At 41.7% G+C, this 144,179-nt stretch overlaps 1 protein-coding gene across 2 annotated transcripts; it reads left to right on the top strand.

Annotated features, from left to right (window-relative positions):
- The first annotated feature begins 63,207 nt into the window (after positions 1-63,207).
- On the top strand, positions 63,208-142,294 carry LOC148039000 (xanthine dehydrogenase 1-like). Of its 2 annotated transcripts, XM_087674863.1 has the most exons (14): positions 63,211-63,567; positions 63,893-63,992; positions 88,432-88,540; positions 103,422-104,912; positions 105,008-105,250; positions 119,497-119,811; positions 119,918-120,157; positions 120,330-120,614; positions 129,566-129,787; positions 140,448-140,609; positions 140,750-140,884; positions 140,983-141,219; positions 141,323-141,496; positions 141,641-142,294. In XM_087674863.1, the coding sequence occupies exons 1-14, from the start codon at positions 63,435-63,437 to the stop codon at positions 141,881-141,883; spliced, it is 4,089 nt and encodes a 1,362-aa protein (XP_087530989.1). In that variant the 5' UTR covers positions 63,211-63,434; the 3' UTR covers positions 141,884-142,294. The 2 variants fall into 2 exon arrangements, with proteins under 2 accessions (XP_087530991.1, XP_087530989.1); XM_087674865.1 differs by lacking the exons at positions 140,983-141,219; positions 141,323-141,496; positions 141,641-142,294 and having other exon boundaries at positions 63,208-63,567; positions 140,448-140,670.
- Positions 142,295-144,179: the final 1,885 nt, after the last annotated feature.

The raw sequence follows: 144,179 nt of genomic DNA, 5'->3' as shown, positions 1-144,179 counted from the left end.
CTTTCAGTGAAGAGACTAACATATGATCATATCATACAATTTATTGATGAAGGATGGGATATAAGGATAGAAGGAAAAATTATATGTAAGATAGATCAAGACTCTATAGCTTGTAAATATATGATTGCTACTCAAAATTTTATCCTTAGCTTTTACTATAGTCGATGGTATTTTGTTGGTAGTAGTCTAGTTGCTTTAGACCAGAATCTTAATGATTTCAGCAAAGATCCCATAGTGGATCTTGATATTTGGTTCAACGAGGATATTATTGCAATCTTAAAGATCAGAAAATCATGTACGCTACATCAAGTGAGGATGGATTTACAAAATGAAGACATTGAACTACCATGCTCCTTTGTATTCCAACTTGACAAGAAACGAGTAAGTTTTCACATCATATTATATCTACTTAGATGTATATCAAGATCTCACTTCCTAACTAACAAACATTTGTAATTTATTTTTTGCAGATATCGAAAAGGAGAGAAAATAATATACACTGCAAGGACATTCAATAAAATATATCTTTACTATCAATATAAAATATATGTACAAATTTTGTAGCAGATGTCTATCTGCCATCTCTATGAGATATACAAGGGCTCAAAGGCAAATTTCTATATATGAAGGCTTACAAGGCGATATGGCAAAGCTATTTCTTTTTTGGAAAACTATCCTTTCTAGGAGTCCTTTTGCCTTTCTTTGATGTCTTGGGTATAGAAGGTGTAGGTAAAGGTGTTGAAGTTGTGGCTTCACCTTTCGTGGTTATAGGCACCGCATCTCCTTCATGGTGCAAATCCCCACCAATCTCTGTTGTTGGTTGTATACAATTGACCATTATATACTTCAAGAGCTTTGCTCTGACATACCAAACATGCTTAGATGCAGAACAATCCTTCGAAAACTGTCACACATTTATAGAAAAAAGAGTTTTAGTTCATTATTGTTCTTACAATAGACTATATTTTTATCATCAATGGACTATTTGCAATGAATATCTATCTTAAATTTTAGCATCTTTCATATTACCTTTACATGTTTATCATCATTAAGATAAACAAAGTTAACCATTCTTCTAGTATTTGCAATCACCCTCTAGCCACCACAAGAATGGCTATCGTCCTGATGAGGACACTGCAACCACCAACACAAAGTAAAACTATAAAGAGGACGGATGGTAATTCATAGAATAAACTTATGTTTCAATTATTTTAATCAATAACTTACCGCAACTTGTCTATATTGCATTGTTGCAAGCAAATCAGACGGCATAGGGAGTATTTTCTCTAGCTCTTCAATTAATCTTTTTGCACCTCTATATATAAAATATATTAAAATTTAGAGTATTTACAAAAAAAAAGAATTGAAATATCAAGGAGCCCATGGATAATATAACTTACAATTTAGCATTTCCATGGCTTCCTTTCATAGAGTTGATTAAAAAACATTGCTTATCCACACAGTCTATTGCAATCAAGCTCCAATGAAAACTGAAAGCAATCATATCTCAACAAATTAGTAGGATAAAATCTCAAAAACTCTAATAGAATATTGAATCACTTACTTTTCATTATATGGAATTATAAGGAGCTCCAAAATATCGAAGTCAATCAGATTGAACCACTACTCAACAAAACTTGTATCAAGCTCGCTCCTCATAAAGAATGAGATAGATGGATCAAGAACCTCAATTTTTTGTTGCATATCCAAAGGAAACTCATGCATTACACACCTAGAAAAGGCATAGAAATAGTGAGTATAAACAAGAAAAATCTTATTGTTAAAAAAATATCAAAAAGTAGAAGTAATTATGGGTGGATATACCTTAGGCCAACAGAATAATACTGTCATTTATTTCTCTTCTTTTATCCTTAAGAATCTGAACACATGCAGCATCAAAGAAGATAATCTCAGTTCTTTTGCCTAAGTCACCAGGTAAGAAACAAAACACATTGAATCCTTTTGGATTAGCTACTTCAAGAAGGGTGGCCAACTCATTTTCAAAGGACTCTAGTTGCTCTGCTTCCCTTTCTTCAGCCCTTTGCCTCCTATACTCTCTCCATTTATCTGCCTGTTCCTCTTTAGCTTTCTCCTCTTTTTCATGTTGCCTTATATCCCTCTCATGGGTGACATCCTCAACCTTGGAACCAGAATCATCTTTCTTTCTCCTAGCTAGGGGCACATTAAGGATATTAAATGTCTTCTCATCAGTGAGGGAAATTGGCTCAATGACCTTTGAAAATCTATATCTTAGCCTCCTAAGAATTACCATGTCCTTGTCCATGAGTGTGAGCTTATGAGCATGAGCATCACAAATATAGGCATCTTGAAAAAACTCAACTAAAAAATCCTCTGTGGCTTCTTGTATATAATGAAAGGCTGTTCTTGTCCATCTGAAACTATCCAAACTATATTTGTCACAAATCTCCCTAACAAGCCTCTGAAAAGACAACTTTGGAATTGCATTGTCAAGAGCCTTTATTGCCTTCCTAATCTCCCTTAGGCACCTGACATTTTGAGAAAACTTTCTCTTTGGCTTTGATTTTCTAGAGAGCTTTGGAGGCTTTGAAGATTCATGAATCTTTGATGTTAAACCCCTAGGATCAATCTTCCCCTTCCTTGCTGTTTCTTTAGTCCTAGCCATCTGCCAAAAAAAGACATGTTACTTCTTGTCCAGTGTGTCTAGTGAAACGCGAGTTTCAAACAAGAGGCCTCCATGCAGCATGTTGTTTTCGCGTTTCACCGGACTTCTTGTCCAATGTGTCCAGTGAAATGTGAGTTTCAAACAAGGCGCCTCCTTGCAGCATGTTGTTTTTGCGTTTCACCGGACTTCTTGTCCAGTGTGTCCAGTGAAACGCGAGTTTCAGACAAGAGGCCTCCTTGCAGCATGTTGTTTTCCCGTTTCACCGGACAACACATAAATAGCAAAGTAATCAACAAAATGAAGAAAAACAAAGATTTGATCTAAGGAATGCTATTAAAATTACCTAAAATATCCACAACATTAAGGAAAAAGTTTGAAGGATTGCCTAAAATCTCCACAACATTAAGGAATGCTCACACTATGGAAAAATTTCATTTATAGTGCTCATAAGCTCATAATAATATAAAAATTAAGGAAAAGTATCAAAAAAATGCATTGAATGGATGCCTAGGCATTGAGAAGGAGGATGCAGAAAACCATACCTTCTTTGGCGCTTTGCTGGGAAAAATCCGTTTAGAACCAATTTTGTCAAGAGGTCTGGTGAAACGCGAATATGTTCTTCACAACCACAGCATGACCATGAAAATGTGCTCGAAGACCCTACTGCATGACTACGAAAATGTGCTCCATGACCATAAAAATATGAAACGAATTTAGTCGTTGCTCCCTTTATTGGGGGATTTCGATGGTACATGCATTACTTGGCGAAGCGTTAAGTAAAACACGTGCGACGTATTCTTGAAAAAAGGGAGTGTGCATCTCTTCTGAGAAATTTGATACGGTGTGTTAAGTGAGACACGTGTGAACATATTCTGAGGTATTTCGTGTGTGCAAAAATATTGGAAATTTCTTTCAAATTTGCGATCGTGTTTATTTTTCCATCATTATCCAAAAATTTTCGTTGGAACTATCAACACACATTTGACAATCAATATAAAAGCTTTTCGAAGCCATTCTCTCCGATATTGTCTTCCTTTCTCCCGAAATTTTGTTTTGACTTCCCTTCAAGGTCCTTGCTTCCTGTTTGAAGAGCAGTTCAACAATTTTTGATAGGTAACAAAATTTTGTTATTATAAGTATTTGAACAAAATCATTTTGATTAATATAGAAAAAAAATCTAATAACACTTAAAAAATTACAGATGTCATGTGCTTTGTATCTTTTAAAAGGAGCATAGCACTTCTGGAAAGGATTTTATCATAAATTTCTGTGTTTTAATAGAATTAATTCATAGTTCATGTTTCTCTTCTTGTTTTGCATCTTTTGACCGGTGAAACGCGAAATAACGTCTCTGATTAGTGGTATTTTGCTAACTATCGCGTTTCACCGGTGAGATCTTCAAATAACTTTCGTCTTCAAGTAGTGTCCGGTGAAACGCGATTTCTTCAACGGCATTTGCCTTAAACACCTTGTTTTTTCGTTTCACCGGTCAATTAAAAAAAATTCTCCTTTTTTGATTTTTTGTCTTCAAAAATGCAATTTTGGGGCCTCTTTCCATGGTTCCATCTTGTTTTATTGGACATTGTTGCCATTCTGCTTTGTTTTCAGGGATAAATCTTTTGTTGGTCAAGATGACAAAGAGAGATATCTCTGGAAGGAATGGATGAGGAGGAGCTAATGGAGACTTCTGATGATAGGCTCTTTGATTTCTTACACACAACTAGAAATTCTTCCAAGTTTAGCTATATCAGAGAAATTTTCAATGTTCCTTTTGATTTGAAGGAGTTATTGGAGGATCTTGAAGATAAACTTAAGGAGTACATATATTTTTATGATAGGCATGTGCAAGGTTTGGAAGTCAATGGATTTGTTCATTATAGTGATATCATGGGAGCCACCAGTACATCCAGGTCAACTTTGCTAGGCAGGTTCAACCTCATTGACGAGGAATTCAGAAAGAGAGAAACATGTTTCCCTTTCCACAGGTATCAATACCAATGCCTTCTGATCCACAAGGACATTGGATTTATTGTGTATCTTCTGTACATGGAAAATTCTTCTCTAGATATAGACCAACAGGGAAAGCTAGAGGATATTGCGAGTATGGATAAGGAGGTCGAAGAGAAGGAGAAGATGTTCCAAGAAAATATTGAGAATCAACTTGTCTAAGGTTTTAATGTAGGTTTGTTCAAGAGTGACAATATCACAATGGTGGAAGAAAAGGAGATCGAGCCAAGTGCACAGGTTGATGAAGAAGGTCCTCTTGCATGTGTTCCAACATTTCCCACTTATCTTATGAAGAGATATGTGTTGCTAAATGATATTCAACATCTTTTTGATCTTAGAGAAGATTATTGCTTAGCAATCCTTGCAGGTTGGGGCGAAAATGACATGAATTTTATAGGTTATGAACAAGAACCACTAGCAAGTCTTGATGTTGAGGGAGAGAATTTCCAAGACAGCTCTATAGCCTTACATACATGTATTAATCAGATCGTAGAATACGAAAAGGGGGGCTACCTACAGAAGAAGAGTTCTTGCAGGTCCAGAAGAAACTTCATATTGATGATGTAGGGTATGAAGAGAGATTGAAGTCTCCATCAGATGAGAAACCCAAGAGTTCAATAAATCTTTATGATGATAGTCTTCTCGAAGAAGACGAACACCCTAAGGTATGAAATATAATTCGAAGTTACCCATTGAGTTTATGTTAGACTTTATTATGCATTATAGATAAATATCTTATATCTTATACTGTTGTGGTTTGTTGTGTAGATTGAGATTGAAGATCTGGACAACTTTCTTGGAAGGGCCAAGGGCTCTAGGCCAATGAAGCTTGGAAAAAATCAAAGCATTGGCCATTATATTGGAAACTTAAACAATCAAACAATTGTAATATATCATAGTAGATTGTCAAGCTCTCCAAGTCTACCAATGATGGCTTTGAGAGCTATCTCAAAGATAATTGGATCTCAAGTTTTCAGTAGAGGTTTAGACAAGATCATTTTAGTGGAGAAGGAAGAAGCCATAAGATTTTTTGGCTTCATGCCTAGATACAGTGGATCTAGAGCTGGATATTTTGGAGTTCTTGGCTCCTATTTGCTCTCTTATGTAGGAGATAGTAAGAATTTGAAGCTTCTTCCAGGCTATCAGAAACAAGAGTTTTTGAAATACAAAGGTCTTATTGAGTGGGATGAAACAAAAGATTCCTCTAGAGGCCTTGTCGAGCTACTTGAAACCAAGGACTCCTCTGAAGGCCCTGTTGAGGTGCCTAAAACTAAGGACTCCTCTAGAGGCCCTGTCGAGGTGCCTAAAACTAAGGACTCTTCTGCAACACAATCAGACTAAAAGATGCCAAAGGTTAAGGGTTTCTTGAAACCCATCTTTTCCCAACTCTTTGTTTGGTTTGTAACCATTATGTAAATCTTTGCTTTGTGCAAGAATTTAAATATCTATCTTTTCTTCTTTGGGTAACAATTTGTATAGTCCTTGCTAAAGATGATGTATTGCTTGATGTGGTTGTATCTTTAAGCTTGAATTTATGCCAGATTTGTTGATAGAACCATTGAAAGACCTCTAATAAACTATTGGCTTTGTGTCTTCCACCTCCATGTCTTGTGTGTCTGAAATATTTTGTTCTTGCTTGATAATGTGATTTTTCCATACCTTGGGTTGACCAGATAGATAGAGATCCATATTGTTTAATAAAGTATGGAGCATGGTTGTATAGAATATGCTGCATAGTCAACAAATAAAGAAAGTTATTAAAAAACATTATATGAGTTTGACAATGAAGAAACAAACATATACAAACTTCTTACCATATAGTGAGTAAAGTGTTGATCACCGCAAGCTTCTATCATCACCTTTTTGAAAAGGTTCAATTGGTTTTTAAAGTCTTTGAGATCATCATCATTCCATTCAGTCTTATCACAATAAAAAAACACTTTGTCTAGTGTTTCCCAAACTTTAGCTTTTCTATTCCGAGCTTGTCCATTATCAGTGTGATCCTTAACTGCATTATGTAGGGATTTCCACTGATTAAATTTAATAGTTGAGCCACCATTTCTCGAGTTTATCTTGCCAAGTCTCCCATGAAAGCCTAGAAACCTTCTAGCCTTCACTCCACCAATAGATAGTTTTTTTGGGACACAATTACCATCCTTAGACTTCTGAAGATCTAGTTCAATAACAACATTGCCACCATGCAAACCAATTGCAAAGAGAACTTTTTCAACCTTTGTTATAGCATCTGTTCTAGTTGATAATGGCTTCAGCTTCCATGCAAATCCTATATAGAGATGAACAAGCTTTTCAATTATCCTGCAAAGTGCATGAAGTGTACAAATATGGGCATTCGCTAAAGGAATGTCCAAGACTGGTTTAAACTATGGATTCTTATTGTACCTAGAGGGAGCTCTATTCCAATTTCTTGAGTTTAACTCTGCAGCTGGTGACATGCAGTATAAGCAAGGAGATCTCAAGTTGGCTCCCTTTGATACATTATACATACATTTGAGTGTCTTTAGGTCACCAGCTATGTGCCACTCAATCCTGTAGTTCCCAAATCCTTCAACAAATAGCTCTTCTCCTACTTGTTGCCTTTGAATAACATTAGGTATTGATGTTTGATGAAAAACCCAATATAATATATCAAAATTCTCAGTATCTACCTCAAATGCTCCTAGCCACCAGATTTTATATTCAAATTGAACACTAAATGATGTTGAGTTATTGCAATGACCTGACGAAAGTGCTCTATTCATCAAGTGATAGAGATTCTCTCCAATTTTTTACATTTCAGAATCTCACTTTCATCAAGTTTAATCACAAATCTAGCCACTCCTTGTTCCTCTACTACTGACACGTCATAAAATTTGATCATTAAGCATTGTAGGGTGGGCAAGTCAAGGAAAATATTGTTAAATTCATTGAATGTAACCTCCTTTTTCTTGCCCTTGAAGCTAGCCTTGATATGAAAAGGCTCACCTAGAATCCCCATCACTTTGTTATTAACTCTCTGTCTGATATTCCTAACCACAAATGGCTTCAGACATATGCAGTTGCATACCTGTCCTTGCTTCATATTTGATTGTAAAAGCTGGAAAAGTTGCATATAAGCATCTCGACTGATACCAATACTATCTAGTGTCTTCTGTACTAACTCAGAATCCAAAGAATGATCCTTTACAAATGACTCCAAGCATTGTTTCTTTGCCTTTTTAAATTTCTTCTTCTCCAAAATATCCTTTGAAACTACTGAAGGAAGAAGATGATAATAAAACTAAGCTGCTTTTAAAGAATCTCTTTCACTTGTATTTGGTTGAAGAGATCTAAGAAAAATTAACATCACAAATCAATGCAAGTAATTTAATTAAAGCCATATTTAAGATTTTTCAAGTGAAAAAAAATATACCTTGTTGCTTGGATTCTTTTACCATAGCCTCCTCCTCCTTGTTTGTGCTTCTCAATATTTTTAAGAGCTCTTTGTCGATTTCGAAGGCCTAATAAAGTTTGCTTTCGTTGATAATCTTTGATACGCTTTTCTAATGAATGAATTTTTTGTTGACAATCCTCTAGCTTCTACAACAACTCTATATTGTGTTTCATCAAAAGATGATTCTCTAGTCCAAGGATATCCTTTTCTGCAACAAGGTTAAGTGTATAACCTAAAAATCCATTGTAGCCATCACCAATAAACCTCATTAATGATGAGCTATTATAGAAAGGAGGAGTGCTATTTCTGCTAGGATCTTTGGGATATAGCTTTCCATCTAACCAAAGATCAATATTCTTCTTTTCTTCAAACCTCAGTATATGTTTCATAGACTCTGTAAGCGTGATAGATTTTGTTCTCTTTCTTATTGGTTCATACTCACTATCCAACTCAATATGAAGATGATAGAGAGGTCTTTTATTAGAGCTACATAGATCATTGGATGATTGATCCATAGCTGAGTTATAGAGATCATTGGGTGATTGATCCATAGCTAAGGATATGATTAGAAGCAAGAACGAAAACAAAGAAGAGACTACTAAAGAGGAGAAAAAAAGAAGAGAGAAACGATGGAGGGAGGCAATCGAGTATCCACCAAAATTCAAATTGAATATTGCTTTTCACTTTAATGAGGAGAGATAAGATCTTCATTATGATAACCTTGCCAACTTTATGGCGACCTAGATTTCTAGGTTTGATGTGACCACGAGAATATCATGACAATGACTTATTAACGGATTTTGATATTTAAACTTACCAAAATATAAGCCTTTTAAAAATTCTATAAAATGATTTTATTTCTTAAATTGTTTTCTCTCTCTAGGATCTCTTACAGGGCATTTTCGAGACCTCAAAACTCCCCTAATGCTTCTCAACATTCAAATCACGATGACTTATTGACCTTAGATAATGTAGGGTGGGCCTTAGCTCATATCGTTTTAGGGGACCGCATTGGGACTTTACCCTACGGGTAGAGAGGTCGAGTGATGCATCCCTCTCATTTCCCATTCTCTTTGAACCAAGTACAATATGAGTCTGCCTTGGTTTAGATGCTCTGCGCAAAGTAGATCCGATGCTAGAAGGCTATAGAATGATGACCATTAGAAACCCAGGAAGATTCAAGTCTATCCTAACAGAGTTGGCCGATACGTTTTGTTGCGGAGTAGACTCAGGAGTCACTAATAGACAAACCCTGTGGCATTCTGTAGGAGTGCCATGCAGCATCTTTTAGATCAGACTCTTGATAGACTACTAAAACGTATCATGACCTAGGCACGTTACACATGGCAAGTACATTCTAATGGCTAATCAAACAAGGATGCTATGCTTTAAATTCTTCAATGAAATGCAAGTGGGTATTTCGAAACGACTGAATTGAAAGGGCTATGGATAGTAGGCATTATCCTTTTGCAGTGACTCACAACTTTTATAATATTCCCACTTACTAATTTCATCATTATTTCAGTCCTATAGCATAAATGTTCAATCATTCGATAAAAATCCAAGTTAAGTAGGCAGTGAGTAGCATTTATGCAATCAATTTAGCATCAACATTTGAATGGGCAGGAAAAAAATTCATCAAGCAATCACAATTCGTCCTAGGCTAAATTCTACATGCCCTTCAATGGGAATTAAGAGGTTCTATTACACTCAATCTCTCTTATGAACAATAGGACTGGTTCAATAATTGGATGAAAAGAGAGGTTAAGCTGAAAGCAATAGAATTACCTCTTTAATGTTGACAGAAAGTAGTAGATGAATCCAACCAATCAATATTTAGCATAAACCACCATCAATGGACCAAGATTGAAGATCATAAGGCCAGCTTCAAGAAAGGTCCAATATGAATGCTCTCATATAATTTCCACCTCCCAATCAATAAGATTGCTCCAATGCAATCAAGAGAATCCATTGATTTGATAGGAGTCTACAATGGCTTGTTGGAGAAGATCCTTTGAGCTTTGAAGAGTGTAAATTCTTATTAGAATCAAAGATTCCAAGAATTTTCAGATGTTTCCATGCACAAGAGGCAGAAAATGCTTCAATCTTGAAGAAAATCTTCAATGTAAGCCCAATCTTTATGGAATACATTCAATTAGACCTTTAAGGGTTGTAGACAACAAAAGCCCCATGAATTGAAGCCTCAAGGAAGAAAAATTTGATGAAGATTGATGGATATCCTTCTTTACCCCAATCTGAGATGAGGAAAATGCTTCAATCTTGCTTAGAAGCTCCAATGTTTGCCCAATGTCAGTTGTAGATGCTTGTTTTTCACTTCTTGAATCTAAAAGACACCAAGATTGACTCAAAACTTAAAGAAATTACTAAAATCTTCATGCTATTCATTTTTAGCCATAGTTAGGGTTGTGAAGGAAGCTTCAGGGCCAAAGAAAAGTGAAATATTAAGTAAGAGATGACTAATACTTCATGTTAGGGCTACATTTGATCATGCAAGAGAGGGCATAGCTTCAGGATGAAGTTGTGAACTGATTTAGGTGGACGGTAGCATGTTGAAAATTGGTGCTAGCTGTCTAGGCCCTTCTCTTGCATCATGTGATGATAATCTTGACAAGAAACCATCAAATAGGTAGTTCATAGGTTGCCTAGGGTATCAGGAATCATCTCTAGTTAATGTCTTGAAGAGAAATGATCATGGCAGAAATAAATGAGAAGAGATCTCCATGGCAATTTTTAGTAAGAAGCTTGAAAATAGAAAAGAGAAGCTTGCTCCAAAAAGTAACCATGATTTAACCCTTCTAAACCCTATTTAGGCTTCAGTTAAGTCTATGATCCTTCAAAATGGTCCCAAATTGACCCCACGAACCACCAAAATGACCATGAATTTGCAATTATTTCTTTAGACATTCTTCAAGACTATAAAATTTAGTCACGATTTACTGCAAAGACCTTAAATAGTCACAGTTTTAAATCTGAGTCAAATCCTGTGACTAATTCTTGTCCTCTAGTTACTCTGTGCCTAAACTATAACCAGATTTACCATGAAAATGACATTTTCATTGGATCAAAGATGTGCTCTAATACCAATGTAAAGAAGCTAATTCCCACAGGAAGCCATTAAACTAAAAATACAATAAATAGACTAAAATGTCAAGAAACCATAGCCAAGGTGGCTAGGCATGAAATGATATTACCAATGTTGGTTGAGAATCAAATGATGAGTGGCTATAGCATGGTATGCACCCCAAGCTATGGTGGCCAAGAGTATACACCCTCTTAGATGATGGGAGGTTGAGACCTCAAACATGTAATGTTGTAAAATGGCAAAGATATTCTATGCTAGTTACAACTTAGCCTTTTATACTTAACCCTAGTAGGCTAAATATTAGCTAAGGCATTTAGGAACTTTTACTCCATTACAAGTACTGTGAGGATTTTCGATGGATTATCAAGAAAGTGGATAAGTGAGCAATCACTTCATTGATGAAATGTGTGCCTTGATCATCACTGACTAATTCTATGAGGCAGTTGAACCGTGAAATCACTTGCTCCCAAACAAATTTGGAAGTGATCCTAGTGTCATTTTTTTTAGTTTCCCGAGCTTCAGTCCACTTGGTGAGATAGCTTGTGGCTACAATTATGTACCTTGCTTGTGAATATTGTGCTATAGGGCTAATTTGACTTATAAAATTAATCCCCCATTTTTCAAATGATTGGTGTGCTATTATGAGGGTCAATTCCATCTTATCCTTACAAATAGGGGCCTTGGTTCATTGTCACTCACAGTGCTTCACAAACTTGGCTGCATCGAGGAATAGTGTAGGCCACCAAAATTGAGATTGGAGCACCTTACATGTTGTAGTGTCCCCATTGAATGTTCCTCTAGCAATTACACCCTGAGCTACTACAAGCACATGCATCTCATGTTCATAGATGCATCTCCTCCAACAGTCCATCATGTCCTAATTGGTAGAATTGGCTGGCAATCAATTGATAGGGTTGAATCCTCAGAATGAGATATTTTAGCCTAGCCTTCTCAATTATATGTTCAAGTAATCCATGTTCTAGTATGTGGACTATGTCATCTATCCAATAAGGTGTAATGTCTGCTCTAAACAAATCTCTTTTGCTAGACATTCTAAATAGATGTGCATTGGGTAGGTCATCTACAATGCCTTATCCAACTGCTGCCTCTCTTGTGGTTATGTGAGACATATGGTATGCCATGTAATGTTGTTTGCCCTTGTGTATCACTAGAGAGAAGTCAAATTCTAATAGCAAAAGTAACCATCAAGCAATGTGTCTTGTTGCATAGAGTTTGTTCACAAGGTAAAGTAATGCTTGATGATCCACAAAGAAAGCAAAGGGTGTAGCTAGAAGGTAATATCAAAATTTCTTAACAATAAACACCATAGCTAGCCCTTCCCTTTCTGTTCTAGAGTAGTTTATTCCCATGTCAACGAGTTATCTGCTTTTAAAGCTCACTAGTAGCTAGCCCTTCCCTTTGTGTTCTAGAGTAGTTTATTCCCATGTCAACAAGTAATCTGCTTTTAAAGCTCACTAGTAGCTAGCCCTTCCCTTTCTGTTCTAGAGTAGTTTATTCCCATATCAACAAGTTATCTGCTTTTAAAGCTCACTAGTAGCTAATCCAAGTTATGCTCTCTATCTTGACATAATATTACTCCCACGATGAACTTTGATGTATCAATGTGCACATGGAAGGTAACAGACTAATCTAGGGCTCATTGAATAGGTGTGGTCCCTCATTAGAGCCTTTTTCAATTCTTTATAAGTGCATTGACACTTTTTGGTCCACTCAAACACAATCAACAACTTGTAAAGTGGTCATGCAATGAGTATGTAATTCGACACAAACCGTCCATAATAGCTCATGTGGTTGAGGAAGAACTGAACTCCCTTCTAGTTGGTTGGTGGTGGTAAATCAACAATCACTCTAACTTTGGAAAATTCAGTAGTAGCAATGTTGTTTTTTGAGACCACATGCCCTAGGATACATTCGTGCTTTACCCATAACTGGCATTTTGAGCAGTTTAGAGAGAGACTATATTCCCTACACCATTCAAAGACTATGCAAAGTTTGCTTAGGTGCTCTTCCCAACTAGAATGAACACACAGATCATCTACGAATACTTCTACCCATTTTCTAAGCATGTCCTTCAAAATATCATACATAAGATGCTAAAAGGTAGCAAGTGCATTAGTCAATCCAAATGGCATGACTATATAGACAAACACACCCCATTACATTGTGAATGTCATTTTATGTATGTCATTTGGGTGCACTTGCACTTGGTTATAGCTAGAGAAGCCATCCAGGAAATTGTAGGCTTCCTTCCCTACCACTCTCTCAAGCATGTGCTCGGTGTACAGTAATTGATAATTATCTCTCTTTGTCATTGTGTTAACCTTTTTGTAATTCACATACACTCAAATCCTCACATCATTCTTTAGGACAATTACTATGGGTGATATCTAGTCCATGTGCTCAATCTCATAAATGAATCTAGCATTTAACATCTTGTCTATTTCCTCTTTCACCGCATGAGCATGATTTGGATTCATTGCATATGGTCTTTGTTTGATTGGTGTTGCATTTGGGGTCGTAGAAATGTTGTGAGTCATAATACTCAAGTCGATTCCTTTCAGCTCTTCCAAGGACCAAGTGAATACATCTATATACTCTCGTAAGAGATTAACAAGATTGTGCTCTTCCTACTCATTTAAGTGATTAGATATATACATGGGTCGAGGCTTGTCCCCTTCCCTTGCCAAGTTGACTTCCTTAACTTTGATGGGTCTGTCAATGGATTCACTAACTTGTCCTAATCGTTTGGCACCTACCAATACCATTATGCGGTTGCCCTTCTTATACTTAGTAAAGCATTTGGGTATGTGGTTTCTTTTATCCTTCATCTTCACAGGGCCTGGACTATTTTTGTCTCTCTTCCTTGAACCTCTTGTGCCTCCAATGGACCGGGATGTCCCCTTTGGTGCATTTGATCCTAGGTAACCGTGGGATTTCTGGATCACTCTCAGAGCTAAATTTTAACTCAGAGTTGAATTCACAACATTCACTAGAAGGAGTTTCCCCTGTTGGTCATAGCTCTGAGATTGGTTCTACTCTAAGCAACGGTGTAGTGCATGATTGCATCAATCGAGCAGTCTACTCATGGTCCACTACCTCCAGGTGCTATAACCATGTACGATCACAATTTTCCTTGAAGACTTCTCTTCCTATTCTAAAGGTACTTGCCTCTCAAGGTTTATAGTCCACTCATATTTGCTCAATCACTCATCCCTCTGTGTCATATTCTACGGTTTTAGCTTCTTCCTCGCTTTTCTCACCATTGAAACAAGAGTCTTCATATTCATCATCTGAGTCCTTGTACTTAGATTGTTCATTATTCCCTTGGCTTCTGTTCATAGCACTTTTCTCATCCACAATGAGGGTCTAGTTGTACAACAGATTTAGGTCATGTACCTTAGTCCATTACCACTTCGAGTTCTCTATGAGATCTTTAAGAGGTTTAAAGTTTGTAGCTAGGTTACCAGCTAGCTCTCTTGATCAAGTACTCAAGAATTCCATGGAGCTAAAGTTTATTAGTTGGCACATGGTAGGTAACGGCCATTGGTTGACTGATGGAACTTCTAGCCATCATGTAGAGAGGCACTAATGGTGTGGTATCATTCTTGGGTAACTCAAAAGCTCTAACTCCGTTGGGTCTACCACACCTGCTTCTACAACTTGTGTATAGTCATCCTCATTATTTGAGAATGGCAAGTCCATGGTTGTCAATACATGCATTCAATCACGCTCATTCTCAGCAGCCAAGGAATATACTTAGATAAGGGTCCATGTTTGTGCTTTCCTTGTGAGTCACCCTTTACCATTGCAGAGATAGCATCAAGGTCAATTGGTGAGGTTTTCTAAGTATTCATCTCTACTTGAACAACTTCTATTCTATTGCCCAAGAATATCAATTCGTTGCCCCAATCTTTTATCACTTGGGTATTTCTCATCGATGGCCTGCCTAACAAAATATTGTAGTCCACTCTCTTCATAACTATGAAGTTAACCGAAGAATTGGACTCCTGCTATCTTCAAAGGCCAATCTTTTAGCACTTCGAAAAGTCTGACTTTCATTCCATTTGCTAGTGTAACATTAAACCGTGTAGTTTTCACTAGTGGGTTTCCCCAAGCTTGTAGAACTGCATGGCTAAGCATACTAACTCCGGCTCCTATATCCACAATTCCTTTTTGTGTGGCATCACCTAATGCAATAGTAGGTAAGATTGCATGCATTTTAGTGTCCTCCCAAAAGGCATTCACTTGTAAAGATTTAGATAATGGGTTCAAGGTTAAGATGCATCTGTGTGTCATGGTCTAGCAAGTCGATCGCTCCCTATCCATCGGGTCTTTCTACCCACTATTTCAATACTTGCCAACCATGGCATGAGGTTTTTCTTAAGAAATTATCCTAATGGTGGCAAGGTTACAAGGGTTGTTATCAGTGTTGTGAGAAAATTATCAACCTTCTCCTTTTCTTCTAACTCAAGGCTTTTCTACCAATACTATTAGGCAGTTCGTCCATCTGTGGCATCTAGATTTTGCTTGAGTGGTGCTACATGGGGTATTGATGTGCCTCTTGATCTCAAATGCATAGGGGATATTGGCAGACTCATGTGGAGAGCTCATTAATCTCATCCTCCATCACGGGCTCTACATCCCTACAGGTGCACTTAAGCTTCTTTCACCCACTCCTTGACTTTGTCCACAACTTCTAATTGCCATTTTTGGTTGGGGTACCTTAGCACTTCCCTTTTGCACTATCTTAGGAGTAGATGTTTCTGCCTTCACATCCATAACCTGTTTCCCTTTGGTTAGTGTGGTGGCACTATTTATTTTAAGTGTTATCTTGGTGTCTGCTCTCTTCCATAACCTGTTTCCCTTTGGTTAGTGTGGTGGCACTATTCATTTTAAGTGTTATCTTGGTGTCTGCTCTCTTTCTTCTCCTCCTTCGGCTCTTCTTTCCCTCAGATATTGCATCTAAGTTGCTAGGTCTAGGTAATGAGATACCAACCTGCTTTTTTTGAGCTCGGATCATGACATTGAGTGGGATTGATGTGGCTTCATCATTAGGTGTTTCAACACCAAAGAGTCCAAGTGGGACTAGTGGCACAATTGCCATACTATTGGAGGGTCTCCATCTAGGGCGATCAACGTATAAATGTGTAACTCCACACTCTCGATATCTCAGGTCAGTCTTGTCCTTGTTTGCTTGCTTCTTTTTAGGGAAACGAGATGAAATGTACCCTATATGTCCATAACTCCAACATGCTAGTTGCTCTTGATTAGGGCCTTCTCCTAGACCTCTACCTCTTCCCCTCTGGTTGTGCCTAAAGCCATAACTAGTACTAATCTAAAGTCCATTAATATAGGATTACCCTCCTCATCATAGGAGACATAGGGGTTTGCATATGCTTCATCCTCTAGTGGCTCCTCTACAAAGTATCTTGGAGCATCACTTTGTGGATGGGTCATTATGGGTCCATGTGGCCTTGGGATTCCCATGGGGTTGATGTCAATCCTAGGGGCATCTTACTTTGAGTCATTGGGTATAGCTAATGGAACTCCTCTTCCAAAGTTGGGCTACTTATTTCCTGGATAGTAGGGTTGAGTGTAGGGATGTGGGTATGGGAGTCTTCTTAGCAACCCCGATAGTGCGATGCATCATGTGAGAACCTACCGTAGTTAGCACAAGGTCATGATCTAGGGTCATGACATTTAGTTGGAAGATGATTCCCACCACGATGCACACACTACAAGTGGGGTTCCACTAGCCTTCTGAGTATCTCTTATAGCTTGGAAAACTCTAACTTCAAGTCAGCTATTTCCTAGTTTTGGTCCATTTTTTTCCCTTATTCTACATGACATGGCTTGATGCTCACTAAGGGTTATGGTTCTCTTGTTGTTTCTTGAAGTGGTGTTCTCTTGTGGTGTGACTCTTGAGCTTCTCTCCCTCAACAAGTCATCCAATGTATCGTCTCTTCAAAGACCTAGGCTAACACGTCCCTTTGCAAGTTTGAATTACTAGCTAAGGCCTTATAGAGTTCTTCATTTTAGGTTCCAGTGATAAACATAGTGGAGACTACTCTTTCATTGGGCCACTCTCTCATTGGAAGCCTCTTATAGAGACTTCTCACAAGTTTGACATAGTCTAGGATTTCCTCCTTGTCTTTTTGGCTAACATTCATCACCTGACAGTGAGGTTGTTTGAGTATCCTACTTTGAAAATATTTTGATGAAAATATCCTTTAGGCTATTAAAGTCATTGTGCTTAGCATTGTCTAGGCTAGTAAACCAAGTTCGTCCCTTGTCTCCTAAGCAAAGTCCAAAATCTTGAGCACGTTGAGCAACATCCATGAGGCTGTTTTCCTCGCACACCTGCTCAAAATACTCAACAAAGCTATAAGGATTGTTACCTATTTGATACTTCTCAAGTTGCTTCGCAACTATATGTATCTTGGTCTAGCTTCTAGCGTTTGGGGTGACCCCCAGTCCCAACTAGCAACAAAGTTGCTAGGGCTACTCCGCTTTGCTCTACAATAGTGTTATCCAACAATCAATTTGTGAGAAGCTCACAAAATGTAAGGTCAGCATCTAATGCTCTCTCCCTATTGGCATTTCCTTTGTTTTTTTTTCTTTTGCTTGTGATGGCTAGGACCCGTTGGACCTCGTTAAGCTCTATCTCCTGGAGTAGTCTCTAAGCACATAGCTTTCTTGCCCTTAAGCAATGGTACTAGATCCCAAGTCTTATAGGTCTCTAATGTAGCCATCTTCTCATCCATTGCTACATCCCAATGAGCATAACCAATAGCATCCTCAAAACAAGTGACACAACATCATCACTACCATATAAGCATAATGGTGAGCTACATAAACTTCAAAACCAAATCTTTTAATAGGGTATCTAACCCTACTAGACTTGCATACCACTAGATCACTCAATAGAGCCTTTATGTTATCACATACTCTTTGTACGCCTGGTATCCTAACTCTCTGAACCATTGGAATATCCATCAAACCCCAAATGACTAGCAAATGCATCATTACCATTTGACACTTTCTTCCTCCCTTTGTCTTTACCTACAATACTTGTAGATGCACTTGAAGATGTGGGGTTGCTTCTTAGCCTCCTAGACCAAGGGCTACTAACTGTAGATGTAGTACTAGATGATATTTCTGTTCCACTAAGGCTACATGATTCTTGCTTTTCTTTCTATATATAACTATCATGGTCATCATCATTGTACAATCTATCGCCATTAGATGCATACCAATTGCTCAGCTCATAATTTATAATATCCATGGTCACTCTAAACTCACCTATGACAAGATTATAACATCGATACTCTTTCTTCTCTAAAGAGTATATACTATACAATGAAAATATATTTTCCAACCTTTGGATCAAGCTTCTTTTGCAGCTCGTCTAGCACATGAACATATGTAACCAAACACTTTCAAGTATGACACATCGAGCTTCTTAACCTACAAAGCATTCTTTGGGGGTCATTCTATGAATTGCAACTGTGTGAGTTTTATTCATAATATAGATAGCAGTATGAATAGCTTCAAACCAAAAATGTTTCGGCAAATTCTTTTCAACCATCAATGCTTGTGCAACTTTTTCAATATGTCTATTTTTCCTTTCTGCAATCCCATTTGTTATGGGATATACCCACAAATAAACTATCTCTTTATTCCATGAAACCTCAAAAAGTCACCAAACTCATTAGAGATGTACTCTCCCCCTCCATCTAACCTTAAGCACTTAGCTTCCAAAATTATTTTTATTTCAACAATAGCCTTGAAAGTTTTGAAGTGCTCAAATTACTATTTTCCTTCATGAAATACATCCATATCTTTCTTAAAGAATTATCAATAAATGTGACAAAATATCTACTATCACTAAGAGATATGGTTTTTGTAGGCCCCCAAATATCTATATACAAAACATCAAGTATATTATTGCTCACATCTCTATCATGTGAAAAAGGTTGTCTTGCCTACTTACCAAACTAACACGCTTCACACACTTTATGAAATTTTGCAACTCTAAAAATAGGCAACCCTATAACTAACCCTTTGGACTATATTGTTCGTACATTTGTATATCTAATATATCTTTGTGCCATATTTTAATGTATTCAACCAGTCCTTTGCCTTTAGCATACATAGCACCATTCATAGTAGGAATTTCAGCATCTAAAGTGAACATGTGACTAACTCTACTTCCTTTTATGACCAATCTACATTTATAATTAAAGTCTTCCACAAAACAATATTTTGCATTAAATCAAACCTGCAGTCTCCTTACTCTACCATCTAACCAACAGATACTAAATTATTTGTGATTGATGGCACATGTAGTACATCAAACAAATTATTTGTTTAACAATCATATAAGGACAAGGACAGCTTTTCAATGTGTGAAATTAGGTGGCATGAATCATAACCTACCTATACATTATCTAGATTTTGTAAATCATGCATCTCTCCAAACCATTTAGCATGGCTAATCATATGATTAGGTGTACTTGAATCGCCATACCATACGCCAATATGCGTCTCCTTTCATGTAACAGCATGTATCATATACTACATAACAAACAAATGCTCATTTTTTTCTTCATTCTATCGTAAAGACGATGTACAATTTCCTTGTTGCAATTTACCACTATGAATATCATCCTTCTTAGCATAGTATTGGGTTGCAATATAACTTGTTTTGGCATGATAATGATAAGCAATACCAAATTTTCTAGAACCTCTATTCTACCATCCACCTCTTCCTCTAGAGCTTGTCTTGTCTCTAAAGTTTCCATGGCCTCTTGAAATATGCATTTCACTAAACTACTAATTTAACTTGTTTCATTAGTTATCACTAGCACATCTCATACTACAAAGTTATCACTGGCACATCTCATACTACAACCTCTTGAAGAGGATCTACCACATCCCTTTCCTAAACTTGAGTAAAATGCTTGGATCTATTCACTACTTCTTTCATATTATTCACCCTACATGTTGATCTCTTCAGTGATCATGAGAGAGACCAACTCATCAAAAATTGGATACGGCTTCTCTACATATACAAAAGTGACAAATGATTTCCAAGACTTCTCATTATTAAGGCCACCCAAAGTAGATGAAACCAAATCACCATCATAAGGTATTCCCTCAATAGCTATTAAGGCATCTGTAATGCTTCTCACTTTCAAAACATAATCGTTTATAGACATGTTTCCTTCCTTCCAAGTATTCAACTCTTTCTTTAGTTGAATCTTCCATGCCTTTGTATTTATTGAAAACATATTCTTAAAAAGTATCCAAGCTATATGTGAGCTTTTTGCTGATATGTCCTAGCATAGTATTATCAATGACTATAGCTAGCCAATATATAGCATTTTTGTCTTTTGTATTCTATTCTTTCCAAGCATTTAATTCTTCTCCAATCATAGGATTACTTAGCTTTGGCTCATTTTCTTCACTTGAAACAAACTCATAGAGACATTTTCTAATAAGGAATATTGTCACACAAAACTTCCATGATGAGTAGTTCTTATCCAGCTTCTCAATGATGGGGTTTCCATTATTCTCTACCATTATCACAAAATTGATACAAAATAATAAGTCTTCTACAAACTTTCACAACAAATGCACAACAACACGCCAAGCAACCTTTTTAACTACTCAATAGTATGAGTTATCAGCAACCTATTAGCAAGTAAAACTTGTGTTTACTTCTAAGAAAACACCTCAAAACTTACAAATTTGAATATGTAATCTATGCACCCACTTTTGATTGACACAATTGAAATCGTAGTACACACTGAAACTGATATACGTAACCTTGCGAGTCTAAAATGGAGCCCAAAAAAACCTCAAATGGACAAAAAAGCAATGCAAAAGTCATAAAGGATCTATCTGCAAAATATATAGTGCTCTACTCGTACACTAAATCTCACCATAATCTGAGATTTTCGCTCTACCCTACTTCTAGCACCTCCATAAGCACTATCCAAGAGAAAGAGTAGAAGAGTTGGAGAGCTTCTTACCCGTTTCTTACTTGCTCGAATCCTTACTTCTTCTCCTTCACTTCAATATTCAAAACCAACCTCTCTTAGTGGCATTACTTTGATACCATATCATGAATCGCATGGTGGGGGACTTGCTTGAGCTGTTGCCACCAACACACAACATACACACAAGAGGAAGCTCACTCAAAACACAAGAAGAGATATAGAGGCCAAAACATTTTCTTGCTAGTTTTTCCTTTTTTTTTCACACACAATAAAATGTACATAAAGTACAGATAAGATAGAACATAAAGGAAAGTGGCCTACTAAGTCAAACAATGCATAATTGACTATAATAATTGACTAGTGCTATAACTATACCAGCTGTAGGTAGGTACAACAAACCAAATATAATAATTGATTGAGTTAGTGGCCATGTGAGGATCATAATGACTACCAACAACAAGCTAAGTATAGACATGTAGATCCATCTAACCAGGCAGTCCATTATCAGCAATGTCTGCACATATTGAAGCTTGTTGTCTCAACATTGAGAAGAGTCCAATTCATGTAACTCTACATTAGGATCATCTTTATATTTTTCTCTTGCACCTCCCCTTAGGTTTTGAATCTCTTCCTCTAAATATTTCTCTTTTTGTTGCTACTTTTGTGTTCTAGTGACTTAACTCACCCTACAAGGTAGCGATTTTGACTTAACTCTACACTCTTACTCTTTTGTTTCTACCTCAACTAAATTTACGAATGAAGTTAAGGGATCATTAGAGACTTGTTTACCCTTATTGGTAATCTTGCTTTCATCCCACTTGGGATAATTCTCTTCATAATGCTCTTCATTGTTGCTATACTTCCTGCAAAGAGGTGTATAGTCTTGATTTTTGTGTGCATTTGGACAATACATAGCTATGCAACCTTCATGTTGCCGTTGATAACAAATTACTGGTTCTCTAGGCCATTGTTGTCCAATTTGACCCATTGTATTATATAAGTTTCCATAATTTCTATTGAAATGAGAATTTATTCTACAATTCCAATCACTATTATAATCGCTTCAGGGTAGTGGAGATCTTTCTTGGGTAGGCAAATCTCCCAACCTAAATAATTGGTTAGGTGGTCCAATCACATAAGTAGTATTATTCCTATCCGTATAATCGTAATTTCTTTGCATTGCCCACGCTTGTTGTTGCTCTCGGTCTATCTTATGCCAACAATTTCTATCCAAATACCCTATCTTTACGCAAAAGGTGCAGAATAGTGTATGGTCTAGTGTTAATCTTGAGAAAGTCGAGCATTCATCAGAAACACATGATTACACCCATGGCACTTTAAGCACCGGATTTTGGGACCCCTTTTTGAAGCAAAAAATTGCCTATGAGGCGTAAAAAACCAATGTTTCATGCAAAACGAAACGGTTGCAGATCAATGAGCCAGAGTTTTCCTAGATAGAGTTTAATGTCAAGAACACAATGCAAGTCTCAGTTCGTCAATCAGAGTCTGTTTGATCCCCCATTTAATCCTTGTAAGGTTTGGTATTATAAAGTAGTTATCTGACTGGGAGCTGAAAAGTGCATGACGAAGGTCAAATTTATAGATTTCAACGCCATGGAGCCTCTTGGCCAGCAGACTAATCTCGAATCCGAGATCGTTTACCCCACCAAAATGCAAAAATTCACTTGTCGGGTAGTGTGAACACCCAAAGTGTGAACCAAATATTTCATAAATGAAATGTAATGAAATGAAACATTGAAAAACATGCAACTTTGCAGCCCTGAGCAGGGAGGGGGTGCAAATTTTTTTGCACTCCAAATTTGTGGGATTTTGTGTCTCTCTAATGCTGGGGATAAGAGAGAGATGATGACACATCCCTGATCTACTCCTCAAGGGCTTCGATTTGATTGTGGACACACAGATTTTGGCCAAGGAATCAAAATGCTAATTTTTAGTCTTTCTCTCTCTTCTTTTCTTTCTCCTCTTGTTGTGTATTTCCATGGTTGATTCTATGAGAGAAGGGGGTGGGCTGAGATGAGAGATTTGATGGGATGATGTTGCTAGAGCGTAAACGAGCATAGATTAAGGTTGGAAGGATCATTAGCGGCTATTGGCAAGTGTCAGTGGGCCTCCAATCATGAGATACACACGTCATGTGCGCAATTTTATGAGTAAGTGGTAGATTTTATTGTTTTATGATAGATTTTGGTTGGAAATGGTTGCATTTGGTTGCTAATGCTTTGATCCATCGAAAATATTAGAGAAATCAAGAAAAAACAATCATCTAATAATTTCTTGTAAACACGCAAAATCTACAACATTGCAGTTTCAAGGAAAATCATGTGTTTTTTGGGTTTTGTTGTGCATATGTTGTCGTATGGCATATGATGGGAAAATAATTCTCAGTAAGATCAATCAGCCTAAACTTTTTTGAGCACTATAATGCTAGTTGTTAATGAATAAACTTGTTTGAGCACTATAACTCATACCCAATTGCATTGCACACACCATATGGTATCATCCTGGATGCATAGCAATTGTTTTGATGAAAATGACCCATGTTGAGTGTGAGGCACCCTAAGTTGTAGGGTTAGTGGTTCGTTCTTTGGGGAATATTCAGTGAGGACTATCTATTATCTCCTAGATCAATTCATTAAAAGAGTGGACTATGTGTCGTACATGCTTTATGTGTTCACAGCGCATCTTGGGGCCAATCCCCGAGGTGTAGGAGAGCTATCGTGGGGCCGTGGCAGTCACCGAGGGGCTCTCCCTTTTTTTTTGCTTACATGGTGTATAGCACTGATATGTGTAAGGACTCCTTTTAAGGAGTGTGGGAAGGGTTAACTGTTGGATTACAATCCATACAAATGCAAAGTTCTATAATAGAGGTTAGAGTAGTATACCCCTTAGACGTTCCTGGTTGCAAGGCTGTGTGGGGTGGTTTGGGTGTGTAGTAGAGGTCTTGCTAGAGCCTTAGAGCCGATGTCATGCCCATTTTAGGTCCTGACACACTTATCACACCAGATATTCCATCTAGGTGGATTGGCAATCAAACTACTTGAAGGTTATTGTGTATTCATGGCTTGCATCATTATTGAATAAATTTCTTTTCATGGTGCTTGGATAGCACCATTAAAAGAAAAAAATTTAATGGTACCCTAAACCACATTCATTATCTTCTCTTTTAATTTTTCAAGAGACTTTGTGATTATGTCTGCTAATTTAGCTTCATCTAGTGTGGATTAAGTCTAGGGCATTGACTGCATTCATGTTTCATCATGTAAGCCAAAGTCAAGGTATAATGATTCAAAGCTACATGTGGCACATTTGAATTTGTAGATGGATTTAATAGAAGGTCACATAAGACATGTTCTTATAGGCACTCCGCTTCTTGAAGTAGTAGGATAATCCATCGAAGGCTCCTTGAATAAGTCCTTCTATCATTATTGACTGAATAAGTCCTTCTATCATTGTTGACTGAGCTGCACTTATTTCCACCATCTAGCATAGCTTTTTACTTCTACCAATGTAGGTGGCCCTTTGTAAGCTCACATGCCAATGCACATCTTGGTTAAGACCATCTACAAGTTTTCATTTTTGGATTAGCTCATCTTTTGTATGATTGTTTCCATGTGTTCGATATAATGTTCAACACTCTTGACCATCCTTTGAGATAAATAATCCAATTGAAGAGCTAACCGATCTTGAAAACCTTGCCACCAAAAATTTTCTAGGAATGTTTTTGATAGGCCAACATTAGTCCCCTTATATTGAGCACTTAAGCTCATGTACCACCTCGGTACTTCATCCTGAAATGTCACTGGAAGGATATCAATCTTTTGATCGATGTCCACTATCTCATTTGCTATACATGTTACCTTTATTTATGTGCATCAAGATCTTCATCTCAAAGCCCCTGAATTCGAGTAAAATCAGCTAGTCTTATAGGATTGTGATCCATGATTTCCCTGAATAAGTTCCCTAGCCCAAAGTCTTGAGTAAGGTCAATCCACACAAGTTCCTTAGGCTCCTTAAATAGGGATCCTAACTCCAAGTCAAACATGTCTAAAAATGATTCTCCTTGGTAGGAGACTCTGAATATGTATTGTAATCCTAAATTTGATGCTCATTCTATCCACAGAGCCTCAATCGATTCTTCAAATAATTGATTTAAAATGAAAGTAGACTCTAAGTCCCAATCAATAGAGCATTCATCACTACCTAATGTAGCATTAGTCTCACTTCCTAGATCTTTACTTTGCTCAATTCTCTCTTCAATTGGTATCTGTACTAGAGGTATCCCTATCCCAATAGTACCACTCTACTTCACTTCCTCTCGAGGGTGTTTTGTCTAATTGGATTTCGGGTCCAAAAGATTATTCATTTGAACTTCACCTCATATTTATACCCAATTTCAATAATGCATTCACTCTTTTGAGTCTCTTCAACAACCAAGACTCTTGCCTAGCCACTCGTTCCCTTACTCCTTGATCTCATGCTTTGTTTTGTTGTTTCCTTCTCTCCTTTGAACTCATCAACAATCTAACTCCTTCCTATTTCACACTAACTTAGATTGGAAGTAGCTTACTATCATCTTGATAATTTAACTTTCCTTATAGATTATTTCTTAAAAGGCTTTAGCATGAGTACTTAATAACTTTAAAATGGATGGCAATTCTTGATCCTCTTCACACTAAGGTAACTTCTCCTCTTGTTTCAAGATCAAGCCTAGAATTTTAGCCACTTCTCCCGTGTCTTTGGTATCAAGGGTTATACTTAGACCTCTAAATGCACAGATCCATGGCAATACGTATTCCCAATTAATTCTCCTAAAAGTTCTATAAGAGGATCAATGATACCAATCAAAATGATAGGATATAATGATTGTGTTTAATTGCACTTCGTCAACTAATCTGGAATTGTTGCCAAAAAAGTAATTGTTTGAGCACAGTCATTATAACCCCAACTCTAGGTTGACAATTTTCAAACATCCATAGATAATTGTGGCCCAAAGTACCTACCATACTCAATCAAATATGTATCCCTTGTCCAATTTAATATTTTTCATTGACAATCTTGGTCCAAATTAGGGAAGTCATCTCTTTAAAAAGATACTTCATATTTGGTCATTAATTCCAACTAAAGATCTTAAACACTACTAACAAATACACTTGGCTCTTGACAAATGCACCAAAAATGGCTATCCTTAGGCCAAGCAAGCCACTTGTGACCTGACTTTTAAGCCATCCCAAGTGAGTTGTTGCACTAGATAAGTGGAGTTGAACGTTAAGACTGAAAGGTGAGAAGGATCGAAGCTTGCACGCGAGCTATGGTGGGAGAGCAAGAGCAAGAAAGAGAGAGACAAGAAATGGGAACTCCAACAGTCACAATGTGTGACCGGGCCTTCCTTTATTCAAACTGTCACTAAAAGAATAAAGAATAAAGTGACGTGACGGGCGCCCGCCACCTGCAGTGTGCAATGGCGGGTACTGTCAGTGTAGTAATACACGGGGTGGCACGGCGGAGGCGCCTTTACCCCCAACAAAGACTACCTACTTTGACTAATCTTCCGAGCATTGACCATACTCTTTATCAATAGTCCAACTAACAATACACACTTTTTATGTGCTAAGTAAATGTGCTTAATTTTGCATAACACTTAGCTAGGTTAATAGATAGGCACTAGAATTCTAATCCTAAGCCAACTATGGCTTCCTCCCATCTTGTAGGGTAGCTCCTCATAATTTTCTCATGTTACTTCTAATGCTTTATCCAAGATTTTTCTTTGTTCAACTTTGAGAAATATGTTTCAAATATGGATCCACTGAATCTACAATCATACATTGTTTAAATTCTTTTTGAATTTCCCTCTCCATCTTTATACATTAATTCTTGTTATTTTATTAAAATCAAAGCATTCAAAGGAAATCAATCTCACTTTTAGAAAATCCCAAAAATCTTAATCTCCTTTTTAAAACGTTACCCCTCTTCGTAAACGATAGCTCACCATTGTACATGTAATATTTAAACAATTAACTTATTTAAATTTTGATAGAAACATCCTCTCTTCCATCCCCTCAACTAAATAATAAAAAATGAAATGGAGCTAGTATAAATTTTTTATTTTTCTATGATTTTTCAAACATTTGTCTTAATCTAAGTTTATGCATTTTTCTCATTTTCAACAAAATTTAAAAAATCTAAAAATCATGTGGAATATATATAATGTGTAATTAAGTTTCATTTCATAGGTAAAAGATATTAAACTTGGTGAATTGAGGTTTTTTCATATTCTTAATTGTTGATGATGAAGAAATACCACACTTACTTGGGAAATTCCCGGGTTTCGTAGCTACGTCTTTGAAGGCATGCCTTCGCAATTCAGCAATGAATTGTCAATCTATCATCTTTTTCATTTGGTAGTCCCTCACTTCTCCATGATCCATCACACCTTTTATGTTAAGTTTTGCCCATATGCTACACTTAAAAATGTGTGTTTGACCTATGATATGGTATCAATATTTATTAAAAGAGACATTCAAATAAATATGAATTTATAAGCTTACAATAAGGGAGAACATAGAATATGAGATTGTGGCTAATATGGAGAATCATATATAAATCATGTTGCATAGCATAAGCACATGCACTTGAATGATTCTAATAGAGCATGGGGTGCTTCTAACTACTATGTAAACATTTGTATGACTAATTAAATAGACACCTTGAAATATCTTCATCAAGCCTTTCACTTTCCAATTTGGACATGATATGTGTGCCAATACAACTCCATTTCAAGGACTAATTTGGTTAAGTGATGGAAATTGACATCTAGAAGGACTAATTTGGTTAAGAGCTCACATTCTCAATTTGGGATCTAGATTCACAATTACTATTTATGCTATTGTTCTTCGACAACTACTTTCATATTTTACTATCTCAAAAAATCTATAAGCTTTTAGAATCCACCCTTCACCCGCAGAGACTTGCACCAACATTTCCTTTTTGGACTACAAATACGCATCATTGTAAGGCCACAACTACAACTGCATCTGCAAGCATTAAATTTGTTCCAAAATATGGTAATAATATGTTAAGTAGATATAAAGTTTTTGAAAATGTTGTAATTTTTTTGTTGTATTTTTGGGTTATCTATTTATTATTGCCATTACCACCATTTCTGCTTCTAATAGTCAATGCATGAGAAGTGCGGGCTGCATCAATGTTCTTTCTTATTGCCTCTTCTTTCAATAGAGCAGTCTCTACATCGTTACATTTAAAACCACCCTCGAAGGGAATAAGCATTCACAACAATATGAAAGGTGTCTTATGACTCAAGCAATGTAACAATCAAGAATAAAGACTTGATATTATCTTCAAGTTGAATGCCCTACAAGACAAGATGGCTAAAAATGGAATGAAATTCATTAAAATGAGCGAACATTTGTGATTGTTATGACAAGCAAAGGTCCAAATTGAATGCCCAAGCATAAGTACCAATACTAAGGATGAATCAAAGTATTTGTCAAGTAGTGGAGAGGAGTAGGGAGTGATTAAAGTGTGTTTTTTATCAAAGAAACACACATGAAAATTAGGTGTCATTCACACTGCCTATGCTAGTCACTTTGCTAGTCCTATTGCTTACTTCAAAACCTCAAAAAATGGTCAATGAAGTCCCTTGAACCCTTGGAGCAAACCCTTGACAAGCAAGATCAAGCTGGGAGAAGAGAAATGATCAATGCATATCTCAAGGTGAAGAAGTCATGGCTACCATGAAACAAAAGTGTAACGTGCCCACCTATCGGCTTTCCAATCATGTTTTAGCAGTCCATCGAGAAACAAATCTAAGTGTGGCCACCCAACACTCCCAGGGAATGTTTCGGGGTTTGTCAACTAGGGTTTCCTGAGTCCACCTCGCATCGGAACGTTCACGGCCGAACCCACTAGGATCAACCTGAAATCTAGGTTCCTAGGGCCAAGGTCTCCTAACAACATTCTAGCATCGAGTTTTGGACATCCTACTTTACGCAGAGATACCCAATCCGAAGCAGATCCATAGTACACTTGGTTCAAAGAGAACGGAAAACAAGAGGGATGAGCTGCTCAACCTCTTTGCCCATAGGGCATAGTCCCATTTTGATCCCCTAAAACGGCATAAATTAGGTTCTAACCTAACCATTCCTAAAGGTCAAATGATGATAAAACCTTGTAAAAAGCCTCCTAATTTTCTGGGACCACCCTACCGTAGGACGGACCCGTTGAGGATTCTGCCCACCTGCTTCCCTTGATAGCTTTAGTTTTCTAACTAGGTCCTACCACATTTATGTGCGACATTTAAAATCTGCTTCATTAATTAAACCTTTTAGGGAACAAGGTTCGTTCACGTAATTTACAACACAAAAACAAAAACAAAACAAGCAGTCATTTTGACAAACAAGTTGCTTAACTTATCTTCAAGTTAATCTTTGTCTCCTGCCCATACAAGAGAATTATGTATCCCTTCTGTCCAACAAAAGTACCCAGTCCAAATCACATGGCACCATAATTTCCATCCTTTATCTAGAATAGGATCTTCCAACACCTCGAACATTCGGTTCACGGTAGTCTACAGCTCCGTTCCGGATTCGACAAGGGTGTCCAGAGCTCCACTGACCCCAAGCGTCTTAAGAGTGAGACACACTTTCCATGGCCTTTTCACCACTCGACTTTCAGTCCATGAATCAAACAGTGCCCTCTCAGAGGTTGAAATGCGGCGTGACCTTGGAGATGATCCACCTGTGCAAAATATCCTTCCTTAATTGATCCAATTTAGAACCAAGCACAATCAAGGCAATCATCCTAATATCATCTTCCAAGAAGAACATTACTTTACTCCCATGGCAACTTGTCATTACAGACCCCTGCCATGCATTTACCATCAAACACAAGCACTTGGAATAATCATCCAATTCACATCCCACAATTATTTTAATGCAAAAGCATTTAGGACATTGTCTAATCAATCCACAAAACAATGGTATCCTTTTCCAAACATTGCAGGAATAGTCATGATAACCTTCCATCGTGTGTTTGCTCTCCCCCTTGGGATCTAAGTGATTCCATGCAAAAATTATTTAACACTTCCTCCATTCAACTAGGACATTGCTCAAGACATGAGTTCTAATAATCCCTTACTTTTATTTATAACGGAACCTTCTTCCTAACGAGTACAAAAGCATATGTCTTTCATTTATCTTAGGGTTTCCTAACCCTTGAGATCTGCGCTTGCCCTAGAGTTGTTGTTGCATCTAGCCCAACCCTGAATAGGTTTGATAGGCATAGTCATTATCGGCAAATCTCGAGGCATCATGGTCCTAATCCCAATGATTGTTGCTCGTACTAGCTACACATGACTTCAAGATCCCAAACGAACTAATATTCGAGGTATTAGCAAGACTTTAATGCAATATCAATTTGTGTGGCCTTTCTAATGTGTGTGGTAAAATAAATAATCATCATAAATAACATCCCATGCACAACTAATTTCCTTCCAACTCTGTGAACATCCTTCATGGTCTACTACATGGGAGCCACTCACAAATAGGAGCTGTGCGATGAGAGCTTACCCCTCAAGTTCGTATTCTTGTAATTACATTAAGTAAATGAATGCATCAAGTAGATGGGTATGATGTTTTAGAAATAGAATTATGGAAGATCATTAAGGTTATTACAATCATCAACATCATCATATGTTGTCAAAGACCTCCCATAGCATATATCATGAGAATGTAGCACACTCATAGCCTACTTCAAAACTTGTCATTCATCTTTGCATTTCATGCTATGAATCTGCTCCCATGCAAGAACTAAACATCCAAAAGAAACCTCTTTAAACAAGTCCAAAGTTTCAAAGGAGAACAAGTATTGTATATACTCAAACAACTAGGGATGTTCCTAACTAAGGTTGTCGATCAAATTACATATTATAAACTTAATTATAGAAACTGAGAATGTCCCATTATTGTGAAGGTATTAGAGGTACTAACACAGTACCATTGGCAGCTTGTGTAGCCCTTGTAGTTCTTGCGATTCTCGGTCTAGTTCGCTTAATGTGCCATGGAGGATGCTCCGGACTTGGTTGGTTCTTCCTTGAAATCCCAAACGGCCTCTAAGGTGTGAACATGTGCTCTCTCTCTCTCTCTCTCTCTCTCTCTCTCTCTCTCTCTCTCTCTCTCTCTCTCTCTCTCTCTCTCTCTCTCTCTCTCTCTCTCTCTCTCTCTCTCTCTCTCTCTCTCTCTCTCTCTCTCTTATCAGCAGATTGGCAACGTTTCAGCTCGCCGCGGTGTCCTAGACCCCTCCTCTAAGGCTCCCTATTTTTTTTTTCCCTTCCTACGATTGGGGGGGTTAAATAATGGGGAGGGAGGTTTAATATGGGGGGGAGGGGGAACGGATAGTGGGGATGTGGTGGGGCGATGACCACCACCTTTTGCATGGCAACGGGGGCTCACGGCCTCCTAGCTGACCTCGCCACGTTGTCTTTTTCTTTTGCTTCGTCATCATCAATCTCCTTCCTTCTCCCTCCATCGTCGTCATCGTCAACCCCCAACTTGGCCACCACCCACTTCACCTTGCCGCCCCTCCATGTCATCTAGCTTTTGCGGCTCCCTCTCCACATCGTCAAGAGGGGGGGTGTTAAAAATTTTTGATTAATTTTATCAAAGTTAAGGGGGGGTCGTATGCGGGAGTGGCAGGACATTACATCCTCTCCCCTTAGAGAACTCAAGATGTGCTCGTCTCGGAAGAAGTGGGGAAGACAAGCACTAATGGGGCTCAAGGCATGTGGGTTAGGACCCACCATGCGTCCGTTGTGCTACTCTAATCACTCATAAGCATGCGGTCTTTTGAAACAACTTCTTATTGTATTAGATCTATCCAAGTCTGGATTACAAGTGAAGAGTTTATTGTGGATACATCTCATGGATATCCTCTAGGTTTTTCCTAAGTATCTGGTATATTCTGGATCACTAAAGCTTGTACAATTTCATTATTTTGTAAGTTCAAGTTCTCTTCGAGTCCTATTGGGTCAATTGACGTAGTTACGTCCAATGTTGTGGGACTCGGAGTATCGGTGTTTAGGGTGCTTTGGACATTTTCTTTTGAAATGACCTAACTCCTTGCCAGAGTTTCTCTAGTCATTTGCAAGTTCTAGGCTCAAAATAGATGCAATTCATATTACTCAAGTTAACTACAGTTACAAGAGTAAAGTTTATTCCAATACAAATTGTATTTCATGTTAACAAAATTTCTAAGACTTCTAATCATCCTGGAAAGGTGTAGTAGGCTCTAGGTCTTCATCTTCATCTTCATCTGATTCCTCTATATATCCATAGACTGCACCTATGTAGCTTCGCTTTCTTCGAGGCTTACTATCTTCTGGACTTAGGTCAGGGCAATCTGCTTGGATGTGCCCTAGCTCATTGCAATGGAAGCATTAATGGTAGGGACATCTCCTACGGATGTGCCCTATCTCTCCGCACGTGTGGCATCTCTTGCCCTGCTCTCAATCAACTTTTTTGTCACAATTTCCCAATCCAAGTTCTTGGATGATTGGCTTTGCTCGAAGTAACGCATCTTGCAAGTCCATTGGATGCATTGATTCAAGACGGTGGTTTAGAGAAGTGTTCATGTCATGGCAAAACTTGGATACTTGTTTCGCAATATCCATAGGCGGTGTGTATTTTAGTAGGGTTACAAACTTTGAATAGTAAGCTTCCAGGGTTGATTCCAGCTGCTTGAGCTTGAAGAATTTATTCATCTTCAAATTCTAGTAGGTTGGCAGAAGATATTGTCCGCGTACAATATCTTTCAGCTGAGTCCAAGTGACAGCGGCTTCAGAAATACCTTGATCTTTGCACCATTGCTTCCACCATAACCGAGCCTGGTCAACTAACTTAAGTTTGACTTAAGTTTAGCTATCATTGCTTGATTGGTAGAGGCAATTCCCGAAGCAGAGAAATAGTCATCCATCGACTCAATCCATGTCTCCGCCTCTACTGCAACGTCTAACCCTTCTCCATCAAACTTGGGTGCCTTAATTTGCTTGAGAAGGAATTTCTTCTCTTGCACATCAACATTCGTGGATGCAGAAGGTGCATGGAAATCAAGCCATATCGCTTAGGTTATTCTGTTTAGGATATGTCTACAAACCACACATTAATCAACCACACATCATTATGAAGTTTAGCTTTGATACCAACTGTAACGTACTCGCCTATCGGCTGTCCAAGCACGTTTTAGCAGTCCATCGAGAAACGAATCTAAGAGTCACTGTCCGGCACTCCCAGGGAATGTTCCAGGGTTTGTCCCCTAAGGTTTCCCGAGTTAGCCTTGCAACGGAATGTTCATGCCCAAACACACTAGGATTGACCTGAAATCTAGGTTTCTAGGGCCAAGGTCTCCTATTAGCATTCTAGCGTCAGGTTTTGGACATCCTACTTTACGCAGAGATACCCAATTCGAAGCAAATCCATACCACACTTGGTTCAAAGAGAATGGGAAATGAGAGGGATGCGCTGCTCAACCTCTTTGCCCGTAAGGCATAGTCCCATTTCGGTCCCCTAAAACAGAATGAATCGGATTCTAACCTAACCATACCTAAAGGTCAAACAATGGTTAAACCTTGTGAGAAGCCTCCCAGTTTTTTGGGACCACCCTACCATAGGACGGACCCGTCGAGGATTCGGACCACCCACTTCCCTTGATAGCTTTAGTTTTCTAACTAGGTCCTACCACATTTATGTGCAACATTTAAAATTTACTTCATTAATTAAGCCTTTTAGGGAATATGGTTCATTTGCGTAATTTACAGCACAGACACAAAAACAAAACAAGCAGTCTTTTTGACAAACAAGTTTCTTAACTTATCTTCAAGTTAATCTTTGTCTCCTGCCCATAAAGAAGAATTATGTATCCCTTTTGTCCAACAGAAGTACCTGGTCCAAATCACATGGCACCATAATTTCCATCCTTTATCTAGAATAGGATCTTCTAACACCCCGGACATTCGGCTCACGGTAGTCTACAGCTCCGTTTCGGACTCGACAAGGGGTGTCCAAAGCTCCACTAACCCCAAGCGTCCTAGGAGTGAGACAAACGTTCCATGGTTGGCCTTTTCACCACTCGACCTTCAACCCATAAATCCAATAGTGCCCTCTCGGATTGAAACGTGGAGTGACCTTGGAGATGCACCCGCACAAAATATCCTTCCTTAATTAATCCAATTAAGAACCAAGCACAATCAAGGCAATCATCCTAATATCATCTTCCAAGAAGAGCATTCATTTATTCCCATGGCAACTTGTCATGACAGACCCCTGCCATGCATTTACCATCAAACACAAGCACTTGGAATAATCATCCAATTCACATCCCACAATTAGTTTAATGCAAAAGCATTTAGGACGTTATCTAATCAATCCACAAAACAATGGTATCCTTTTCCAAACATTGCAGGAATAGTTGCGATAACCTTCCATCATGTGTTTGCTCTCCCCCTTAGGATCTAAGCCATTCCATGCAAAAATTACCTAACACTTCCTCCATTCAACTAGGCCATTGCTCAAGACATGAGTTCTAATAATCCCTTACTACGGAACCTTCTTCCTAACGAGTACAAAAGCATCCAACTTTCCTTTATCTTAGGGTTTCCTAATCCTTGAGATCTTCGCTTGCCCTAGAGTTATTGTTGCATCTAGCCCAACCCCAAGTAGGATTGATAGGCATAGTCACTATTGGCAAATCTCGAGGCATCGTGGTCCTAATCCCAATGATTGTTGCTTGTACTAGCTAGGCATGACTTCAAGATCCCAAACGAACTAATAGTTCGAGGTATTAGCAATACTTTAATGCAATATCAATTTTTGTGACCTTTCCAATGAATGTGATAAAATAAATAATCGTCATAAATAACATCTCCCATGCACAACTAATTTCCTTCCAACTCTGTGGACATCCTTCATGGTCTACTACATGGGAGCCACTCACAAATAGCAGCTGCGCGATGAGAGCTTACCCCTCAAGTTCGTATTCTTGTAATTACATTAAGTAAATGAATGCATCAAGTAGATGGGTATGATGTTTTAGAAATAGAATTATGGAAGATCATTAAGGTTATTACAATCATCAACATCATCATATGTTGTCAAAGACCTCCCATAGCATCTATCATGAGAATGTAGCACACTCATAGCCTACTTCAAAACTCGTCTTTGCGTTTCATGCTATGAATCTGCTCCCACGCAACAACTAAACGTCTAAATGAAACCTCTTTAGACAAGTCCAAAGTTTCAAAGGAGAATAATTATCGTATATACTCAAACAATTGGGGATATTCCTAACTAAGATTGTCGATCGAATTACCTCTTATAAACTTAATTATAGAAGCTGAGAATGTACGATTACTGTGAAGGTATTAGAGGTACTAACACAGTACCATTGGCAGCTTGTGTAGCCCTTGTAGTTCTTGCGATTCTCGGTCTAGTTCGCTTAGTGTGCCATGGAGGATGCTCGAGACCTTGACGGGCTTGGTTGGTTCTTGCTTGAAATCTCAAATGACCTCTAAGGTGTGAACATGCTCTCTCTCTCTCTCTCTCTCTCTCTCTCTCTCTCTCTCTCTCTCTCTCTCTCTCTCTCTCTCTCTCTCTCTCTCTCTCTCTCTCATCAGTAGATTGGCAACATTTCTACTCTCTGCGGCGTCTTGGGCCCCTCCTCTAAGGCTCCCTATCTTTTTTTTCCCCTTCCTACAATTGGGGGGGGTTTAAATAATGGGGAGGGAGGTTTATTATGGGGGGGGGGGGAGATAATAGGGATGTGGTGGTGGCAGTGACCACCACCTTTTGCATGGCAGCGAGGGCTCATAGCCTCCGAGCTGGCCTTGCCACGCTGTCTTCTTCTTTTGCTTCGTCATCATCAATATCCTTCCTCCTCCCTCCGTCGTCGCCATCATCAACCCCCAACTTGGCCGCCACCCACTTCACCTTGCCATCATCTTTCTACGACTCCCCCTCCACGTCGTCAGGGGGGCTGTTAAATTTTTTTTCTTAATTTTATCAAAGTTAAGGGGGGGAGGGGGGGTCATATGCAAGAGCGGTAGGACATTACAAAAAGGAAGTAAGAGTGAAGCAAGAGCTATGGCACATGGATCAAGAGAGCAAGAGAGAGACACTATGTAGAACTTCAATAGTGACATGCCTTCTTTATTCTATCTGTCACTAAAAGAATAAATAATAAAGTGATAATGATAGGCACCTAACCACTTGCAATGTACAGGTGTGCAGGTCTATATATAATAATATAGGCAACTAAGCACAAGCATCCTTTAATCCCCAACCCACTACACATACATAAATTAAATATTGTTTTAATAATTGTGTATAGATCTAACTATATTTATATTTAATTTTTTTTAAAAAATTGCACACCTTACAAGCAATGATTGTCAAGCAAAGGTAACTAGAATCAAGACCAACACAATTAGACTTAAGTAAATAGTGCTTCTTTTAGTAGAGCATTATTTATGAAGTTTGGAGCATGTCAACTGCATGTATTCTCATGTTTCTATCAAGTGAATGTAGGAAGTACATGTGATTATGTAGGTTTCCATACATACAATTCTATATTCAAGTGAGATTCCCTCGCAATTTGTACGTTTAGGGTCTGCCATTATGTTATAGACTTATTTTCCTTCACTTAGAGACCTGAGTTTGATGTTACAAAGATGGTGTTCAATGTTGCAAAAGCATTGTGCATCTGCTTAGTGCATGCTATATTGATTAACACAAATGAGTAGCTATCATTTGTGAATAGTAACAAAATTGCTATTGTGAACTTTTGCAATTCTACTGTATTGTACAAAAATATACAAGGGATCGGATAATGCCAAGACTTTGCAGCAAGTCCAAGTTGAGTGTGTAATACAAAAAGTTCAATCATTGATTTGTGTGGCGCATTGCCTTTTCTTGTGAGCTCCCCTAGGTTATTGTTTTCCCTCTCTTCCACAAAGAAACATTAAAAAACATACTCATGTGGGGCCCTTTCCATCAATATAAGTACAGAAGAACAATTAAGCACCTCCACAAGCCTCCATACAAATTCAAACCTAATCTTGATGTGGATTTTGATGCAAGAATTAAAGCTAGAATCCTAGGCATCATTGACAACATGCCGAATATAATACATGTACTCATGGATGGGATGAAAACACATGCATAGTGCTGGCATCATCCATTCGGACTCACATGCCCACAATATAGTATTTGAATTCACTAAATATAACACCCCAAGGGTGTATATAATTGATTGGGATCTAATGCTCATTTTCGATATGGTGAAGTCAGCTCTCAACTTCTAGGATGTTGAGCTGCCTTATCCAAAGGTGCATGTCATAGAAGAGCAATGACAGAAAGGGGAGGCTAAAGGAGAAGAAGACCATGAACTATGCCCAAGATCTACGAGCCACTATGCCAACTCACCTATAGTAAAGGAGTTTGATTCTACATTGTCATGATTGGCTCATCATGCACCTTGTATAGTTTTGGCACTTAGGTCAACACCTATGGTTGCAAAGGGATCCAAGGAATACACCAAACATGCATATGATGCACGCAATAGAATGGAGGGTAAGGGATTGCATGCTACTAGAGGAGGATAGGGCTACAAAAATGTCCTTGGCAAATTTTGTACACTTTATGAGGATAGAGTACCATGTAGATCTTGCAAAGGCACAAATATCACTTGGCTTGGCCATGTTTTGGCTCACCCTCTTTGAAATAGCTTTGTGCCATCCCTCTTTGTACATTGTAAAGTAGTTTATCAATTTATGACTCGTGAATCTATAGATACCTTGAATGGAGGATCAATTTTTTGTAACATTATACTCTATGGAATGTTGTCTTTTGTTGTGTTAAATTATCAACCTTTTATACCTCATTATGTTAACTTGTAATTTTTTAATGCAAAATCATCATGTAAGTTGTCACTTGTTATGAGGATAGAATGGCAATTTTCTAAAAATCTTTTAGATGGGCATATGCATTAGGAGTGTTATTATTGTCATATCGTGAAGTCTAGTGGTGCATCTCGCATTAGAGACCATTTTCTTGATAGTGTGAAGAAATCCATGTGTGTGTGTCAACACCTAACTACCAAATAAGTAGCCAAATCTATTTGAGAGCACCATGAAAGTAAGAGGGCTTTTGTTACAAGAGTTCCATGTGCTAAAGTTGAGATGTTTGACTCACACAACAACATTGTCGATCACCCAAATATCTCTCAAGCTGAGATAGCCCATGCTTCTAACTATGGAGAGTTTCAAGTATGACCTAATGGGGGAAGCTATGAGTTTAAGAACAAAGTGAGGGTCCATTAAGCCACTCTCCATGAGAGTTTTCATGTGACACAATTAGAAGAAGCACAAATGGCCTTAGCTAGGGCTATTTTTTTAAAGCCATGCAATGATAATTATGGACAATGACCTCATTGAAAATATGCATGGAAGAAAATTAGGAGTTTGGGACTAGCTTTTCCCCACTATCTTTTCACTCAATACATCATGATGTTCTTGATAAGTGCTACTCAGAGACGAAGGAATGAGTTGAAATAGTCATATACATAACTTGCGCTTGATTGGATGTAGCATTCTAGCAAACAATTGGTCCAATATTCAATGGCAACCATTGATAAACATCATGTTGGTTTCACTAAGGGGGGAGACATTCTTAAATACCATAGTAGCACAAGAAACATTAAGTCAAGAAAGTACATTGTAGAGATTTTATGCAAGACTATTGAAGAGATAGGAATCCTCATGTGGTGTAAGTTATTATGGCTAATGCAAAGAACTACAAAAATTTAGCTAGACTTGTACAAGAGCAATATCCAAAGCTTACATGTAGTGGTTAGAGAGTGGTTACAATAGTCACTCGTATAATTTGTTGAGATATCGAGCTCCACTCGTGATATGCCAGGGTGACCGTTGTGCATTTATGTCACCGACGTGTCAGTTGCAGATGCGGTTGGTACACCGCCCATGAATAATAGCTAGACGACAGCTATCCTTATCTACTCTAGTTCGTGGCTCAGTTAGTATGCCACCTTAGTTAGTTGTCTTTGGTTTGAGACCCATATATAGGGTTCTTCTATTTCTTTGTATGAGAGTTCTTTTGGCTTACACAACTAAGAAGAGGAAAACTGTTTTCAGCCTCCACCCTTGTGTGTATTCCCCCATTGTGCAAGCAAGAAAGCTACAAGTGAGACTCCTTTCTTCTCTCCCACAATCTTGACATGCTATCAGAGCCTTGTTCGTGGTAAGGAGCTCAAGAAAGCAAGCCAAGCTCGCGGTGTTCTGGTAAGAGGAGCAGTGTTGCTTTCATTTTCTGTTTGGGAGCAGATCTCTGCAGGTAGCACAGCCGGAAATTGCAAGAGTGCATTGTCTCAGGTTGAGCCGCCCTTCGCGGTGAAGTAAGAGGGCAGTATATGCTATGGGACAGGGCTTTAGCCCTGGGTGACCCTGTTTTTTTGATTTGAGGCCATTTCGGGGCCTGTTTTGGAGGCGGAAGTTTTCTGCACGCACTCAGGGAAAGGCCCAGTTTTATGCTGTGCGACCACTGTTCTACAGATTGGTGAAAAGTTACTGTAGAAATTGCATCGTATGCTTATGCACAGAGACATTGGGAGTTACAGAATCATTCTTGTTGCCTGTTGATGTAAAATCCATTTCCGTCCGTGAAAGATTTCCTGATTTTGAGGAGTTGATTGCTCTTCTAATTTCTGAGGAGCAGAGAAATGGTGGTGCATCTTCTTCAGGAGGAACTTCAAAAGAAGCTGTCTTCTACTCAAATGCTAGAAGAGGTAGAGCCAGAGGTAGAGAAGGCAGATCTGGAGGCCGTGGTAGAAATCAAAATATGCAGCAAACTCAAGAAAACCAGTCCTATGGAGGAGGATGTGGTAACTCTAGAGGCAGGGGGAGCCAAAGAGGTCGTGGTGGATGGCAAAGAGGCCAAAATGCAAACAGTAATGTTGAATGCTACTACTGTGGTAAAATGGGTCATATGGCTAAAGACTGCTATAAAAAGCAGAATGACATCATGAATGGAAAATTGCAACAAGGGTATTATGCATCTTCTAGTAGACAGGGTAATGACAGAAATGAGCATTTGTTTATGGTGCAGCACATGAACAATTCTGTGACAAGTGCAGAAGAAAGCAACGATGTATGGTATGTTGACTCAGGTATATCAAACCACATGACAGGTCATGCAGAATGGATGGAGGATGCAAGGAAAATGAAAAAACCAGGATTTGTGGAAACTGGTGATGATACTGCACATCCTATTGTGCAGATTGGAAAAATTCCTTTGTCTATGCAGGATGGGAAAAAGAAATACATGTCCGATGTATTTCATGTCCCAAATATCACCAAGAATCTGGTTTCCGTTGATCAAATGGTTGAGCAGGGCTTGCAGGTCAGATTTAATCCTCATGGATGCTTTGTTGAGGATATGAAAAATAAAGGTCGCTTGATAGCAAAAGGAAAGAAGAAGGGCAGAATGTTTACGTTGGATGCAGACATGTCTGAATTGAGTGCAGCAATGTTTGCACATGGGACCGGTGTAGTTGCAGATATTGATATGTGGCATAAACGCATTGGTCATGTTAATGTACAGCGACTTAAATCAATGCAGGCCCAAAATATTGTTGCAGGATTGCCTAAATTCAAGGTTGCAGAAATGCATAAGGTATGTGAAGCCTGCCAATTTGGAAAGCAGGCAAGGAAACCATTTCCTAGACATGTTCAAGAGAGTAAGAAGCCATTGGAATTAATCCACTCTGATGTGTGGACTACTAAAGCTGCATCTCTTGGAGGCTGTCATTATTTTGTCAGTTTTATTGATGACTATAGCAGAAAAGTTTGGGTGTATTTTATGAAAAAGAAAAGTGAAGTTTTTGGGCATTTCAAAACTCTTAAAGCTATGGTTGAAAAAGAAACAGGCCTGCAAATAAAATGCCTAAGGTCAGATGGAGGGGGAGAGTACCTCTCAAATGAGTTTGCAAGGTTCCTGCAGGAGCATGGCATAAAGCAGCAATATTCATGCAGTCATACCCCACAACAAAATGGAGTTGCAGAAAGGAAAAACAGGCACATTGGAGAGGTATCTCGTGCCATGCTCAATGAAAAAGACCTACCAGATTTTTATTGGGCTGAAGCAGTTGCTACAGCAGTCTATATAATGAACAGGACTCCCACTGCAGCAATACATGGGATGACTCCAGAGGAGAGGTATACTGGTAGGAAACCAGATATTTCTCATTTGAAAATTTTTGGTTGCATTGCCTATGTACATGTGCCAGATGAGTTGAGATCCAAGTTGGATCCAAAAGCTGAGAAGTGCATCTTTATTGGTTACTCTCTGCAGCAAAAAGGGTATAGATGCTATAACCCTTCTACTCGTAAGTTTACAGTGAGCAGAGATGTTGTTTTTTATGAGATGAGTAGCTGGTATAAACTAGTAAACGTGATAGATGATGTAGATGCACAAAATGGTAATGCTGCACAGAATTCACAGCAGCAGTCACAAAATATTAGTGGACCTGGAGCATCCTCTAGTAGTGGTTCACATTCTTCGCCATGGACAGGCAGATTGAGATCAGGAGAATCTTCTCAAAGCAATGCAGATAGTGGTATGCAGGTATCACGAAAAGGAAAGGGAAGGTTGATCAGCACATGTTTGATGTGAATGCAGGTCACTCTTATGTGGATAGTGAATCCAGTGGCTCAGAACAGAGCATTGATGATGAGTTGGGTATTCCTTCTATTGTTACACCTGGAGTAAGGAAGACCAAGGATGTTTTGAGAGCACCTGGGAGTGAACCTACTTTGCGCAAGTCTATGAGAGCTAGGTATCCTGTGGATAGGCTGAAATATGATGGATTTATAGCCATTCACTATGCATATATGGTCAAAGTGATACAGGAACCAGAACCCACTTCTTTTGAGCAAGCCATGGGAAAAGAAAAATGGGAGAAAGCCATGGATGAAGAAATGGATGCCTTGGAAGCAAATGCTACATGGGAATTGGTACCTTTGCCTAAAGGTAAGAATGCAATTGGCTGTAAGTGGGTTTATAAGGTGAAGCACAATGCAGATGGTTCTCTGAACAGATACAAGGCAAGATTAGTAGTCAAGGGGTATGCACAGACATATGGCATTGACTATGAAGAAACATTCAGTCCGGTTGCAAGGATGGCAACCGTAAGAGCAGTCATTGCTATGGCTGCATCAAAGGGATGGTCTTTACATCAGATGGATGTAAAGAATGCCTTCTTGCATGGTGATTTGCAAGAAGAGGTCTATATGGAGCAGCCACCAGGTTATGTGCATGCTGTTCATCCTGAGTTTGTTTGCAGGTTGAAGAAAGCTTTGTATGGCTTGAAGCAAGCACCTAGAGCATGGTCTGACAAGATAGGACAGTATCTTGTCACTATTGGCTTTCAGATTTCCAAGGCAGATTTCTCACTTTATGTGAGAAAAACAGAGAAAGGTATTATGCTACTTGTCATTTATGTTGATGATTTGATTATGACAGGTGACAGTGATGAAGATATCCTTCATGTGAAAATGCTATGGAAGCAGAAGTTTGAGATGAAGGATTTGGGAGAGCTGCGTTATTTCTTGGGCATTGAGGTGATTAGATCACCAAGTGGGATACAGCTCTTGCAGAGGCAGTATGGATTGGACATGCTGTCCAAATATGGGATGACAGGCTGTAAGCCTATTTCAGTTCCTTTGGAGCAGAATGTGAAGCTGAGCACAGATGCAAGGGAGCTTCTGGAAGACCCTACTAAGTACAAACGCATAGTAGGAAGCTTGATTTATATGACTATTACCAGGCCAGATTTGAGCTATGCTGTTGGATTGGTAAGTCAGTTTATGCAGGCTCCAAGGAAACCGCATTTGGATGCGGCTAGACGCATACTCAGATATGTAAAGTCCACATTGCAGTATGGACTATTTTATGAGACTGGGGTTCAGATACAGTTGCATGGATACACTGATGCTGATTGGGCTGGTAGCATTTCTGATAGACGATCTACCAGTGGATATGTATTCTCTTTTGGGAGTGCTGCAATCACTTGGAGTAGCAAGAAACAGCCTACAGTTGCCTTGTCGAGCACAGAGGCCGAGTATAGGGGTGCAGCAATGGCTGCATGTGAGGTAGCTTGGTTGCATAAGCTACTTTATGATATGCATGAGCCTACAGATGGGCCAGTTGTCATTTATTGTGACAACATGAGTAGTATACACTTGGCAAATAACCCAGTCTATCATGCTAGAACAAAGCACATTGAGGTGCATTATCATTATGTGCGAGAGAGGGTTTTACTAGGTCTTATTGATCTAGTTTATGTCAGCACAGAGGATTAGGTAGCTGACATATTCACGAAGGCATTGGGCGCAGAGAAGCTGCGCAAGTTCAGAGACCTGCTTGGTGTACAGGAATTGGGATTGAGCTCGAGGGGGAGTGTTAAGATATCGAGCTCCACTCGTGATATGCCAGGGTGATCGTTGTGCATTTATGTCACCGATGTGTCAGTTGCAGATGCGGTTGGTACACCGCCCATGAATAATAGCTAGACGACAGCTATCCTTATCTACTCTAGTTCGTGGCTCAGTTAGTATGCCACCTTAGTTAGTTGTCTTTGGTTTGAGACCCATATATAGGGTTCTTCTATTTCCTTGTATGAGAGTTCTTTTGGCTTACACAACTAAGAAGAGGAAAACTATTTTCAGCCTCCACCCTTGTGTGTATTCCCCCATTGTGCAAGCAAGAAAGCTACAAGTGAGACTCCTTCCTTCTCTCCCACAATCTTGACATAATTTAGTTCTAAAATATTGATATGAAAAGGATGATACAACATGGTTTGCTAGCATCATTGATGATTGTAGGAGAGTGGTTAAGTTTGTTCTCGAGAGAAGTCAAGTGGTTTACATTTACTGGGCTCAAATGTCATGAAAATTAAAGCTTCCTACAAAGACACAACTTTGCACCCATTTTCATACTCTGGAGTCCTTACTTCAAAACAAGGTTACCATGATAGAGACATTCTCATGCATGGATATGTACAATTGGGAGATTGAGCAGCATGTGTGAGTGAGGGATAAAGCTACCAAGTTGCATTCTCATTGTTTGAATAAGTGGTGGTGGTCTATGGTTGATGCATATCATGTAATGATGCCCATCATGAAAGTAAACATACATACAATAATAATGTGAATGCTTACAACTTTTATACCTTGAGAATATGCATAAATACAGGGAAAGCTGCAGTCATATTCTAAACATTCATAGCTTTTATAACACATGAACATTCATAGACACATGTGCATATATTCTATACATATATTTACATTATAATATTACATTATTAATTCATAAGAAATTTGTATACACAACTTACTAACAAGCATAAATTAAAGCACTTTTTTAAACTAATGACAAATAAACACTAATGAACTACTTTTGTCTAGTATGGACAACATAGTCCAAATAGCATCAAACAATAATCATACCATGAACTAACATTGCCAAAGCTAGGATATTAGCCCATAAAAAAAGTTCAAACATGTTTAATTATATTGTCTAACTTAATAATTCATAAATAAGGATAGATGCAGCCCAGGAGAGGACCAAATACCCAAAATATAAAGCACTTTGTGATTGCCCTAATGTTTATTCAAAAACAAGAACCATGGCTAGCAAAAAATCAAGGATTACCTCTTGCTATCGTTGGAACAACTCAAATCTTACTTGCATACATTTTGGTTCCTTGTTTTTAAGTATTCCTATGCAAAGAATGGAACATGTCTCATCAAAAGATTATCAGAACCAGCCACTCAATGCACAAGATACTCTCACGGTGATTGCATAAGAGAGTTCTTCACCCAACAAGGATGCACTTCCCAAGAGACTCACTCAAAAGTTGGAAAAGTGAGAAATACAGTTGGGATCCTTTATATATAGCATACTTTTTAAGGGTTTGAAGCCCATCAAGTTTTCTGCATACCCTGAAGGGCTCGTCTACCAATGAACCCTGATGGGTCTGCCTAGATCCTTAAAACCCCTCTAGACGATCGACACAGCAAGTTTCACCCTGTTAACATTATTTTTAACTTTATCATTGTAAAATTGCAGAGATAATGATGTGTTATTATTACGAGATCACAAAATTGTAATCACATCATCCCGATCCTTGCTCATTTCATCTCAATCTATCGATACTCCTCCTTCGATTCATCTACCACTACCTCTCCATTGCCAAGTGGAGAATAGAGAAGAATAAGAAGAAGAATAAGAGGATGGAGAATGGCCCCCACCCAATTCTTCACTCACAATCTCTCTCACTCTTTCCCTCGCTCAATCAGTCTCTTATTCTTTCACCAAAATGGGAAGAATAAGAGGGGAAAGAATGATGAGTAGCTTCACATTTTTGAGTCCCTCACTCTCTCTTCCTCAGTCTCAAAGATATGGTAAAGCAAGCAAGAAAATAGAGATAGAGAAGAAGAGGCTCTCCAAAGTTAGCCTGCACAAGAATGAGAGCTTCGATTCACACTTTATATGCATAGTGTTTGCTTTTAATTGGGCACCCTTAGACCTTTCTCTCTTGTGACTGATCCTCCTCTCTTTTACATTACACTATCGCTTGTGATCCATCCACAATGGACTTGTGGTGGATACAATCTTTGGAAAATGAATAGACCCCCCTCAACCCCCTAAAAACCTCTACAATGGTTATGGGTCTTTCGAATTTCATATCTAAGAAGTATTACAATTTGCACAGGAGAGAGCCCAACCCTCATTTTACCAAATTACATAAAGCTCATATTTGTAAGTGATAGGTGAGAAAAGTTAATTATTTCGCCTAATAGACTTTAGGGTGCTTAGATTAAATACAATGAAGCTCTTAAACACTATATCATATTTATTTAGCACCGCCAGCACTAGTGGCTCTCTTCCTTGACTTTGGCTTTGCTTTGCAACCATTGTCTTTTGGGGTTAATAGAGAAGCTTTGTGCAAAGATCAAGGTCCTAAATTCCCTTCATACTATAACTTACTATTTCTACCTTTATGGAGGAGCTTCTTACAAAGGTAAAGATCCTAAATTTCCTTCATAGTGTAAGTTTTACAAGGGTTGAAGAGAACATCCTTAATTCCTTCATAGTGTAACTTACTAGTTTTACAAGGGTTAAGGGTTCCCTTCAATCATATTCACAATCATATACAATATATGATTATTCTAGAGTGTATGAAGGTTATCTATGAAACCCCATCACAACAAAACATTGGCTTAGCGATATGGGGTTTCGAGGCAAACATACCAATAGAGGAAGAGACCATTTCAAGGTAAGGGAGCTAGTGAGGGTGGGTCTAATGGACCAAATGATGGACTTCTAAGGTTATTTGATTATGTGTAGCCCTCAAGGCATGCAAGAGAGTGATGAAGCTATCGGAAATGAAGGCGATGAGGGTACTATTCACTAAGTCTTCATTTGTGATTTTGAGGCTATGTAAATTTTTTGAAGATATTAACATTCTTACTTTTTATTAGGCCTTTCTATGTTGGTATTGATTAGAGTAGTGAGACTCCAGAGATCTAGAGCTCATGGAAATGTTTTCCTTTATATCTAGCAATAACAAGATGCATACCTTGGACTAATCATCTTAAAAATGGTGTTTGTTGCATTTAGTGATGCTTTGTAATATAGGATTGTAGACCTTTGCATAAAGTGATGTACTTTGTAAAAGAGCGTATCATTGTTACATTTAGTGATGCTTTGTAATATGGGATTGTAGACCTTTGCATAAAGTGATGTACTTCGCAAAAGAGCATATCATTGTTGGGTTAAACTTGAAGGGCACCCTAGATAATTGTTATTATAGGTTTGCATTTCATGTCTCTTGACACTTTTATATCTTTCTTCTCTCTTAAAAATATTTTCCCATGGCTTGTCTTATCTATCATGTAGGGTTTTACAAGCAGATCTACACATTGTAAGTATAAATGTGAGATTATTGATTGAAAAGAAGCCTAGAGATGAGATCCCAACCTTTCCATGGAATGTGTTATCAAATGGCCTTAAAAACATATTGATGAGTGATATGGATGTTTTTTTGGTTGAGCAAAGTCAGATTCTAGCATATCTAGGAGTGTGTGGGGGGTGTAATGAAGTATGTGAAGAAAGTCCATTTGAAGCTCCACCATACACTTTAAGTTCATTTATGATGTAGCCTTTAATTGAAATAAATCAAGAGGTGAGTAATATGTCATTATAGTTATCTTACTCTCTTCCTTTAAATATATATTATGTCTAGGCTTGCACACTTCTTCTCCTAGCATCCCACCTAGATAGTGCACCAACATGATTCTTAATAGGCACGAGGGGAAAAAAATTGTCTTTGGTTAGTTCTCCACCAACAAGATTTGAATTTTGGAGATCCCTATAGAAATTCATTCATCATTCATAATTCATCATTCATCGTGTTGATAGGAGTCTCGTATATGGTGGGGCAACTCTTTATTTTTGCAAATAGGTACCACCTTGGAAGAAGTCTTGGTTTGTAGGCTTCTTGTCAAGGTTGGGTGATTAGTGTGTAGACCAATTTGCTTCCATTTTACATTGCATATAGGTAAGTGCAATCAAGTAGGAAAAAGGTTGTGACCTTTGATATGCTAGCAAGTGTGGGAATATGGGTATTTACTTGAGTGAACATGAGCTACTATTTTGTAATCATTGAGAAGGACAATGAGATTTTTAGGAAATTCTTGAAATTTGAGGGGAAATGTGATATGGTTTTTGGATATGATCAAATTTCGTGTTCACATTGACATTAAACCATTTCATCCTGTAAATGTGTTTTGGATATGATACATGATGTTTTCTCAAAAGAAATGAAGTAATGTAGTGCTTTCTAATCAAGAATGTTTTATTGTCATAGAGATTGTCTTTTTTCTCTTCAACAATGCCATGAAACTAATCTTCAATAAATCTCTGAATTTGCCGTTTTCACCATAAATATGACTAATCTTGCTTGATATCAATTTGATTGTTTGGTGCATAGAGGCATTTAATGCTACAATTAGCTTTAAAGTCTTTTTCGATATCCAAGAATAATTTAGTGTGCAATAGTTATGTAAGATCTCACCATTTTCACCCAAGAAAAATCTAAAATAAGCTCATCAAAAACATGCCCCCTTCCATCCATGGTAGGAGGGAAAAAAGTCTATCAATCTATTTTAAAATCCATCCATAGTAGAAGAAAAAATCATGTCTATGAGTCAAATTTTAAACATTCTTTTTCTTAAGGAAACTTTTACCAAAACATACTTTGTAACACATTTGATTCCGAGAGAGAGAGAGAGAGAGAGAGAGAGAGAGAGAGAGAGAGAGAGAGAGAGAGAGAGAGAGAGAGAGAGAGAGAGAGAGAGAGAGAGAGAGAGAGATGTGTGTGTGTGTGTGTGTGTGTGTGTGTGTGTGTGTGTGTGTGTGTGTGTGTGTGTGTGGGAGAGGGAGAAGGTTAGAACTTTAAGTGATTGACGGATTCTTTCTAGAAGAAAATTGCAACACGAGTTAGAGTTATTCAAAAGGCCATGCCACATCAATATGTCCACTTGATCAAAACCTTGGGTTTTCCTTAGGCAAGCTTTTGATTAAATATATTGTAAAGATTGTATCCAATTCCACGGGTGGAAAAATGTAGAGAGGAGGAAGCTAGGCCTTTCAATACTTGAGAGAGTGTTTTTAGAAATGAACTATAACACAACAATGCTAGAGTTAGTCAAAAGGTCATGCCACAAGGATGGAGAAGTGGCAAACTATTGGTTGGCACAAGGAAAGAGTCACTTTGGTAACCCAAAGAACCTATCTTGAAACATGAAATGATCTTATGAAATGTGTCATAAAAACTCAATCTCAACTATCTTAATAAGCATCATGGATTACTTTTTACTTAGGCTTTGGAAGTTGAAAGCTAATTGTCTTGAAATAGCATACAATGTCTTTATTATCACACCAAATGTTTTCTTACACACGTTTATGAATTTGAAGTCAAATTTCTCCTTGATTCTTGTCAATATGCTAGCCCAAGCTTAACCTTTCAAATCTATTGGGCTTGCCCATGATTTTCTAAGTGATTTCCCTACCATATAGAATTGTGACGTGAATGTATTTCTAGTCTTTCGCTTAAGTAAGCCTTGCAATCATATGTCCCAAATAACCTTGAGGGGAGAAGAGGAGGAAAGTAGCATGAACTATATATATGGAGTCAAAACTAAAAAATAATATTTGAAGAATCAATTCAACAAGTTTTCATGATTCTTTCATGGCAACATGGGTCAAGGCTTATACTAATGGACAATTGTGGAAAAGGGATTCTTACATTGTACAATGTGAAGAATATGCATGACAAATGTGGTGCAAAAGACCACATTGCTAAATAATTTTGATTTTAGAAGTGTATTGATGGTATAATAGTGGTAAAACAATGAGCTTATGGATAGGTCCCATTGAATAGTAACTTTGTGCTTATCACACTATTGTGTGTTCCTATGTCTAGTAACAAAAGGACAAGTAATTGAGAAGTTTAGCATGTGTGTGTGTGTGTGTGTGTGTGTGGAGAGAGAGGGAGAGAGAGAGAGAGAGAAGAGATGTATGAGTAAGAGAAAACTCAATCTAGGAAAGAAAGGTGCAAAGAGGATTTAAATGAATGATTTTTGGGCCTACCTAAGGGAAGGCCTTGGCCTCTATTATGGGAATATATTGAATTTTTTGGTTGCCCATAGGGGCTACTTTACTTTCCCTATGTCAAGCAAACTTTTACTTTATGAACAAAAGAAAACACTCAAAGATCTTTCTGGTTGAGTGTTTAGAACATACATGATATAAAATAACAATGACCTTATGCACATGCCATCTCTTTTATGCCTTGAAGTAATAGCTCTTTCTCTCTCATCTCATACTCATACCCCTTGTACTATTTATATGTCTCTATTTTGATAATTCTAGGAGCTATCAAAACAAAAGGAGACTTTCCACATTTTATAATAACCGTTTCTAGGGTAGTATGGTTAGTGGAAGAGTTTCCAAAGACTTCAAGTTGAGCCACCATGGTTCACAACTTGAATTATAGGTATGTTGGGAATGTTCCTACCATGTTACACACACACACACACACTCTCTCTCTCTCTCTCTCTCTCTCTCTCTCTCTCTCTCTCTCTCTCTCAATCAATGTATGTATGTGTTGAGATATTGAGCTCCACTCGTGATATGCCAGGGTGACCGTTGTGCATTTATGTCACCGACTTGTCAGTTGCAGATGCGGTTGGTACACCGCCCATGAATAATAGCTAGATGACAGCTATGCTTATCTACTCTAGTTCGTGGCTCAGTTAGTATGCCACCTTAGTTAGTTGAGTTTGGTTTGAGACCCATATATAGGGTTCTTCTATTTCTTTGTATGTGAGTTCTTTTTGGCTTACACAACTAAGAAGAGGAAAACTTTTTTGAGCCTCCACCTCTATGTGTATTCCCCCATTGTGCAAGCAAGAAAGCTACAAGTGAGACTCCTTTCTTCTCTCCCACAATCTTGACATGGTATTAGAGCCTTGTTCGTGGTAAGGAGCTCAAGAAAGCAAGCCAAGTTCGCAGTGTTCTGGTAAGAGGATCAGTGTTGCTTCCATTTTTCTGTTTTGGGAGCAAGTCTCTGCAGGTAGCACAGCCGAAAAGTGCAAGAGTGCATTGTCTCAAGTTGAGATGCCCTTCGCGATGAAGCAAGAGGGCAGTATATGCTATGGGACAGGGCTTTAGCCCTGGGTGACCCTGTTTTTTTTATTTGAGGCCATTTCGGAGCCTGTTTTGGAGGCGAAAGTTTTCTGCACGCACTTAGGAAAAGGCCCAGTTTTATGCTGTGCGACCACTGTTCTACAGATTGGTGAAAAGTTACTGTAGAAATTGCATCGTATGCTTATGCACAGAGACATTGGGAGTTACAGAATCATCCTTGTTGCCTGTTGATGCAAAATCGTCACTAGGAAGTGACTGTGTGGTCAAATACCACCTTCGTCAGTTTTGCAGATTTGCCCTTGTGAGGCTGAAGCTGTGTTCTTTGCAGTGACAGAATTTTTTGCAGTGTTCTGTAATGGCGTCTGATTCTCTTTCACAGATTGTCACTGAAAAGCTTGACAAGAACAACTTCCAAGCATGGAAGTTTAGAATGACGAATTTCCTTATGGGAAAAGGATATTGGGAATTCGTTGCAGGAAATGAAGAAGAACCAGTTCTTCCTGATGTTCCCAATCAACAGCAAATGCAGGCATTTAAAGCATGGCATGAGAGAGCCAGAAAAGTTATGTATTGGCTGTCTATCAGCATTTCAGACTCTATGATTGTGCATATTCAAGATGCAAGTACGCCAAAGGAGGCATGGGATACTTTGTCAAAAATGTATAGCACAAATACGCAAGCTAGGAAAATGCAGCTCAAGCAAGAGTTGCACAATGTGCAAAGAGAAAATATGAGCATCAATGACTACCACATGAAGGTGAAGAAGATTGCAGATGCACTTGCTTCCATTGGGTCGCCAGTGGAAGATGATGATTTAGTTTCTGTGACCTTGAATGGTCTAGGAAAGGATTATGCACAGTTCCGAACATCCATTTCCATCTGTGAAAGATTTCCTGATTTTGAGGAGTTGATTTCTCTTCTAATTTCTGAGGAGCAGAGAAATGGTGGTGCATCTTCTTCAGGAGGAACTTCAAAAAAAGCTGTCTTCTACTCAAATGCTAGAAGAGGTAGAGCCAGAGGTAGAGGAGGCAGATCTGGAGGCCGTGGTAGAAATCAAAATATGCAGCAAACTCAAGAAAACCAGTCCTATGGAGGAGGATGTGGTAACTCTAGAGGCAGGGGGAGCCAAAGAGGTCATGGTGGATGGCAAAGAGGCCAAAATGCAAACAGTAATGTTGAATGCTACTACTGTGGTAAAATGGGTCATATGGCTAAAGACTGCTATAAAAAGCAGAATGACATCATGAATGGAAAATTGCAACAAGGGTATTATGCATCTTCTAGTAGACAGGGTAATGACAGAAATGAGCATTTGTTTATGGTGCAGCACATGAACAATTCTGTGACAAGTGCAGAAGAAAGCAACGATGTATGGTATGTTGACTCAGGTATATCAAACCACATGACAGGTCATGCAGAATGGATGGAGGATGCAAGAAAAATGAAAAAACCAGGATTTGTGGAAACTGGTGATGATACTGCACATCCTATTGTGCAGATTGGAAAAATTCATTTGTCTATGCAGAATGGGAAAAAGAAATACATGTCCGATGTATTTCATGTCCCAAATATCACCAAGAATCTGGTTTCCGTTGATCAAATGGTTGAGCAGGGCTTGCAGGTCAGATTTAATCCTCATGGATGCTTTGTTGAGGATATGAAAAATAAAGGTCGCTTGATAGCAAAAGGAAAGAAGAAGGGCGTGCAGACATGTCTGAATTGAGTGCAGCAATGTTTGCACATGGGACCGGTGTAGTTGCAGATATTGATATGTGGCATAAACGCATTGGTCATGTTAATGTATAGCGACTTAAATCAATGCAGGCCCAAAATATTGTTGCAGGATTGCCTAAATTCAAGGTTGCAGAAATGCATAAGGTATGTGAAGCCTGCCAATTTGGAAAACAGGCAAGAAAACCATTTCCTAGACATGTTCAAGAGAGTAAGAAGCCATTGGAATTAATCCACTCTGATGTGTGGACTACTAAAGCTGCATCTCTTGGAGGCTGTCATTATTTTGTCAGTTTTATTGATGACTATAGCAGAAAAGTTTGGGTGTATTTTATGAAAAAGAAAAGTGAAGTTTTTGGGCATTTCAAAACTCTTAAAGCTATGGTTGAAAAAGAAACAGGCCTGCAAATAAAATGCCTAAGGTCAGATAGAGGGGGAGAGTACCTCTCAAATGAGTTTGCAAGGTTCTTGCAGGAGCATGGCATAAAGCAGCAATATTCATGCAGTCATATCCCACAACAAAATGGAGTTGCAGAAAGGAAAAACAGGCATATTGGAGAGGTATCTCGTGTCATGCTCAATGAAAAAGACCTACCAGATTTTTATTGGGCTGAGGCAGTTGCTACAGCAGTCTACATAATGAACAGGACTCCCACTGCAGCAATACATGGGATGACTCCGGAGGAGAGGTATACTGGTAGGAAACCATATATTTCTCATTTGAAGATTTTTGGCTGCATTGCCTATGTTCATGTGCCAGATGAGTTGAGATCCAAGTTGGATCCAAAAGCTGAGAAGTGCATCTTTATTGGTTACTCTTTGCAGCAGAAAGGGTATAGCTGCTATAACCCTTCTACTTGTAAGTTTACAGTGAGCAGAGATGTTGTTTTTGATGAGATGAGTAGCTGGTATAAACCAGTAAATGTGATTGATAATGTAGATGCACAAAATGGTAATGCTGCATAGAATTCACAGTACCAGTCATCACAAGATATTAGTGGACCTAGAGCGTCCTCTAGCAGTGGTTCACATTCTTCGCCATGGACAGGCAGATTGAGATCAGGAGAATCTTCTCAAAGTAATACAGATAGTGGTATGCAGGTATCACGAAAAGGAAAAGAGAAGGTAGATCAGCCCATGTTTGATGTGAATGCAGGTCACTCTTATGTGGATGGTGAATCCAGTGGCTCAGAACAGAGCATTGATGATGAGTTGGGTATTCCTTCTATTGTTACACCTGGAGTAAGGAAGACCAAGGATGTTTTGAGAGCACCTGAGAGTGAACCTACTTTGCGTAGGTCTACCAGAGCTAGGTATCCTGTGGATAGGCTGAAATATGATGGATTTACAGCCATTCACTATGCATATATGGTCAAAGTGATACATGAATCAGAACCCACTTCTTTTGAGCAAGCCATGGGAAAAGAAAAATGGGAGAAAGCCATGGATGAAGAAATGGATGCCTTGGAAGCAAATGCTACATGGGAATTGGTACCTTTGCCTAAAGGTAAGAATGCAATTGGCTGTAAGTGGGTTTATAAGGTGAAGCACAATGCAGATGGTTCTCTGAACAGATACAAGGCAAGATTAGTAGTCAAGAGGTATGCACAAACATATGGCATTGATTATGAAGAAACGTTTAGTCCGGTTGCAAGGATGGCAACCGTAAGAGCAGTCATTGCTATGGCTGCATCAAAGGAATGGTCTTTACATCAGATGGATGTAAAGAATGCCTTCTTGCATGGTGATTTGCAAGAAGAGGTATATATGGAGCAGCCACCAGGTTATGTGCATGCTGTTCATCCTGAGTTTGTTTGCAGGTTGAAGAAAGCATTGTATGGCTTGAAGCAAGCACCTAGAGCATGGTCTGACAAGATAGGACAGTATCTTGTCACTATTGGCTTTCAGAATTCAGAGAAAGGTATTATGCTACTTGTCATATATGTTGATGATTTGATTATGACAGGTGACAGTGATGAAGATATCCTTCATGTGAAAATGCTATTGAAGCAGAAGTTTGAGATGAAGGATTTGGGAGAGCTATGTTATTTCTTAGGCATTGAGGTAATTAGATCACCAAGTGGGATACGGCTCTTGCAGAGGCAGTACGGATTGGACATGCTGTCCAAATATGGGATGACAGGCTGTAAGCCTATTTCAGTTCCTTTGGAGCAGAATGTGAAGCTGAGCACAGATGCAAGGGAGCTTCTGGAAGACCCTACTAAGTACAAACGCATAGTAGGAAGCTTGATTTATATGACTATTACCAGGCCAGATTTGAGCTATGCTGTTGGATTGGTAAGTCAGTTTATGCAGGCTCCAAGGAAACCGCATTTGGATGCGGCTAGACGCATACTCAGATATGTGAAGTCCACATTGCAGTATGGACTATTTTATGAGACTGGGGTTCAGATACAGTTGCATGGATACACTGATGCTGATTGGACTGGTAGTATTTCTGATAGACGATCTACCAGTGGATATGTGTTCTCTTTTGGGAGTGCTGCAGTCACTTGGAGCAGCAAGAAACAGCCTACAGTTGCCTTGTCGAGCACAGAGGCTGAGTACAGGGGTGCACCAATGGCTGCATGTGAGGTAGCTTGGTTGCATAAGCTACTTTATGATATGCATTAGCCTACAGATGGGCCAGTTGTCATTTATTGTGAAAACATGAGTAGTATACACTTGGCAAATAACCCAGTCTATCATGCTAGAACAAAGCACATTGAGGTGCATTATCACTATGTGCGAGAGAGAGTTTTACTAGGTCTTATTGATCTAGTTTATGTCAGCACAGAGGATCAGGTAGCTGACATATTCACGAAGGCGTTGGGCGCAGAGAAGCTGCGCAAGTTCAGAGACCTGCTTGGTGTGTAAGAATTGGGATTGAGCTCGAGGGGGAGTGTTGAGATATCGAGCTCCACTCGTGATATGCCAGGGTGACCGTTGTGCATTTATGTCACCAACTTGTCAATTTGCAGATGCGGTTGGTACACCGCCCATGAATAATAGCTAGATGACAGCTATCATTATCTACTCTAGTTTGTGGCTTAGTTAGTATGCCACCTTAGTTAGTTGAGTTTGATTTGAGACCCATATATAGGGTTCTTCTATTTCTTTGTATGTGAGTTCTTTTTGGCTTACACAACTAAGAAGAGGAAAACTGTTTTCAGCCTCCACCTCTGTGTGTATTCCCCCATTGTGCAAGCAAGAAAGCTACAAGTGAGACTCCTTCCTTCTCTTCCACAATCTTGACTGTATATATGTATGTATGTATGTATGTATGTATCAAGTGGCTACCCTAATAGTAAGCCACTTAATTTATTAACCCATCGACCTAGGTTCAAATCTCCCCTTTTCTCAATATCTATACTAAATGATCATGTAGGATGTAGGAGTTTTGAATTGAAGACCTTGTTGTCTCCATGAATTCAACTTAACCAACTGAGCTACATCCATTTGGTCATACGTGTGCATGCACACACACACACACACACACACACAAAATCTCTATATCTGTGTGTGGACCCATCAAACCATTGATGGTGTATCCATTAGTCTAATTTATTGATTGATTGATGAGAGATATAGACTTATTGGATTGATAGCTTCTTATAACAAAATTATTTAATATTGTGAGAAGAGGAGCATCACTGGGTCTTCTAGTTTCAATCAATGTTCCACTCAGATTGATCCATTTAGGAATCCTCCTTTGTTTGAAGCCCAACGATGATCCATCTCACATTCTAATCAAGAAAGAGAAGATATTATCGGCTCCCTTAAGATACTAAAGTGCTTCTATGCATCAAATGATTCTCAAGCTTGAGACTAGATTCACAAATTAACCATAATGTCTCAAAATTTTTGGAAGGTATCATATGTTGCAAGTCATGGTGTTCTCTTGTTCAAACCACATAATGTCACAAGGTTCTTAACATCATTTGAGAAGGCAAAGAAAATTTCATTTATTTGGCATGATGCTTTCTTATATGCAACAAAGCATCAATTTATATCCATGGTGGAGAATCAATAGCATTATATAGAACATTTATGTTGAGGCCATCGGCTCACCATGGTGAATTTATGTTAATCTTATTTATATGTATGATAGCAACATCAAGAACAATGCTATAAAAAGTATTTGTTGAAAGCTTGCTTTAGAGCTACCTACTAAAGATGTTCTTAACATTTACAATAACGTCTCTCCATTGTGTTTGCTTTTTGTTAGCCATGTGTGGTAAAAGGTAAATAAGAGTACAAATCTAGCAAAGGTGTAATGTGGCAAGAATATTTTTGAAAGGATTGATTCTTTCGAGATACTTTAATATAGGCATGGCCACAAAGGTTGTACATTACAATGTCTTGATTAACTCTTGTAGCTACATATTTATTTATAATATTATTTGAGAGTTGGTGGGCTCAACTCTTATGTAAGTTGTAATATTTCCTAGTGTTAGAGAGGAAGACCCATAATTAGGTGAGGTTGTAGATGCCATACACATTGTGCACTACAATGGTCCTAATAAACTCTTGTGGTTACATATTTATTTGTAATATCATTTGAGAGACAAGCTCAAGAAGCATGAAAGCTTTAATCTTTCCTAGTGTTGGAGAGGAAGAGATGGAGCTAGGCAGGGTTTTGGGCATTAGCCTTCCATTCACTTTAGAGAGATTGGTCCAAATTAACCCAAAGCTTTATGCATAGGGTAAGAAGGAACAACTTGTTGGGGGTAAAGGTGCCCATGCCCATCATTGTCACTTTATTCTTTATTCTTTTGGTTACTATTCAACAAGGGAAAGCCGATCACACATTGAGACTATTGGAGTCCCCACATACGGTGTCTCTCTTGCTTGCTCTCTTACTCTATCTGACATAGCTCTCACTTTGCTCTTACTTCTGCTTGTTTGCTTCCACTCAAGCTCTACCTTTCAATTGGTATTAGAGCCAACCATTCAAGGAGCTTCTTCATCCTTCGCTTCAACCCAAATTCAAAGCTTCAACTCAAGGTTTCATGGTAGCCATAGTGCTTATTGAGCTGAGGAGCATCCATTCTATCCATTTTGAGTGGATACAAAGCATGTTGTAGAAGTCATGGATAGCTATGGCAACTTGATAGTACTTTCATATTTTGTCCATAACTTTTGCATACAATATTAGATTTAGGTATTCTATAGCTAGAAATAAAGATATGAAAAGAGCTATAGATTTGGGTACTCGCATAGTTGATTATGTGTAGTTTTCTATTCTTTGCTTCACATAGAATAGAAACGAAGACGTGACAAGAGCTACAGATTTGAGCACTCATAGAGTTGATTTTTTGCAGTTTTCTATTCTTTGATTCACATAGAATAAAACTATTCTAGTGTGGACATCAAAGAATAAATTCCATAATGCATGTTTGATGCTTCATGCATGCTATTTTGGTATTTGGGTGGTATGGTTATGCTTTTGGGATGCTACTTGGATTTTTTAGAGCTTAATTAACTCAATTTTATAGAGGTTTATTGCTATTAGTTTGGATAGCAAGCATATAAGAGTGAGTTTCATGGCTTTGAATGCTTTTATTGTACCTACATGGTATTTCGGGTATGCTGCATATCTATGATGATGTCCAACATTGATGTATGAGCATGGATATGGTTATGACATGCTTTGACACTTGGATTTGAGCTACATTTGATGTACTTGGGATTTCTTCAATTGCTTTGAGATTTTATGCTTACTCACTTACGGATATTAAAGCTTCATTTAAACTTATGCTCTCGAATGTATTTGTGATGCGCTTTCGCTTCCCGAATGCTTTGATGAATATGTCTCGAGCTTTTCTTGCTCGCTTTGCATTCTAGATTTACTTCTACTGGGAGATGCTTGTACTTACTTGATAGAGCTTGGTTCTTTGAGACCATGAAACTCTTGGTTTATGTATATGCTCTCTTTTATGCTATTGGACACGTAGTTACCTCCACTTGTGAGCTGATTTGATTCCATATGCTTTGGATATCGACACTTACCTGTGTCAGTAGTTTGTTAGTGATGTATATGCTTATGGGATATATGGCTTACTAAAAATTTGAGTTTGTGATAGTCTTCGGTACTGGCGATCTATGCTTAGTTACTATTAGTTTTATTCTTTGTATCTTGGTTTGCTACTCAGATATTCTTGGCAGTGGGAGCTTACTTTCTTGGCTATTTGCCCACAATTGGATTAATATATATAAATGTCTTTATTTCAGCATTGTCTTAGAGAGCAAACATTGTACTTTGGTAGTCTATTGCTTGTAGTTGGTGGACACCTCTATACTTTGGTATTCTCTCTTGTTTTGCCTTTGTTTTAGCTAACTTTTGGGGGCTAATTTGCAATCATTTACAATAGCCTATTCTCTTAGATTTTACATTGGTATATTGTCATTATGGCTAGTTCTTCGAATGATAGTGCTGTTTTTAATATTGAAAAGCTTCATGGCACAAACTTCACCTATTGGAAAACTCAGATATGGCAAGTATTGGTTCAAAAGAAGTAGGTTAAGCCTTTGAAAACCAAGAAGTAAATCCAAAGGCATTGATTAGGATACTTGGGATGAGTTGGATAAGCTATGTAAATCCACTATTATATTCATTATCAAAACAGGTTTATTTCAATGTTGTGGTACCTAAGGATAATACTTGGTAGTTATGGGAAAAGATAAGTAATCTTTATGATAAGCAAAGTCTTGCTTCACAAATGTACTGGTTGAAACAGTTCTTGGACCTTCACATGAAGGAAGGGACTAGTGTGTCCATGCATTTGAGTGAGTTTCACTCAATTTTCAGCCAATTGACTTCACAGGGCATTGAGTTTAAGGATAATCTTCCTTTTTTATTCTTGCTTGTGATACTTTTTGATTCATGGGACACTTTTTGTACTGCTATATGTGCTAATGTGCCTAATAATGGTTTGAAACTCTAGGATGTCGAAGGTGCCTTACTCACAAAGGAGATGAACAAAAAGAATGTGGATGTAGCTTGTACTTCTCATGCATTGACTGTTAGGGGTAGACATGATGGTAAGAGCGGTAATGACCACCATGGTAAAGACTAACAGAGGTCTTAGTCTCACTAGCAAACTTGCATTAAGTCCCATGGTCGTAAGGCCTCTCTTATATGTCATTATTATGGAAAGTAGGGTCGCATTAGGCCATAGTGCCATAAGATATGTGATGATAAGCGCAAGGAGAAAGGCAAGGTCAAAGTGCAAGATAAATCTGATGATTGTAGCATTGTTCCTAGTAAGTCCAATGTGAAAATCGAGTAGATAAATGCCTTGGAGCTTGTGCTTGATTTAGGGGCTTCTTTTCATGTTACCCTACATAAGGAGTGGTTTCATTTCTATCGCAGCATGACTTCAAGGCACAATGTTGTGCCTACATTTCTCCCCTTACACTAGGACTTGTATAAAAAGTGCATGGATACTCACGTATGGGCACAATCCTCTTATCTATCCTTATCTAGTATCAAGGCCTTCCGAAAAGACTATCTATAGCTCACAGGGGTTATATGCTGATCCTCGATCTAGAGCCCCCCTAGTACTCTTGTTGCCTCCTAGCTTAACATTCTCCCTATGGGGAGACCTCTCACAATGAGACTAAGAAATGACTTGGCATTGGATATTATTTGCATTAGCGATGTTAGACTACAGTTTGCTGCAAGCAGCACTTTTGTTCTGCATGATGTATGCCATGTTCCAGCTTTAACCAAAAGCCTACCCTTTGCTAGGCAATTGGATGATCCATGGTATTATCTATCTCTTGGTGATTCCATGTGGAAGATTACACGTGGGAATTTTTTCTTTACTTGAGGTGCCAAGGTTGGTAGCCTCTATCCCTTGCTTGTATTTGGATCTATTGACCATGTTTTGGTTGTGGCTGACATACCACATGTATCTTTATGGTATCATTGCCTTGGGCACATGTTTGTAAAAGGAATGAAAATGCTTTCTTGTTTGCAGCATCTTCCGTTCCTTGAGTATAAATGTTTTGATTCATGTAATCATTGTCTTTATGGTAAGCAATCACATAGTTCTTATAAGAAGTCTGGCATTACGCACATGGGTGTGCCTCTAGCTCTTTTTCATTCTAATGTATGTTTTCACATGCCCTATCAATCACTAGGTGGCCCAAAGCACTTTGCGACTTTCATTGATGATTATTCACATAAAGTCTGGGCATATCCCATAAAGCAAAAATTAGTTGTATTACCTACTTTTCAGCGTTAGCTTACTCTTGTTGAAAACTAGTCTAGGTATAGGCTGAAATGCCTAAGGTTAGATAATGGGGGTGAATACGTCTCTAAACCATTGAACGGGCTCAACTTATAGCACCTAAGAGGGAAGGTGGAGTGTGGTTGGATATTTCGTTTATTAAAGGCTAGCCATTGAATGGGATCAATTTATAATAGCTAGGAGTGAAGGTGGAGTGGGGTTGGATAAACTCCAAGTAAGGCCAACATATTATGGTTTAAGTTGCTCAAAAGAATGGAAGAGAACCAAGCAAAGTCAATTTTCTTAATGAGTTGAAGTGGTCATAAGAAAACCATGAGAGGCAAGTGGTGAACCTAGAATGTAAATATATTTTGTCCTCTAAGAAACTAAGGGGCAGTATTCAAAGATCTCAATTACACACTAAGGGGCAGTATTCAAAGATCTCAATTACACAATAATCGCCATCACACTTGCTCTAATCAAGCCTAGAATTCTACTATCTATAGATAGTAAAGTACTCAATAGATGGTTAAATGTTTGGGATTATACTAATCTTTGCTCAAGGAATATCGAAACTCCTACTAGGACTTACAACTTGTTTGAAAAGGAAAAGAATTGGCTTTAGACACATATTAAAAAGAAGAAACATACATGGTCCATTGCCCATGTGGTTACATGCCAGCACCAACTTAGAGACTGGATTAATTGGAAAGGTAAGCTTGCTTGCTTTGTTTGTAAGAAGAGGGAAGATTTTTGAAGCTTAAAACCTTTTGGATTCTTAAAATGAGATTTTCTTGGTCTTAATATGACAAATAGGTATAATTGATTGAAAGAAGGGTTCTAGAAAGCTCCCAACCCTTGAGATCACGCCGCACCTTGTACCCTTGGGTCTCCATTTGTCCTTGGCATGCATGTTCCATACTTCCATTTTGGGCTAAAAGTCTCATTGAGTCTATATTCTAGGGTTGTAACCCCCATGTCATAGATTCATATTGAGTGGTCATCTCAACATGGTTCCTCCCTAGCACATGTTTAGACTTATGTAGTTTCCACTTGCATCTTCCCTCAACATGTAGGAAGTCTGCATTGCAAAAGCCCTTTACAACTCAGGCTCACACAACGGTAGGGGGTTTGAACCTCCCATGAGAGTAACACTTGCTTATCTCTTAGGCCATCCCAACCGAGAGCCCATACCATAAGATTTGAAAAAAATGAACGTTATGCTAAGTGTGTTTTGTGCAAAAGTGGTGAAGAACCATTTGTTATGCAAAGTGTGTACTATGCAAAGGTGTGAACACTTGTTTCGGGATTTTGTGGAGATAAAAGAAGTTTGGAATAAGGCCATGAAGTGGATGAAACAGATTCACATGCACCATTGTAGTAGTTGAAAACAAGTTCTTTTAGGTGGCTATGTGAATTTGAACGAGAAATCGTACAGTGTTAGGGTGTTTAGGCTACCAAAAATGATGTTATTTTTGGCAAATAGTATGGAAACTAAGGATGCTTAGCTAAGATTAGTCTCAAGGTAATTTCTAAGGCTAGTGCTCTCTTTACAACTAGTTAGAGGGGCTTCACTCAAAGAACTACTACACCCTTGATATTAAATGCTTTGAAAACATGTTGTTCTCTTAACAAGTGACACTAAGTCTTGGCATGGCTGACTTGCGAAATGCTAACTTGTTCAAAAAAATGTCCATGGAAGGTAAAATTGATTGACGTGTGACCAGGCCACCCAATGCTTGCTCAAGCAGATTTTAATGACTACGGCTATTGAGCTAATAATTTAATGTTTCTAATGCAAAGATCATACCATCTTACAAATAGGATGTTGATGTTTGGGATCAACTTACATTTTTAAATGATAAAACTTGTTTGCTACATCTAAAAAGCCTGGCGCCAATGAATCTATGGTATCACCCCATTTGTCTAGCCCATTGTGAATCAGGCCTAATGGGCAGGGTAGACTCTCCGTCCAAAAGTAGGTGGGGGGAGTTCACTTGTGTAGCAGATAAACAATAAATAAGTGTTTTGATTGGTTAAAGCTTACAAAATCAGAGTCCGGCATTTGGTGTGTAACCAGCCTAAGTAGAAAGCTTCCAAAAGGCAAATAGAGCCCCTCTTTGGGTGATATAAATACATCCCTGTACTTAGTCTTATATTTCTTCTGTCAGCATTCCTTGTCAGCAATTCTAAACAAACGCAAAATATATATAAAAGAATCACGAAAGACGGCTCCACAGTTCTGCAAGATGGGGTGGTTCCAACCATGGAGTTTGAGTATCAATTGAATTGAGTAGCTGGTAGTATATAGTTCTCTGCTTCCGATTGAAATTTGGGTGTTAATCGAATCGAGTAGCTGGTAGTAATAGCTCTGCTCTCCTAAAATGGGTTCTCTCGGGGAGACTGATCGGACAGCGGATAAGGCATCCCACGTCGAGCCCATCATCTACATCAATGGCAAACGACGGATCCTGCCATCCAATCTTGCGCATCAGACTCTCCTTGAGTATCTTCGAGGTACACTAACTGGCAAATTCAAGCTTGTGCATTCAACCCAATGTTCAGTGCCGTAATTGAACAATTCAATTCATGTTCAGAGCCCTAATTGAACCATTTTTGCAGCATTGAATTCATGTTTAATGTTCTTAATTTATTTAACCATTTGAATTCATGTTCAGTGTCCTTCATTGAACTATCTTAGCTTGTGCATGAACTTGTCGCTAAGTCCTGCTCGATCAAGATGCTGATTTTGAACAAGAGCTAGATTTTGCAGGATAAATCAATCCTGCAGAAGAGTTGATCTTTGTGGTTGCTGATTTTTTCAGATTCCCTTTTTTCACAGGATCAGGACTTACTGGGACAAAGCTAGGATGTGGAGAGGGTGGATGTGGAGCATGTACAGTGATGGTGTCTCACTGGGATTCAATTCAAGGACGTCCCGTGTAAGCTTGCAGTACAATCACATCCACTATGTATTTACTTTAGTCCTATGGTCTGCAACACCTGCCATCGGATCAAACCTATGCATTCGATACTGCATAACACTAAGACGAAATTTTTCCTCTGAACTAACTTTCCATCTTACGTTTCTGCAACATCTGCTATATGTATATGCAGCACCCCCTAACATAATTGAATCTATGCATCATATACTGCACGGAGCCAGTAAAAAAATCTTTCCTATGAACTATCTTTTCATCCAGGGGGTAATGTATAGAGCATGCAGGATCATGTATGTTCATATGCCTTTTTCTTGATTATCCATCCGTTTTTGAAAGTCCTATTGCGATCATCTTACAACATTTGTCCCACAAAGGGAACTCTCATCGCCTTTCTAGCTACATCCAGAATCTCACTTAAAGAGGAATCAAAACCTGCCTGATGCCTTTATTGAGGCAGCAGACAGTCTGGTCGAGTTCCAGCCACATTACACAGTCAGCAGTGCACAGCAGACAGCCTGTGTCGAGTTCCAACCACATTAGACAGTCAGCAGTGCACAGCAGGTTGAGGGTGAAAAAGCAAGCTAGTCTATATGCTATGATTAGCTTGCAGGTCTGCAGACATGAAAAAGCAGAGGAAAAAAAGAGAAGTGGGAGGAAAGGTGAATCTTGCACAGGTGCAAAGGATTGTTTGGGTTTTGATACTAGCTAGATGATTGTAGCGATTCCTGGGAGATTTGGAAATCTTATGAAGCCATACAGTTATATTCTTTAGCTTAAAAATTGACCTGAGCTTTTATAATAATCCAAAATCCCCTTTAGAGCTCACATTCTTGAGGCTCCACATCCAACAATCACCCCAGATGCATATATAATTCTGTGGTATTGGTCTCTTTCACTCCTAGAACGAATTTTGAGGCTCAAAATTTTAACCAGCAGAATGCTTCAAGACTTTGCACTCACAATGATTAGCAAAGTTCATATGGATCATTGGGTGTACTAGATGAAATTCTCTGAGTTATCATGACTCTGTTGTTGGAGGGCAAGAAAGATTTTGGTAGTGGCCTGAAGTCAATCTATGCTGATACTGGATAGTACTCAAAAGTGGCTGCATCAGTTCAATTCTTCTCTGTGTCACAAAGTCTAATACATCAACCAAATTGATCTGCTATATGTATGATGGATTCTTATGGTATGGCATTGTATGAAGTGAGGTGGATGATACATGGGAGACTCGTGAGTTGCAGAAACCCACACGGGTGCTAGATCACTGACAGGCATTTGTAGGACAAGTGGGCCCAGGCCACTAGGTATTGTTGAATCAAAGGTGCTTACTGTGAAGATCCTAGAGACAGTTATCCAGTGCGCCATTATGGGCCGGAAGAGCAGTTCAGATCTTGTTGGTCTCCTTGGAACTCTGACATCCCCTGGCGGGCCCCTTGAGCCTCCTATCTCAAAAGCTTTGTGTCTTCACATACTATACAGGGGTGTACCTACAGGGGTGTACCATTCTCATCTACTGCAACTTTTGCGAATAAATACTCTGGCAGTGGCCTTATCAAAAAGATTTTTGGGCAAAGCTTTCCAGTTAGGCAAACTGCTGACGGAATCTATCTTATAAGAGGAGGAAAACATTGAATGCATCCAAAGCTGTGTCCTGCTGGATAAAAGCTTGGGCTTGTAATCACGAGATTGTGGATTTAAGTCTTGCTGAGTGCGGTACTACTTGTGTCAGAGCAGGCTCTTGCCTATTTTAACACTTGGTTGGCTATCATTGGTAGGCTCATCAAGGAGGTGGATCCTAGTGTGATGAAGCTCCACTGTTTGTTCGGCTTGTGAGTGATGCTGTCTTTACATGGAATATGTGAGCATGGCTTTTACCTTGCCATCTTGGCTACTGAAAAAGAAAAACACCATGGACTCGAGTTTGGATCTGTGTCATGGAATGGGTTGGGTTATGATATATGTGATATGTTGAATGGGAAATTCTCAGATGCATTCTGTATACATTCGTTTATATGCACATTCTCAGCTGCATTGTGTATACATTCACATGTACACAACTAAGACGACCTTTTCATTCTGGACATGTTTGGGCGCGTGGATAGTGGGCAGTTTGTCCTTGGCAGCCTTGTGGCAAATGCTTGTGTTCACTTCTGTTTGTCATACCTCTTTGGATGTGCTAACAGTTGCTGGCCATCATCTAGCAGTTGATCATGCATTTGATGTACTCTGATATACCCACAACACTGTTATAAGTTTGTTGTCCTGGTCACTTCGAGAAGCAAAGACTATTTTGGTTGGGATGTTTATTAAGGTTTTGTCAATAGCTTCATCTTGACTGTTTGCTTGTAGGCAGTATGGGGAAGATTTTCAATGTATAATCATGAATGTGGATAGCAGGTGCGTGATCACCTCATTAATGAAGTGCGTGCCCTGGTCACACACAATCTCAATGGGGCAGCCGAACCATGCCTTTCTTCTTCTTACGATATACTCTGATATTTAATGATAGCTTGATAATGGCATGCCATTATATTTAGTATTGTTTGTTGAGATATGCTAGGGTTTGCAAAAGAAAACATTAAGTGTGCGATCACGATTGAAATACAAAGAACTTATACACAAATGCAAAAACACAAAATGCAAAAACACAAACACAACCAAAGAAGAAAGAGAACTGTGCAGTGAATGAATGAACGATGTAAATGAAGCAAGGAATGTACAAGATGCTCAAGGGTAGAGTTTTCCAACAGCTGATCGCTCTCATGGGAGCGGGCTGAGGGAGTAGTTGGAGTGTGACATCCATTGGAGACAGATTTTGAGTGCTATAGCCACCAGTTGCAGCTGAGATGATGCTGAAAGTGGAAGGGCAGAAACTTGGAAACCAAGCCGCAGCAATCTCTGGGGCCGGAACTGGTAAACATAGCAATGTTACTACCTGAAGATGATGGCAATTGATCACCGGAGGCTGTAGGAAGCTAAGCAATAGCAAAGGAAGATGAAGACAATGGTGACTGGGCCTGCACTATAGTAAACATAACCTGCAGCAGGCACTGCAAGTGGCTAGACAGTAGGGTAGCTTGCTCAAACTATAAATGCAGTTGTCAAGAGGGGCAGAAACTGGTCACTAGTAGGCTGGAGTTAGTAGGTGTCAAAAGTGGGTGCAGTGATGGAAGCATAGAAGATTGTTGTAGTAGACTACACAATGAAAGAGAAAAGAGAAAAGAAGGACAGTGCAAAGGAAGAACTTAAAAGAATGCTAAGGGAATTGAATCCATATACCAAACACAAGATAGTTACGTATAACAATGAGTCATTGGTTGTGTGGGCAGTGGCACTAGCTCCCTCTCTCCAATAGAACTTGCATTGGAAGTGTGTAAGTGAGTGATGACTGAGGAGGAGGGACCCCACAAATATATAGATGTAAAATAATGCTAGTAATGCATTGGGTCGGCCAACATCATAATGGCCTAGAAATGCAGTTGGGTAGCCAATAAATGCTAGAACCCAAAATAATAATCATAAGAAAAAGCCTAAAATAATCTATTGTATCGAGCCTACAAATACACAAGTACATGCTCACTCATGAGGTGACTAATTTGCTAATGCCCCTTCTCAGATCATGGGTGATGTGGTACAATACAACGATAATGACTCATCATAGTCCATACAACAAAGACCATCGTAATAGGACCATGGATATCCAAGTAGTGGGTGATCAAGCCATCACCAAGGTGCCATAGAGAGAACCTAATATTAATGCCGATCATACCAACTCCTTAAAATAGAGAAGAATCATAGCAGCTCTCTATGTCTATCAATAATGCCTCGTAGTAGTATATGTGACCATGGATTCCCCACCTTTGGCCAGATTGCCAAAGTGTCCCCTCATGTGAGTTCGGACTAGGAGCCAATCCTGCTCTCTATCAAGAAACAACCCATCATGAACTTGGATATCAATCCCAGCTTTAGGATTTCAAAACTGCCAATGATGCATCAAGAAAGTCCCTTTTCGGATTGTGCACCTGTATACTTGTATAGATGAGGTGCACCTGTCCCCATCTCACCACCTTCTCACACTACCTCTTGGTCTTGGAGGATTGTGAGGGATGACCGCATCACCTGCACTAGAAAGCAACAGAAGGAGGGGTAGCTAGTCCCTTTCCATTTTTTGAAGAAGATGACTTCTTTTGTGTCTTAGTCTTCGCCCTAGCCAAAGGATCCGAGTTTGAGTCGGACGAGGACGAGGATGTCTGGTTGGAAGAGTTTGTATCTTGCTTATTTTTCTTCTTCTTTTTCTTCCTTGAAGCTACAGTGCTTGCGCCAATGTTCCTTCTTACTAAAGTGATGACATTGCGCCTTCGATTTCTTCTTCTTGTCACCCCTCTTTGAAGCTGCAAATGCCACGTCATCGCCTTCAAACTGAGATGGAAGCCTCCTTTGTAACTTCAATGACGCCTCTGCTCAAAAAACATTGAGGACATATGTGTAAAGCTGACTAGTATCGATGATGTCTGGGCCCACAAAGCATTGGCTACTCCATCAAACTCTAGAGGGAGCATATAAGCCCAACCAAATGAGCCTTTAGAAGCGTGAATTGCATGTGTTGAACTTGATCCTACACTTGTGTAGCAAGAAGTATGAAAGGCTGGATAGGATCCTTCGGCTCGAACTTCATTTCGCTTGTGACATAGTAGGAGTGAGAGTAGACTCTAGATAGACCGATTGATCAACTGAAAAAGCATTGAACTCATATAAACCATGACATAAAGCGCCAGTCAAAACCAAAGTCATGTGTTTCTCATCTCTGACTATACATCTGTTATCGTTAAAGGTGACTTGTAATCCACACCTTGCCAAAGAATAAATAGATAGCAAATTCTCCTTTATGCTTGGCACATATAAGACATTTTGCAAGCGGAGAATAGAGCCATCAATGGCTGTCAATACAATCTCCCGAATGCCTCTAACAAGGTATGATGCATTGTTGGCATACTGTATAGATTTGTCAATAGGGGCTACAACAATGGAAGAAAACAAATCCCTGCAGGATGTGATATGCCGAGAAGCACCACTGTCAAAAAACCATGTGCTCGCATCCTCAATAGAGCTAAATGCTCTATCAGCCCAGGAAGAGTCATAACTGCATGTGTAAAAACAATAGTCCTTGTCTGCAACAAAGGACGCGGACGTAGTAGGAGCAAAAGGTGCATTAGAAACAGATATCCCTGACTCCTTCTCCTTGGCTGTCATGAGGACGTGAGAATTTGATGCTTTGCTTATGTTTAATTGACATTTGATTAAAGGATTAATCAAATGTGCAATTAAAAGATGCACATGTGTTGCACATGTGAGGTGCAAGCTACTTTTTTATAGTTGAAGGCCGAGGGACCCTGTGAAAAAGATGGGTGTCAAAGGCAAAAGTTGTAACAAGTTACACTTGTTAGATTCTAGGTGAATTTTGGTATCAGTTTGCCCCTAGGACCATTAATTGGCCATTAAGTGTCAGTGGTGACACTAGGGACTAGGCATTAATTAATGGATTAATGCTTGTCCAAGGGTCAATTAATGCATGGGACCACTTTGGGTTGCAAATGGCCTAGCCAATTAAATTTTGGACGAGCAAGGTCAATTTTCTGGGTATGGATTAAGGGCTGAATTAATTTTCAGAATTAATTAATTCTGAAAATTTATTAAATGGCTAGAAATTGCTGAAAATAGATTAAGAAAGCTGCCACTTGGCAAAACTTTCCCATGCAAGTGGGGGAAAGGCTAAATAGGGCTGAAGGGAGAGGGAAATCTCGTTTTTGCATTTTGGAGCTGTTGGAAAGAGGTGTTGGACTGTGGTTGCCAGCTTTTGGGGCCATTTTCCAACCATTGGAGACCATTTTGGTGATGGAGATTGCATATTCTTGACCTTGGGAAGCTGACAATTGCTGCTGATGCACTTTCTCCTAAAGATCATAGTCTCTGATGCTCCTATTGTTGTTGGTGCATCCGTTTGGGGCTGGTACAGCAGGGCAGCAGAGCTGATTTTGATCAGTTCTTCGCGACAAATCTCAGAATTTTCTCTCTCTACAGCATTCTCTCATCTCCTTCAGCCTATGCTCAGCCATTCTCAGTAATTCTTAGCCATTCGGAGGAGATCTCAGCCATTTTTGGTGGGCTGATCTGTAATTTTTGCAGTAAACCCTAATTTACAGCAGAAATTAGGGTTTAGCAGCTGTAAAATATTACACGGCGCAGCGAACAGAATCTGAGAAAGAGATAGAGAGTACACAACAGAAAAGAGGAGAATCAATAAATTCTTTAACTCCAAACAACTGATACAAAGATGGCTCTGTCCACCCGTGCGCTTCCACTATGTGAAGCTTAGATGGCGATCTAGACAGAAGATAGGTGAAGAGCTTAAGGCTAGCTGGAACAACAACTCTGACTGGGTGAAAGATGAGTGAGAGATGGCTGCGAAGGGGTTTAGCTTTTATAGCCCGCGAAGGTCGTTAGGTCGGCCTGCTGACCGACCTACCATATGAGCCTCCACTAGTCGGCCAGGGAATATTCCAGGGAATATTCCCTTTACCATCGGGCCGGGGGCAGCGGACCCCCCCAGCCAGGGGCCGCTTCCGCGGCCCCCGGACCCCACAATAGGGGCCCCTTTTAACTCCCTTACTACGCAACTCAATGCAATGTGCCTCGAGTTGCTACCAACTTAACCTCTCCGTCTAACCCAAAGATTAGACCCACAATGGTCACCTTTTTGCCATCCGGTCACATAGACCTCATCTGATATACAAGTCAGGACTCCACCAATGTCCGGGCTCACACTTGGCTTCTCCTCATAATGGGGGCCTTACAACTTTGAGCACCATGGATCATTGGTAGCACCTAATGAGGGTGGGGCATTGATTATATCTAACAGCAGCCACCTTGGGATCCGTGCCAGAGATTGAAGGCTCAATGGACTGAAATCAGCAGCTGATAATTGAAGATTATCAAGGGATTTCAGGAGCCAGCCCATTCCGAATTGATTTGGGGCAGCATTTGGCCAGCCAAGGGTCAAATTGGAGAAGGAGTCCTGGGTGAATCAAGGGGCAAATGACCCAAAAGGCTTGCTGGTCATTTATGACAGCAAGAGCCATTGGTTAGCAGGAGGAGATTGAAGAATCTCAAGTTGTACTCCTTCCAATTGAATGAAAGCTAAAGAAATACCGCAAAGGACACTAGTTTTGGGATCAACAGGGAGTCTATTGTCCAAGAATGTTATGGTAAAGTGTGTATTTCATTTTATGTGCATTTATTTATTGCTGTAATTAACTTTTAAATCAGGTTATCACCACCCATTCCAAGAAGGAAGGCTGGTTTCATGGTTCCATTGCCAGGGTACATCAAATCTCTTGATTTGGTGGGCCCAAGGCACCTGATTGCAAGTCAAAGCTTTGTGCTAGTGTTGATCTTTGTGCTCAGCTGAGAAATTACAGCAAGATGTCTTCATATAGTGGGATGCAATCAAGCAGTAATGATGCCTCTCATGATGCACATTCACATGGGGAAGAAGGAAATGCAATGCCTGATCTTGGACAAGGCACGAATCATGGACAGCATGCTGAAAATGTGGTTGAAGGCCAAGATGTTGGACCCTCAATGCAGAAAGATGATGATGATCAGCAAGGGGAAATGGAATTTGATGATGCATTCAAGAATCGAATGAGGGCAGCAGCCAATATCTTTGCTGAATTGGCAAAAGATCCTCAGTTTACTCGGTTTTTGAACACTCCTACGAAGGACAACAAGGGCAAGAAGAGAAAATTCTCTTCTAGAACTTCGGGACAGCAAGATGCACTGAAGAACAAGCCAAAGCCTTCTTAAGATGCTCATGGCAAAAAGCAGTTGGTGCCATTTGGGCAAGAAATGCAAATGCAAGTTCATGATGTAAATGCTAACCTATGGTTTTTGGACAGCAAGGTTTGCATGAGAATTTGGGGCAGCCAGCTTACTTTGGTGGTAGCACAAATTTTCATGCTATGGTGGGTGAGCGACTGAATGTGGGAATGTATGGCACATCTCCCCATAACTTTCAGCAACCAATGCATGGCTTGCATAACCCAATGTACTCGGGTATGGCTCATGGAATGCTTAATCCAATGTATGGCGGCATCGGTATGATGCTTGGTGTGCAAAATCACGCATATGGGCAAGCATCGATACCCCGTCGTGCTTTTGGGGCTTGAGGAATAAATGCTGGTCCTGCAAATGCTCCGTTTAATGCTGGCTATCATGGAAATACAACAAATGCACCCTTTTTGCAGCAGCCCGTATATAACAATTTGACCCCCATAGGTCCAACAAAGGACTATGATGAGGGAGGTAAAAGTGTGAAATTTGAACCGTTCAGTGGTGCACAAGATAGGCTGAAAGCTTTGATTTTCATTCAACAGTTTGATGCAGCCTATTCCGGGAAAAACTTCACCGAATCCTCTAAGATTCGAAAGGCAACCACTTTCTTGAAGGAAAATGCATTGCAGTGGTGGTCCACGCTCTTGATGCAAGGTAGAGCACCATCAACATGGGTACAATTCAAGCAAATATTTGCATCGAATTAGTTGACTAGTACTTTGAGGTGGACATCATGACAGCTTGGAACAAGCTATCAGCAAAGGAATGCAAGAATTTAGAGCAATACAATAAGAAGTTTTGGGATGCATTGCTCATATGCGTGATTTTGCACACCAAGCATCATACCGATGCCGCCATACATCGGATTATGCATTCCATGAGCCATACCCGAGTACATTGGGTTATGCAAGCCATGCATTGGTTACTGAAAGTTATGGGGAGGTGTGCCATACATTCCCACATTCAGTCGCTCACCCACCATAGCATGAAAAATTGTGCTACCACCAAAGTAAGCTGGCTGCCCCAAATTCTCATGCAAACCTTGGACAGCTCTTTCAGGTTCAGCACGGCAAGGGTCCAGAGTACCACTTGATGCTCAAGGGGGAGGTAGCACTTCTACTCCTCTAGGAATGGACTACTCTCGTGTATAGTGGATCTCAGATGTATTCAGCATGCATCCAAGGTACTGTGCTGAGAGTATGTCTGCCATGAGGTCACTATTCAGTGTACTAGTCACTGTGGTATGTATGCAGATGGGTATGGTTTTCATTGCAGCTCTGAAACTGTACATTTGCATCAAGTTATGATCATGAGAGACTGATTATCGAGTGCTGGTTTTTAGTGTATGATCATTAATTTCAGTGGAATTCAGCTGGTTCTATGGACAGCAGCATGTGTATTGAATGCCATTGACAATTCGGCCATGGTTTTGGCTCGATTTGTGCTTTACTATGGTTGTATAGTCAGCACTGTTGAGAAACAAGAGTTTGGGATGCATCCGATGAGTTTCTAGCAACAGTTCTGGACTATTGTTGAGCTTTATGCTATGTTTATGCTGGCTGGAAATTTTCAGCAAATGGTGGGCATATGAGATAGTTAGCCAGCAGTGGCCAATGTTGTGTTGGCTATGATGCTTGGTGAGAATTCTAGTGCAATATTGTTTGCTTTGACACATTACAGTGCAATCAAGGACGATTGCAAGGATTTCAAGGGGGTGGTCTGTCACGAGGACGTGAGAATTTGATGCTTTGCTTATGTTTAATTGACATTTGATTAAAGGATTAATCAAATGTGCAATTAAAAGATGCACATGTGTTGCACATGTGAGGTGCAAGCTACTTTTTTATAGTTGAAGGCCGAGGGACCCTGTGAAAAAGATGGGTGTCAAAGGCAAAAGTTGTAACAAGTTACACTTGTTAGATTCTAGGTGAATTTTGGTATCAGTTTGCCCCTAGGACCATTAATTGGCCATTAAGTGTCAGTGGTGACACTAGGGACTAGGCATTAATTAATGGATTAATGCTTGTCCAAGGGTCAATTAATGCATGGGACCACTTTGGGTTGCAAATGGCCTAGCCAATTAAATTTTGGACGAGCAAGGTCAATTTTCTGGGTATGGATTAAGGGCTGAATTAATTTTCAGAATTAATTAATTCTGAAAATTTATTAAATGGCTAGAAATTGCTGAAAATAGATTAAGAAAGCTGCCACTTGGCAAAACTTTCCCATGCAAGTGGGGGAAAGGCTAAATAGGGCTGAAGGGAGAGGGAAATCTCGTTTTTTCATTTTGGAGCTGTTGGAAAGAGGTGTTGGACTGTGGTTGCCAGCTTTTGGGGCCATTTTCCAACCATTGGAGACCATTTTGGTGATGGAGATTGCATATTCTTGACCTTGGGAAGCTGACAATTGCTGCTGATGCACTTTCTCTTGAAGATCATAGTCTCTGATGCTCCTATTGTTGTTGGTGCATCCGTTTGGGGCTGGTACAGCAGGGCAGTAGCTGATTTTGATCAGTTCTTCGTGACAAATCTCAGAATTTTCTCTCTCTACAGCATTCTCTCATCTCCTTCAGCCTATGCTCAGCCATTCTCAGTAATTCTTAGTCATTCGGAGGAGATCTCAGCCATTTTTGGTGTGCTGATCTGTAATTTCTGCAGTAAACAGCAGAAATTAGGGTTTAGCAGCCACCTTGGGATCCGTGCCAGAGATTGAAGGCTCAATGGACTGAAATCAGCAGCTGATAATTGAAGATTATCAAGGGATTTCAGGAGCCAGCCCATCCCGAATTGATTTGGGGCAGCATTTGGCCAGCCAAGGGTCAAATTGGAGAAGGAGTCCTGGGTGAATCAAGGGGCAAATGACCCAAAAGGCTTGCTGGTCATTTATGACAGCAAGAGCCATTGGTTAGCAGGAGGAGATTGAAGAATCTCAAGTTGTACTCATTCCAATTGAATGAAAGCTAAAGAAATACCGCAAGGGGCGCTAGTTTTAGGGCCATCAGGGAGTCTATTGTCCAAGAATGTTATGGTAAAGTGTGTATTTCATTTTATGTGCATTTATTTATTGCCGTAATTAACTCTTAAATCAGGTTATTACCACCCATTCCAAGAAGGAAGGCTGGTTTCATTGGCTATGCACTTTCTACATTCTGTGATGTAGTGTCCTGACTTCTTGCAATAGTGGCACTTGCCCTTCTTGGCTTGCATACTCCCTTGTTTCTTGCTACTCTCTGTGAAGCACCTGATGTCCCAAAGCTCTGTAGAGCATTTTTAGCTTGGCTGCTCTTGCCCTCATGCCTTGCCATAAAAGCCTGCTCAGAGGCTATGATATCCACACCACTGTTCTTTCTTGTTTGTTCTTCCTCTAAGAGAGCAAACTAACCAATTGAAGGAAAGTAAGTGGCTATGGAGGAATCCTCATGGTGAGATTCAAGGCCGTATGAAAGGTGAAATACGAGGGTGGGAATGAATTCAGTATAGTAGATATCAACTGCGCATCTGAGTAATACTCATCTACATTGATAAATTGCTCACGCAAACCTTGAATTTTATTTAGATGATCCTCCATAGAATCATCCTTGTCCATGTTCAGAGTCTCAAGCTCTTTCTTCAAGAAAGAGATGCGTGTCTTATTCTTTCCAGCAAACATCTGCTCTAAGTTCAGGCATGCTTCTTGTGAAGAAGTTGTAGATTGAATGTGAGAGATGATAGATCGCTGAGCTGCCAATACAATCAGTGACAAAGCCTATGCATCCCTGTGTCCCATGCCTTTTGTGCTACTGATCTCTTGGGAACTATTTGAGCTAGAGTGGGCTGAACAGGCTGAGCGGGCTGAGTTGCCCGTTGTCCACGTCCTCCTAGAGGAGGTGTAGCAGGAGCCACAACTCTGGGCCTAACTTCTTTACCGCTAACACAATCTCAAAGATTCTTTGCAATCACCATATTCTTTATCATAAAAGGCCATAGAGAATAGTTGTTGCCATCCAACCTATTCTCCTTGGACACATATGTAAATATATTTACTTTCTAATTTGCCATGATAAATGTCACTGATTTGAGAGCAAAAGAGCAATATTTCAAGCTAGACCAACCCGGAAATCTCAGAATTTTCAGAAATTACAGCGAATATGTAAACGCCCCGAACAACGTAGTATGCTTAACAATTATGATATTCGCTTTTTTCGAGATTTAATATAAAAGAGAATGAACACTTAAAGCTGAAAATGAAAATTACTCATAAAATGACAGCCATGAAAATGTAAAAGTAATGGAGACAAGATTGAGGGTTGAAGATGGGCAACCCACCCCCGAAGGAATATATTTCTGCTCAACCCAAGTTCCTTAGGGAAGAGCTTAGTTACAATCAACCTGAGAGTGAGAAGAAGTAATTCTCACTCTCACAAGATCATGCAAAGATGTACAAACACACATGCATTATCTATTATGCAATGATAAGAACTGATTTCTTTACAGTATGAGAGAAGAAAGAGGGAAAATCAGCCTTTCTCCATCGTTGATCAGCAGTACATGGATAGGGCTTGCCTCTTGTTGCTAAAATGGAAGAAAAAGCTTGAGAAGGAGGTGCTGTAATGAATTTACAGGCTTGCTGTCCTGTAAAACAGCAGTGATAGAAGAGGGAATATGGAGGAATTTGATAATGGAAAAGTGGGGGATGATGATGGGGATGGATGGGACCAGTTTCTGGCTATCTGTGGGTGCTGTACATGAGTTTACAGCAAAGAAAAATGATGCTGAATGAAGAAAAACGAGCTCTTATTTATAGGAGAGGGAAGAGCTAGTACAAAAGGGAAAAGTGGAGTAGCACAAGACAAGTGTCCAGCCACATGTCATGAGATGTGACAAGTGGTGGGACACTTGAAAACTTGTGTGACAAGTGTCTTGACATTTGTCTCTTCTCTATGGCCTTCCTTTTTGGGCTGAATACTATCAAGAATAGAAATAACCAAATTTAGTAAGCACAGTCAGAGTACAAAACTTACTATTTTTAGAATGACATCCCTATTTTTTAGGACTAGCATTTTTAGACTAATTCGAGGCTCCTAAAATTTAGGGACCCCTCCAATATGGGCGTCATATGAAAGCTTTTTTCCGTGTACATCGCAAAAACGGTATCAGAATCTTCACGTGACTTTCCTATGCAAAGAAATGTGCATTTCAAGCTTTCAGCACACACATGCACATTGTACAAGCATTTCATGATCATGTCATCTTGTTGATTGTAACTGTTTGTTCTAGCGGATCTAGCCCACACTTCAAGGCATCAATCCTTTCTGTGTGTGAGTCTAACCCTGATATGCGTGAGTTCTGGTCACAGGCACCCAATCGGACCATATAGGTGGAAGTGTGAATTATCTTTTCTCTAACCCACCGCGTGGGTCCACCATAACCTGTGACCACTCATCAGTGGCTAGCTCCAATGCACTTTTCTTTATATCTAATTAGTGCAAAGGAAACAAATTTAATAAATCATTATATAGACAAATTAATGAAAAAGGATACAAATTCTGTTTCTATAGAGTTGAGACAGAATTGTTTGCTGTAATTAGCAAATTTAATCACACTTTGTCAAAAAACTGTCTGAAATGCACGCTGTCCAAGGGGCAAAAAGTGCTTAGCAGCAGAGAAAATGCAAAAGCCCCAAAATTTCTTGTCCCAAAATGCACAAAATCAGTCTATTTCAGAGTGTCACTAATGTACATTTGCCAATATCTGAGTTGACAACAAAAGCCCCAAAATTTTGATCCAAAATTTCACAGAATCTCTATGACAAATGTATCCTAGACACGTGCAAGAAGAGATATATGCTGCCTGGGAAAAAGTTCCTTCCAGAAGATTACATATGAATAAAAAAGTAATAAAATTTCTTTTACCTTTGATTCTTGCTGGCTGAACGAACGTGTGGTAGACAGACCTGGCATGTGGTGGCGATTTAGGGCCAGGCGGTTGGTGGCGGACCTGCAGATGGTGGCTGGCGAAGCAGGCTGAACAGGCAGCTCAGCTTTGGTAGGTGCAAATGCAGATGCAGGCAGTATGGGGCTAGGTAGTGTCGTAGACCAGGTGGTTGAAGGCTGGGCAGGCGGCGCAGAATTGGAGGCGCAGCCTGTCTGATGGCGACACAGGTGACGGATAGGGCAGGTGGGGCGTTGTTGTGGTGGCGGTTCTGCTTTGCAGAACAGGGCACAGGTGCAGGTGGACACAGCAGTAGCAATGTTGGTGGCTGCGTCAGTTGGTTGTGGGGGAGCTGTTGATACTATGGGTGGCGGCTCAGTTGATGGTGGCCATGAGCTCAGCTAAGTTGAAGGCCAGCTTTGATACCAAATGTAAGGAGGACAAATCGAAGCTTAGTTGAGAGTATAGTTGACAATGAAGAGAGTGTGAGTGTGATAGCATGACACCCAAATGCAATAATCTCTAGAGTGTAAAGTGCAAGTACAAAGTGCCCCAGTGTCCTACTGAGGATTACCGACACTCCTCTATGAGCGTAGGCATGAGTCAAACCCAACAATCTTTCTTCTTGCCTTTGTTGTTCTTTTTGGGAGAATTAAAAAATCTCTTAGATTGTGGATCTTTGGCCAATTGAGCAAAGATGTCAACTATTGCCTTCAACCGAGCCTTCAACTAGTCATAATATTCTTCATCTCCTTGCTGGTCATAATCATCTTGTGGCCTTGAAGGACTTGCTTCTTGGTCAACAACCGCATTTTTTCCTTGCTGTCCATGTTTGAGCTTGTTCTAAGATTAGGCATTGCATTTTCCCCCTTCATTATGTGCATTTTCAGAATGAGATGCATCATCATGGCTTGATCCCATCCATTGTTGTAAGATGACATACTTGCTGTAAATGCTCAAAGGGACACAATTTCAGCACTTGAACAAAAGTTCTGACTTTCATTTAGGTGCTTTGGGTCCACCAAGTCAAGGGATTTGATAGTATCCTTGCAATGGAACCATGAAACCAGCCTTCCTCCTTGGATAATGTGGTACTAACCTGATTTAACAATAATTATAGCAAGTAAACAATTCACATAAACTGAAATGCAGACTTTATCACTTAAATCTCGGACAATGGACAGCCTTTTGCCCCCAAAATTGGTGTCGCTTTCAATATTTCTTCATCTTTTGTTGCAAATGGATAGAGTACAACTGAGATTCACTAATCTTCTCCGCTAATCCAAGTGTTGCTTGCTATCATTGATGACCAGCAAGGCTTCAAATCAATTTGTTCCTTGATTTACTAGGGGATTTACCTTCACATATGCTCCTTGAAAAATAAATTAGCCCCAAATTCAATGCTGGTTGGATGGCCTTTTGAATCCTCCCGAAATACATTGATTTCAGCTTTGAAAAACCAGGTTTGAAGCCTTCAAATCTAGGCATGCTTCTCGAGGTGTCTGTCAAACCCTAATTTCTACTGGAAATTAAGTAGAAATGAGCAGTAGAAAGTAGTAGAAATGAGGGTTTATAGCAAAGATTCACCAAAATCTCCACCTCGAATGGATGGATTTTTGTAAAACTTGGAGCAAAGCTAGGAAATGGCTAGAGAGAGAGAGAGAATGCTATAGAGAGAGAAAATTAAAAGATTTGTCGAGTGAGCTATTGACTCGGTTTTCGAGCCCCAAATGCATTCATCAATAGCAAAGGGAGCATTAGAGACTATAATCTTTAGGAGAAAGTGCATCAACCATGATCACTAGCTTCCCTTGGTCAAGAATATGTAGTCACCTTCACCAAAATGGTGTGCAATGGCTAAGAAAGCAAGAAGTAGCAGCCCAACCTCTCTTCCCAACAGTCTAAAAATGCAAAAATATGATTACCTTCTCCCATCAGCCCCAACTCAGCTTTCTTACATGGGTAAGTTTTGCCAAGTGGTAGCCTTCTAAACTGAATTTCTAGCATTATCCAGCCCATTAATTCAATCTTTACAATATGAATTCTGAAAATTAATTTAATAATTTTTTGTGTGCTAATTTTTTTTTCTAATTAGCCAACAATTAAATTAGCTTGGCTAATTTATCACCCAAGTGATCTTGAGCATTCATTATCCCGGAATTGGCATTAATTAGTTAATTAATGCCAATTTTCTAGTGTCACTATTGTAGTAATGGCTAATTAAATGTTTTAGGCCAAGTTCTGACACCCAATACCACCTAGTACCTGTCTGGCATAACTTATTACAACGTTTGCCTTTGGCACCAACAGATATCTCGGGGTCTTGGGTCCCACACTGTGAAGTAATTGACGTGGAGCTCACATGTGCAAGTCACATTTACACATGATTAGTTTTTAATAAAAAAGCAAAGCAATAAAATTTCACATCCTTGTGACAATCCACATCTATAAATAGGAGGTTGCCCTTCCACTGAGTCCATCTCATTATTGCAGGTTCTTTCTTCCCATTGCCGTCTACAGCCCTCCTTGGTGGATATCTCAGTTTATGGTGCTGCTAGCTTGTGTCTAGCTCCTTAGCTGATACCTCAGTTTGTGGTGCTACCAAGTTGTGTCTAGATCTTGGCAATCAGTCTTCTGAGCCCAGATTGCTGCATTTTCTGCTAACGGCTCCTCTATAGCCTGTCCACGCAGATTACAAGCAGTTGCCATCATCCTTTGGCCTCCAACTAGCTGCATTTGCTGTAGACATGCCTTCCACAGTTTGTTTGTGCAGATTGCAGCAGTTGCCAATCTTCCAGGGGCAGCAGAAGGCCACATTTTGTAGTCCTTGCTGTCGCCTTTATCATTTTGATCATTCTCATCTTGCTGCCCATTTGTCCAAGCTTCCATTGCCTCTTTCAGCTTGATCCAGATCTAGATACATAGATCTACATTTGCAGCTGTTGATCACATACAAAGGCTGCTTGTTGCATTTTAGGATCCGTTGAGAGTACGACATACTTTGTAGCTCATCCCTCTGCCCCAGTCCTTCAAAGACATGGGATTTCCTGGTTTTGTATTCACTCTGCATAGTGCGTTTACTCCATTGAGCATTGTATTTTTCAATATTCATTCTTTTTCGGTGTTCATTGTCATTGAATTACTCTTGACCTTGGAGTTCTATTATCACTGTGTGCTTTGTCATACATTGGTGTTTATCTTTTTTGTTCAAGTATTTCTTTATAAATATGAATTGCATCCCTGAAAGCAAGGCTATATACAGTGTAGATAGACTGAAAACAACAATAAATGACAAATCCTAATACATGCATATGCAGTGGCAAGTCAGAGCTCTGCTCTCTTTGTTAGAATCTAATGGAGGTGACAACCGAGAGATGACAAGAAATTCACCGTCTAACAAGGTTGCGTCAAACTATTGAATGAAAGTCAAAAATTTCAGCCTATCTTGTCCCCATTGAAAGAATTAGATTTTAGTGCTGCCCTAGTTTCCTTATAAACCTTTGCCTTGCGTTTGGGCATCATGTTATGATAAACAAGTGGTTGCAAACATGTTGCCTTAGTTTGTACCATACCAACATACTCAACAAGCTTGTAGGGCCTCCCACGTTTCCATACATTCCACTTTGCATCCCTAGCTGCATGTTAATACTCCCGTGCATATCATTATACTTGAAGCATTTCCAGCCATAGTTGGGAATAATGAACCATTGCTAAAATTCCTTGGATGTCGTGAAGGTTGTGGAATAGTTGGTTGTCCAAAATTTGCTTGTTGAAGGTTTCTACCTTGTCCATGCCAATTGGCACCTTGCCCATAAGTGGATTGTCAATATGCTACCCATGTGTTTGGCATATCTTGAGTCTTTCATTGGCAAGCATAGGTAGAAACAATTGCCCATGAAGCTCACTAGGCTTCTTGGATTGTGGATGCTTCCTTTCCTTCTTAGAAATAGAAGGAACTTGGAAAAATTTAATGGGTCGAGGATTGTGAATAAGCCACATGAGAGCGTTCATTGCATTGACTAGCTATGCTTTGATCATTGTATCTACTTCCTCTTCATTATCAGCCTCTTTTGCTGCAAAAATATACATTTCTAATGCATTTGCAGCTTGTTATTCCCTTCACATTGATCATTACTGGAATCGATACCATGTGAAGGTATTGCCTTTCTGTTAAGAGTCGGCTCGCTGCCACGTTAGCAGTGCCACGTGGCAGTTTTGCCATGTGGCGGTAGTCGGATTGTGGACCTATTTGAAGAGGAGTTTTCAGTGTGACACAAGGCTGCGTTTTTAGCATTCAAGTGCGAGTAGGTGGGCTGCGCATTAGAACAAGGTTGAGACGAGTGTGGGCGTGTGATAAAAGAGAGGATTTGCTGAAGCTGGTGTTGTTTTTTTGCTGTTAGAGAAGGAAGAAGGCTCTGTTTTTTGCCTTTAAGTGCAGATTGTATATTTTCATTGCCTCCGGCGACGACTGAAGAAGATTCGGGAATCAGAGACGAGCCCTAGCAGGCTACGTTTTCATAGTTAGAGGGGGTTCCTTTTGCGTTTGTGCAGGCATTGCAGGTGAAGATGTCTACAGAGACTGATGTGGAGTTCCAGGCGATCATGGACTGGAAGGTGCATGTCCAACCAGCTCTTCCATTAGATCAGAAGCTTGATGGCGACAATTACCGTATTTGGCGAGTGATGATGTTGGCCATATTGGAGTCTTATGATTTGGCAGAGCTTGTGATGGAGGAGATCAACCAGCCCTCGGTGAGAGATGAGTCCAAACTCTCTTCTAGTTCTTGTGCGGAGTTGACCAAAGCTTAGTCTCATTGGGACAAATTGAATGCTAGGATTTGTTCTTTTCTCTTTCTGTCTTGTAAAACAGTCGTGACAGCCCATATCGAGCACTTGTCGGTGGCTCGAGAGATATGGCTGGAACTTGACCAGATGTACAACGGGATGACCCTTATGAAGAGGGTTTCTTTGGAGGTGCAGATGCAGACCTTGTCCATAAATAAGTCTTCTTCGCTTCGGGAACACATCAACAAGCTTCGACAGCTTCAGATGCAGGTTCAAAATGTAGGGAAGGCCATTTCCCCTGAAGACATGGCGATCACTTTATTGTCCCAGTTGCCGCCACGATTCAATACCTTTTATTCCGCTCTTATTGCTTTAGGGCAGGAGTCGACTCTTCGTTGGAAAGAGTTAGTTGCTATGGTCTTGGACCAAGAGGAACAGTTGAAGGGACAAAATGCTTCCAAATCGGAGGGATTGATTGGTCAAGCCTCTCAGAAGAAGGGGAAGGACCAAAAGAAGAAGAAGGAGGACAACAAATCCAAGAAGGACATAGAGAAAGAATCAACATGCCATATTTATGGTAAGACCGGCCATTGGAAGAAGGATTGTGGTAAGACCGGCCATTGGAAGAAGGATTGCCTTGACAGGGACAAAAAGGACACCAAGAAGGACATGAAGGATTCTGGAGCGGTGGTTGCACCCTCATCAGCTGCTTTTCTACACTTAGTGGTCATTGAGGACCCTACACCAAAGACTTGTGATGCTGCAATGGTAGCTCCCCAGGATCGAGAGTGGATCGTGGACAGTGGTACTTCACGGCACATGACTCCTTTGACAGTAGGTGTTGCCCATTTGCGACCCTCATGTGGGCAGATTCTCATAGGAGATAGCTCTTCTGTGTCTATTGCTATAGGGGGTGAGATGCAGCTGATTCCAGATGGATGTGGTGGTACCCACACTTCCGAGGTGTTGCATGTGACAAGTTTAGGGCATCATTTGCTTTCGGTACATAAGATTTGTTCTCTTGGTCTCTTGGTGGGACTTGACAGTGATGTTGTTCGAGTCCTTGATCGTGGATCGAGAAAGGTTCTCTCTTCAGGGTATGAGGAGAATGGCATCTACAAATTGAAGTCTTCTTCTGCTCTTACTTCTCTTATTCTTACCTCTTAGACACAGTCCGAGCTATGGCATACTCGGTTTGGCCATCTAAACTATGAGTATCTTTGGAAGGCGTCGTGCGGATCGCTTGTTCGAGGTTTGCCAGACATAGTGGTGAGCCAGTAGCCATGCGTCTCCTGCATTCATGGGAAGCAACATAGGGATGCGATTCCCAACAAAGCTTCGAGACGGTCTACTTTACTTATGGAGCTTGTATCGACGGATCTTTGTGGCCCGATGAGGTCAGTAGGCTTGACTGTTATGTCAGCACCTTCCTTGCCTTTCCCTCGAGGTTTAATGAGGCCACCCTTGCTAAAGCTTGTGACTATCCTCACACCTGGTAGTGTCACGTGTATCCTCTGTGCTACATAGTCGGCCTCACACTTTGTCGCCCTTTTGAAGGGTCTTCCTAGGAGGGTTTCCTTCCAGCAATTAGCACTATTTGGAGGAACATGAAATAGGATACGCAAGCTTTCAGTTTCAATTGTCACAAGGATTTTGCGCTTCCCTATGAGTGCTTATGGGTGTCCCTTGTAAGGGCTAAGAGTTGCATTAGTCGGTATGAGCTCTGGTTGGCCTAGTAGGGTCCATGCTTCATAGGTCAAGATATTAAAATCTACTCCTTCATCAATCAGAGCATCGATAGTGTGCTCTCTTTTCGTGGTGAGTCTGAACCTAAGATAAGCAAGCGGTACTATGTCTTCATCTTTCGGGTCTTGGCTTATAAATTTAAGCCTTCTAACAAATGCCCTTGAGTCCCCAACTGCACGACCAGATGTGGATTCTCCACTGATGTCTTGGATCGCCTGTGCAGTGCTATTCAAGGTGCAGGGGAGCTTGTACTTCATGTTGATTATAGATGACTACAGGAGGATGATATGGACCTACTTCTTGATATTGAAGTCCGAGGCTTTCTCCTACTTCAAGGATTGGCTTCTCTTCGAGGAGAATCGATCTGGCCGGAGATTGAAGACCTTGCGATCAAACAAGGGTGGTGAATTTGTTTCTAATGAGTTTGCTCGTTTTTGTGCAAATAGGGGCATTCACCGACAAGAGTTTGCTAATACCAACACTCCTCAAGAGAATGACATTTTGGAGTGGAAGAACCAAACTGTGATCGAGATGGCATGCACCATGATGGAGCACCAACAGACACCTCAGTTTCTATGGGCCGAGGCAGTGGCTACGGTAGTCCACATCCTAAATCGATCTCCCACTTCGGCCGTTGACAGGATGACACCTTTTGAGGCTTACTTTGGGACTAAGCTTGATGTCTCTTATTTCAAGATCTTTGGGTGTGACACCTATGTGCACTTCCCGAAGATGCAGCATGACAAGTTTGAGGCGGCTTCCTGATGACAGGTCTTTGTTGGCTATAGCTCTTGTCTATACAAGCTGAGATGTGCGGTTCGTGGAAGTTCCGACCATAGAGGGGGGTGAGGAGCACCCCGTACTTGGAGATCTAGGGGAGAGTTGGGCTCCCGCGATAGTTCCTTTGGAGCCAGAGCCTCTTGGTGGAGATTCTTCTTCAGATTTCGAGTCTTCTTTTCCACCGGCCACCCCAGTGGAGATCATGCCGGTGGATGTGCCCGAGTCTTCAGTGGATGGAGAGCGCGGAGGAGAGATCCGGCCTCCTCCTCGCTGGGCCCGTGAGGAGTGGGAACTACTGTTTGATGTCCCGTGTTATGTAGGATAGAGAGCCTACATCAGTGAAGGAGGGTTTGCAGTCTGATCATTGGCGGAAGGCGATGGAAGCCAAGTTGGAGGCTATTGAGCGGAACGGCACTTGGTTCCTTGTGCCTCGTCTCTCTCATAAGAAGGTGATTGGTGTCAAATGGGTCTTCAAGACCAAGTACCATAGTGATGGCTCCTTGGATAAGCACAAGGCTCGCCTTGTTACTAAATGTTTTGCACAGTGCCTAGGTGTAGATTTCCGTGATACTTTTACCCCTATAGCTCGCATGGCAACTATTCGTGCTGTCATTGCCTTAGCTAACCATAGGAGATGGCCTGTTGGATGTGAAGTCGGCCTTCTTGAATGGTGATTTGAAGGAGGAGATCTATGTAGAGTAGCCTCCTGGATTTGGTTCTTTAGATGGGTAGGTTTACAAGTTAAAGAAGGCCTTGTATGGCCTGAAGCAGGCTCCCCGTGCTTGGAATGAGAAGATAGACTCATTTCTCCAAGCCAAGTTGGAATATCGGCGTTTTCGGTTTGATTGGCAGCTTTATGTGCACACTTCCGAGGGTGGTCGTGTGTTGTTTGTTTTGTATGTTGATGACTTGATTATTGCAGGTGCTCATACCCAGAAGGTTGAAGAGACGAAGGCAGCCCTATACCAGAAGTTCGAGATGACGGATTTAGGACTTCTCCATTTCTTTTTGGGCTATGAGATTTTTCAGTCTCAGAGGGGGATTTTCATCTCTCAGTAGATATATGTATAGGAGCTCTTGGTGAATTTTGAGATGGAGGATTGTCGGTCCATTTCTACTCCTATGGATTCGAACTGAAAGGCCACTTTAGACGCAAATTCTCCTTTGGCAGATGCTACTTGCTACCATCAACTGATCGGCTCATTGATTTGGCTCGTCAACACATGGGCTGACCTATGTTTTGCTGTAGGTCTCTTGGCTGGGTTCATGAGTGCACCTCAACAAGTGCATTGGCAGGCTGCTCAGAGGATACTACGGTATCTAAGGGGGACCTCCGACTTAGGGATTCATTATCCAGCAGGTACAGGTGCTTATGATCTTGTTCTTGCAGGTTGGAGTGATTCAGATTGGGCTAGCAATGTGGATCACATGTGGTCTACTACAGGTTATTGTTTTACCTTGGGTGCTGGTGCTCTCTCTTGGAGTAGCAAGAAGCAGCCCACATTAGCCCTATCTTTGACTGAGGCACATATCGGGCTGCGTCTTCTACCACATGTGAGGCTGTGTGGCTTCGGCGGTTGTTGGAGGAGCTTGGCTGCCCCCAGACTCGTCCTACTATCTTGCGGTGCGACAATGAGAATTGCATTGCCTTGGCACGGAATCCCGTATTCCATGCCCGGACGAAGCACATAGAGATTCAGTATCACTTCATCAGGGAGAAGCTTTTGGATGCGACCATTGATGTGGAGTACTGTAAGACTAAAGCCAATCTTGCAGATTTGTTTACGAAGGTACTTCCCCAGGCTTTACTTCATCAACATTCTAGATCCCTACATCTGCTGCCTTGTCCAGGATCTGAGAGGGGGTGTTAAAAGTCAGCTCCCTGCCACATCAACAGTGCCACGTGGCAGCAGTCAGACTGTCCGACTGCAGTGCATTAAATGCAGACGATCTGCCTTTTTTGGGCATTTTTCAAGGCATTCTTTTCAGCCTTTTTAAGGCTGAGTTTCCAGCAGACTTTATTACTTGTATTTGACAGATTTCAGTCTGCTGGTGATGGAGACAGCACTTGGGCTGACAGAGATCGAGGTCCTCAAGGTTGAGACATATGCAGATACTCTCTCTGCACCCGTGTATAATTCTGCATCCCTATACAGCATTCTTCATTGCAGATTTTCTGCATTTCACTATCTCTTTCACTCTTTCTCTTCTCTGTCCGTTCACTCTTTGTCATGGTCATTCGCTTCCGCATTGCATCACTCTGACACTTTCATCCTCATCCCAATCATCACTTTTGTGAGACATTTTGACTGAATTCCCCTTGCGGAAATTAGATTACAACTACTTGTACTTGCACTTGAGACAACTATAAAGAAATACTAGGGCAAATATAGATGAATACAAATGTATGACATACAATAAGCACAATCTGGTGAATGCTCAATGAAGATGTGAGTGTAAAGAGATGAAGGTAATATTGGGGCAAAGGTGAGTTCAGAGTTGAGAACAGCTCAGAGGGTGTGTCATATTAGAGATCCCAATTTAGACCACTCCTTATTTGAAAGGATGCTGCATTCTAGGGTCCTGGAACCAAGGGACTTCTATTAAGATCATAATTTTGAGCCATTGAAGTTGTTGAAAATGTGCTTTTCGGAAGTTGGAGAAATGTTTATATTTCAGATCTGAATTCAACAGAAAAATCCAACATAAATGCTTGAATGGTACTGCAAAACTCAGTCAAAGCAACATAGTCCAACTCCAGATATGCATCATTCACAATCGAGGAACCATAAACTTTGTGCAGGTAAGAAAAGCTTGGGTAGTGTCCATATCTTGAAGAGGCTACATGACTCATTAATCCCTCAGGTCCTTCACGTATCAATCTATATCCACAAACGTGACTCCAGTCTCCTATACAGCTCATCCAACTAATATTTAATGTAATTTATCCGAAACAGTCTTCCAATGAATTGGTAGAATTGCCTCTCAACAAATAATTTTTCCAAGACACTTAACTGAGTCTTCAGTTCCACTACTAATTCATCCAATGTATTACTTGGTTAATTTTTCCATCTCTATAATCCAAGATCAAAAAGATAATACTTGGACCAATAGTATAAGCTCAGAGTAGCAGTTGTATATTCTATCATATCAAGTCATTGCCGTCAGTGACAAACCTACAGGACACAAGTAATTCTAGCTTATGCAAGACTGACTCGCTTTAAAGGATCATGATTTGTAATGGTTAAATATATGTATTTTGACCAATATCTGATGCTTTTTTACAATGAAATTAAAAGAGACATCTCCATTTTTTTTGATTGCAGACACCGTGCAGTAAATGCATGCTTGACACCCTTATATTCCGTTGAAGGTATGCATGTTATAACAGTGGAGGGCATTGGTAATTGTCATCAAGGCTTACATCCTGTACAGGTAGCTGTGTTCTTACGATTATCAAGTGTTTTGAAACTTTCTGAGTAAAATTAATGCTTTGGATTTAGCTGTAATTAATGGAGCAGGTGTTGGGATATGGGACAGGTTTAGGAATTTGTACTAGTCCATTATTTCCAATGTTTCTTGCAGTTTATGGTGTTGAGTTGTCCTTTATGCTATCTTATATGTATAGATTGCATTTTAGATGTCAAAAACTCTTAAGATTTGAGTCAGAAAAGAATCAAGAATGTCTTGCACTGTGGTGAGGACTGATGAGGCCCACCTCCTCAGAGCTGCCACCACCTTTGCACCCCCTTTGCCTTACCTCCTGCCGCCTCCTTCCTTGCTTGCCTCTTGCACTCTCTCTCCTTGTGTGCACCTGCTGTTGCCACTGGAAGCCTGCAGTTCTGCACATTCCCCTGACCATTCACGCCTGCGCCTGTTACACCTGCTTTGCTGATGATGCCAGCCATCTGCAGCACTGCCTGTGTGCCAAGCCGCCTGCCTCACCCACCTGCCATGTGCCAACCTGCTTGCACACCTGTCTGCAACCATGCCTCCTGCCAGCCTTTTGGCTCACCACTGCTGCTTTTCCTCTTCCCCTCACCCACCACTCACTCCCAGTATTATTCCAGCTGTTCCCTTTCTTTGTAGCAGTGTTCCTACCAGATCTTGTCTCATGTTGGTGATCTGAGGAGAAATGCATGCAATGGCAGGCTCCAATCCCATGCCATCAGAACCCAAGAGTGCACCTTAGTCATACACTTTGCACATGGTTTTATCTAAGGAACAACTTCAAACAGTCTGTGCCATGGAGGAGCTGGAGCAAATTGCAGTCTTTGGATGGGTTGTGGATCACTCCCCTTCTTGGGTACAAGATCTGAGATTGGCTTGTTTACCTTGCACATCAGCACCTCATGCATAGTGGAGATAGTACTTGTAGGACAAGGTATCTTCATTGTTCACCTCAACTCTATAGATGTGGCTTAGGAGCTCGTTGACAGCTCCCTTGTGGTGTCCACGAAGGGGTTCATTTATATGGTTTTGTGGTAGAGCGGCTTCATAGTCTTTACCTTTAGATCTCATCATAGGTTCCCTTTGTACCTTGTCACTCTCCTCTTCCTCCTATCACTGCATGTGGAAAAGATGTTGGAAGTATGGTGTCAAAGAGATGACCAAAGTCCTCTACCATTGGAGGTGCCAAAGGTACGTGTGGTAGTGGTAGATCTTAATAAAATCCCCAAAGTATTGAAGATTGAAGCTGGCAACTCAGTAGTTAGCGAATAGATCATCATCATAGGAAGCCTAGGTACTATTGTCTCATATGCCATGCTTTTGGACATCAGGTTGTAGAGTGGATCTCAGTTCGAGTGTAAGCCCGCTCAATAGGAGATTGATGGCATCACACCCTATTATGGATGATGATAGATTCACTAGAGTCTAATGTCATTGTGACAAGGGCCACAGGTAACTTTTCAATATCCCCAACCAAGAGAGGGGGGGAAAAAAAAAACCCACCAACAAAAAAAAAGGTCCCTTGGCTGCCTAGATTGCCTATGGGTGAAGTCATAGTCTGCTGTGGGAATGATCATAGTTGCCAAGAAGCCCATTTCATGAGGTTAGGAAACTCATTCCATACCTAGGCATTTCATAAACGTATGAAACACCTATTTTAAACTTTTACAAATGACATGCCCTAAATGTCTTGGGACTTTTGTAATCGTCGTTTATCATGGATTCATTTAACTCGTTGACATAAATATTGATATCGATTGCTGGAGTTTTGTTTTGAGTTTTTTTCCGTAACGATTGCATATATTGATGGCTCCTTTTATAACTAAAGTTGAGTTGGGCATGGATAGTGGACCATGATGCATGCAAATGTTGATGCTATGTTGAATGTTTGTTTTTTTTGCAAGTAAAATGTGGTTGATGATATTACTAAAAAAAGATTGATTACAATGGAATGCTCATGCTTGATAGACTAGCTAGAGCTGGTGCAAGGCCATAAATAAATCATGTGTACAAGCCTCTCAAGGCGGTCTGGGGGGGATGGGGGCAAGAAGCCATGGAGGGGGGGGGGGGGGGGGGGTGTATCGCCATTTGGGGCTACCTGCGTGCATCATGAAGAAGAGGTCTTGGCCGCCCCAAGTGCACATGAAGTGAAAACGGAGCTCCTAATGAGCTCGAGACTCGCCCTGCACTTGGTCCCATCGGCTGCAAAGGGAGTGGATGATGAAGGTCCAAAGCTTTGCCAAAGTCGCCTGTACTGAAAGTCTTTCCCCCCAAAAACCTCTTGATACTACGACTTCCAAATGTGCCATCCTGTAGGACTCCCTACGATCTCCCATACCTTAGAGCAGTCTGCTTGTTGAATGCTTGTTTGCATTGTATAGAATAATGAATAATGTCAATATGTGTTTTCTATGTCACATGAGCTCTAACATCTAACGAAACTCATATGAAACCTATGAAACCCGTTTCAGAAACCCTTGGCAACTATGGAGATGATCTAGGTTCTATGACCTTGGGCCTTATTACAGCACTCCTTGTCTACATGACTTGAGCGTTGGCAATGAGTGCAAAATCTACTCTTTTTAGGGAGTTGTTGCTAGATAGGTCTAGATTCTTTGGTTCTATTGAAGAATAGACATCACCCTGGTTAGGACTTGCCTTCCTTTTTTGAGAGTTTTTGCCACCTTCAGATTTTTCCTTTCGAAGAAGACGATATTAGAGCCCCCTTTGAAGTGGACAATATGGGGGAAGTCTCATTGTGGACTTGATCATGCAACCTTGTGTGGTAACACAAGAGTTGATATTTAAACTTGTGAAAGGTTGGCAATTGGGGCAATGAAATGACTTGTTGCATAAAATGGAATTATTTAGGAGGTAGCTTGTTTAAAAGCAGTGTGACTTTATTGCCATTTGACTTAGGTGAGCCACTAGTGGCGAACTCCATGAGTGACGGCCTATACTTGGCTATCTTGACTTTTAGATCATCCCCTTTTGTAATGGAGAACTCTTGCAACTTGTGATTGAGATTGATGCGTTGGGTTCTATCGCTTGCCACACAGCGGTCAATGAGATGGCTTCAATGATGAGATGTTAGGGGAAAGTGCTTTGACTGTGAGTGAAATGGAGGAAGTAATCCATGCTTCAACTCGACATTTGTTGTAGCATTGCGAGCCCTTTATCAATAATATGATCAAGGTGGTGTCAAAAGATGGCGTACCAGCGAGACAATAGGGTTGGTGGAGAGGAACATTGAGTGAACTCGGCAAACATGGAGAAGAAAAGAGAAGAGAGAAGAAACTCTGATGATTGGAATGATGAAGTTCCAAATCATGGAGTGAATGTGATACAAGGGAACAAGGGTGCCGTAGCACAAGGAAGATGATGAAGACAGCCACGAACCATGAACCGCAATGTCCTCCTGAAGGGGTGTGAGGGTAGTGGAGAGGCTAGAGAGAAGAGGTGACGGACTAAATGAATCAGTCGTGAGGAATGAATGAGAGAGTGGCCTATAAATAGGCAAAGTCAGTCTAGGATGGTGCCCCTTTTTGGGGCTGCAAACCCTAAACGCAAAATACAGAAATGCATAAAACGCAAACTGCAGGTGAAGGTTGAAGGGTTTCTCAACACCCCCTCTCAGGCCCAAAAAGGGGAACAAGAGAAGAGTGAGGTGGAGATGCAATGCTACATGTTGAAGAATGCTCATGCAACAGGTGTCACTTGGACAGTGAAGAATGTCGGACTTTGTGTGGTGCCGAGAACCGTAAGGATATGCCTGTACTTTATCTCGGGAGATGGCTCCATGTTGACCAAGTGACCAAGGCAAGAAGATGTAGAGGATCCCTAAGATCCAAGATTTCCACCGGAAAGGGAACCACCGGAAAGGGAACCTACAGTAAAGACTAGTAGACAGAGTGAACTAGAGAACCCGAAACACAACCTCAGGAGAGAAGTCACTAGCTCTGTGCATCCATGTTGGAAGAAATACGAAGGCCTCGTCACCAAATCACAGCTGAACCTTTGAGGTCCTGATCTAGGTGGTACCTGAAGATCTTGGGTATTAGTAGAAGAGATGACTGGTCGAAGACAGCCACCCCAAGAAAGTAGAGGATGGGTGAAGAACTTCATGTGGAGTAGGTTCCCCCTTTGAGGTGGGAGGTGGAGGGGTCCCCGCTGAAGTCGAAGAAGAAGTAGATGCCCCCTCTGAGGGCAAAGAAATAACATCCCCCTCTGAATCCCCCTCTGAAGTAGATAGGGAATCCAAAAACTCATGGATCACGGACTCCTAATGACGAAGGAAGTGCCGCCGGTCGTGCCGAAGAAGGTATCTGGGGTGTTGAAGAGCTCCCAAAGGTAGCCTCTCGAACTTGAGTAGTTGAGGGTGGGGAAGGGTGGGGCTTAGAATGAGCAAGAGGTGGGCAACAATCGTTGTCTCTCAGTGGAGCGGATTGGGTAGCCGAAGAAGAGGAAGGAGTCGAGCAACCATTGTCTCTTGAAGGAGCAGATTGATGAGGAGACAGTATCAAACAATCACTGTCTCTCGATGGAGCGGACTGTAGAACTGCGGGCCGTGGTAGCCATTGTAACTGAAAATAGGTGGAAGAAGACTGCCGCTGGCATTGCGACGATCTCCAGGAGGTCGTAGCGCCAATTGATCCTCCATGTGCTGGAAAGGACTTAGTGCGCATCGGATGCGTCTTATTGCTTTGAGCATAGTACTCTGATAGCCAATGCAGAACGATCTCTATGGCCCAGAAAGGAGAGGTGGCACAAGGAGTGCCTGGTGGAAGACGCGCGTACTCCAGAGGGGGTGGGGAGCAAAGGTCAAAGTTGGCAAGCATCAGTGGTGTGTTTGGTGATGCCACAGTAGGAGCACCCAGTAGTTTGGACATCTGTTGGTAAAGAAGCCATGGATACTAGTGTGCCTTGTTGAAGAAGGAAGAGGTCAACCACCATGAATCATGAACTGCAATGTCCGCCTCAAGGGGTGTGAGGACAGTGTGAAGCACGAACTGCAATGTCCGCCTCAAGGGGTGGGAGGGTAGTGGAAGGGCTGGAAGTGAGCTGCCAGTGGGAGGAGGATGCGACCAGCAGTAAGAGGTTGCAACTAGTAGAAAAACGTAGGTGAGGAGAGAGAAAGACTAAAAACGCAAGCGGGACAGTCTGCAAGAGAGAGAAAGACTAAAAACATAGGTAGCAAGTGAGAGGAAGACTAAAAACGCAGGAAAAACAGCATGTAGGAGAGAGAAAGACTAAAAACGCATGGAGGACAACTTGCAGGAGAGAGAAAGACTAAAAACGCAGGTAAAAAACAGTAATAACAGTCAATATGCTAAAATCAACTCCAAACAGTGCGTGATAGACTTGAAACAGGCACCGGATTGTTGTAGACAACAATGGCCAGCCTGGACCGTGATGTCCTCCGCGTTTGGGGTGTGGGCAGCAAGCTGAAATACCTGAAATCTGCAAAAACGAGATTGTTTTCTGAATGGAGAGTGATCAACAAGAGTCGTTCTACTGTAAACAGCTGCAAACTGCGGGTGGAAGGCTGAAAACAGGCACCAGACTGTAGATAACAGCAAGGGACAACTAAGACTGCGATGTTCTCCGCGAAAGGGGTGTGGGCAGCAAGCTGAAAACACTTGAAATCTGTAAAAACGAGATGTTGATGTAGCGGAAGAAGAAGAGAAGTGGATGCCGAACCCGCCACTGGTCTTTGCCTTCACTGGAGTGGAGGATCTTCTCTGCTAGATGAGCAGATCCAGCTCTGATACCATGTCAAAAGATGACGTACCAGCGAGACAATAGGGTTGGCGGGGAGGAACACGGAGTGAACTCGGCAAACATGGAGAAGAGAAGAGAAGAGAGAAGAAACTGTGATGAATGGAATGATGAAGTTCCGAATCATGGAGTGAATGTGATACAAGGGAACAAGGGTGCCGTAGCACAAGGAAGATGATGAAGACAGCCATGAACCATGAACCGCAATGTCCTCCTGAAGGGGTGTGAGGGTAGTGGTGGACTGAATGAATCAGCCGTGAGAAATGAATGAGAGAGTGGCCTATAAATAGGCATAGTCAGTCTAGGATGGTGCCCCTTTTTGGGGCTGCAAACCCTAAACGCAAAACACAGAAATACAAAAAACGCGAACTGCAGGTGAAGGGTGAAGGGTTTCTCAACAGGTGGGCCAATGGAAGGTCTATCATCCCTTCTAGATGAACTACTAGGTTCCAAAGACCTTGGGACTCCGCACTTGTTGCATGAGGTTTGACCTAGTTGTGAAATTTGAGCCTCTTAAAACGAGTCTCGTTGCTAAAAGTGTTCTTGGCTGTAGCAATTGAAGTGTTAGTGCTAAATGGTGAATAGGGTGGGGGACTAGAGTACACTTGGGTTTTGCCCCAATAGTGTCCACCATGCATTCAAGATGTATGCACAATGGATCCATTTGTGTGTGGGGATTGACTGGGAATAGGTGCATGATGTATTCATTTGTGAGTGGGGGTTGACTAGGCATAGGGATGGCGATCGTATGAGTGGCCGAGGGAGGATGAATAGACACACAATAAGTAGAGGATGGGAATTCTTGTGTTTGATAGGCCCATGGAATGTGTGAACGTGTACTATTAGTAGAGGATGGATATTTGTGGGTAAATGTCTAGGGGGCATGACGGCGATAGCCAACGTATCATTCCCAAGATAAATGGGTGTACTTGCTTGCGGATATTTGAAAGGTACGATGTGTACAACTGGTGTTCCCATTAACAAAGTACCAAGGTGTAGTGGCATACACATGGGCAGTTGTTGAACAACCTGTTAAGCCTTGATACCCCATTGAGTCATTGCCAACGAAAGCCTATTGAGTAATGGTACCCGCAGGAAGTCCCAATCAACCTTGTTGTAGGCCTTATCAAAATCCAACAGAACTGTTGTAATCCTCTGCCCATTATGCTAGGCCACTCTAGCCTCTAAGAAGGTGAGAATATATTATCTAAGATGGTCTGATCATGGCCAAAACTTTTCTGGGTGTCATGAATGATGGTGGGGAGGAGGGGTAAGTTCGTTGTTGATAATTTTTGCCAGTGCCTTATAGGTCACTGGCAAAAAGGTGATTGACACCACTGGGTGAGCTCCGATCACTCTCCCATCTGGGAAAAAGGCACACAAGACCAGTAGACAAGCTATCTAGCAGCTGCTCAAAGCTCAAGATCTGCTAAAAGGCTCTCAATAGGGGATCCTTCACCTCCTCCCAAAAGGTGAAAAAGCATGCCCATCCTCTCCTGAGAACTTCTGCCCATTTTGTGACTGGAAAGCATGAAACTACTTGTGCTCTGTGAAGGGTGTAGGAGTAAGCACCTTGTGCCCTTTGTCATTGCAGACACAATACAATTCCACACCTGTTCCCCTCAAGAGCTGCCCCAATCACCCGCGAAACTTGTCTAGCTGCTCTGGAAGGATGCCTCCCAAGCTTGTAACCCCAAGAAGGCCGGGTCTCTCTCCACATCACAATCAGCCATTGCAAAAAGCAATGCCTCCTAGGGCTCCTTCTCATCAATTGCAATGGCCAAGAGATCTGTGCTTGTGCCTTGTTGATCCTCCAGGTTCTCTAGATTGTCAAAGTTACCTCTCAACAATCCAAGAGTCCACATTGGGCAAACTGGCCACCACTTCAATCCAAGAAAAAGGCCTCACTTTGACTTATCAGGTGCATAGATGTTTAGGATTCCAAAACAAGAAGCCCCAGTATCCAGCCTAATCCGCAAGGCCTGCCTTACGATGATGGTCCTATTGATCCTTCATACAAGACAACAGACTTAAGCCAATCGACGTGCACTCTCCTCCATTGTGTCTAGGCACCAATGGAGTACTCCTTGTAGGTGAAAGCGCTTCCTAGAAGTACCTTGCCGACTCTGTTGGCTGGGAAGGAGGAGTGCTTGTGCTTGTGAAGTAAAAGAATATTAATGCTTGGGTTGGATGCAACACTTGCTGAAAAATTAGCTTCTTAGGACCCCAGGTTGTATTGAAGTCAAGGCTAGTCACACTTTAGGATGCTAGATGTACACTCAGGGGTAAATTTTAGGGTCTGCTGAACAGCTTCCTGTTTCACATCTGTGATATTCTTTTTGGTTGTGTCACCTAAGGCAAGTATTGGAAGTATAGTATGCCTCTCTTAGCTCCTGCCTAGTTGGTGTTTACCCCTAAAGCTGTTAGTATTTTGTTAGGCAGAGTGCTTGGAAGGTAAACACTAGGATTGAGCTCTAAATCTGATGTTGGTTGGAATAGGTCTTGGTGTCCCTTCTATCCAAGACTTGAAGGCTCTCCATATATGTGGATTTTGCTTAAACAGAATTCCTATTGGCAGTGACATGCACATGGAGGCCAATGATTTTTGAGTCGACAGACTTTGACCTTGTAAGGAAATCACGAGTAACCCTTCCTCATTCATTGGGTTGGACTCAAATGTCAAAAATCGAGAAGAAGGGAAGAGGGTGCCATGTAGTGGACTTGGTGGTTGGTTTAGAATGCGAGCTCCACTCCCGCATATTAGCCCATGGGCATAGTAGGAGGGTGATGTTTGCCCTTGAATTGTGGAGTGTGGCTCCATCAACCAAGTTGTCAAATGGGCCTCTGTCAACATGTAGTATTAAGGGCCTTGACAAGCAGTCACTCAAATCATGTCTAAGGGAAGGCGTCATTGTTGTGTGGTTTGTAAAAGAATAGCAAGGTGATGAACTCTACAATAGACCTCTAGTCAATGTCCATCATGCATTTGGGTCATGACTTGTGAAACTAATTCCAAACTTACACCTCCCAGCTAGTGGAACACATGCTTTGTACCTCATTGTGGATGACCTCCACTATCTTAGATCCCCACTGAGGTATATGGATGTAGTTGCTTGGTCCATATGAAGGAGCCAATAAGTGCACCTTGCCATTCTGAGATTTGTGAGTCATGAAGATTCCCTTCTCCAAAGGAAGAATCCCCCATGGCCCACAAATCTCATATATGACCAAGGCCATAATGGTAGAACTTTTGTGGGAGGAGTTGGATGTGACAAGGGAATGCTCACGCTTGGAAGCTCCTCCTCTAGGAGGGCTTCTAGAATATCAGCCATGTCTCGGAGGAGAGTGGAGACCATCTTTAAAGTGGATCTTCACCATGGCGCCAATTACCCTCCCTAGATTATCCTTACTTTGTAGCTTGCTATGAGTTTGGTAGAGCTTGTGCCAAGGTCAAGAATATGCACTCTCCATCACCAAAATGGTCTCCAATGGCTGGGAAATGGCCCCAAAACTGGTAGCAATAGTCCAACACCTCTTCCCAACAGCTCCAAAATGAAAAAACGAGATTTTCCTCTCCCTTCAGCCCTATTTAGCCTTTCTCCCACTTGCATGGGAAAGTTTTGCCAAGTGGCAGCTTTCTTAATAAATTTTCAGCAATTTTCAGCCATTTAATTATTTTTTCAGCCCTTAATCCATTCCCAGAAAATTGACCTTGCCCATCCAAAAATTAATTGGCTAGGCCATTTGCAACCCAAAGTGATCCCATGCATTAATTGGCTCTTGGACAAGCATTAATCCATTAATTAATGCCTAGTCCCTAGTGTCACCACTGACACTGAATGGCCCATTAATGGTCCTAGGGGCAAACTGACACCAAAATTCACCTAGAACCTAACAAGTGTAACTTGTTACAACTTTTGCCTTTGACACCCATCTTTTTCACAGGGTCCTTCGGCCTTCAACTGTGAAAAAGTAGCTTGCACCTCATATATGCAAAACATATGCATCTTTTAATTGCACATTTGATTAATCCTTTAATCAAATGTCAATTAAACATAAGCAAAGCATCAAATTTTCACGTCCTCGTGACACATTGTCCATCAGTATACTACTGCATATACTCCACAGCAGAATGGGTTGTAGAAATGAATAATCGATCACTCATGGAGATGGCTAGATGTATGTTGAAGCGAAGAGTGTTATAAGGACATGCATTTTTGAAACCTCACTTAACATGTGGATTAATTTTTAATCACATGGTTAAGTAAATGTTACACATATTAGGTGTAACTAGGTTAGAGTAAATTTACGAGCCCTGGACTTGAGGAAATCACGGGATATCAAAGGCAAAAGTTGCTATAAGTTATGCCGCAAAGATACTTGGTGGTATCTGGTGCCAGTTGTTGGCCTAGGTCATTCATTTGGCTATAAGTGTCAGCTTGGTGACACTAGGGAAGTGGTGTTTAATGGTATCTAACGCCAATTTGTTAGTCAAAGATGGCATAGAGACACTCAGAAATGGAAGTTGTCTAGCCAATTTAATTATTGGCCAATCAGATTATTTTTCAAGGCACTGAAATAATTATTAGATTAATTTTTAATATTTAAAGATTGAAAATTAAAATTTAGTTATGGATAATGGTGGAAAAATCATTTGGGAAGGCTGTCACTTGTCAAAAATGCCCATGTAAGACTGAAAAACGTCTTTAGAGGTTGGAGAGAGGTATTTTTAGGGTATTCAATCTACAAGAGAGAGGGAGGAGATATTGTTGGTATGATTTACAGCCATATGAGGACCTTTTGAGGTAGCCAGGGGTAGGAGAAGACCAATCAATAATACGTGACAATATCTATATGTTGTTGAGACAAGGCGGCAGCAGCAGTAAATGGCAGATTTTCTTCAGTTCTTCACGAAGAAAGTTTGAATTTTCTCTCTCCTTAGCATTCTCTCTCATCTCCCAGACTTTCTATAGCTTTGCTCCAAAGATTGCAGCATTGAGATCACCAGAGGCTATAATTTCAGATTTCTCTAGTGTAAATCCTAATCTGCAGAGTAGAAATTAGGGTTTAGCAGCAGCCTCGGGAAGCATGCTTGAAATTGGAAGCTACAAGACTTGGATTCAACAGGGCTGAAGCTATTTTTAGCCAATTCAAGTGGAGAGACCAGCAAATAATTGAATTTGGGACATTTTCCATCTCCATCAAAGCGGATGAAGACAATTGATTGCCCGAATCAAGAGGCAAATCAGATTCAAAACTTGCTGGTCATTTTGAACAGCAAGGGGAGTTGGAATACCAAAAGAGATTGGAAGAATCCCATTGTACATCAACTTCTTCTTCAATTGAGTTAAATAAATACCGAAAGGGGTGCCAGTTTTGGGATCAACAAGGTGTCCAATGTCCAAGATTATATGGTAAAGTGTGCATTTTAGTTTTGTGAATTTGTTAATCGTTGTAAATAGTGCTTAATTAGGTTATTTACCACCCTATCCGAGGAGGAAGGCTGGTTACAAAGAGTTTTCCACATGGCTTTTGGATGGAAGCAGTTATGTGTGCTTGTCATGTTTTGAACAGGTGTCCTACCAAGGCATTAAAAAATTTTACGCCTTTTGAGGCTTGGAATAACTGAAAATCTTCATGTGGCCATTTTCGTACTCTTGGGTGTTTTGTGTATGCTCATATTCCCAAAGTACTAGGAAAGAAGTTGGACAACAAGGTTGTCAAATGCATTTTTTAAGGGTATAGTAGTGAGCACAAAGGATATAGAGTGTGTGACCTTGTTTCTAAGAAAGTCTTTGTCAATAGGGATGTGGTTTTTGATGAAAAACCAGAATTATCCCTTGCTGGTTTTGATACATATTAGGCTGCAAATGATGTGTTTGAAGGGCTGCTGCCCATTTCTTTTGGTGATATAGCTGGAGCTTCGGTAAATGAACACAATGTTCAGCCAGTTGCTCCATTGAGCAATGTAGAAATTCAGTCTATGGCTGATCTGAATATTCAACAAGATGCTGTATTTGAGATTCAGTAGGAGTTTGTACACAATCAGGAAGCTAGGCAGATGCTTAGATGGTACTTGCAGATTATGAAATATAGCCATTTGGATGCTCCTATTGTTGGTCCTACTAGGAGACAAGCTTGTCTGTATGATCGTACTAATACAATGGAGTTTGTTATGGCAGCACACACACACTTGATGATGAGGAGTCTGAATGTTTCGAGGATGCACAACAAAGTGTGCATTGGATGGTAGCAATGCAAGCTGAATTTGATTCTATCATAAAGAATCAAACATGCGATCTAGTGGCATTGCCTATTGGGAAGAAAGCCATTGGTACAAAGTGGGTCTATAAACTAAAAAGAAATGTAGATGGATCCATTGATAAGTATAAAGCTAGGCTTGTGGCCGAAGGCTACGCACAAAAGAAAGGCATTGACTATGAGGAGACATTTGCTCCTACATCCCGTATGACTACCATTCGATCTATGGTTGCTTTGGCTGCCCATCAAGGTTGGACTGTGCACTGGCTTGATATTAAGACTGCATTTTTACACGGGGAACTTCAAGAAGAAGTGTATGTACAGCAACCCATTGGTTTTGCAGTTGAGGGATCTGAACACTTGGTATGCAAGTTGAAAAAGACTTTGTATGGTTTGAAGCAAGCTCCCCGAGCTTGATATGCAAAAATTGATACCTTTTTACTTAGCCAAGGATTCATTAGCAGCTCATTAGAGTCTACTCTTTATGTTTGCAAAGAGGGGGGATCCTTGCTGGTCATATGTCTTTATGTAGATGGTCTTTTGCTCATAGGGACACATGCTGATCAGATTTTAACATTCAAGAAAAATTTGCAGCAAACTTTTGAGATGTTAGACTTATGGCCTTTGCACTACTCTTTGGGCATTTAGTTCATTCATGATGCTAGAGGCATTGGATTGTCATTATCCAGATATATTGGTAGATTTCTTGAGAGGTTTTGCTTACAAGATTGCAATCAAGTTTGCACACCAATGGAGACTGAACTCAGACTGTCCTGCATGATGACAGTGATTTGTTTGACATCCATACATTTGCTCTAGCAGTTGGATGTCTCATTTATTTATGCGACACAAGGCCATATATTCAGTTTGTAGTTTCAGCCGTGAGTAGATATATGCACAGCCCACACATGTCACATTGGCAATGTGTGAAGTGTGTTTTTTGTTACTTACAGGGTACTAGGATTCTTGGACTACTTTATGCCAAGGGGAACCACTGCAGTTACATGCTTACAATGATTCAAATTGGGTTGGTGATTTTGATTCACGCCTCTCCACAAGTGGAAATTGTTTCTTTCTTGACTCATCTTGTATCTCTTGGCTTAGCAAGAAACAATCTAGTGTTGCCACATCGTCTTGTGAAGCCGAATACAAGGCAGCTTTCACTACCACAGTTAAATGTGTATAGCCAAGACCTTTGTTGGATGATCTTGATATATTTGTCACAGAGCCTACTCCTTTGTCTATTGACAGTCAGAGTGCCATTGCAGTGGCACAGAATCCACTGTTTCATGCAAGCACGAAACACATAGAGATCCACTATCACTTTGTCAGAGAGAGGCTACATGCAGGAGATATTAGCCTTCTCTACTGTCCTACCACTAGTAATGTGGTAGACATCTTTACCAAAGCTCTTCCTCTTGACAAATTTGAAGCATTTCACAATGCTTTAAATTTGATCTCCTTTGGTGGATGATTCTTGTCTGCTAATCACTTTTCACTCCAGGGGGTTTTGTTGGGTATGACTCACGCCTACACTCATAGAGGACTGTCAGTGATCCAGGGTAGGACATTGGGGCACTTTTTACTCTCCTTATGAGAGGTTTTTTCCCCTAGTAATATTATCTTTTATTTTATGTGTACTTATGTTACAGAGTTTGGAAAATTATCGTGTTTTACACCTTTTGGGTGTGAATGCACATTAACAACCCTAAGGTTTAAGGGTTGTATTTTGTACTTGCATTACATTCTTTGGTAATTGCATTGGGAGTCATGACTTCACTCTCTCATTCTCTTCACTATCAATTGTGTACTCTTAGTTGAGCTTCAATCTTCCCCATCTCACAAGCCTGGAGGCTCTGGTCAGCCATTAGGTATTGGAGCCGTTTGTGTTGTGATCTGAGGTGTGGGCATGGGGGTTTTGGCCAGCTGGTAGGTATTGGAGCCTATTGTGTCATGATCTGAGGTGTGAGAGATTATTAGCAGCCTTACAAGAATGCATATCTGGAAGGTCCTCTGGTAGTTGGTCTTTTATGCTGAGAGTGTCTTTGTGTATGCCACTTTGGTGGAGCTCTGGTCATCCCCTATTACCTCCCTTAGAGGCTGTTGGGAGCAGCTTCAGGGAGACTTTCGGCATGGATGGAAGCTTCGGCAGCAGTTCCTTCACACTTGGGTTGCCATAGCCCGTGTTTTTCACCCTACAGGATGGTAAACATTGGTAATGTAACACTCCACCATGACTTCTTTCCCCCATCTCTCCCAGACTGCCATGAAAGGCCTTGTGTATATGTGATTTGTTTTGCTTCCAACTCCAACTAGACAATTGAGAATCTGTACTTCGTTGCATTTTCTTCAGAGTAGTATAACTAGCCACACCCTTTTGGTTTTAAGAAAAAAAGGAAAAGCTTTCAATAGAAGGAGGATGCTTCCCTGAAAATGTAATATTAGTGTGTATTGAAACATCAAAATATTCTGCAAGAATGCACCTTGTTCGATGCTTCTCCTTAAACACCATCTTGCTGACCATGAAGCTCATTTGTTGACACGTGACCTTACACTGCTTTGTGCATGCAGAGTCAGTGTTTAGGAATTCAAATTCAATAATATGTAGATTAATTGCTCTATGGAGACATCACGATATTCTGCAAGAACATGCCTTACCCAATACTTACCTTAGATAAAAGCATCTTACTGAACATGAAGTACATTTACCATGTGATCTTACACTGCTTTGCACTTAATCAGTCACATTTTTTAAAGGGATTCAAATTTAACTCAAATGGCTGAATGTGCAATGTTCTAAATGTGAAGTATTCTTTATACTTTTCAGGCTGCTCTTGCAAGAAGTCATGGATCACAATGTGGATTTTGTACACCTGGATTTGTTATGTCTATGTACACTCTTCTAAGATCTAGCAAGCATCCTCCATCAGAGGAGGAGATTGAGGAATGCCTCTCTGGAAACTTGTGTCGATGTACAGGTTACAGGCCAATTATTGATGCCTTCCGTGTATTTGCAAAAACAGATGACTTGGCTTACAGAAGTGAGTCTCTTAGTGATGCAATAGAGCGTCCGATTGGTGTAAATGCAGCAAAAGATACAAGGAGGATTTGCCCTTCTACTGGGAAGCCCTGTGATTGCAGTGAAAAAGTGGAAAAAAAGCAGAATGGCAGACCTGATCAGGCCTCTAATATTGCTTCAGGAGAATATATATTCCCCAGCGAGTTGGTTTCCAGACCACTACAGCCTTTGTTTCTTACAGGTCGAGGTGGGATGGTGTGGTTTCGCCCACAAAACCTTCACGATGCTCTACAGTTGAAATGGAAGTACCCTGATGCAAAATTTCTCGTTGGCAATACTGAGATAGGCATTGAAACTAAATTCAAGAAGATAATTTATCCAGTTCTAATCTCTACCTCTCATATAGAGGAACTTAATTCAGTGATAATAAATGATGATTGGATAACTATTGGGGCCTCTGTTACTTTGACAAGACTTTTGGAAGTAATGCGGCAATGTTTATCAGAGAGAAAGACACATGAAACATCATCTTGCCATGCTTTTATGGAGCAGCTTCGCTGGTTTGCTGGTTGTCAAATAAGAAATGTTGCTTCAGTTGGTGGGAACATCTGTACAGCCAGCCCGATCTCCGATTTGAATCCCTTATGGATAGCAAGCAAGGCAGTGTTTAGGCTGATGGATCATGATGGGGTCATGAGATCAGTGGAAGCAGCAGAATTTTTCATCAGCTACAGAAAAGTTGCACTAAGGAAGTCTGAGATTCTTCATTCTATTCTTTTACCTTGGACCAAACAGTATGAGTATGTGAAAGAATTCAAGCAAGCACACAGGAGGGATGATGATATTGCCCTTGTCAATGCAGGCATGAGGGTGAGGTTTGCTGAGCGACTAGGGACATTAGTAGTAGAGGAAGCATCTATAGTTTATGGTGGTGTTGGTCCTGTTCCTATATCTGCTAGGCAGACAGAACTGTTTTTGCATGGAAAAGAGTGGACAGAACAAACCCTGCAAAGTGGACTCAGAAAACTTCAGGAGGATGTTGTGATTGCTGAGAATGCTCCAGGTGGGATGGAAGAATTCCGTTTATCCTTGGTGGCAAGTTTCTTCTTCAAGTTCTTTCTTTTTACAACTTACAAGCTTGAACAGGAGGCAAATCTATCTCATAGTTTCCCTGATAGCTACAAGTCTGCGGTTGCAACATATCACAAACCTCCATCACGTGGAATTCAGTTTTTCCAAGCTTCTGAAAATCACAGTCCGGCTGGGCAACCTCTGATGCATGCATCTGCGGAGCTGCAGGTTGGCTTATGTGGTTAACAAGTTGTCAACAGTGTACTGTAGCTATTTGGATTCTTGCTGGAAATTTTATGAGGATCTCAATTGGCATGCTCCAGGTAACAGGTGAAGCAGAGTACACTGATGATACTTCTATGCCACCATCTGGTCTACATGCTGCTCTTGTACTGAGCACAAAACCACATGCACGCATTGTCTCCATAGATGTTTCAGATGCCAAGTATGTCTCTGGATTTGAAGGTTTATTTACAGCCAATGACATTCCTGGTGGAAATGACATTGGGTCAGTGATACCTGATGAGGAGCTTTTTGCAACAGAAAGGGTTACTTGTGTTGGACAGGTAATGTTCTTGAGAAATTAATTGGCCTTGTTTAGATTGCTGTTGTTGTATGTACCAGTGGTACTTTGGGTTGCAATATGGCTCTAAGTAAATTATCGAGTAATGCAATTGATCAAACAAAGAAATTGGTTTGCAATTCTGTATTTCAAAAGCTTTTAGCCTAGGTTGAGTTTCAATGCTACATAGTAAATTTGAGCAATAAAAATGTCTGAGCAAAGAAACTGGTTTGCAATCTGAATTTGAAAAGGGTTTTAGCCTAGGATGATGGAAAAAATAGCACTAAGCGGCAGGTTAACACAGCAGATAGAGCATCTTATGTCTTTTCTGGATAAAAGCTAGCATGACTGACAAGAGATCAGGTAGTACCATGGGTCTAGGTGAATGACATTGAGGATTGCATATTGTGTACTTGCTTTTATGAGACATCAGAAAAATTTCCTTTATCTATACAAGTTATGGGAGAACTGCATAGCTTACTGTACTATGAGTATTTTTAGATCTATCTAAACTTCTGTTGAAAGCTCACATAACTTTCATTAGATCTCTTGTCTACTTCCCATGGAACCTAAGGCCAATGACTTGTGGTGCACCCAATCCATAGACTGAAGATGAGCATTGACCATTTACAGCATGGACTACCAGTACCTAGTCTGTTTTGTCAAGAATCGCGTGATGGGTGGATGTGCTTGAGCTGCTGCGCCAAACACACACTGTATACACAAGAGAAAGCTCACTCAATAACACAAGAAGAGAGATGGAGGCCAAACGTTTTCTTGCTGGTTTCTTCTTCTTCTTCCACACACTATACAATGTACACAAAGTATAGATAAGATACAACATAAAGGAAAGTGGCCTTCTAAGTCAAATAGTGCATAACCGACTACACTAATCGACTCTGGTGTTGTATCTTTGCCAGCTATAGGTAGGTGTAACAAACTAAATATAATAAGTGATAAGTCAGTGGCCATGTGAGTATCATAATGACCACCAACGTGCTAAGTGTAGACGTGCGGACTCATCTAGCCAGGCGGTCCATCATCAATGTCCGCACGTGTTGAGCTTGCCATCTCAACATGTTTTGCTCTCAAAGCTTTTGCACCATAGGATGATTAGAGGCCCAAAGATCTGGTCCTTTGGTTATGAAACAAAGAAATAGCAAACACATTTGTGTACTTTATGTTTGGAGTTTGACCTAAAAATAGTGCTTTGGCTGCGCATGCATGTGTGAGAGACAGAGGCAGATATACTGAGACCAAGAATGATCTATGAGACAAAACATGTAAATGAGCAGTAGTCATTGAATATCAAAGCGTGTAGTGCCGGACATAAAGTGTGATGTACTATACCATGCAATGCAATTACCATAAGGGACCATATAATGTCCATATCTAAGTAGAGTGGGTGCATGATGGAGTGCTAAATGCCTAGTGATGTGCATGTATGATAATCTACTACATATGTCAAAGATATAGATGCAATCATGGGGACTAGGCTTGTCTAGCTTTGTCGTGTTAGGATCAGTGGGTATGGAATATCATGTAATCCTGATGAGACGGTGTGTGGGAGACATTTGGTCTAGTTTGTAAATGCTACCATGTGTTGTTCATGTTGTCGGCAAATATCTATAATCTCTTTGGATGGGACGTGTATTTGGTACCCCTGCACCCATGGTCAACATGCAGCTCTGTTCTCCTCGGCTCTCTATAGCATCACTCTTTGTGTAGGGATCGTGTGTGTGATCATTGTTGGAAAGAAATCGGTAAATTGTGATTGTCGCCCCCTCCTCTGTGTGGGACCTGCGTGAAGTAATGAAGTGTAAAGCCTTTGAATCTCAAGAAGAAAGTGGCCCAAAGTGGGTTCTAGCTGAAATGATGGAGAAACTAAAAAAAGAGATGCAACAAACATTGGATGTACACATAGCAGAAAAAGACTCAACAATCTCTAACCTAAAAGAAGAACTAGAGGAATGCAAAAAGAAATTGGATGCACAAAAGGCATCACAAATCACACCGGAGCTGCAAAAAGAAATGGATGTTTTAAAAAAGAATATGCACACCTATGCAAGTGTGGTGAAAGGAACCCAAAAGAAAATGGAGAATGCTGTTAAAGAAAGTGCAGAATGGATAGATGTGGCAAAAAGGAAGAAAGAAATGCATGGCAACAAAGTGAAAGTTATGAATGCTACCTTGGAAGAAGAGGCAAAAAGACGAGCACGCACACTCCACATAAGAGTGGTTGGACTGTTGTGCTAAGAATTGCTCTTAGCTACTTAAACAACCCCAAAACACGCTTATTTTAGGCTTATTTTAGCCAAAACCCTAAAATGGGGAGCAGATCGAGAGAGTTAAGTGGGAGAGGATCTAAAACCCTAATTTTCTATAAATTGGCAGCCAGCCCTCTACTCTTCTCGAATCTCGTTTTTGCAGGTTTCAGGTGTTATCAGCTTGTTGCCCACACCCCGTTCGCGGAGGACATCTCAGCCCTTGCTGTCCATCACTGTTCCCTACAGTCTGGCGCTTATTTCCAGCCCTCCACACGCTGATTGTTGCTGTTTCTGCTTGGCGACTGACTGCTGATCATTTGCACTACTGTCGTACAGTCAGCAAACTGCTGTGTTTGCAGGCCCCAACTGCCGCCCTGACAGTTTTCTCTCTCTTGCTGCAGTTGCTGCAGTTTTTCTCTCTCCTGCAGGCTGTCTTGCCTGCGTTTTTAGTCTTTCTCTCACCTGTTGCCTGCGTTTTTATTCTTTCTCTCTCATTGCTGTCTGCATCAGATCCAACTTCTCACTGCTGCGTTTGCTGGTGTTCGACATCCGGAGGCTGCCTTGCTGCGATTTGGGATCCGTTCGAAGTACGACACAGTCTCGAGCTCATTATCCTTGCCCTGATCCTTGAGATATAGGAGTTCGAGGTTCAGTATTCATTCACTGCATAGCGTGTTTGTTGCATGAGCATCGTATTATTAGTAGTCACATCATTTCATTTATTCACTGTGTTCATTGTCTCTGAGTTACCCTAACCCTAACCCTAACTATGTTCTTTTATCAGTCTGTGCTTTGTTGTACGGTTTCTGTTTATGCTTCTGTGTTAGGGTATTTTCTATACATGGTATCAGAGCCTGGTACTCTCTGAGAAACCTAGGCCTTTGATCTGAGAGCTCTTCGCAAGAAGCAAGAATAACAGTAGGTTCAAATGACTTCGAACACATCAACACTGATTCTGTCTCCAAAACAGCCTATGCCGAGAACCGAGCGAGAGTGGGCCGATCAGCTTGCTCCACAAAGTTTCGACATGGTGGAAGACACATTTGAGTACATAGAAGAAAAGATAGGCAAGCTGACCTCTGAAGAATATAAACTGATCATAGCCTATCGACGAAAAAACATTGAGGAGCTCGATCGAAGGATTGCCCTTTAAGAAAAGCTTCTGAATGAAGGTATGCATGATTTTCACTCTTTAGATGTTGCGTGTAAGTCTGATAATGTTGTAGGGCCGTCGAGACCTCCATCAGGGATGGGCCCCTCTCTTGGAGAGCAAGATCCGGAGTATTTTCCATTTTTTCAGACTTTTCCGTTCTCTCCGGTGCAAGATACTTTTGATTCATCTTTTGTGCATTCTTTTTTTACCTCTTTTATTTTGCAATATAATGGTAGAGATCATGTGGAAGAAAAAGTCCAGTCTGTTGACTACGGAAAAGGTCATCTTCAGGACCAATTCTTGTATGTTAACACACGTCGCGGGGATTATAAGAAAAAGTGAGGTACCTCTTCTTCTGCTCTTCCTTCTTTTCCGTCTACTTCACATAATCAGAATGAATTTGGTGTTCCTTTCACTTTATTACGTGGTGCATCATCATCTTCATAGTTTCATTTTCAGTCTTTAAATGATAAAAATGAACAAAAAGAATCTGCACCTCATACACCTCACTTTTAAAACCCACCCATCCCACCACATTCTTCCGCTGCTTCACCACTTCCATTTATAGCATTTACATTTCCATTTCAGACACCTCATGTTGCACCGCACATCACACCGGGAGGTTATGGAAACATAGGCACATCCTTTAGGATCTCATCCTTCCCTTAGCCGGGTGGTGTTCCACCTACCTCATACACACTTTCGGGATCATTGCAGCCTGGGTATCCCACTCAGTCTCTCCCAAGTGTGGATCAATTGCTTCCACAGTTTGCCTCCATGATATTGCCTAGTGGACCTTCTGGTCATTCTGCTGTGTCCCAGCCTCACTTTGGACAAGGCTACCGTGTCCCAGTGTCTCCACCTACACCGGCACATTATGGAAACATTCATGTTCTAGTGCCTCAGTATCAATCGGCACTCATTGGACACTCACAGACTCCTTTTGCCTACCCACCTCTTCCCCCTCCCTCTTTCTCTTATCAGACACACCCACCTCCATCATCTTTCCCACCATCATCTTACACCACCTACCCAACACCTCATGGTTCTAGCTCATATTCTGGCAAGAATGCATTTAATGACAAGACTCGTTTTAACGAGTCAAAATTTACTGCTTGTTCGAATTTGATGAGACATGTCCTTGACTCACAGAACCTATGGGATCTTGTGCAAGGGTTGAAACCCCAACCCGATCCCGCATTTGTTTTATACGAGGTTGTCCGCTCATGGAAGGCTAGGAATGCCTCCGCTATTGTTGAGCTGATGCAGGGCTTATTGCCTGAGTTTCATTCTCACCTTCAGTATTTTGACTTAGCGTTAGAGCGATGGACACACTTGATTGACCGCTATGCGGCTCGGGATAGGACCCGTCGTATTAATCTTGACCATGAGCTTCAGCTTTTCAAAATTATTGACTGAGATGACTTGAAATTCAAGTTGGTTGAGTATCGGCGTCTCCTCGCTAAATTCTCCACTACGGGGACTCCCAAGTCCTCTGACGATTAGGTCACATTGTTCCTAAATAAACTCCCCAAGAAATACTTCAATTTTATGAAAGGAATAGTTTTAAAGCCTACCATACCTACATTCTATGAATTTAAGTGTCAGTTGTTGCATTACACACAGTTGTTCGATTAGTTTCATATGAATTCCTCTTCAAAGGGGGCTCTTCTTGCTCATTCTTAGAACGGGCAACAAGGGAAGGGCAAACCAAACCAAAGCTCCACTCAAAATCAAAATCAAACTCAAAAGCTAAATCAATCTGGGGATTCTCAAGGAAACTCCCAGTCACAACTTAAACCAGGGTGGCAGAATGTACCTAAAAAGAATAGGTATTGTCAACATTGTCAAAAGGCTGGCCATTTTGACGAGGAGTGTCGATCAAAGGCACGAGGCACAGTATCAAAACCTAAGTCTCAGACCCCCGCCCCTTAGTCGGGCAACCCCCAGCAGAGGAGGCAGGGTGATGGCAAGGGGCAGTTTAAAGGTCAGACTCACATTGCCACCGCACAGTCATCTCAGTTGGCAACATTCTCAACTCTAGAGGGCTTGTTTGACTGGTTTGCAAAGGCCCACATCGTCTCTGTAGAGACATCCGATGCGAGTCTCGTCCACATCTGTGAGTTGCCTCCTGATGAGGTTACTGCAGAGGCCCACTCGTCACAGCCGAGCACTTCAGCTCCAGTTTGGGTTGTGGACAGTGGAGCTACATATCACATGACTTCTATAGAGGACATTTTCCGTACCCGAGCCCCTGCAGCCGGGCGGGTCCGTGTAGGAAACAACTCCTCGGTCAAGATTCAGGCTCAAGGTTGCGTCAGTTTTTCCACTGACAAGGGTCCGGATCTGGCTTTGCTGGACAATGTATATCATGTTCCTCAGCTTGGGGTGAACTTGTTATCTGTTCAGCAGCTTTGCCGGTTGGGGCGAGCAGTTTCTTTACAGCGACCACAGTCGAGGTCCTTGACTCTCAGACTAGTTTAGTGATTGCTCGCGGTGAGGCACAGCCTAATGGCCTATACTACATGACTCATTTTCTCACCGAGCCGACTGCCGAGGGCTTCGTGTTCCATAGCTTCCAGGCCTTAGCCACATCTTGGGAGCCTACATACAATGAACGTCTTTGGCATTTTCGCTTAGGACGTCTTGGTTATGACTCACTTTATGAGTTGTCATGCCGTGAGCTGGTTGACGGCCTTTCACGCCTGAAGCTAGCTCGAGATGTCTGTAAAGCCTGTCAGCTCAAGAAGCAACACCATACCCCATTTCCTCAGCGGTCTACACATAGAGCTGAGGAGCATCTTAGATTGATTCACGTTGATCTTTGCGGGCCGACATCCACTGCCGCTTTGAACAGTGCGCTGTACTTCTTTTTGATAGTGGATGATCATTCTCGATACATGTGGATGTACTTCCTCAAGCATAAGTCAGATGCTTTCATATATGTTTTTGCTTGGGTGCTACTGGTTCATAACCAGATTGGTCATCGTGTTGGGTGCATGAGGAGTGATAGCGGTGGTGAGTTTATCCTCCACGAGTTTTCCGAGTTTCTACAGAAGCATGGCATTTCTCGCCAGCTTACCTCTATCAACTCCCCCTTTCAGAATGGAGTCGTAGAGCGTAGGAACCGCACAATCATGGAAATGGCACGCTCTATGCTGTTCGCAGCAGAGCTTTCTGAGCGCCTTTGGGTTGAGGCTGTTAACACTTCGGTGTATATCCTTAACCGGTGCCCGACTGCGGCTCTTTCTCAGAAGACCTCGTATGAGGCATTTTTTGGCTCTCGCCCTATTACTTTCCATTTCAGAGTCTTTGAGTGTCTTGTGTACACACACACACGCCTGATGACAAGATAGGTGAGCTTACCACTTCGGATTAGACACGGCTAGTGGCCATGCCTCTTGATCCTATTGTCCACTTGTCGAAGGATATCCTAGGACAGCCCTTCGATGCACATACCTATCGTTCTGTTGTAGGAAAACTTCTTTGGTTAATTCACACTAGGACAGATTTAGCTTACTCAGTTAGCATACTCAGTTAGTATCTCATAGCACCTAGGATGTCACATTGGATTGCATGTCTTCGTGTGTTGCGTTATTTGCGGTGCATTTTTTCTTATGGCTTGACATCTGGTTCTAGTTTATGTTTGCAAGGATAAATTGATTCTGATTGGGCAAGAGATCCTGACACCCGGCGTTCCCATGGCGGCTACCTCTTTACCTTGGCCACGGCTCCTATTTCTTGGTCCAGCCGTAAGTAAGAGACGGTGGCGGCTTCCATAGCCGAGGCTGAGTATCGAGCTCTCTTCGATGGCATCATCGAGGCCATCTATCTAAGGAGTTTATTGGCGGCGCTTCATTTTCCATGTGACTCTCCCACAGTTGTCTACTGCGACAATCAAAGTGCCATTGCCCTTGCGGGCAATCCGATCATCACACCACGGACACGGCATGTGGGAGTCCACTTTCACTTTTCCAGAGAGCAGGTTGAGCTAGGCACTATTCGCCTAGAGTTTGTGCCTTTATCAGATAATTTTGTAGATATCTTGACCAAAGCGGTCAATCGGCCGGTTCTTAAGTACCTGCTACCCAGGATCGGCTTGGATACACCCTCTCCTACTTTTTCAGCTTGACGAGGAGAGGGTGCTTCCCTCTTGCTTTCCCTTCCAGTTTGAGAGGGGGCGGCTTCTACTCTTGATTGTGACAGTGATGTTTACAGTTTTTAGACATTACATTCACTTATTCTTTTATATTGTATTATGGGCATTTGTAACTTCATCCGCACTGTCAGGATGACTTGATTGTAAAGGGGCACTTGGACAAGTGAACAATCCCCCTACGAGGGCACTGTCCCAGTGGCACTGTTGCATCGCATATTACATGAGCATGTCACGTTGCATCTCCCTTTGCATTACTCCATGCATTGGCATTCTGTTCATGTAAACATGCATCTGTACGTATTTATCAATTTTTGGTCTTTTGGAGTGGTCGACTCTAGGATCCACCATATTTGTAGCATAACAGATGGCAGTTCTCCTAATGGCAGTTTCCCTTCCCTTGCTTGCTTGCTTATTTTGCTTGTCTTGCTAAGCCTACCATCCTTTTTTTTTGCCTTTTTACATATTCACCACATGATTGGCACATACACACACTCGTTCTCATCCTTAGACACTTATCCTAGTCAGTGCGAGGGATTGGTTTGCTAGTTTTGTGCTTGACTTGGGTTTAAAACTCTCTTTATCTTTTCCTATCTGTCACTTAATCGGCCGCTGCCCCTATATTACTTATATATTTTCAAAACATTTCAAAAAAAAAGAAGAAAAAGTCCATTGATTTCATCCGCCTTTGTAGGACTTGGTAGGCCCTTGGGCAGCCGCCGAGCACCCTTGGTCCGATGCCCTGGCCTCTCTAGGGTGATCACTTGGGCTCCCTTGGTAAGATAACCATCACCTCTCTAGTCTTGGTATCCCACTGGGCAGCTGACGTGCACCTTTTGTCCAATGTCCTGGCTGCTTTGGGATGGGACGCCTTGGGGTAAATCAAAATTTAGGTTGGTCTACTTTTCTTGCCCTATTTTGGGCTTGAGAGGGGGTATTGTGCTAAGAATTGCTCTTAGCCACTTAAACAGCCCCAAAACATGCTTATTTTAGGCTTATTTTAGCCAAAACCCTAAAACGGGGAGTGGATCGAGAGAGTTAAGTGGGAGAGGATCTAGAACCCTAATTTTCTATAAATTAGCAGTCAGCCCTCCACTCTTCCCGAGTCTCGTTTTTGCAGGTTTTAGGTGTTATCAACTTGCTGTCCACACCCCGTTCACAGAGGACATCTCAGCCCTTGTTGTCCATCACTGTTCCCTACAGTCTGGCGCCTGTTTTCATCCCTCCACACATTGATTGTTGTTGTTTTTGCCTGGCGACTGACTGCTGATCATCTGCACTGTTGTTGTACAGCCTGCCACGTAAGCAAACTGCTGCGTTTGCAGGCCCCCATTGCCGCCCTGACAGTTTTCTCTCTTGCTGCAGTTGCTGTAGTTTTTCTCTCTCCTGCAGGCTGTCCTGCCTGCGTTTTTATTCTTTCTCTCTCTTGTAGGCTGTCCTACTTGCGTTTTTAGTCTTTCTCTCATCTGTTGCCTGCGTTTTTAGTCTTTGTCTCTCCTCACTGCTGTCTCCATCAGATTCAGCTTCTCACTGTTGCGTTTGCTGGTGTTTGACATCCGGAGGCTGCCTTGCTGCAATTCGGGATCCGTTCGGAGTACGACACACTCTCCAACTCATTACCCTTGTCCTGATCCTTGAGATACAGGAGTTCGAGGTTCAGTATTCATTCACTGCATAGTGTGTTTGTTGCATGAGCATTGTGTTATTAGTAGTCACATCATTTCATTTTTTCACTGTGTTCATTGTCTCTGAGTTACCCTAACCCTAACCCTAATTGTGTTCTTTTATCAGTCTGTGCTTTGTCGTACGGTTTTTGTTTATGCTTCTGTGTTAGGGTATTTTCTTTACATGGACTAGATGAGGAAAGCTCCCTAATTGAAGATGCTACAGCTCTTGCTACCAAAATTGGGGCTATAGATGTACCCATCATTGAACAAAAGTCCTCATCCTGAAGTTTGGAGACTTGGAAAAGAAGAGAGCCTTTCTCTCCAAGAGGATTGCTCTTAAAGGAGAGAAGATCTACCTAGATGAAGACCTTAGCCCAACCCAAATATTCCACAGGAGGGAAAACATGCCACATGTTCTAGAGGCACGAAAAGCAAATAAATGGATTCTCTACAGAGATGGAAGAGTCATCATCATAGAGAAAAGGACATTATGACGGTCTATGGCTTATGAGACCCTAAAGTTCACACTATGGAATTGCAATGGCTCCCTTAAGACAAATGCAAGTTATTTTGAGGATACTTTCGAAGGGATAGATATTGCTATGTATACTAAGACACACCTGTGTAAAGACAGCCGTCTACCTGATGTATATGGATATAGATGGGAAAGAACATATCGGCCTCAACCTAGGAGGCCTGGAGGGATGAGGGGATTAGGTGTGGTGATACTATTTAGAGAAGAGCTCCCAGATACAATCCAAGTGGTACATAGAGATGCAGAGGCAAGATACATGTGGATCAGGTTATGTATAAATAGAACTCAAGACATATACATTGCCATATTCTACTTTCCCCATTTGCTACCTAACATAAAAAGCTGTGAAATCTCAGACAGACCATTTGGATTAGTAGCAGAGCATGCTATTCTAGCTTTCACAATGCAATATAGGCATATACATGAGGAACAGACACACATATAAAAATTACCATGATATGATTTTTTGGAAGCAACCTCACACATATACAGTAGTGCTGTAGGAGATGCATTGAGGGAGCTAGACACACAGGTCTCTCTGGATGAGTTTACAGGACAGCTGGCCAAGATAATACATACTTTAGCAACCTATACTTTCCCACACACTACACCGTCAGATAAGCCTCCATGAGGTAATTCCCCACAGAATGGCTGGTATGATGATGAGTGTAGAGAGACACGAGTGTGTTTTCAGCGAGAGATGGCACTTGGCATACATACACACAAGCATGCTTAGACACTTCAGACAATGACAATTGGTATGCAAAAAGAAGCGGACTTAATTGTTTGGAGGATGTGTGGGCCATGTGAGAGCATCTGTGTTGGGCGAATGCCCATAGCCATGCGAGCATCTCTATTCGAGGATGTGTGGCCAAGTGAGAGCATCTCTATTGGGGGAGCGCCCATAGCCATAGTCTAAGTGAAAAATCATTGCCTAGGAGAGAGCCTATGTGACCACCAGTGAAACCAGCCTTTAGTTAACAAATATAAAGAGATCCAAATAATTCAAATAAAAGAAACCACGAGGAACTAGAGTGCTCTTGCACAAGTATTCAAGTCCATTGAGATAACATTGGCCCAAAACCATTGTGCCCCTTGCCATATTTCTTTACTTCTTTACTGCACAAATCAGAGATACATGCAAAAGCAATCAACTTGCACTTCCACCACTCATGAGAAATCCTTGATACCTTAGGTACAAGATCTGGCACATGATCTCAATGGTATGTGGGCATGCACTACATCTGTTCAACAGATCCAATGTAACCTGGATATCCTGCCATGTCTGTGAGGGCAAGAGTGGTGCAACCATTTTTCAGTGCTATGTATCCATGAAGGAAAAACAGCAGCATGACAGCAGATAAGCCTTCATGATACGGTAGGCATCCATGATCAGATCTGGAATAGCTTTGACCAGGTATGAACAGTTCCATCCATCAAAGAAACAGCATCATCTGGGCAGACAGTAGCTCAATTTCAACAGCAGGTCTGCTGCTAGCAGCAGCATGGGCACCTGCTACTGCTAGAACTGGTCACAATGATCAGCAAAAGCCCTCGAATGACTAGGATCAGCAGTGCCCTTCCTTTTAAATGCTAATTCTGCTTCCCAACTTGGCATGTATGGCTTTTTCCCTGCCAGAAGTACAACTTTTTAAAACACAAAAATAAGTTTAAAAAGTAAAACACATCTTTTAAAGCTCAAAAAATAGAAAGTACTAAAAGACTAATCAATTGCTCAGTCAGGTGCCACATCCGCAACCCTGTTAGGCACATGTCAAGTTTATACTCAAATTAATTGTCTCTGAATGGGCTTCCCATCTTTATGATCTGTTTTGGCAGATGATGTCCCAACATAAAATTTGAGACTCATTAAGTTCCCAGGCAATTCTGTGCACATCCATGCACTTCTTGGTCACAATTTTACTCAGGGTTGTAACAATTGATGTGGCACCAAGCTCAGCTTCGAAGATATCATGGGTTGTACACAATTCACTGCAGGTCATCATAATCTGCAGTCTCTCCATGGGCTGCCAACCATCACAGAAGTCTCTCTCTAGTCTGTCCTGTCCTGCTAATGGCTCTCTTCTCGTGTGGTATAGGCAGGGTTCTCAAATCTGTGTTCCATAGAGAATTGTTGATACAACCAAACTACAAAAAAGGCATAGTTTGGTGTGTAGTTCCTGGAATTGTACATGGATGCACTGTCTCTCAAGTACAAGTGTTGCAAAGCCCTGTGCCTTTGCTGCCTCTCAGTCACAACCAAATATACATGTATTTTGACAATCTCTATGGTAATTCTACCAGAGGTGAACTGCTGCTCTGACTTGGTTACCCATGCCTATATAGTATTTAACACCACAACCTTCATCTTCCCTAGTTTCACATAGATGTCTCTACCTATGCAAAAAGTCTGAAATGCATCAAAATGCTGCCGTCAACCATCGGGAGAGTTTGAGATGAGCACACTACCATCAACTTATAACAAATGGATATCAAGACTCCAGCAAGGCTTCAATTGCACCGTGCCCCCCAGTTCTTTCTATGTAGTTTGTTATCTCATTGATGTAAAGGCCAAGTAGTGTAGGTGATAGTGGCACCCCTACTTCACCCCAATAGTGCTGTTCATTATGTGTGATTGCTATTTTGGTGCACACACCCTTCTTGGCACTGATCTGTATAATGAATATATACCCCACTGTATATTATTTGGTATCCTGATGTCTTTTAGTCTCCTTGTAATCATTGTTCATTGTGAAATCTCATAGGATTTGTGAAAAGTAAAAACCAACAATAAATCCTCCTTCCATGTACTTGTTCCTCGTCTGTAGTGTAAATACATGGTATAGTGTTGTAAACATATTAAAATATTTATTTTTATGTCTTTCAAAAGGCCAAAAGGCTGTGGTAAACTGAAAGTTGCAAGGGGATATCTAAAGCAAATAAGTGTATATATCTACAGCACTTCCATTATGAAATTGTTCCACACCTAGCAAGTAGTCCTGCGGGCTTTGTAGAGATCTGAATCCAGCATATCGGAAATCCCTACTCAATCCTTCTTAGATCTAGATGTGCCCTATAATTACTACTTGGGGTGGTTACCATAGGTATCTTTATGATTCGGTGGTGTGAATTTTTGATTGTCATGTTGAGGACCCATGGTGGGACACATAGGTCATCTTAATATTCTAATGTGGTTAATCTCTATCTAGTGTGATCCTAGGGTACTTTTGACTACCACCTGTAGTGCATGAATGCTACTCTGGATCCTTTTGATGGGTTCTTGCAATGCCTACAATATTGTTGTGGTTTTAACTGTTCAAAGTAATTTATGAGAAGTCTCTATGCAAAGAAGCCATCTCAGGCATTTCATCGCCAACCCGGAGAGCTTGAGACATCGTTAATCAGGAAACTCAAAAAGTATTGGGAGCACTGAATATGTATCTTAAAAGGAAGTGCGTCTGCCACCTGTAGTGCATGAATGTTTACCATGGATCCTTTGATGGGTTCTTGCAATGCCTACAATATGTATTGTGGATTCAACTGTCCAAAGTAATTTATGAGAACACTCTATGCAAAGAAGCCATCTCAGGCATTTCATCTCCAACCTGAAGAGGTTGAGACACTGTTAATCAGGAAAGTCAAAAACGATTGACAGCACTGAATGTCTCTTAAAAGGCAGTGCCACTGCCATTGTGCAGTTGTGATCCATACAAGCCGTTTTTGAAAGGTTTCCTATGGATGTTCTCTTAAAAGGCAGTGCAACCGCCATTGTGCAGTTGTGATCCATACAAGACGTTTTTGAAAAGTTTCCTATGGATGTTCTCTGTTGGGAACACACTGCACCATGAAAGTCTTTTTGGCATGAACTGTCATGGGATGAGTTCCAAATTTTTACCCTCAAAACCTCAGAAGTATTGTGGATTAAGAAATATGCCGCTGAAAAACACATCATTAAAAAATCTTTACAAAGTAACATCAATTCAAGCACACCTTTCAAAAATCAAGTGTTACAATGACATGATTTTTAGAGCCTGTCCATGACCTTTGTGACTGTCAGATGCCCACAGTTGCACACCACTTGGGCTGAGTGGAGGGCAGGGAGGAGCAGTTGCACACCACTTGGGCTGAGTGGAGGGCAGGGAGGAGCAGGATAATGAGTAACAATGGTTATGCAAGCTGGGAGGAGGGGGGACTAGCACAGAAGCTCCATAGATGTCATGTTTAGAAGTAAAACCAGGCTTGTGAAGATTGTTGATGTGGAGTTTGCAGGTGATACAGCAATTTATGCTTACATTTGCAAGTATTCCTTTCTTTGATTGTATGTTTTGACGTATTCACAAAAGAATATCTTGCAATCTTGTCTGTGAGTGACTTCCACTCTTTTTACGTCTAATTATGCTTAGCTGTGCCATATGCTTTCTTGAATAAGGTGTGCTCTGCACTTGGCTCATTGGAATCCCTTGTTATTTCAGGTCATAGGCATTGTTGTTGCAGACACCCCTGACAATGCCAAGTCTGCTGCTCAAATGGTTAAGGTCGAGTATGAAGAACTTGCCCCAATCCTGAGTATTGAGGATGCTCTTAAGGCTGGGTCTTATCATCCTGGCACAGAGCGCCTACTTCAGAAAGGAAACGTGGATGCATGTTTTCAAAGTGGACATTGTGACTATACAATTGAAGGCAAGGTTCAAGTGGGAGGACAGGAGCACTTCTATTTGGAACCAAATTCAACACTGATTTGGACAACTGATGGTGGGAATGAAGTTCATATGGTTTCTTCTACTCAGGTGGGAATGAAGTTCATATTACAGTTCGGACTTGAACGTTGCGGCTGATCATTCCTATTTGCAAAACTTTTTCTTCATGTTCTCATTCCTTTTTACAAAATTTCAGGCTCCCCAAAAACACCAGAAATTTGTTTCACATGTTCTTGGCATCCCAATGAGCAAAGTTGTTTGCAAGACAAAACGAATTGGAGGTGGTTTTGGTGGCAAGGAAACGAGGTCAGCTTTTATTGCAGCAGCAGCTGCTGTGCCTGCCTATATTCTGCGACGGCCTGTAAAAATAACCTTAAACAGGGATATTGACATGTTGATTACTGGACAGAGGCATCCTTTCCTTGGTAAATACAAGGTTAGTTTTCCTGTATTCCATCTTTCTCTTTTAGTTTTGGTACTCTTAAGGCATAAGTATGTAGGTTGACAAAGGCGAGTACACATGAGAAAATATGTAGAAAGGTTGCACCAGCTTCATTGGTTTTGATTATTCACAGACCGCTTTTAATGATCGACTGCTGTTGGCATAGGTGGGCTTCACAAAGGAGGGTAAGATCTTGGCATTGGATCTGGAAATCTATAACAATGGTGGAAATTCACTTGATTTGTCTCAATCAGTTTTGGATCGGGCTATACTTCATTCAGACAATGTTTATGAAATACCAAATGTGCGCATTTTTGGAAGGGTATGCTATACCAATCTTGCAAGCAATACAGCTTTTCGAGGATTTGGTGCACCACAAGGGATGCTGATCACTGAAAATTGGATTGAGGAGATTTCACATCTGCTTCAGAAAAAACCTGAGGAGATCAGGGTACTCCCTCATGAGCTCCTATACCCTTTAAGTAAGATTTGATCAATATGCTTGTTCATTTCTCCCCTTGTAGTCATAAGCTTGAGGAAATAAGGGTAAGCACCATCTGTGATTACTAAGTAAGATGTGATTCGGTATGCTTTCAACCCCCTCTTTATTTTAGTGGTTACGTGGAAAGAGTATATTACTGATCGTGAACCCTAAATTGATGTGTGTAAGCCTTTCTGCACCTGAAAGTTCTCTCAAAAAAGTGTTCATAAATTCATTCTGGATGTAAGTTAGACCATTCTGAGACTACTCAAGAACATCATCAGTAGAGTAGTATTTGATTTCATTAATCTAATCAGGTTTGGAACTCCCTAATGATTTGCCTCTTGAGTGGTTGGAAAATTCCAACTGTCTATGACTGCACTTGGTGCTTAAAGACACACACCTAATCCTTGCTGAAAGAATTGAACTGCACCACTACATGAGAACTTACTGGCCCTAAATGCTGTACAGTTGGGTTGTGACAATATGCTAACTTCAGGCAATGGTAACAGAAAAGTATTTCTGCAGACATAGCTGAGACTTACAAACTGAGGCACAGGGTTCTGAGCGATCAAATTTGTTAACTCACCTACTATGCTCATCCTCGAGTGGGGGCTTGCATTTAGGCAGAAGAAACTGGGACTTCAAGTCCCTTTCAAATATACCTTGCTCAAATTTCTGCCAAGTTTATATTTCCCCCTCTTACTACCAGACAATAAAAATGCTTACTGACCCACCACATTTTCACACGAGCAAGTGTTGGTGAAAGGGAAAAATGGGAACCATGGTTTCTATGGTCAAATTCAACAGAAAATGCTCATGAGTATTAACTTTGGCTTCTTGGTCTCTCCCATATTCTCCATCTTTATTCTTCTTGTACATGGGCTCTGTTGGATTTCTCCCACAGAATAGTTAGTAGAATCAAGATTGCAATGCACATTTCTGAGAGCTTTTGAGAATGTTTAGTGGGCATAATTGGCATGCAGACAGCACAGATTATTCAAATGCATGAACTAGGGGAAAAGTAAAAAAGAATTCATGGCCAATCACAGTGATGATTTGTATTTACTGTCCTTGAGTAGGAATACCAAAGATGCTTGGATGCTTTTGGTATATACCAAAGGTCCACATCCTAAACGACTCAAGATTAGGCATGCTCGAAATATTATTGGGTGCCCTAACCTGGCTCCTTTTGAGACCTTCCAGGCTTGTTTGCCCATCTCAGCCACTGTCTATTCATCACTACCAACATAATTTAAGCCATCCATAGGCTAAGCAATGATCTGTGCGGAACACAATGTACATTCTGGACCAGTCATTGCCGTCATGCAGGCTGCAATGTTTAACATTTCTCTGGTGAAGTGCCATAAAACTAAGATCTCTTGGTTATGAAGATTTTGTATCATCTTGATTGGATATGTTAGCTAAGCTGATTGTCAGCATCTTAAAGATGTAGATTATTTTACATGTAGAGAATTTCTAATACAGGGCTAGGACAGGATTGATGCAGGAAGCTTTCTGCCACTTAATGAGCGCTATCATTAAGGAGGACGTCATCAAGAGAAGACAACATTTTTTTTTTGTCTATTTCAAGAAGGCTTTTGCTAGTGCGCCACATGTGCTTCTATTCCAAAGACTACAGCATTTGGTCATATAGTGTGGACCTTTTTGTACTCTATGACTTGTGAGGAAGGGTCTGACTTAGTAGGGGACCTATTAGATAGCATCACCAGCATTAGGGGGTGAAGCAGGGACAGCCTTGACTGACAGGAGGCTCTACAAAGGCTCCTTGATGGGATGAGAAATTTTGTGAGCAGGACTTGGTGTGTCTGTAAGTAAGATTATCTTTCCACTTGGAATCTACAAAAGAGCATCCATAGTTTTGAAGGGGATAGTGTCCAGCTGGCACAACCCCCACACCAATTTTACATCTGTGCTCATGTAACTCACCTCAAGTGGCTTTCCATTTTATTTTCATTATATCCCTCAGTTGTACATATTCATCTCTCTCTCTCCATCTTTATAAGTGAGAGTGTGTTGAAACATTCGAAACATACAAAAGCTTCTAAACAAGGGACAGGTACCTCATGATGGCGTGACAAGATCCTTATGAACGCAAGAGTAATAGATGCTTGGGTTGTATGAATGCAAGCGTAGTACATGCTTGGGTTGTTTTTGTCCATTCTGGATAAGCAAGATAATATAAGAAGAAATGTGTCATGCAGCATTTTGTCGAAGAAACTTTTACATCCACGTCTCTACTCTGCTATTCTAGCTCTATCTTGACACTAGAATCAGTGGGTTGATTGTTGAGAATGGAGATTTCAGGAGCAAAAGAAGTATCCAACATCAAGAATGAGGAGGTCAACAACACATAGAGCATTTGTAGTGCTAAGAACTGAGTCTTCTTCGAATTCGACAAGTCTAAGGCAACTCTACCTCATGAAGGTGCAGAGTTAGTTCAAGCCTAGTTCAAATGTGGATTGCTCTAATCAACATGGGAAGATTGAGATATATGATCTCATAAGAGATCCATGAACAAATGCAGGTGGTGTGAAATGTGATAACAAGCATGGGCTTGTGCTGAGATGTCGTAGCTCCAGCCTTGAGTTTAAGTTCCTGACTGAACACTTACCTAACCTCAAGATAGAGCTGGATGCTGAAGAGAACTATAAGTATATCCTGACTGAGAATAGTTCAGCAGTGTCACGACGTTCGGCTCTACCCCCCCACTCCGTCTGATCGCGCCCACCCCCCCATTTGGATCACGCTCTTTGCCTCTGCCTGCTCGCGCCCACCTCCTAGTGGGGATCACGCCCCTTGCTCCGCCAGTTCGCGGCCCGTTTTGTTCTTCCCCCCTATTTCCGCCCGGCCTGTCTGTTTTGCCCCTCGCTTGGACGTCTGTCCTGCGCCTTTGGCCGCCCACACGACTAGCCATTTCGCCCGCTTCGCACTTCCCCCACCCGTCCACCCAGGCGTGAGACCCCCCCCCCCCCCCCCCCCCCATCCCTAGACCCAATCCCCCTCCTCCCATAGGAGGTGATGAGCCACACACACCTACCTCCTCCGCGCACCAACAGTCTTCCCCCTCCCACAGCCACCAGCTCATCCGCCCCTGCCACCCGCCATACCTTCCCAAGGCAGGCACAACTATTGCCACAAGAGTTTTTCCGCAGTGGCCCATGGTCCTACCCGAGAGTTGCGGAGCGCGGAGAGTTCCTGCTACCTCTAGAGGTGGGGATCTTCGTGGTTCGTAAGTCAAGGAGGAGCAAGGTCCATCTACTAGCACCACCAGATGGACCAAACTACGCCTTTTTTCTTCAGGCCTCTCACTCAGGGGAATGGACGACCACACAGATTGAGGAGTTGAAGAGTCAGGTGGCGGATCACATCTCCCAATAGATGGGAGATGAAGGATCAGCACTGTTTGCACAGCAGTGGCCTGGTTGCATGATGGACATTAACTGGTGGGCTGGTGTCGAGGTCCCACACTTGAGCATTATCTTTAGAGCCCCACAGTGGAGAGCTCCGAGGGATATGATCGAGTAGCCCCTGGCACAGGCGGCCCATTTCTACTAGTGTACAGAGTTGCGATTCTCAGCATGGCTGATAGGTGCATTGATAGTACCACCTGGAGCATCTATCACCCCTATGGTTCAGTTGAGGGCCACCATGGGGGACTGGAGTTCACCGTCTAGACGGCAAAGCGCACTTGCATGCCTCACAGTCTCTCCTCCTCATCAACAGCATCCACACCGAACAGATGCCTGTTCAGTCAGTCACAGGTTTCCCCATGAGCTTACACCTTGCATCTTAGAATGTGAATAGTCTCCACTACAGTGGGGCATATGGTTCCAGGAAGTTGATTGTTCGGCAGAAGCTGTAGCCTGCCCTTGCCGGATGGATCGACATCTTGCTTCTGCAGGAGCACAACCTCACCCCCACCGAGGCCCAACGGGTTGGGAAGGTACTTCTTGGCAGCTCACACACTTACTGGGAGCATGCCATAGGTGCCCATGGCAGGAGTGGATGCGTATGCACCTCTATTGCCCGGAGTCTCACCGCCTGTGTACGAGACTACGGGACGATAGTGGCAGGAAGGGTTCTATGGATCAGATAGGATATTGGGGATTCGTGCATTGGAGTCCTCAATGTCTATGCCCCTACGGAGGTTAGGGCACGCAACAGGTTCTGGATGGAGATCGCAGATGGACTCCCAGAGATGGACTCCTGGATCGTTGGAGGAGATTTCAACAACCTGGAGGCTTTGGAGGACCAGCATGGTAGAGGCAGAAACTACTAGGGCATGGCTGGGGAAGAGTAGGAGGCATGGGAGGTCTTTTTGCTTGCAGTCGGAGCACGTGATGCTTGGAGAGACCTGCCTGCCACAGGAGGGAGAGGTCGTTGGACTTCTCTTGGGGATACAGGCGGCTAGGTGGAGTCTTGCTGGAGCGGCTGGATAGGTTTTATGTGGGAGAGAGGGGAGGCTCTCGTGGAGGCCAGATTGAGCAGTTGGTGTGCACCACGTTGTCCGATCATTGCCCGATTCTCTTGACGCTTGACCCCCCAACATCTGTCCTAGATACACAATCGTGTCGGATCCCTGACTCGATCTATAGAAGGGAGGAGGTGACAAGACAAATAGAGCAGATTTGGACCAGAGAGTGGGACAGGAGGGACCGGATAGCAGAGGAGGTTGCAGAGGTCCTAGCCGAGTCGAGCAGAATCTGCCAAGAGGCAGCCATACAGACCAACCAGCAGTGCTGGGAGGAGGAGAGAGCACTCCGGCGGGACCTTGCAGCCACGCAGAGATTATTGCAGGAGGCACCAGGGGATACCACCCTCCACGTGCAGAAGGTGCACGCACGAGCAGCCATTGCTGGCCTAGAAGACAAGCGCTCGGAGTTCTCATTCCGAACCTCAGCAGCCTTCTGGGCGCGGAAGGGGGACACGATGTGCAGGGAGTTCTTCCAGGTGCACCAGCCCCGCACTGCAGGAGAGCAGTTACGCAGCCTTCGGGATCAGTATGGGAGGACCCGTTCTAGCCCAGATGAGTTGATGGAGATTGCCACCGACTATTATACGCGCCTTTTCCAGTAGGAGACAGCTTCAGCTAGAGAATAGAGATGTAGACAGTAGGTATGGGATCACATCCCGTCCCTTGTCACAGAGGAGATGGGACGCTCCCTTCTAGTCCCCTTTCACAGAGAAGGAACTAGAGGAGGCTTTCCATACATAGGACGGGCAGAAATGCTTGGGGGAGGATGGCCTCTCTAAGGCCTTCTTCACTACCTACTGGGAAGTGGTGAAGGACCCCCTACTGAGGGCCTTCCAGGAGATTTTCACTTCAGGACAGATGCCAGGAAGTCTCTCAGCAGGCCTCATCAGTCTTCTCCCCAAAGGGGGAGACCGGTTGGAGCTCTCCCAATGGAGACCGATCACCTTATTGCTAGTGGCCTATAAGGCACTAGCAAAGATGATTGGTAGGCGACTATGCCCCGTGCTTCCAAATATCATCCATGACACACAGACAGGCTTTGTCCAGGATAGGAGCATCCTTGACAATGTATTTATCTTCTTTGAGGCGATAGAGTGGGCTCAGCAAAGTGGGCAAAGATTGGCCATACTACTCTTGGATTTCGAGAAAGCTTATGACAGGGTGGACTGGGATTTCCTAGAGGGCACCATGGTGAGGTTGGGATTCCCCCAGGCTTGGATTCATGGGGTCTGCGCCCTATATAGATCGGCCACCAGCAGGGTTCTCATAGGCGGAAGGCGAGGGGAGAAGTTTCGGTTGGAGAGATCGGTTCGACAGGGTTGCTCCCTGGCCCCATACCTGTTTCTACTCTTCGCAAAGGCGATGTCTCACTTTCTCAGGTCACGTGTGAGTGGATTACGCGGCCTCCGACTTCCAGTGAGAGAGAAGATTGAGTTGCTAGACTCAGAGTACGTAGATGATACAACCCTCTACATAGAGGACGATGAGTTGATGCTGGAGAGAGTGAGGCTGGCTCTTGATGTGTTCTACTCTGTAGCAGGAGCGAAAATCAACCGGCGAAAGTTGGTTGGTTTCCTCACAGACCCGGACTCAAGCACGGAGTGGGGCGTCCACCTGGGATTTAGATGGGTGAGCAGAGGGCAGATCGTCTGGTACCTAGGAGTCCAAGTGGGACTCGACATCATTCCTGCCCAGCAATTTCTTCCTGTCTTGGATTCTATTCGGAGGAAACTGACCTATTGGAGCATGATTTGTCTCTCACTAGTAGCCAGACGAGCCCTGGTGTTTAACCAGGTCCTCCTAGTGATGGCCTGGTACATCGCCTCGTATTGGTGCTTTTCCTCATCGTGCGTAGTGCAGCTTTGCTGCCTAGTGCGGAATTTCCTTTGGTTAGGGTCTGATGGTTCCAGGAATTCTAGGGCCAAGGTGGCGTGGGCAACCATCATACGACATAAGTCAGAGAGAGGGCTTGGGATCATCCACCCAGAGTATCAGAGTATGGCCCTCTTGGGCAAGCTTGTTGTCCGCGGTCTCACAGTAGGCGGGCAGACCTGGAAGGTCCTATTGCAAGAGGGCCTTTAGGACTGTAAACTGAGGCTTGGCGGGGAGTGGAGGCCGTCCCTGAGATGGATCTTTACGTCTGCCCAGATCACCCCTCCCAGATCACCTTTCCTTCGCAGCTTACTTTCCGTGTGGTAGGGCCTCTGAAAGGCCCTAATCCAGAGCCCCCTAGGCTGCCAAGAGGAAATAGACCATCAGCCAGTGATCTGGAACCCCCAGGTCAAAGATCGGGAAGGGGCACAAATAGGTGAACGCCCCCATATCCAGTGGGTTGGGTGGGAGGCCGGGGAGGCCGGCCCGGCTCATACCATTAGGACATGGTAGGAGGTGTACAGGATGGCGGACGAGGACGTGTTGCAGCGAGTATCAGGCTGCTAGAGAGGAGTGTAGTTGAGGAGAAGGGAGATAGGCACAGCAATACCTTCGGAGTGGCTTGCTCCCTCGATACGTGAGCCGGGCGCTGTCACATAGCAGACACTGGGCGGAGCACAGCATCACGGAGCCCTTCGGACGGACCTTCTGGCGCCGCCTATGGGATAGCTAGAGGCCGAGGAGGGTGTTGTACTTCTTATGGCTGGTGGCACATGGAGGCTTAGCGGTGGGAAGTTAGCTTGCCCAGATGCAGGAGGGAGATTGTAAGCGCTGCACACAGCAGCCTTTGGAAACCCCAAAGCACTACCTTTGGTCATGTGAGGAGGTGCAGCTCGTGTGGAGAGGAGCATGACGCATCCTTCGCCGTATAGCACCCAACCTTGGATGTATCTCATGGGGAGCTTTTTGTTGGTAGGCAGCTAGCCAAGGCTGTCACCTTTTGTATGACACCGGGATGCAGGACACGATATTCATTATCGAGGCAGGGTCATGCGTAGTGGTCGGTTTGGAGGCTCTACCCATCCGCTAGGTATTGGAGCCCACAGTAGACCGCTTGGAGGTATGGGAGATCATAGGAAGTCTTACTGGATGGCATATTTGGAAGGCGCGGTGTCAGAGGCCTTCGGCGGAGAGAGACTTTCAGCACATGCGACCTTAGCAGAGCTCTGGACCTCCATCATCCACTCCCTCCGTGGCCGATGGGACCAGGTGTAGGGCAAGTCCGGGGCTCGTTAGGAGCTCCGAGGTCTTCATGCGCACTTGGGGCGGCCAGGGTCTATTCTTCATGATGCAGGCAGGCAGCCACACTTGGCGATATATAACACCCCCCCACCCCTTGGCTTCTTGCCCCCATCCCCCCAAGACCGCCTTGAGAGGCTTGTATACATGATGTATTGGTGACTTTGCATCAGCTCCAGCTAGTCTGTTGAGCATGAGCACCCTGTTGTAATCAGTTTTTTGAGTAATATAATTAGCCACATTTTATTTGCAAAAAAAAAATCTCAAGATAGGGCTAGAATAGCAGAGTAAAGACGTGGAGAAATGCACACAGAACTCATTCAATTCTTGCACTGCCTCACTCTTGTGCTCTCTTTTTGTGAGTCTCTCTTATAAACATGAACAGACATAGCAACTAATGTATTGTACTACTAGTAAGAGTCATTATGATATCAGAATGCAAAGTTTAGTTAGGGAGGAAGGCATAGAAGTCACAGCATAGCTCCTGTAGCTAGCATGTTTACAATGGCAACCCAATCCTCCAGCCTAGCCTAAGATCATTTGACACTGAGCAACAACCTTAGATTCCCCTGGGCTATTATGATATCAGAATGCAAAGTTTAGTTAGGGAGGAAGGCATAGAAGTCCCAGCATAGCTCCTGTAGCTAGCATGTTCACAATGGCAACCCATCCTCCAGCCTAGTCTTAGATCATTTGACATTTAGCAACAACCTTAGATTCCCCTGAGCTAGGAATACATCATACTTGGGTCCACACCATAATTCATAAACAGTCCTGTCAAATCTAAGACTGTGTCTTTGGCTAACTTGAGAAACTTGGGCAGTCTTTTGATATTGAAAATGAGCCACATGATTCTGGATTCAAAATCATATACCGCCAATTCAATGATCTCTCAAATAAACCAACTTCTCTGGTCACAACTTGGAGATTTGCAACAAAATTTGTCATAACTTGTTAGAATAAGAGACTTAAAGCTAGCAACGAAAGGTTTTCTTTGTTGTTCTTTACCTTGAGTGAAAAGGGTGAAGTAATTCTTAGTTTTATAATGATTTGAAGTGAAAATTCTTTCGTGAGCTCAATATACTTTTTCTACATTGGACTACTTGGTCCTAAATGCAATCTTAGTTTCTATTTGTTTTTTGGCTTTAAAAATGTTTAGATTATCCCTAAACTCTATTTCTGGTATAATATTATCAGATCATTCTCAATATGGTAACCTGTTTGATGGACAAATGATTACCTTACTTTTCAGGAGCTGAATTTTCAAAGGGAAGGCTATGAACTGCATTATGGTCAATGTATTGAGCATAGCACACTTGAGCGTGTTTGGTGTGAATTGAAAGAGTCTTGCACGTTTGAAAGGAGAAAAGCCGATGTTGAAAGGTACAACAAAGAACATCGTTGGAGAAAACGTGGAGTGGCAATGGTTCCAACAAAGTTTGGCATTTCATTCACAACCAAGTTTTTGAATCAGGTCTCTCTCTTTCTTGTTATCACCTTCAAGTGCACTGTTTAAAGCCAACACTCAGTTATCCCTGTTTCTATTGTTCACATCCACAATCACATACTCCCTCAGTCCCTAACGCCATATTGATGGTTGACGAGCTTTTCCAATCTTGTTTTGGGGAGATCCTGTTGTTTTTAGATACTTCCAGAAAGTTGATTATATTCTTATTTACCTAACCTTAATCTTTTACAGTTGAAACCAATCAAATTTTTATATCACATTCCAGGATTATATACTTTTCTGGAATGTACACAAATTTCCTGTGTTGAAAGATTGATACTCTCTTTGTAAGTAAAGCTTGCTTTGTATTCTTTTTCTATGTGACAGTTTTTGGACACTCTACAAGAGAAAATCAGTTCCAAATGACCATAAACAGGTAGGGTTATTAAAAGTGGAGTTTGGAAAAATAGAAGAATCCATTTATTACTAAAATTATGCAAATGACTTTTAATGAATCCCCTGATAAGGGTAAGAGATTAAAAAACATGCAGTTGCAGATTGGCATGCCATCAAGCAGCTGAGCCTCAAAACTTTAGCTTGCCTTATTCTGGATACATCCATGAGAGACCTCATGGGATGACTTTGGGCGCTTCTTACTGCTGCAGTTGGTTGTATCAGTCCCATGCTCATTTTGTGTTTCCATATCACCAGATGTAACAGATTATCAGTTTTTATTTCTCCCATCTATTTTGTTTTCTACTACCTAGATGTTTTGTTCAACCATGTTTTCTTTACTCTACTTGGCAAACATGATAGTTCCTTAAGTGTTTGATCTATTGATTTTTGTCTCATAGGCCAATTTGGCCTCTAGGATCTTGTAGCCAATTTGGCCTCTAGGATCAGAGCAGACATACTGAGGTTAGATGCAGAGAAGACTTGGATCCGAACCCCCTCCTCCCATGGCATGAGGATGGCACACTACCAGACCCACTTCCTTCAGGTATTTGAAGATGATTTCATTACCCAACCCACTTACATGGATACACAGCTGCCTCATGGATTGCGCACAGTTATTGGTCAGATCTGCACCTCATCCCACCACCTAAGGATTGAGACAAGTAGATGGGAGGGAAAACAGAAGAGGAACATATACCCACTATGCAACAGAGTCAGAGACAAAGGAACACTACATCTGCCAATGCATGGTATATTATGATATAAGGGGCAGAAAACAGTGTCTGTTTCAAGAAGGTTTTTGACCCTTGAGATGAATCAATGCAGTTTGAGGATCAGAGATGCTTGGGTTTCTTTCTCGTGGAGCTTCAGAGGCGCAGAGCAGCTACTCTACGGAGTAGGAGGCCCCCATAGCTCGGTTTACATAGACCAAGAGCACTCACTAACATTTTCATTGCTACACAACCGAGTATGGCACATACCACCACTACTGCCACACAGCCTACAGGAGTACATCATTGGACCTCATCTTCTGTAGGTGTCCGTTTGGATAGAGCAGTGGCACTCAGCTGGTCTAGGCACCCACGTTCACCCGGCTAGACATCCACACTACAAACAAATTAGAGCCATCATTGAGTACCACAAGAGATAGATGCCGAGACGCCTCAGCCATGCAAAGATATATCTCCTTAAAGGATAGACATCTCATTGATGGAGAGTTTCTTTTTCTACTTTTACTTTTGACATGTTTTCTTTTTATAGGACACTATTTCATTTTTCAGTCTTATAGGCATGTTTTTCATCCTTTCTCATTCCAAATGAGAAACACACCATCATTGTATGTATTGCTTTGGTCTCATAGGCCACATTGGCCTTTTACAGACATTAATATACTCTCTCTCTCTCTCTCTCTCTCTCTCTCTCTCTCATATTAGATATCGCCCTAATATGACGTGAGTGTAGCCTTGCTTTGGTACCATTGATAGAGAGATTGGATGTGAACTGTGCATGTAGTGATCGTTAGAAGCATGAGGGACCTGGCGTGATGTCAAACCTGTCATGATGGACCTGTCATGATATCAGACTTTTTGTGAGGTAGTATCTCTCTGACGTGAGGCAGATATCTCTTTGGCGTGAGGCAAACCTGTCGTGAGCAGGAATGTACCTGGCGTGAGGTAGACCTGTCGTGAGCAATGTACTGATGCAGAGATGTACTGAATGCATTGACACAGGAGCACTATATGCAGTAACGTACTGACATAGGAATGCCCTCCCTATTTCGAGAGTGACTGTTGCGCTGTGCACACTGATGTGAGTGTGCTCAGAAGCCTGACGTGCTGTGCCAACTGACGTGAATGCAGACTTGAGCAATGTACTGAGATTGCAGATGTACTCAGATTGATATGACATGAATGTACTCAGAATGACAGGAATGCAGACCTGGGTGAATGTATTGATGCACTGACTTGTGGACTAGGCAATGATGCATTGACTTTGATTTTGATCGTGTCCTGGAGTATGCAGTAATGCAGTGACTGGGGCTGCAACTTGTATTTCTACAGTGACTGTAAACAGTGCGAAGGCATTTGGGCTTGTAAAGATTATTGAGCTTGCAAAAAATTTAGTGAGGGGGTTAGGAAAACCCTGGAAATTTGCAGGAATCACAGACGTTGCTCTGATTTGACAGTACAAAGTACAAGCCAAGTGGCTTTGCACACAGTGTGTGAGAGATGTATATTGCACACAAATGTAAGCATCAAACCGTGGAAAATGAATATTTGGGAGACAAATCTGATCAAGAACTAACACAACTGTTCATGGAAGCAATGTTCAACACCCCTTCTAAGAACACACGGTACAAGACGTATGGCCATAGGGTCCGTGATTGGACTTTTTCCCCAGCATCTGACAGGCATGGAAAGACCTCATGCACCATGAATGAAAGGAAGTACAAAGAAATTCATCTCATGATTCGCTTTGAACTACGAATTATGAGACAGGAATTGGAAAAAGAAATATGAGAGTAGGCCAAAGCCGAACTAATAGTAAATTAGAAGGCAGAAATGCAAGACATGCAGATAAAGATTAAGAATGACTTAGAGGCACAAATGCTGCCCAAAATGCACACGCTGAAAACTGAAATGGAGAAAGTGGTAGATGCCTACAAATTTGAAATCTTAGAACTGAGGGAAGAATTGAATACATTTAAGAAAAAAGAAATGAATGTGCAAGAAGAACTAAAAAAAGAGAAAGAGGCACTAAAGGCATGTGAAAGGGAGGTTCACTCATGGACAGAAGTGGCAAAGACAACACAGAAGCAGATAGAAGAGGCCAGCCCATGGATTGAGGTAGTAAAAAAGAATAAGGGAACATGAGTGAACAAGATTGAAGTAATGAATGCTACTTTGGAAAAAGAGGCCAGGAGATGGGGGCTAGGGTTTTGCATGTACAGGTAGTAGGATGTAAGGAGAAGAGCAGCCCACAGGAAGATGCTAAGACACTTGCCGACAAAATTGGAGCTTCAGATGTACCTATAGTTAGTGCTTGGAGAGTGGGAAAAGAGGACCCTTAAGTCCCAAGCTCTAATTCTTCACTTTGGGGACAGAGAAAAAAAGGCCTTTCTTTCTAAGAGGAGAGCCCTCGAAGGTGAGAAGATTTATTTGGATGAGGACCTTACCCGAGCACAGATAGCACATCGCAAAGAACACATGCCCAAGGTATTGGAGGCTTGCAAAGAGGGAAAATGAGCTATTTATAGCAATGGACAAGTCATCATCACTGACAAAAGGACTTTATGACGGTATGAGGCCTATGAGACACTTTGGATGTCAATATGGAATTGTAATGGAGCCCTATGCTTGGATGTTAGTTACTTTGAAGATAGCTTCCGAAACATAGATATAGCAATGTACACAGAAATGCACCAATGTAAAGGTAGCGAAGTACCAGACGTACGGGGATACAGGTGGGAAAGTGCATTTCGTCTAACAGCTAGAAAACTAGGAAGTACTAGAGGTTCTGGAGGTGTGGCCATACTATACCGGGAAGACCTCAAAGGGATAGTGCAAGTAATGAAGAGAGATGATCATGCACAATACTTATGGATTAGGATACATGCAGGAAGACCATGGGATATATTCATTGCAATATGCTACTTTCCTCTCGCAAACTCTACCTACACCACACGGGATGGATCTCCCTTTGATATACTTTACGAGGATATCGTGAGATATGCTAGCACATTTGGGACATATTATTAGTAGGAGATTTCAATGCACGCACTCAAGATAGACAGAGTGGGCCTAAAAGGGTGTGAGGGCAGTGGAGAGGTAGGCCCTGTGTTGTAGTCGAACTATCCCCGCGACCTGTCTTACCTGTCACACCTAATTGCCCTGCACTGACCTGCAAAGCCGACTGTCTGCTTGTCAAGGTCTAATACTTGACCACGAAAATCCAAAAAAAAAAAACTAGTTGCTCCCTCTGTCTACAGCAATATGCCCCCCGGTATCACAGCAGCTAGCTTGGTAGATCCTTAGTAGTGACGCGCAATGGAAACCTCTGGTTAGATGCTGGTGCATTCTGTAAGTGCCTCCCCAGTCAAACACCTTGCGCGTCGTCCTTTCTGAGGAACAGCTCCTTTCCATCCGTGCCACAAAGTTGGAACTAAAAGAAACAACAATCTTTGGATAGGTCATAGGACACTCTCCATCCATGGCCCAGCTTCGGGATTGGCTTCACTCCATGCTACGCATTGGCACAGCGCAGATAGCAGAGGTAGTTCTCATGGGTCAAGGGATCTTCATGGTTCAGCTCACCTCCGCAGATGCAGCCCGTGAGCTAGTGGATAGCTTACCTTATGCCTCCATGAAGGGGGCCATCTATATGGTTCCCTGGTATAGTGGCTTCATAGTGGAGGAATTTGCACTCCACAACAGGTTTCCTAGATACCTAGTCACCCTTCTATTCCCCGGACTGGTGGTAGAGTATCGTCAGTTAGTGGAGGACTTTCGACGGCTTTTCGGCACAGTTCTTCCTCCCTCCTTCGCGGATGCAATGATAGCCGCAGGAGTCTTGGATGTACGGGTGGTTGTGAAAGAAACAAAGAACATACCTAAGTTTCTTAAGATTGAGGCAGGTAGACACTCTTTCAGGCAGTACGTTATTGTGACAGGGCAGCTTGGTCAGTGCTTGCGATGCCATGACTTTGGGCATCAAGCAGAAGATTGCACGCGTTTCGAAGCCAAGGCGGCTCAACCGGCAGACCTGCAGGTGGATGCTGTCAGACATAGCCACGGCAACAAAGAGCAGGAGGGCAGGCGATGGACCCCCGTTAAAGCACCCGCAGCAACCCCTTGCTCGTCTCACCTAGCAGGATCACATGCCTCCACCCCCACCACCCACTGAGGCATCACAGTCCACCCCACTCGAGATCCCCCCATGCCCGCCCCCTCCTTATGGATTGCCTCCTGACCCTATTCCACAGCCCCCCCTTCCGAGGCCACTCGCCCCCCCTCACACCCACCTCATGCTTATGATCACCCCACCATCCCTCACTCTTCCTCTTCCCCACCATCCCCGCCGCTGATCAGCCCCCTTGATCCTCTCACAGTTCATGTGTCCCCCTCCCCCCCCTCCCCCAACCCATTCCCTCCCTTTCCACAAGGGGTGACGAGCCTCACACGCCCATATCTTCTCCTCACCAGCAGCCCAAACCCCCCCTTCCTCCCCCTCCTCTACATAGCCACTAGCTTATTTGGCCTAGCCGCCCGTCACACTTTCCCTCGACAGGCGCAGTTGCCCGTGGTTCTATTTGAGAGTTACGGAGCACGGAGAGTTTCCACTACCTCTGGAGGTGGGGATCTTCGTGGTCTGCAAGTCAAGGAGCGCAAGGTCCATTTACTAGCACCACTGGATGGACCAAACTATGCTTTCTTCTTTCAGACCTCTCATTCAAGAGACTGGACGATGACACAAATAGAGGAGGAAGTGAGGGCCAGCCAGGTTGCATACCACATCTCCCAGGGGATGGGTGAAGGAGGGCTAGCACTCTGCTCCCAGGAGTGGCAAGGGTACATGATGGACATTAACTGGTGGGTTGGAGCCAAGGTCCCACATCTGAGCATTATTTTTCGAGCCCCTACCCAATGGAGATCATTGATGGATGTGATCGAGTGGCCCCTCGCACAGGCTGGCTGCTTCTACCAATGCACAGAGTCACACCTCTCAGCCTGGCTGATAGACGTCCTGGTGGTACCGCTTGGAGCATCTATCACCCCCATGGTCCACTCGAGAGCCACCATGGGGGAATGGAGTTCACCCTCCAGTCCTGCGGCCAAGCGCATTCACATGCCCCATAGCTCTTCTTCATCAGCAGCTTCCACACCGAACAGATGTTTGTTCGATCAGTCATAGGTTTCCCCATGAGTCTACACCTAGCATCCTAAAATGTGAATAGCCTCCACTACAATGGGGCACATGGTTCCAGGAAATTGATTGTTCAGTAGGAGCTGCAGCTTGCCCTTGCCGGACGGATCAACATCTTACTTCTTTAGGAGCACAAGCTCACCCCCTCCCAGGTCCATGGGGTAGGGAGGTACTTCCAGGCAGCTCACACACCTACTGCGAGTACTCCATCGGAACCCACGGCAAGAGTGGAGGCGTATGCACCTATATTGGCCTGAGCGTTACCACCTGTGTGCGAGACCATGGGATGATTGTGGCAAGGAGGGTTCTATGGATCAGACTAGATTTAGGGGACTCATGCCTTGGAGTCCTCAATGTCTATGCTCCTACTGAGGTTAGGGCACGCAGCAGGTTCTGGATGGAGATTGCAGCAAGACTTCCAGAGGTGGACTCTTGGATTGTTGGAGGAGACTTCAACAACTTGGAGGCCTTAGAGGATCAGCATGGCAGAGGTAGAGATTACTAGGGTATGGCAGGGGAGGAGCAGGAAGCATGGGAGGTCTTCCTCCTCGGAATAGGAGCTCGTGATGCTTGGCGGGACCTAGCTTTTCATAGGAGGGAGAGGTCGCTGGACTTCTCTTGGGGATACAGGCGGCTGGCAGAGATCTTTTGAAGCGGATGGACCAGTTCTATGTGGGAGAGTGGGGGTGCTCTCGAGGAGGCTAGGTAGGGCAGTTGGCTGGCACCACTTTGTCTTATCACTGCCCAGCTCTCCTCACACTTCATGCTCCCGCTTCATCCCTTTACACGCGATCCTATTGGATCCTTGACTCGATCTACAGGAGGGAGGAGGTGAGGAGGCAGATTGAATAGCTTTGGACTAGGGAGTGGGCCAGGGGGGGACCGGATCGCAGAGGAGGTTGCAAAGGTCTTAGCCGAGTCGAGCAGGATCTGCTAGGAGGCAGCCCTACAGGCCAGGCAATAGTGTTGGGAGGAGGAGAGAGCACTCCGGTGAGACCTAGCAGCCACTTAGAGACTACTCCAAGAGGCACCAGGGGATCCCACTCTCCACACGCAGGAGGTGCATGCATAGGCAGCCCTCGCCAATCTTGAGGATAAGTGCTATGAGTTCTCCTTCTGTACCTCAGCAGCCTTTTGGGCGTGGAAGGGAGACACGATGTGGAGGGAGTTTTTTCAGGTGCATCAGCCTCGCACCCTCAAGAGATCAGATTCGCAGCCTCCGTGATCAGTACGGAAGGATTCGCTCTAGCCCAGATGAGATGATGGAGATTGCCACGGACTTCTACAGACAGCTTTTTCAGTAGGAGATAGTCTCAGCCAAAGTACAACGTTGTAGACAGCAGGTCTGGGATTACATTTTATCCCTCGTCTCAGAGGAGATGGGACGCTCCCTCCTAGACCCCTTCACAGAGAAGGAGTTAATTGAGGCCTTCCATGCACAGGATGGGCAGAAATGCCCGGGAGAGGATGGACTTTCTAAGGCCTTCTTCACTACCTACTAGGAGGTGGTGAAGGACCCCCTACTATTGGCCTTTCAGGAGATTCTCAGCTCAGGACGGGTGCCAGGGAGTTTATTGGCAGGTCTTGTCAGTCTCCTCCCCAAAGGGGGAGACCGGTTGGAGCTATCCTAGTGGAGACTAATCACCTTGTTGTTAGTGGCCTATAAGGCACTGGCCAAGATGATTAGTAGTCAACTCCATTCCTTGCTTCCGGACATCATTCATGACATCCTAGACAATGTCTTCACTTTCTTCGAGGCGACCGAGTGGGCTCAACACAGTGGTCAGGGATTGGCTATACTCCTCTTGGATTTTGAGAAGGCCTATGACAAGGTTGACTGGGACTTCTTAGAGGGCACCATGGCAAGGTTGGGCTTCTCCCAGGCATGGATCTGTGGGGTTTTTGTACTTTACAGATCGGCCACTAGTAGGGTTCTCATAGGTGGCAGGAGGGGGGAGGAGTTTCGGCTAGAGAAATCTGTCCGGTAAGGCTACCCTCTTGCCCCATATCTGTTCTTACTCTTTGTGGAGGTGATGTCCTACTTCCTCCGCTCACGTGTGAGCGGGCTACGTGGCCTTGGACTTCTGGTGAGGGAGGAGATTGTGTTGTTGCACTTAGAGTATGCAGATGATACCGCTTTTTATGTAAAAGATAATGAGCTGATGTTGGAGAGAGTGAGACTAGCTCTGGAGGAATTTTGCACTACAGCTGGAGCGAAAATCAACTGGCGAAAGTCGGTTGGTTTTCTTACAGATCTGGACCCTAGCATGGAGTGGGGTGTCTACTTGGGGTTCAGATGGGTGAGCGCAGCCGTCCGATATCTAGGGTTCCAGGTGGGACTTGACATCACTCTTGCCCAGTAGTTTCTTCCAATTCTTGGCTCTATTAGGTGGAAGCTGACCTACTGGAGCACTGTCTGCCTTTCCTTAGCAAGCCGAGCCCTGGTGGTCAACTAGGTCCTCCTATAGCGACGGCTTGGTACATCGCCTCTTGTTGGTGCTTCTCCTTGTCTTGTGTGGTTCAGCTTGGCCGCTTAGCGCGGAATTTTCTTTGGGTTGGCTCAGACGGTTCCAGGGATTCCTGGGCCAAGGTGGCATGGGCGACCATCATCCAGCATTGGTCTGAGGGAGGGCTTGGGATCATCGACTCAGAGTTCCAGAGCCTGGCCCTTTTGGGCAAGCTAGTGGTCCGTGGTCTCACACCAGGTGGGCAAACGTGGAAGGTCCTTCTGCAAGAGGTTCTCCAAGAGTGCAGTGGCGGTGGTTGGAGGCCATTCTTGAGATGGATCTTCACGATTGCCCAGATCACGCCACCCAGATCTTCCTTCCTCTGCAGCTTACTTCGAGTGTGGCAAGGCCTTCGCAAGGCCCCAGTTCAGAGGCCCCCAGGATGCCAGGAGGAGATAGACCGCTAGCCACGGTGGTCTGGAACCCCCAGGTTAGAGATCGGGATGGAATACAGATTGGCGAGCACCCCCACATCCAGTGGACTGGCTGGGAGACTAGCCCTGCTTGTACTATCAGGACGCGGCGGGAGGTGTACAGGACGGCGGATCCAGACGTGTTGCAGCGGGCATCAAGTTGTCAAAGCAACGAGGAGTTGAGGTGAGGAGAAGGGAGATTGACTCAGTGATCCCTCAGGAATGGCTAGCCCCCCCAATCCGAGAGCCAGGGGAGCCTGGTGAGGTGTGGGCTGCTAGATTCTCACCGGCAGGTATACCCTTACAGGTGGCAGGTAGAGTGGGCGGTGCCCCCTACGGGACTTTCTTCACTGTGCAGGATGGGGGGCATTTGTTCTTGACAAAAGGCAGCAGAATGAGGAGATTGTTGTCCTTGGAGGAGGATTCGTGTGGTTGGACTCCAAGGGAAGACCTGGCGACTGGACCCTTATGTGCCCTGGGAGGAGTTTCGGGAGTGGCGCCTTTGGATATCATTTTAAATTATCTTTTTTTTTGGTACAATTCGAATGCATGCAAACCGTACGGTACCATACAAAATGAACGTACGTTACGGTACCATATGAAATGTAATGCAACCCTAAGGCCATCCCAACCAAGGCTTTTATCATTGGGTAACTACAATAAAACTCCCATAAACTCATCCTGATATATGTTTGCATCTAAGCTCTTCACTATATCAAGCAAAATTGAGCCTTAACCAAATCATTAGATATAGAGTGGGCTGCTGTCATTCTGTCTGAAATGTGTAACCACAACCCAAGTAAATCCATAAAATATATTAACTATACTTTCGCACAGTAGCCTAGTGATTTGTAAACATTTGATGGACAGAATTTTGCAGCTTTACTACATTTTCCCTCGCAAAAGAGGCATGCAATAGGTATTGCAAGACAAAAGATCATATCATTAAGGATTGTCCTAAACTGGCTGCAAAAGAGGCTAGTATGGTTGTTGCATATGCCTCTCCAATGTGTTGTCCCCATTTTACTCTCTCAATGCTACTCATTTAAATTTTTAACACCATGACCATATTTGCATTCAGGCCTCTTTGAATCTCATAGCATGTATGTGTTGGTAGTCCTACCAAAATCAATTCTACGTGTCACAGTGAGAATCAAGTCACAGATGCATTTAAAGAAGGCCCTACCATGCATATTCTACTTTCTTCCATTCCTAAAATGCTTAGGCATGCCTAGGCTTTTGGGAATTCCACTTTATACATGAGTCTATCAAAATTACATTTATATTCTCATTTCAGGCTTCTCATGAATCTGACTTGTTGTTTTTCTGTAGATCTAGTTACTGTTCATTGAACATTAATGATGTCTTAATTGTTGTCCTCTTTTACAGGCAGGAGCTTTGGTTCAAGTTTATACAGATGGGACAGTCTTAGTCACCCATGGAGGAGTTGAAATGGGCCAAGGTCTGCACACAAAAGTAGCTCAGATTGCTGCATCATCTTTTGGTATCTCCATGAATGCAGTGTTTATTTCTGAAACAAGCACTGATAAGGTGATCATTACTCTCAACCACTTCCACAAAAGTGTTTATTTCTGAAACAAGCACTGATAAGGTGATCATTACTCTCAACCACTTCCACAAAAGTGTTTAACGCTGCATTTATAAGAGATACTTTGGTGATTGGATTACAGGTTCCAAATGCTTCCCCAACAGCAGCATCAGCTAGTTCTGACATGTATGGAGCAGCAGTTTTAGATGCGTGTGAGCAAATTAAAGCACGCATGAAACCAATAGCAGATCAGAACTCGTTCTCAACATTTTCTGAGGTATAGGGCTGTGTGAAGTAGATCCAACTTCTTTTGTTTCTCATCTGCATGCATGTGAAACACAAAGTGCACCTAAACTATCGTCTGATGTCTCTCAGCTAGCCAATGCTTGCCACCTTGAGCGAGTAGATTTGTCTGCTCATGGATTTTATGCTACCCCCGATATCGGCTTTGATTGGACTAGTGGCAAAGGAAGACCTTTCAATTATTTCACATATGGAGCTGCCTTTTCCGAGGTTGAGGTTGATACCCTCACTGGAGACTTTCATTTACGAAGAGTGGACATCGTTATGGATCTCGGGATACCAGTAAACCCAGCCATTGATATTGGCCAGGTAAGTCAGTGGGAAGGTGTCCAATGTCTGCAAGCAAATTGGCTGCTCCATCAAGAATTCATCAACACACATTTTTGTGTTTACTCAAACCTTGGCTTTGCAGGTAGAAGGAGCGTTTGTGCAAGGACTTGGTTGGGTAGCCCTGGAAGAGGTCAAATGGGGTGATAAAAATCACATGTGGGTGAAGCCTGGCCATCTTTTTACACAAGGTCCTGGTACATACAAGCTGCCAACAGTAAATGATGTGCCAATTGAGTTCAATGTTTCACTGCTTAAGGTACTTTTCCCCTTGATGAATTTTTGATTGGTAGAATTCATAAGCTAATCAATCCCAGACCATTACCATACCAATCTCTATCATTTCACTTCTGATTGCCATAAACTCTTGGTTTTTAACACTTCCCTGAATGACTGATTGCAGGATGCTCCAAACATTAGGGCCATCCACTCGTCGAAGGCAGTGGGAGAACCCCCTCTGTTTCTTGCATCTGCAGCATTTTTTGCCATCAAGGATGCAATCATAGCTGCTAGAAAAGAGGATGGTTGTGATGGATATTTTCCTTTGGATAGCCCAGCAACACCGGAAAGGATTAGAATGGCATGCATTGATGAGTTCACTCGACCCTTTTCTGGGCCCAACTTCAGGGCAAAATTGAGTGTCTAGTGTTGAGGGAAAAAGAGATCATATCAATCTGGTCCTCATTCACTATAATTCTTGTACATTTTACGTATGATATACCTTGTACAGTTGAGTTGTTCAATATATTGGGAGAACTCATGCAGAATCATGTAATGGTTATGGTGATTAGTGTACCGCTGGCTGGCTGCTGTACAGGGTGAATACTGTATACAAAACTGAAAAAGGAAATCGTATTACAGGACGTATAATAGTGCTCTATACTTGGAAGCTTTGAGGGGATATTTTGTTCGTACCATGCATGTCATCAAATCCATCATAATGTTGTGAAAGTCACTCTCTATAGGCAATGCTCAAAGAACAATCCTTTATTTATTTCTACCGTCCATAATCATGTCAAAGTTGCTTTGTATATGCAAAGCATCTTTCATTTCTCTATTGTAGAGGTCTTTATTCTTGTTGATAAAATCACTCTTTGTTAAGTACGTGCATGAGACTTTATGTATTTTCTCCTTTCGCAAGGATGGATCTATTGTTTATCAACTGCAAAATCAGACTTACGAAGCAGCCATTCGGTATTATAGATCAGGACTGCCATTGCTGTATGAAAATCAGCCTCTACATTCTAGTCAACCCTCTGGTTGTAATATATCTCATGCTGAGAGACATCAAATAGAAAAAGAATATCTGCCTGCTCAGTGGAGTAACCTTCACGTGAAGAGCTCCAGTAGTGAGTCTGAGTCTAACAATGAGCAGAAACCTAAGAAGAGGACGAGGAGAGACTCTCAGAATGGGAAGGTAGCCAATGCTCCATCTTTGAAAGGAGAAAGCTCAAGCATATTCCTTAGCATCATTGATTGATGGATGAAGTGCAGAAATCTTCTTCATCTATTGACGGACTGATTGTGTTTTGAATTAATTATGGTGTGATTTGTGCAAGACTACTCATTGTATTAACTGGCTGTATAATGGGAGAGACAATAGTAGCTTCTGCCACAGACACAATAGCAAGAGAAGCATGTGAAACAAGTAGCTTCTTTTGCTCAACTGGAGATTTTTTTGCCAACATTGTCGCCTGGGGATATGACACAAGGTGAAGGATCTGGTTGAGGCAGCAATTGTGGCAAAGGAGTGTCAGCTCTAAAAATTACTTCTATTGTGATCAATCTAGTCATCATTAGAAAGTAACAGGTCCGCTTTTGGCACGACATAATGATGACAGCGCAACTCTGAAGAGTAGGGGATCTCTGGAAGCTCTAGTCAATGTGGCAGGCAGAACTGACTCATTTGGATGATGACATCTATTGTAAAGTCCTGGCACTGAAGAAGGATAGTTTGTTGGTCCTAAACTCAATGAGTTTGATGAGTGGATCAAAATGTGGTTCTAATCAAGTGTCTCACTGGAGAAGTGAGGATGTCAGTCCAGTGTATACAGATGTTGGTCATAGCTGGTCTATGGTGGCTAGGAAGGAGCCCATGAATATCCAAAATTTGAGATTTAGTTCTATGGTGCTCACAATATTAGAGTAGTAGCATGTCACATAACAATTGACCAATAGTCTGGATATGATCCTTGGAAAGGATTGAAAGTACAGATTTTCCATTTATCTTTGATGCCCATCTTTTCATGCTCAGTTTTTGACTGGGAACTTGTCCATATCACTCTAAAGATGTTTTGATCAACCTCCTGTGCTTTCTTTAGGTATGGTTTGATCAACCTCATGTGCATTCTTTAGGTATGCTTCACAAAATTGTTGCGAAAGCTGCAAGAGTCCCTTCTGGTGTATCATTTAGGGTATGCATATTTATCAAAGCCAAAAACCCTATGCTAAAAATTTTCACTCTCATACCATGCATATTTCTCCAGGAAATATACTAATTAAATTCAAAAAAGTGTTTTTTAAAGACATTTTAAAAGACAACCCAGATATCAGAATGCCACACCATCCTTAATCACATTGAAGCCAGAGTCTTGAATGAACTTTTGGGGGTTGCCCCCAAGCAAGTTAGACTAATTTGGTCTTCTTTTGGCTGATCAAGCAGTCTAACCACTCAAAGAATCAGCTAATAAGTATGCTAGACTGAATCAGCCGAGGCCTTCTCAGCTTTGACAATACTTGAATTATTGTCAGCAAAGAATTGAGCACAGAATATCCAACCATTTGGTGGTGGGAGAAATTGCTAATAGTTCCTTCCTGCACCTTTCAAGCAAGCTTGTTGAGAAGTGGGTCACTGATGATGGCAAAACAAAAGAGGCACTAAGGGGCCACCTTGCCTGATAGAGCTTTTTGGGGCGGGGCTGGGAAAGACAGGCTGGCTGGCT

Source organism: Lygodium microphyllum, chromosome 3 (assembly GCF_053477565.2).
Source record: "Lygodium microphyllum isolate KBCC chromosome 3, Lygodium_microphyllum_v1.1.10, whole genome shotgun sequence".
Lineage (NCBI taxonomy): Eukaryota > Viridiplantae > Streptophyta > Polypodiopsida > Schizaeales > Lygodiaceae > Lygodium > Lygodium microphyllum.
This window is presented reverse-complemented; position numbering and strand designations above follow the sequence as displayed.

Excerpts from the sequence above, each read along its gene's own strand:
- LOC148039000 (XM_087674863.1), top strand. The coding sequence starts at position 63,435 with ATGGGTTCTCTCGGGGAGACTGATCGGACAGCGGATAAGGCATCCCAC. Across the intron at positions 120,615-129,565 it reads AAAAACCTGAGGAGATCAGG|GAGCTGAATTTTCAAAGGGA; the intron begins GTACTCCCTCAT and ends CTTACTTTTCAG. Across the intron at positions 141,220-141,322 it reads CAGCCATTGATATTGGCCAG|GTAGAAGGAGCGTTTGTGCA; the intron begins GTAAGTCAGTGG and ends TTGGCTTTGCAG.